Source organism: Podarcis liolepis, assembly GCF_965112155.1.
Source record: "Podarcis liolepis genome assembly, chromosome: 2".
Classification (NCBI taxonomy): domain Eukaryota; kingdom Metazoa; phylum Chordata; class Lepidosauria; order Squamata; family Lacertidae; genus Podarcis; species Podarcis liolepis.
The window spans coordinates 62430169-62552031 of record NC_139555.1 but is presented as its reverse complement, the minus strand read 5'-3'; the positions used below and the strand labels follow the sequence as shown (position 1 = coordinate 62552031).

The following is a 121863-nucleotide window of genomic DNA, read 5'->3' as shown; positions in this document are numbered from 1 at the left end:
TAGGGATAGAGGTCCACAGGGGCTGCAAGGTGATTACTGTCAGGGGTGGGTGGAAATCAGGTTAAAATGTTGAGGATTATCACAGTTAAGACGTTTATATCCCTATTTCCCCTTAGGGTATCCAGAACTTGTGAAATCTGTCAAAGCCAATCAGAAGCAGGGTTACAGGAGAACAAGCAAAGTTATAAACTGTGATCTGCCAGCACACGGCCTTGGTCTTGTAGTCTGAGAGAAAGAGGGAAGTGTGTTGCCCTCCATGATATGCTCTCTCAAGAACTGCAAGTCCTACTTAACAAGTTCCAGTGATATAATGTAGCCATGTTAGTCTGTTGCAACAAAAACCACAAAGAGTCTTGTGGCACCTTATAGGTTAATACAAAAGTGGATTTCAAGTGGATTTCTTTGGATCATATGGATGGATAATAAGAATAAGCAGAAATATTCTGAATCTAACTTTTTGATAGTTTAATAAACATATGAGATCAATATAGACAGACAATGTGTCCTAATAAATCGTATGTATGTACAGTAATATATGGAGAAGGGTTCAATTTTGGACCCGTCGTAGGAGATTTTGAAGTATGGAAAATAAGCCTAAATTAAAAATGATAAACTGTGTTATACTGTGTTAAAGTGATGATAAAATGAAGATTTAGGAATGTACTACCGTAAATGTACTAAATGTACTAAAACATTGAGGTCTGGGAATACTTCAGGAAAAGAGCAAATAAACTGCTTACTTTGTGCAAGTTATCAAGACCACTGTGTTGGGCTGATGATGTATTGGCAAACAGCAGCAGTGAAATCATGTAATCTATGAAGTATAGTTAGCAAGAAATGTTGGAAATGTCAAAAGGAAAATAGAGTTCATTTTCATATGTGATGGACTTATCTGGAAACAAGAGGATATCTGGGCAAAGGTAAGGGATAATATAATGTTAACAGCACATAGCAAGTGGGAAATAAATTTGCCATTATTAAGTAATGCAAGAGATTTGCCTGTTTTGTGCACATTGTAGTAGTAGTAGTAATAGTAATAGTAATAATAATAATAATAATAATAATAATAATAATAATAATAATATTTATATCCCACCATCCCCAGCCAAAGCCTGGCTCAGAGTGGCTAACAACAGTAAAAATAGCATAATTTACATAAAATCACAGTCAGTTAATTGAAATACATTCTAAAATCAATTCAGAATCAAATTAATGGCAACCATTGGGCTAGAGTTCTATGAGGATTACAGAAGGAGAGAGCGGGTCAGACTGTGCCTTGACCAAAGACCTGGTGGAACAGCTCTGTCTTGCAGGCCCTGTGGAAAGATGTCAAGTCCCGCAGGGCCCTAGTCTCTTGTGACAGAGCGTTCCACCAGATCGGGGCCATAATTTGTTATGCCAAAAAGGGGAGGACAACAGCAATCCTTACTACTGAAGACCATGAAGGCAAAGTACAGTAGCTATGTCAAAACTAACCATCTTGGAAGGAAGGGAAAATCATTCATTAAATAGAGCACATAATGTTCACAAATGTGAAGTATTTTTTGGCTCTATTTAAATGATTTGATCAAGGTGAAGATTAAGTTCTCCCCCCTGCCCCCAATCAACTTTAAATGTGACTAGCAAAAAAAGTCCTAGACTTATTTGTCTACAATTTGGCAGGGTTCCTTCCCAAGGGCATATCTCTTAAGTCTGCTGCTTTCAGACCAATTGTCCTCCAAGCACTAGGGAATATTAAGTGGTCCTTTTTTTTAATCCACCCAAAAACTATAACAGTGACTCTTGTGGGGAAACCACTGCAGCCATCCGTCTGAAATTTAGCAGGCTTTAAACCCTCGGAAGGGATACCTTGTCTGCAAATTTAATCCAACCCCCAAAACATTCTTTAAATGTTTATTTAAAAATAATAATTAAAAAGGACTCAGCACAATAGCTCCCGGTCCTTTTAGTTGCACATAATTTCACAGGCTTTATCCATTCTTCAGGAACTCATGTGTCTACAAATTTCATCCACTTCTGTCAAAACAAAACAGAAGTTATAACTATGTTTAAACTTCAAACTAGTGAATGGGGGAACAAAATGGACTCAGATGAGCCTTGACCCAAAATGACCAACATATGCGCGCGCGCGCACACACACACACACACACACTATAATGAATATATATTATTTTTGGTCGCTTTTCTGCCCAAGGGTCTTCAAAGTGTTAATAGGTTAAAAACACATACATGTTGAGATCAAAACAATTCAATAAGATAATTATAATGCAGACTAGAATTCTGTGATTTACTGTTTAATTTGTAGCAACTTATTCTCCATGTATCTAATAACTTAGCAGAATGGAAACTTTTCATGCGTCTGGAAACTCCTTTTCTTTTCTTTATCTCCTCCTCCTCCTCCTTTTTCAAGACTGTATAAGTGGCTTTTGTTTTCCTTGCAGCAGGGTGAAAGGTCCAGCCTGAGGTTGTGGGGAAATACAAGTGGAAGATAAAGGAATGGCTTTATCTTTTAGCATAGCAACTGGGGCTGGCAGTGCACAAAATAGGATGGGGACAGAAATATATTTTTGAATGAGAGTCCTGCATGGTCACATGATCTCCACAACTTGGTGTTGTGCAGAGTACAACACTGGCCTGACCCAAGCTTTAAAAATGGCAACCCTAGTACCAGCTCCCACTTTTAGGGTTTCACTTTCTAAACCCTCAGGTGCAAAGCGAGTGTTTTTCATATGTGCACAACAAAGCCATTCTCACTTGATGGACCCACACAGCCAGCCCTAACTATAACATTCTTACTGGGCAGATACATAATAAGCGATTACTGTGCCATGACCAGGCTGCCCAGGTATTAGGCTGAGTAAAACAATGGGAGCTGGTGGAGCACAGTGGCTGAAATCAGAACTACAAGGTACAGTGGTACCTTGGTTTATGAACTTCATCCGTTCTGGAAGTCCATTCTTAAACCAAAACTGTTCTTAAACCGAGGTGCGCTTTCCCTAATGAGGCCTCCCACCGCCGGTGCCCTTCCACCATTCGGCTTCCTTTCTTAGACTGAGGTAAAGTTCACAAACTGGGACACTACTTCTGGTTTTGTGGAGTTCATAAACTGAATTGTTTGTAAACAGGGCTGTTCTTAAACCGAGGTACCACTGTTGTCCTTTCCTCTGCCCACCATCTTCAGTTGGCCCCTTATCTCTCTCGCCCTGACCTAGCCACTGTGATCCATGCGACGGTCACCTCCAGACTGGATTATTGTAACTCGCTCTACATGGGGCTGCCCTTGAGACTGACCCAGAAACTCCAGCGGGTGCAGAATGCCGCGGCGAGACTCCTTATGGGGTCTTTGCTGCGAGATCACATTCATCCGGTACTATACCAGCTGCACTGGCTCCCGGTGGAGTACAGGATCAGGTTTAAGGTGCTGGTTTTAACCTTTAAAGCCCTATACAGCCTAGGACCCTCGTACCTACGGGACCGCCTCTCCTGGTATGCCCCACAGAGAAACCTACGGTCTGCAAATAATAACATCCTGAAGGTCCCAGGCCTCAGAGAGGTCAGGCTGGCCTCAACTAGAGCCAGGGCCTTCTCGGCTGCGGCTCCAATCTGGTGGAATGCTCTGTCACAAGAGACTAGGGCCCTGCGGGACCTGACATCTTTCCGCAGGGCCTGCAAGACAGAGTTGTTCCGCCAGGCCTTTGGTCAGGGCGCAGCCTGACTCCCTCCTCTAGCAACCTGCACAGAATTTTGCTTAAATTGGTTGCCATCAATTTGATTTTAATTAATTTTTATAATGAAATATTTTTAGATTGTGTGACTATTTGACTGTTTGATTATTTGATTGTTGTTAGCCGCCCTGAGCCCGGCTTTGGCTGGGGAGGGCGGGATATAAATAAAATTTATTATTATTATCTATCAGCTAAAGTAACTGCAAGTAGCCTCAGACTGATGAGGCGGTGAGTTAATGATTCCGCAGCTGCTTTTCATTCTGAGAGATGAAACTTTGGGAAGAAGGGCACCTTGGAAAGAAAGGCAACTAAGTTTAGCAGAGAAATGGATAGAAAAGAAGGAGTGTAACACTCCCTTTCTCTCTCCCCACCCCCAAAGCTTCGCTCATTCTGAATCCACCTGTAGCTGCATCCCCTGATAATAAATATTTAGAAGTATTAGGGGAAAGAGGCATAGAAGAGTCAGCTGTAAGAGTATGAGAATCCAAAGTTCCAGCCTCACTGCAGCTACTGTTAGGGGCAACCCATCAATTTCTATAGCTTCCTTTCTGCATCTGCAGTATATAGATAATACTGTGCAGATCAACCGTACAGGTTTATTTTAAAGATTGCTGAGAGATAATACATTATTTAGAGCAACCCAAATGTCCTAAATAAAATAAAATAATTATAATTATTACTGATATTAATACTATTATTCTCTTTCCATTTTTAAACAGCTGCTGAAAACATTTATGTTCTGTCAAGCTTATGCAGGCAATTAAAAAAATAAGATCTTCCCCTCATAGTTAGGTAATTTCTGATTTTAAGTTTTGTATGGTTTTTATTGTATGTTTTTTCTGTACGATTCCTGAAAACTGCTCTGATATTGCTTAATGAACGGCGCTATTTAAGTATTTTTATAAATAAGACAAACTACTGTATTAACTTTTTTAATGTAGTCTCCTGACAGATGTTGTTGTTGTTGCTGCTGCTACTATTAGTACTGCTACCACCAGCACTGTGTGTAAAGGGAAGAGGAATGGCAGGCTTCTGCCAGCCATACCCACCTCCATCAAAAAGAAAAGTTAGCAAGCTGGATGAACCTGATTTAGAGCAAGCTTTTGTACAGAGCTAGTTTGTTCTGTGGAAAGGTGATAGATGCAGCAAAATGTCTATTCGGTTTTTGCAGTCAGCTTGCAGTAGAAATGAGGCTCACCATCTTGTAGCATGTTCAGCATCCCTTGGTCTGCAGTTCTGCTTTTGGGTATTGAACTACCAAAGCAAGAAGAACTACATGGATCTCCATTAAAAAATGGAGTGGGCAATAGAAAGAAAAAGGGGGGGAAATCATTTGATTCCACTCTGGACACGGCCCAGTCTACATTCAGGCTAGCTGCTATCAGCCTGCAAAGCTCTTCAGCCAGAGGTAGCTAATCCAGTGCCTTCCAGATGTTAGCCAGCCTGACAAATGATCAGGGATGATGACACCTCTATTCCAAAATAAAAATTAAAAATGGAGGGCACCAGCTTGGGAAGGTTGTGTGCAGCAGAAGATGCGCTGTATGTCTTCTGTTTTGTTTACAATAGTTTTAGTGCTTGCTCTAGCAAAGAGCCAAAGATTAAAGTGGCTCATTAAAGACTAGCAATTGGATTCCATGGGCCAGAGCCCATTTCATTACAGTGTTCAGGTATCTATACACAGAAGAAAAAGGAGAAGTGAGACTTAACGACCATTCAGTGTGGAATGTGGTTGTGTCACACTACTATGCAGAGTGCAAATGATAATGAGATCTGCTCAAAGGAGTGAAAGATTCAATCACAGGTGTGGCTCATTCCCACCTGGTGATAAAACAATATAGCAAGGTGGTTAGTGCACCATGGTAAGGGACTGTTATATTATGGGAAACTAGCAGAGTCTTAGGGCTTTTGCTTGATTTGTAAAACAAACAAACAAACAAAAAACAACAACCCCAAACTTCATTAGGGCCATGAGGTGTCATAGAGGGGCTGGGGAAACTGCAAGCTGTGGGCTCAAATGGCAATGGAAAACAAAAAATACAGATAATGAAATTAAAGATTAAGTGTACACAAAATAATCATAGTGGTATAGGAAGCCATTGTCTCTATTCATGCCCAAATGCACGTAATCTTAAGTTTCTTGATGAGTTCTAATTCAGCAGTTTCATGCTGGAGTCTCTGTTTAGAATTCCTTATTTCCTCCAGTGAACAAGCCGCTCCCTTCACCCACGCCTAGCTTTGCAATGGGGATTTGCTACCCCACGTGCATTTCAGCATGTACAGTGCTCTCCTAGCTGCATAACAAATATGGAGAGCAAATTCTATTTTTAGAGCAAATTTTATTTTTAGTTACCACAGCTGGATCACAGATACCCTTACAAGGAGTAGTCAGTTTGAATGACAGGGAAAACAAATTGGCCAATAGAGTCAACAGATACTGTCACACCCTCTAGCCACACCTATAGCTGGAACATCCAAGGCGGAAAGCCGCAAGATACTATGTGCAAATGATCACAGGAATTTGCCTTTGTGTCAAAGGGGCACAGTGCGCATTCCAATCCTTATATTTATCTCAAACTAGAAAACCCTTTGTTCAACGAAATATTTCTTTTTCCCAGAGCACAGACCAGCGGGAAAAGTCAGAGAGGATGCAATATCATCAAACACAAAGATAATTTCTTCCTATCTTTGTGTAACACTGTGTTGCCTTTCTGTTTACGCGGGGAGGAGCAGAAAGACAACCTTTTGTTTTGTTTTATATTATTAGTTAGGAGAATGGACTCTACAAATCATTGGGGGGTGATCTATTTTACTCTTCTCTTCTTAGAACAAAACAAAACAAATCATCCAAAAGTTGAAACATAGCCCTGCTTATATAGAATAAATCCAAATGAAACATCAATGCATTTATTCTTTTGAAAATGAAGAAAATGGAGGGGGGGTTACATGTAAACTCCAGATTGCAAGCTGCTATCTCTGAAGTAAACCTGCTAATTTGAGTAGGACTGATCTGAGTAGGACTGATCTTGAGTAGGACTGAACCCCACCAGTTTGGGGCCAGAATATATCCCTACCATTCTTAAAGGCCAGTTGAATTATTATGGCCACCTATTCTAATTCCATAACCAGCCTGAAGGAAGCAATTCCCTGAATGATCCTTGACCTTATGTCTATGTGCTGCAGGATACAAACAATATAGCTTCAGTGTTATTCCTTTGGGATGAGTACTGTGGTAGTGGTGGTCTGTGTGTGGATTAGCTTGCTCGGGGATCTACGGAAGTCAGAACAAATAATGCAAAATTAATCACAATTGTATAAAGCATACAGAATACAGAATATAGTTTTGGGTTTCAGTTTTTGATATTGGCAGAATTTGGGGGAGAATGGCAAAAAGCATATCCAACTCTGACTGACTAAAAAAATTAGAAAAGAGTGCTAAATATGTAGCACGGATATATAAAACCCAAATTTAAGAACAAAGGAACAGCAACATCAAAAATAGTGGGACTCTTACATGGAAAAACCTTAACACACACATGCGCATTAACACACTCACACATTATCATGCACTCTGCAGGGGTACAGTTACAAGACATAGGTACGCTATCAGGACTGAAAGAAGCAAAGATCACCAGTGCTGAAGCAATGATTCTTCAACATCAACTTCTTTGGACTGGTCATGTTGTGTGGATGCCTGATTATCATCTTCCAAAGCAATTACTCTATTCCCAACTTAAGAATGGAAAGCAAAATACTAGTGATCAACAAAAGGTTTAAAGATGCTCTCAAGGCAAATCTTTAAAAAAGTAGTATAAGTACTGATAACTGGGAAGCACTGGTCTGTGAATGCTCCAGTTGGAGAACAGCCTTTACCAAAGGTGTCATGGACTTTGAAGAAGCACAAACTCAGGGTGAAAAGGAGAAACGAGCTAAGAGGAAGACACTTTTGGCAAACCCTCACTGTGATCAACTCCCACCCAGAAATCAATGTCCCCACTGTCGAAGGACGTGTGTATCCAGAATTGTCCTCCACAGTCACTTACGGACTCACTGTTAAGATTGTGTTCATGAAAGACAATCTTACTCGGCTATGAGTAATCGCCAAAGAAGAAGAAGAAGACATTGTCGGGATGGCCAGTCTAGGGTGGCCCGTCTAGAGTGATGAGGAGAGGAATGGAGGAAGAAAGGGTGACAGATGCATCATGCAATTCAAAGATGGGCACAGGCCATAGCTCAGTGGCAGAGCATCGGCCTTGCCAGCCGAAGGTCCCAAGTTCAATCCCTGGCATCTCAGATAGGAATGTCCCCTGCCTGAAATCCTGCAAAGCCACAGCCAGTCAGTGTAGACAATACTGAGCTAGATGGATCAATGGTCTGCCTCGGTACAAGGCATCTTCCTATGTTCCTATCAGGGGATCTGTTGCTCATGCCTCCTTCTTTCATTCTTTTTTCTTGACCACAGGCTGTCAGCATATGGCCCAAGACCTGCAACAGAGGCAACTGAGTGTGCAGTAATCTTGGGGTGCTGTCCTGCACTAAGGTCATACTCACAAGGGCCTGGCTGGATGCTGCTGTTTCGTGTAGTTCTGATGAGATTAGGCATCTTGATTTGGTGTCTTCAGCCAGTTTTGTTGTGCGTACCAAGCTTTGTATGGCACTACAAGGAAGGGCTGTCGCTCAGTGGTACATTTTATCTTATGTATTTATTTACTAGGGACACGGGTGGCGCTGTGGGTTAAACCACAGAGCCTAAGACTTGCCGATCAGAAGGTCGGCGGTTCGAATCCCTGCGACGGGGTGAGCTCCCGTTGCTCAGTCCTTGCTCCTGCCCACCTAGCAGTTCGAAAGCACATCAAAGTGCAAGTAGATAAATAGGTACCACTCCGGCGGGAAGGTAAACAGCGTTTCCGTGCACTGCTCTGGTTCGCCAGAAGCGGCTTAGTCATGCTGGCCACATGACCCGGAAACTGTACACTGGCTCCCTCGGCCAATAAAGTGAGATGAGTGCCGCAACCCCAGAGTCGGTCATGACTAGACCTAATGGTCAGGGGTCCCTTTACCTTTACCTATTTATTTACTATTTTGTGCCATTAACATTTATATCCTTCTTTTTCCTCCAAGGAGCTTGAGGTGGCACACATACTTCTCCCCCTCTACATTTTATCTTTACAACAACCCTGTGAGGTAGGTTAGTCTGAGAGAGAGTGACCGTACATCACCTAGCAGAGCATCTGCTTTGCATGCAGAAGGGCGTGGGTCCAGTCCCTGCTGCCGCCGCCCCCGTCATCTCCATGTAGGGCTGGGAATCCCATGTGTGGAATCCTAGAGAGCTGCTGCCAGACAGTACACAATATGAAACTAGCTGCTGTTCGGTGCATGAACAGCTGCAAAAACCATCGGGAGTATATTATAAGTGTAGGTGTCCTACGTAGAAAATGTCTGATGTCTTTCTGGTTCTCATTTGCCTGGTGAATCAGATAAGGTCTAAAATGCAGCGCTCTATTTTTAGGCGCTTGCTTACAGACCCACCCTCTGTGTCTATGTGGTGAAAGTTTACTTTGGTGGGGAGGGTTAGGTGGGACAAGGGAGATGAGCTGGAATGACAATAGAGCCATAAAGATCCACTGATAACTTTTCCTTTTGGTCCCTTTTTATTACAGAAGAGAATCATGTTTGGAAAAGTTTGTTTGCAAAAAAACCAGCAACCCTTCTATCCATTGTGGTCGTACTACAGAGCATCTCTGCCTCACAACCATCGCTTCTACAAAGTAAGGACAGAGGTTGGCCATTTTGTAACTTTCCCTTCCAGGATGGATAGTACAACTCCAGTACAATATCTGGTAAGGAGTTTTCTTTCAGAAGTACAGCCACCCCCCCTTTCTTGTTGTAAGGAAAAGAGAGCAATGGTCACATAGAAACAAAAGACCAGTGTGGTGTGGAGGTCAGAGTGCCAGACTAAGACTTGGGAGACCAGGGTTCATAATCCCCCTTGAGCCATGTTCTTGCTTGAAATGATAGCTTCTCCTAGATGTAATGCAATAAATGAAGGCTAAAAGCATGTATAGTTGTATCGCGGAAGTCGAACAGAATCCATTCCGGAAGACCGTTCGACTTTCAAAATGTTCAGAAACCAAAGCACGGCTTCCGATTGGCTGCAGGAAACTCCTGCAGCCAATCGGAAGCCGTGGAAACCCCGCCAGACATTTGGCTTCCAAAAGAATGCTAAAAAACCAGAACACTCACTTCCAGCCAGAATGTTCAATTCCCAAGGTGTTTGGGAGCCGAGATATGACTGTATTACATTTGGGAGAAGCTATCATTTTAAACAAGCACATTTCTTGCCCATTGCCTTTCTCATGCTTTTCTGGACCACTTGTGCATATGCTTAAGGTGGTATAGAAACACAAGAATTCCATAGAAAAGTGTGTTCTAGCACTTAAAAGTGTAAGGTGTCGTTGTGAACTTCATGACTGAATGGTGTGTGTGTGTGTGTGTGTGTGTGTGTGTGTGTGTGTGTGTGTGTGTGCGTGCACACCCCTTGATCCTATTCAAATCATAACCAGGGCTTTCTTATAGCATGGCCTACCTCTCAGGGTTGTTGAGAGATTCAAAAGCAGGGAGGTAGGGGACAGAAGAGCCCTATGCTGTCCTGAGCTCCTAGATGGGAGAATGGATTGAAATGTAAGCAATGACTACTATATTTCCCTCCTTGTCACGTGTACATTCTCACCAATGTAAAACAGCTAGGTTTTAAATTATAGACTCGGCACATGCAGAAAATTATTGTAGGCCATGTGTGAAAAGTCCTTTAGAGCCCAAAGGGCATCTGGATGAGCCTTCCTGCTTGGTTTCAAGGTTCCTGCGCTAGCACAAATTAGAATACCCAACACTTGTCCGTTGCCTTTACTACAGTGTTCCATGTGTCTTAAGTATCCTTCTCCAGTTTTTATTTTCATCCCATATCTGTCTCTTAACCCCTGCCCCATTTTTTATTTTATTTTTAAAATTAAAGCCAAACTATATGTCACAGCTCAGCGATAAAAAAAGGATCTTGGCTGCAATCATGGTAAGTATGCAGCAGAACACCGCCCTTGGCAAACGAGGCCTCTGATGTCATTATCAGAGATTATCAAAGGAAGTTTCAGGATGTTATCACTCTGCTCCCTCTCCCCTGGGATCTTTTAAAATTCCCAACAGCTCTGAATATGAGGGGGTTTCTCTTGTCTCTCAGAATTTGTCATGAAAGATGGTGGGTTGTAGCTCATGTTAGTTCTGATTACAGGAGACATAGTGAAATTAATGAAAGTAAGTTAGTCAGGTTCATTAACTTCAACGGATCTGTTCTGAGTAGAACCAAAATTGAATGCAATCCTGTAGTATTTCACTTTCCTCCTTGTTCCTATTAATCTTTACACCCTGGGGCCTTTTAATGCTACTGAGGCATTGCTCTTCTGCAGTTAGTAAAGGAGGGTTTATCGTAATTCTGTACAGCACTTAATACATCTTTGTATTCCCTGTATCTCTGTATTCCCCTTTACAATTCCACATTATCCATCCCCAAAACATAGGACAAAAAGAAGAAAGTGTGAACATTTGCTTGTCATTTCATTTTTTTATATGCACAAAAACGAAACAAAAAATATAGAAAAAAGCAAACATGGGCTACTGAAAATAATCATGGAAGGAAATGGGCCACGCTGCAGTTTATGCAAGGTGGTAATTCTGTTTTTTTATATATATTTTTTTCATCTCCATGTTTTAAAATATAATCACACGTCTGAATTGACAGATCCAATTAAAACATCCAATCATTGACCCTTCCCCCCTTTCTGTGGTTACTTATGTTATATCCAGTTCATATTTATCTACTAGTCATCCTTTATATTTTATTTAAGTTATTCTCACTGCACATTTTTATATCAGTCCTGCTAGTGATTTACGTTGTTTACAATAATTGTTTAGATTGTCCCCATTATATATGGGACGCGGGTGGCGCTGTGGGTAAAACCTCAGCACCTAGGGCTTGCCGATCGCATAGTCGGCGGTTCGAATCCCCGCGGCAGGGTGAGCTCCCGTCTTTCGGTCCCAGCTCCTGCTCACCTAGCAGTTCGAAAGCACCCCTAAGTGCAAGTAGATAAATAGGTACCGCTTTATAGTGGGAAGGTAAACGGTGTTTCCGTGTGCTGCGCTGGTGCAGGCTCGCCAGAGCAGCTTCGTCACTCTGGCCACGTGACCCAGAAGTGTCTCCAGACAGCGCTGGCCCCCGGCCTCTTAAGTGAGATGGGTGCACAACCCTAGAGTCGGACACGACTGGCCCGTACGGGCAGGGGTACCTTTACCTTTACCTTTATTATATATTAAAACATCTTTCTTCTATACTTCTTAATCTTCTGGTGAATTTCGCCATTTCCGCATACTCCATGAGTAAGGTGGTCATTCTAAGCATCTTGTTCTTTTTAATTTTTTACTTGAAAGTTTGAACAATTAACATTTCGAACATGAAGAAAATGGCAAACATAGGCATTGAAGGCAAAAAGTCGGACAGCATTTTCTGGGACTGCATCCTCCCATTTCTTCTTGTGAGAGGATGGCAGTCATTTTGGGCACTGTGATCTCGCCACACAATTTCCCCCCAAAAATGCTGTTTTCAGGCACAATGCCCAAAAACACAAGCTTTGGAGCACCACACAAGATTGCAGCCCAAGAAACCACGGCATGAAATCACATTAGATCGTAGCACCCAAAATGGCCGTCATCCTCTCACAAAAAACCCCAGCATGCCCCAGTTTTTCCAGAACATTTGCAGGTTATGTATCTTGTCACTCATGTCGCTCAAACCATCCTTGTTTGTAAATCAAAGCAACTCACCTGCTTTCCTTCAAGTGCAGAATTTGGTGTTTAAAGTGCTGAATTGTAAATGTCCTGATCCTGGTGGCCCAATTGGCATCAGGCCTGTGCTATTCCAGACAGTTAAGGAAATGACTTTAATCTGCTATGGTTTTTCTATGAGTGTGGAAGACAAAATACCTTTTTAAAGAAAGAGGTTTGTGTAACACATTGGCGAACCCCAGACTTGGGATGGAAAAAAGTAAAACGAGACCTGGACATCTTTCCAAAGCGCAAGTAAAGCGAAATGTAGTAGTAACAGGTCATCCCCACCAGCAGACATTAGCTATTAACAGTCATTGGAAGTAACAGATATGCATCTGATAATGTCTGGACTCAGTGTTTATCACACTTCAGTGCTGATATTTAGGGACATCTGTAACACATCATTGGCCTGCATGTTTGGCATTGGAACAAAAACTGGGAATGGGTCTCTTGGAGCAGTGTTACTATGGGGGGGGGAGGAGATTTCATTTATACTGGAGCAAATAATTAACTTGCTTCAACTCAATGCTTCACAGAACAAAATGGACTGAAATTGTCTGTTCCAAAGCTGACCATGTTACTGTGTTGATCATGTGACTCCGTTCGGTTGGCAGTGAGCTCCCCATCCTACTCACTAATTTTGGGTTCAGTTCTGCAGCTCTGCTTCCTTGTGAATGTGTTATAAAATAAAAATAATCATATTGTGAACGGTTGGTTCAAAGTGACGATACACATGGAAATGCCCGTACTTCACAAGGGCCGGCCCAATCCCCTCAGCACAGCCCAACAAATGCAGGCACTGGAAACAAAACAAAACAAAACAAAACAATGTTCTGGGTGCTGAAGCTTGGGAAGCAGCTGCTTATTTATTTATTTATTTATATACATCTCGTAAGATTTATATACTGCTTAATTGTAGAAAACCTCCAAGTGGTTTAGAAAAAAAGATTAAAAAGATTAATTAATTTTAATTAAAAGAGTAAAAAGATTAAAAAGCATATGGTGTACACAGGGGCACCCAGCAGAGCAGTCACTACAAATTTAGGGACAAGTTTCTTATTCCTAATTGCAGGAAACTAGGAAATCACATCCCTCATACAGGCAGGAAGTACTACATGTGTAAACACAGCCAGAAGTGATAACCCAGTTTTCTGTCACCTGTCTGCATTCTGTGACCACCACACATGCTCATTCCTCACTGCACTGTTTTTGGAGTCCCCACCTTTAGGTTTCTTTTATGAAAACTTCTGCAAAGCTGCTTGGTTCCCCTAAGCCGGCTGACACCTCCCCTCTTCTGCGTAGATGGTGCTCTTTTGACTACATAAGGACAGCCACCCAGAAAACTGAGATGACTATTAGTATCTATAATAATCTAGTGTTTAAATACTTTGGGTGGTTGAGCATATAGGTGCACAAATGCGTGCACTGGAAGTGTGTAGTGGTGCGTGAGTGAAATGCGGAGAAGCAGAGGTGAGGGTCTCATGGGCAACTTCCAGTGACAAACTCATTCCCTTCTCCTCAGAGCACTTGCCCTTTGAAACGTAGCGCTTGTTGTATACATGACACATGTAATTATCTGGTTACAGCTGTAACTATCACCAATTCTCGAATTATGGGGGCAGGAGCGTGGTGATGATGAGCAAAGGTGAAAACCACAAGTCCCACCCCTGACTCCACCAAAATAGGAGCCTCCACCCTCACCTTCTAAAAACTGTAACTAATGGGCCTACACAAAAGTTTATGAGGTAAACAGGCCCTACTCCACCACCACCTTGACTATTGCTGTTATTACTGCATGGTTTGGGGTTTACCAGATCTGACTTTAACCTCCTTTAGTTCAATTCAGAGTAATTTAGGCTGTGTGCAAAATCCTGTTGACTTCGCATACAGTGTGCTTGCACCACAGACTTGGGAAACAGTGTACGTGTGACGGAAGCCACCGTCCATATGTCCATACCATCCAACATCCTGGGACACACACACTCTGCACCATCTCGTTGTAGCCCTCCCCCCTCCCCCCGGTACCATCCTGCCACCAGCTGCCCGTACACCCTGTCACCTCCTCCCTATCTTGCCACCAGCCACCGCTACATGCACGCATGCACGCACACACATGCACACACTTCCAGAAGCCGTGCCAGAGAAATAGGAGAGCGTCGCACCAAAAAACCCCACGTCCTTGGGTTCCACGCTCTTTTGTTTCCTGGGCGAGTGTGGCACCAGCTTCTGGAAGTATGGCCGAGGCAGAGGCAGCCCAGAAGGGACATCCAGGATTGGCACCCCAATCTGAGGTAGCTTCTGTAAATCTGTCTGGGATGTTGAACTCAAAATGGGGCGGTTGCACTGTATGTATGTTTCCTGTTGTTTCTTGAGAAATACTGTGTTTTGATGTGTTTCCCTCCCAAACCAGCTTTGATCTGAATTGAGAAAAAGAACTGGATGTCTTCTAAGCCACTTCAGGTGTACCCAACCTTACGTGGGCAAAAATAGACTAGTTGTTGCCCCTGAGCCTAAGAAGTTTATGTTTCTAGGGCAGCCATCCCTGCTCGCTCCACTCACACACCCTCACTCCTTTGTACCTCCCAGCCCCATTCCTCTCTGACAAGGCTGTTATGGAGGTGCCCTAAGAATAGGGAATGGGTAGCCCATTCTGTATTTTTTTTGCAAACTCTGTTGAGTCTTCCTACTTGATAACTGGTAAAGACGGGACACTGAATGAGATGGACAATGGGTGTTACCCAATACAGCTACAGCTATTTACTATTGCAATCTCTCTAGGAAATCCTAGGCAAAATCTTACACTGATGCAATACCAAACAACAGTTACCCCAATTTATCTTCCAGTCTTGCTCCTCCCGATTCCTTGGGAGGAGGAGGAGGAGAAAACTTTGGCCAGTGTCTGAAAGCAGCATGTCTGGCACTGAGTTGCCGTGTTGCAAAACTGCTGCAAAGGAGCTTGGACCTAAGAGTGCTGAAGCATTCTGCTGTAAAGCACTACTGCTGTGTGGGTTGGTGGTTGATGCAGTAAGACACACCCAAAGTTCTGGAACTTGGAGAAAGCAGAACGAAAGCTGGCCTTAGTCTTCCTCCTCCTCCTCCCAGCCTTGCTTGCTGTAGTCCCTCTGCATGTTTGCACTGGGCGGGGAAGATGGCAGCTTCCTTGTTGCAGTTCCCCTAGTTGCAGTTGCTTTCTCCCTTCTGTACTTTTCCAGTGATGGGTGTTCATGGCAGCTGCAAGGCCTCAGAGTCCTTCTACAAACTCCTCTGGGCAAGAACTACTGCAAACAATGTCCGCTTTGGAATACCCTCTAGAAGTCCTTGAGCCCACCCAACCTCCTCTCACCTGATTACGAATCACAGAATCAAGAGGGAGCAGCAAACCAAGCACTTTATTGTCCCAGAGTCAGTCTTTGCCTTAATCTTTTACAGCCAGTCAAGGGCAGATTAAAGCAAAGGCTGGAGGCCCTTGGCTCTGTAATCCCCTGAAGCCTAGATGCAAGAACAGGGATCAGTGGAGGCAGAGATCAAAGGGAGCACAGAATAAAGAAAGGAAAGGTGGAAGGAATTGTTTATTTAACTCCTGTTACTTATATCCCACTTTTTAAAGAATTGCCAAAGCGCTTCACATTACAAAAAAAGGGGAGAGAGATCAAAATGTGCTAACCACAAAACATTAAAAATAGTGAGTAAAAATGCATTAAAACCACCAGAAAAGAGATGATCTAACTAGAACAGCAATAATTCAATCAAAATTATCTTCTGGGATTTTTTTTAAAAAAGTTTTCATCATTCATGGTAAAACAGGAAGTGGTGATCTTGCTGGATCTCTCCAGGGAGAGAGTTCAATAGTGGTGGTGCCATCACCGAGAAGGCCCTGTCCCTGGCAGGGCATCAGTGATTGGAGATGGGCTCTGTGGCATTGCCCTCTCTGTGCAGCAGGCCACTGCTGTCACAATCTCTTAAATTTAATATTCTTTACAAGGTTATTGTGAGGATAAAATGGGAGAGGGGGAGAAACTATATATGCTGCCTCGGGGTCACTGGAAAAAAGTGGGACAGGGGGAGGTGAATGCAATAAATGAATGCAACCACCGGCCCTTATATGAACAGGCATGGGCACTGCAGCGAGAACAGCTTAGGTAGACCCCACTTCTCCATAATATTGCACACTCCAGTTCTGCTTGCTGGTCAAAGGAGCCCAATTCTGGCCAGGCCATTTTGTCTGGATAGCAAATCAAAGGGTGAGGTAGTGAGAAGATTGCTCAGTTAACAGAGCACACGACTCTTGATCTCAGGGTCATGGGTTCAAGCCCCATGTTGGGTGAAAGATTCCTGCATTGCAGGGGGTTGGACTAGATTATCCCTGTGATCCCTTCTGACTGCTATGATCTACCAATGTCTGCTTGACTTCAAGATGGGGTTTAGGAATTCCGGCACCCTAGGAGAGACAGCCTTCCCTGCTCTCAGTTCTCGGACAAAGGCTATTCATTTATCACATTGATTACATACAGCCTGTTCTTACTCCCATGTTTGTTTCTCCTTGATACGTTAGATAAGCTGCTTGGATGCAGCAGCTGCTAACAGCAATGCTCCCTCTTCGTTGCAGAAGATCTGTAGGCAGAAGCTGGCAATGCTGCTATAATATAGGAAGAACTGACAGCCTGATGTCAAATTGATCTTGCCACTGGCTTTCTAGACAGTTGCTTAGTGGTACCTAGCAAGGAGGGGATATCTACACAGTTTTCAGGGATATTCAGGGCAGGTGAACAGATGCTATTGTCAGTTACAGTATGAAATGACACTGCCAGTCAGATTTCATTTCATTTATTTATTGCATTTACATCCCGCCTTTTCCTCCAAAAAGCTCAAGGTGGCGTCCATAGTTCTCTTCCTCATTTAATCCCCACAACAACCCTGTGAGGTAGGTTGGGGTGAGAGTCAGTGACTGGCCCAAGATCACTCAGTCAGCTTCATGGCTGAGTAGGGATTTGAACCCTGGCCTTCCAGGTCCTGATCCAGCCCTCTGACCACTGCACCACAATGGCTCACTAGATGTGGGGCCAGAGATGCTGTAGGAGATACACAGTATGATGATACTGGGCAAGATATCCTTGTTTCTCAGTTTGAGTTTTATTTATTCGACTTCCGCATCAAGTGGAAGAGCCCTTCATTTTGAACCAGTTACATTGTCTTACTGAGCTCTTCCTTGCCTACAAATGCCGATGGTGTTTCCTGCTTTGTGCTTCTGAGTCTAGCTGGTGTAATACGTTAGTGTTTGCAATTACTGTAGAGTCCGGAAGGTCAAGTCGTATGCATCTATGGATTTTAATTGTGACATAGTTCTGTTCCCCCTTTCATGTGTCAACTCTAGAAAACGTTTTTGTGGATTAAAAAAAGACAGAATCCAGAAAGTAAACTGATAAAAGAGCGCCCAAGTTTTTACACACAAAGCCCTGGGCAGAATAAAGTAGGGAAGTCTTGGGATGCTAAATAATAGGCAGAAATTAGCCCAATAAAAGCCAACACATGCTCTACTTTCTAAGTCACAGGTAGCCATGTTGGCCCATAAGAAAAATCTCAAAATCCACATTTGGGCAATACCTTTTTTAATCTAACCAATATGTTACAAAATAGTGAACTAACTTTTGAGTTCTGCAGAAATCGGGCTAGATGATAAATAAGAGCAAAGGCCTAATTTGAATGTCTGCTGAATGTCTGCTACCTCCTCCCACATTTCTTCTTAAGACTGTGAACACAGACTGTGATGGTGAATTTAAGAACCCCTGGCCAACTTTCTTTCCATCTAGCTCGATGGAACAGTTTGGGAGAACTCAAAAGCCTCCACCCTCTTTTGTGACAGATTAGTTGGCCTAATTTATTCCCCTAGAGTAGATCTTAAAAATAATGTATTCTGTATCTTTCTCTGTGGGGCACTTCTTGTTATCTTTGATATAACAGTGCCACCTTGTGGGAAATGAGAAGAAACTTAAGGCCACACAAGATGTCCAGAATGCAAGGAAGGAAGGAAAAACAAACAGAAAGGGAAGTGACTGATGCAGGATTGAAACAAGAGGCATAGAATCTGTTTCCATCTCTACAATGAGTTGTTTATTTGCAGAACAATCTGTACCAGGAAAGATCTGAGGGCTATTTCACATAAGGATATTGAATGATTTACTTTTAGATGTATGGCTTGTTTTTCAATTCAAATAAATTCCCAAAGTAATTGATAAGGATATAGAAACTAGAATTGGAGAGTTAGAAGGGACCCCAAGGATCGTCTAGTAGTCCAACCCCCTGCAATGCAGGAATCTCAACTAAAGCATCCATCACAGGTGGCAGGAAGAGAGCATCATAGAAGTATCGGCGATACATTTAATAAAAGGAACAGATAAAACAATTTTAAAACTATGAACAAAAATATTTGGCAGAAGTTCCCTGTTGGCTAAAAAATGAACAAGAATTTTAAAAGTTCCACACAGGCAACTAGCTCTGCTTGGTTTTTTGTTATACAAGTAGCCCTTTTAACATGTGAAAAGCACGGATAGCACTTTTGTGTGTGTTCATAATCAGAAATATTCATGCAAGTACTTACAATTAGAAATGTGCTACCCTTTGCGGACTATCGTCATACAGTTTCTCGGTCACATTTTCAAGGCAATGGATGACATTTTAAAAAATGTGTTGCATAATGAGGTTTATGCTTTTCCTCGGCAGAAAAGGTAATGCATGAAGGTAATGCATTTAAGACCTTACATATACTGTTGTCCAAAGAAATGGTCAAATGCATTACACTCCACAGTTCGTATGGCACACAAAAAAGCAACATTCCTTGTACGTAATGGTGCATTACCCTGTGGTCACCACTGTAATGTAAGGATTCTAAAGCTGCAATCCTACTCTCACATACCTGGGGGTAAGGAAAAACAGAAGTTAACTCTATACAATAGAGATACCATCTGGGGTAAAAAATCTCCACATAGAAGGTTTGTAGGATTGCACTGTGAGTCTTTTTTTTCTGATGGTGGGGGAAGACTTATTGTTTGTTGCTCCTCTGGCTTCTGGGGTGTGTGTGTGTGTGTGTGTGTGTGTGTGTAATGCAACATAGAAGTTTGAAAGAAATCCAGTGCATTGGTGAGTGGGGGCATTTGAAAATGAATACTAACATTCATCGGAGGTAGAAAACCTGGTTTCCTTCAGATGTTATTGGACCCATCAGCCCCAGCCAGCATGGCCAGTGGTCAAGAATGATGGGTGCTGTAGTCTAGCAACATCTATAGGGCTCAAGTTGGTGATGGCTGCTGTAGATTATGAGAGCAAAGATGCACCCCATGTGAGTTCACAGTTTGTGATGGAGTTTAATATGACGGTGGTTCTAGGCAAAGCAAGGCACAGCTTGAAGAAAAGGCTCTGGCAAGTAGCAAGAACTTGGTGGAGCCTTTTTATTATCCAGAAATGAGACTCCAAGTTTATATAGGAGGGAACGTCTAGTTATTTGAGTCTGGGGATTGTCTGCCTGATGATCTATATAGCTATGTATAACTCTCTCCGTCTCCAAAGGCAGCTTCTGCTTGGACAGGAGTACTGCTGCAGTTACCTCCTGTGATCAGCAGGTGGTGCAGTGAGTAGGGAATTGACAGCAACTTCCTCATACAGTGGTACCTCTAGTTACGTACTTAATTTGTTCCGGAGGTCCGTTCTTAACCTGAAACTGTTCTTAACCTGAAGCACCACTTTAGCTAATGGGGCCTCCTGCTGCCGCCGTGCTGCCCGAGCACGATTTCTGTTCTCATCCTGAAGCAAAGTTCTTAACCCGATGTACTATTTCTGGGTTAGTGGAATCTGTAACCTGAAGCGTATGTAACCCGAGGTACCACTGTATTAGGCATGGCTAGAAAACTATAGTGCCCCATGTACATCCAACTGCAGCCCCTCTTTTCCAGGAGCAGTCCCAGATTTACAGAAGCCGTAACAGTTTCTGGTTTGATCCCGGAATGCCCCGCTCCTTAGGACATCCCTATTTTCATCGGATAAATGTTAGAGGATATGGAGTAATGTGACCCCAAGCCAACCTTTAGAAGACACCTGAAGACAGTCTTGCATAGGGAAGCTTTTTAATGTTTTATGTTTTATTATGGTTTCTATATATGTTGGAAGCTGCCCAGAGTGTCTTGGGCAACCCAGTCAGATGGGTGGTGTACGAATAATAAAATTGTTGTTGTTGTTATTCAATAGCACGTTCCTATTTTCATTGGAGAAATGTTGGAGGGTGTGCAAGTACAGTGAGGTACTTGGATATTCAAAGATTAGAAACAAGGCTGGAGGACACACAGAGTTTGATGTAGAGTTTGCTACATTTTGCATTGAGTTTGCTACAGTTTGCATTTGCTTAATATGCAGGGGGAAATGCAGAAAGAATGGGGAAAGGCAAAAATCAGCAGATTAAGTGTGGCCTTGCCTTTTTAATTATTTTTTAACTGGCAATAATTCCTGTCCCACGCAAGTCCATTCCAAGGCACACGTACCGCTGAACTTTATGCCTGTGGCATGCTGAAGGCAACAGAGGCAGCTCAATCTCTGCCTCAATCCAAATAATTTCAAGTATTTGGAATGCATTGTTTCCATTCCTGCAATCTAGTGAGATGAACTCCCTTTGCTTGTCCACTAAGGGGACCAAAAAGCAAACAAAATAAAGAAACAAATAAAAAGCAGCAGTGGAATTTAACACCTATGTAAAAGGTTTTTTGAAAAGACCATGAAGGAATTTTTTAAAAAAAAAAATAACGAGAAGCAGCTTCAGGCTGAAATAGCAAAATAGCAGAAAAAGGAGGGTTACTAATTTCTCTACCAGCCACTTAACTGCTCCAAATTAGTCTGCATGCATTGGGAACTTCACAGAGGAGGCAGAAGGGGCATACAGGGAAAGAGTTAAATATTCTTTCTTCCCCCTCTCACAACTTCCCAACTCTAGCCTTCCCACTCCAGAAATTAATTTAAAAATGAAGGCTGATTGGATTTTTCTGCATGCGCTTGTATGGAATATATAGTTTGGCAGATACAAAATCTATATGCTTGTTGACACTCTCAAGAAATCCTCAAAAGTTTGTGAGAAAGGACTTTCCATTGCAGAAACCATGCTGACTCTGCCTCAGTATGGCTTGTTCTTCTATATGCCTGATTATTTTATCTTTAACAATACTTTCCAATACTTAGCTGACTAGCTAACAGGGGTCAGTTGCCGAGGCTCAATTTAGAAGTCACAAAATTTGATCTCCAAACAATGGGAATGTGCTGTGAACTCTCTCTGCTCCATCATTCCCTCTCGTGTGCAGATTTGCACTCTACACCATGGAATGACTATATGTTTGTCATACTGCCCAAATGCAGTAATTATGACTAGCACCAATTAGGAATTGTACCCTAACTGGTGTTTGAAGCTATGGTTTAAAGTAGGTGTGTAAACCATGGTTTGATGCAAACCCCTTGTTAGCACTAAATAGTTTGCTCAGTTCAGATGCCATTGCAAAGTCTATGGTAATTGCAAGCCATGAAACGGAAGGAGCATCTATGTGTAAGGGGGGAAGACAGAGGGGAGGGACCGTGCAAGCCCAAGAGTTAACAAGTTTCTAGATGTAGGTGGGCCCAGGCACACACAGTATTTGCAGCCCAGCACTAAATCTGCATAACTCTACATTCAGTTTCTAAGATAAGTCTCCATTTTTATTTCTCTCCTTTCTGCAGGCATGCAGTAGATCACCTTAAAAAGCAACAACTCCACAACCCATCTTCTCTGAGAGGTTGTTTGTGGAGTTAGTGGAGAATATCCAGTGTGATAAGTTAAAGGTAAAGGGACCCCTGACCATTAGGTCCAGTCGACTCTGGGGTTGCGGCGCTCATCTCACTTTATTGGCCGAGGGAGCCGGTGTACAGCTTCCGGGTCATGTGGCCAGCATGACTCAGCTGCTTCTGACGAACCAGAGCAGCGCATGGAAACGCCGTTTACCTTCCCGCCGGAGCGGTACCTACCTTGCTCTCCCGGCTTCAGCAAAAGGAACCTGAAGCCTTCGGAGCGCAGCACGAGTTCCCGCTGCACTCCAAAGGCCTCAGGCGGCTACCGACCCCTCTCGCTCTCCAGGCTTCAGCGAAAGCAACGTGTAGCCTCTGGAGCGCGGAGGGAGCTCTCCCTCTGCGCTTTGGAGGCTTCGCATTGCTATCGCTGAAGCCAAGGAGCCTGCATTCGCTCCATAGGATGCACACACATTTCCCCTTAATTTTTGGAGGGGAAAAAGTGTGTCCTATAGAGTGAAAAATACAGTATTTATCTACTTGCACTTTGACGTGCTTTCAAACTGCTAGGTTGGCAGGAGCAGGGACTGAGAAACGGGCGCTCACCCCGTCACGGGGATTCGAACTGCTGACCTTCTGATCGGCAGGCCCTAGGCTCTGTGGTTTAACCCACAGCGCTACCCGCGTCCTGTGATAAGTTAGAGGGGTAATAATAATAATAATAATAATAATAATAATAATAATAATACATTTTTATTTGTACCCTGCCCTCCCTGGCCAGAGCCAGGCTCAGAGCAGGTAACATCATATAAATAATACAATATGGGGGCAGAGGGCTTGGTACCTGCTGTGAACAGCACTCCCTCCCCTCCCCTTGGACTTGCAAGAATCTGCAACAGCTTGGTTAGTAAATGGTTAATCTTCCCAGAATGTAAGTGGCTCCAGATGTGCTTCAATGACTGGGTGACCGGAAGGTGCCTCTATTAATATTCGCACTGGAGTTGGGCCGCTGCCTGTGAGAATGCGGATTCTCCCACCAAGTTCAGTTAGGAAAGCACTTAAGGGAAGAAGACTCCAAGGAGCAGGGATGTCTACAGATGGAAAGCCAGCTGCACATGGTGTTTCACATCAATGCATCATCATCACGGGAGAAATACAACTGGTTTTTCCAGAATGGGTGTATAACACACTTATATGCCCTCCTGTACCATATTACATCTGCTTATCTTTTGAATCCTCAGCCAGAAAACTCTGTTCTGAGTGACAGGCCTCCCTTGCAATATACTTGAACAACATTAGCCCCTCCCTCTTTCCTTTCCACCACATTAGGAAATAGGAAATATCAACCACTTGAAGCCTGGACAGGCAGTGAGAAAGTGTGGCTTTCACACTAGCAGTTATTTATCGAGCTCCCAGTTCTCTCACCCACCTCATTCAAATTCATTCAGATTTGGTATGGCAAAGGGGGAATATGTAAAAGCTTTGCCAACCTTGTTATTAGAAAAAAAATTGGATGTGGGGAAAATACAAAAACTTATTAGAAAACAAAACACCAAGGTGGCTATCTCCAATAGAAGCTGAAACAAGGAAAAAAATTACCGTAATATGAGCAGAAACTGAGTACCTGAGCATAATATGAGTACCTATAACGATTTGTTAGACTTTTCAGAAGAAGAACCCAAAGGGGGGGGGGGATGAAGAGAATATGTTTCAGACTGACTAAATTATTATCAAATCAATTCAAAATTTATCTCGGGTAAAGTACTTAATTCATTCCGGAGGTCCGTTCTTAACCTGAAACTGTTCTTAACCTGAAGCACCACTTTAGCTAATAGGGCCTCCTGCTGCCGCCGCACAGCCGGAGCACAATTTCTGTTCTCATCCTGAAGTGTATGTAACCCGAGGTACCACTGTAGATAAGAAACTGGGATTTGCAGAAAAACCATCACAATTTGCAAAAGTAATATTAAGATCCAGAATTAAAAATTTATCTAAAATGTGCGAGATACTATTAGATTGGGAAACTAAGGAAGAACTTGTGAAATTGTTTATGATCAGATTGGGCACAAGATGTAGGTCATAATATTGATCTGAACTTGTAGGAACATCTGTGGAAAATAAATTCTAAATTCACTGCTAGTTATGTGTTAAAGGAGAACTGTTTAAAAATGAGCCACAGGTGGCACTTGACACCAAGGAAACTAGCTAAAATGTTTAGAACTAAAAGTGACCTATGCTGGAAATGTAAAGAAACAATAGGCACCTTCGATCACTCATGGTGGTCTTGCAGAATAATAAGAGAATTCTGGGAGGTGGTTTATAACAAACTTTAAAAAAATGTTTAAAAGAATGTTTCCTAAAAACCCAGAAGCTTTCCTTCTGGGAATAATAACAACAGAAATCCCAAAAAACCAAAGTACTATCTGGATGTATGTGACAACAGCTGCCCGAATTCTTGTAGCACAAAAGTGGAGAAGGGATGCAGTACCATCAAAAGAAGAATGGCACATTAAAATATCAGAATATATAAACTTGCAGCATGACATCTATTAAAGAAATAAAGATGATAAGAATTTAAAACAGGACTGGATATTATATATAGAAAATAAGCGTAACAGGCTGAAAAAAGAATAATCAGCAGCAGATGTGACAAAGTGGGATAATGTGTAAGGTAATGAAAATAATTTAGTAGAAAGAAAACGCAGTCAAAAAGATAACAGTAAAGAAAAAAGAGAAAGAGTGGAGGGGAGTTAAAATTAAGGCTCATAGTCAATTAAAGAGTCAATTAAAGAGTCAATTAAATTGGATGAATAAGTTACCGTATTTTTCGCTCCATAAGACGCACCAGACCATAAGACGCACCTAGTTTTTGGAGGAGGAAAACAAGAAAAAAAATATTCTGAATCTCAGAAGCCAGAACAACAAGAGGGATCACTGAGCAGTGAAAGCAGTGATCCCTCTTGCTGTTCTGGCTTCTGGGATAGCTGTGCAGCCTGCATTCACTCCATAAGACGCACATACATTTCCCCTTACTTTTTAGGAGGGAAAAAGTGAGTCTTATAGAGCAAAAAATATGGTATGTTACTATTATTACTTACAGAAATATATTTTATAATTATGTTATCCCCCCCACTTCCTTTTCTTTTCTACTTCTTACTACCATCTGTTTGACTGTAACATACTATGCATTGATGATATGATAAACAGAAAAGCAAATAAAAAAAGAGATTTTTTTGTGATCTTAGGTAAAAACACACACCTCGGTTTTTGTGGAAACAAACAGAGGTGAGTGCTGATTTAGATCTACAGTTCTGCTTGAGATCCATTGATAGAGTAAATAAACTGTGTAGTTTGTTAATCAGCTTATAATAATCAACTGATAATAAAATTTGAGCAGAGCTGCAACAGGAGAGGCATGCTTCACAAACAATTTGGCCCTGCAAAGCCCTTTTGGGTGATTTGTTTTATTTTTTGCAGCTCTGTCTGAACAAGTTCAATTTTTTTTGCTAGGAGTGACTGTCTGGGGAAACAGGGATGCGTAAGATCCCCATTGCTGAGACAGCTGGGCTAATGTACTCTCAGCCCAAACCAACCACACATATTTTACTTGGGGCAGATGTGAATAGGGATATGCAATCATTTGTGCATCTGAATGCACATGCCATTTAAAGTGGACAACATCTGTGTCTGGTTGTCACAGTGGACTACATCTGTATCTGGATAGTTATCTGAATGTAATCAATCTATCACATGCCCGTTACTTCCAAAGTGATGTGCATCCCCATTCTGCCTGCCTGCCTGAACTAGTCACATGACTTAGGGCTGTATTGATGCAGACGTTTTGGTTTCCACTGCTCTTGGGAAGTGAAGCCATCAGTGCTGTGTAGCAAAACAGAGAACATTGCCATGATTGCCCACGCAATAGCAGTGCATTTTGTCTTTTCTCCCATTCAAGGTGAGGGCAATGGGAAAGCTTTGTTTGTGCTCAGAGGCATTATTATGTAGCCAGATCTAACTGGCTCTGCGGCATGGTGAAACAATCATTACCAATGCTTGATCCCCGTGATCACACAGTGAAGGAATAGTGTGAGTAATGAGGGAGGAACTGATGCCAAGGAAGCAGCAGATTAATATAATAATTCCAAATGAAAGCAACAAAAAATGTGAAAGCGTAGAATTTAGGGGATTTTTTGTAGATAGCCCCACCCCAAAGCATCAGATTTCACATAAAAATTGAATTTTGCACACCACTAAGCAAAATACAAGAGAACTTGTAATCTGCAAATTACAGCATCTGGTGAACTTGATACTGTACAATGTCCTGGTATGAATCACATGGATGAAACCAAATAGATCCTGAATGGGCTACATAGAATAGCTACCCCACTCTAACCTCCATCCTTGTAAAAGGAAATGTGTATAGCCTTTTAAAGATGCCATTGGGACTGTATAATCTTGTAGAACACAAAGAACAATGGCTTTAAAGCAGATATCTTAAAGTATTACAACAAACCTATAATCACATTCTGGTTAATCAATGTAACCTGTAATCAAGACCATCCTATGGGGAAAACCTGTTACAATTCTCCTCTTCTCTAACAAGCTTCTCTTAAAATATTTGCATTTGAATGAGGACTGAGTCTGTTCATGGCTGACAGTTCATGAGTGCTTTGAGGTGTGTGTTGTTGTTTTTTTGTAAAAAAAACACTCACCAATCAGGTGATATATAAATTTAAATGAATAAATGTTCTTTAAGGTATAGGGTGTACACACCTCAGCTGAGAAATGGCACAGCAATTGACCCAGATGAAGCCAGATTGACTTCCTCCCTCCCATGGATGTCATGAACTGCGGGCTTGTGAATATGGGGGTGACCCCACTAATTTGCAAAGCAGCTGATTGTCAGTGGTCTTACTCCATGAAAATCAGTTGCCAAACTGAAGTCCCTGCCTCTTCACAGCCGTCTTATATTCTGTCCTCTCCTGGGCTTTTCCCAAGCAATAAGAGACTATGCCTGCTTGAAGCCAACCTGTCCTCTGCCCTTTTCATGCCTCTTCTGGTTCTGGTAGACAACAGTGAGGGGCACTTGTCACAGCGGGAGGGGGAGACATACATGACTCTTCACCAGCCTGACTCATCTCTGCCTCTTGGCCTCCCTCCTCCCGCTATCCTGCTCCAGCTTCTTCCTCTGGTTCTGGACTTCTTTTTGCCACAGACTCTCCCAGCTCACTAAACCCTGTTATCTTTCCAGCTTCTGACACCTCCTCTTCCCACTTTTCTCCCTCTACCCACTCATTTTTGTCCCACCACCACTCCCTGGGCTCTGAGCCTTCTTCCCTCGATAGTTCCCCACCTACTGTTCCCACCATTCCTCTGCTTCGAACCAGTCCATGGCATCCAGATGTGGTGTGGTAGTGGGGACTGTTGCCACTGTTACCCTACTGCTCTCTCTCTCTTGGGGCCAGTCAACACCACTGCTCAGAAGGAAAGGACAAGGCAATTAGAAACTGCTGCACCCCTTTCCCTTTGTTGCAGCTCAAATGTTGGAGGAGACAAGTGAGCAAGTGGCAGCAGCAAGGAGGGAGCGTGCAGGGGGCTCTGGGAGTCAGCAGATTCCCCAAGATGTCAGGCACGCAACTCCAGTCAACACAGCAACCACTGGGGCTAAATTCAGAGGATGTCAGAGTCAGACATTTGGTGAGGGGTCAAGACTAGCAAAGGGCCTTTGGCATTATCCCAGTGGTGCTGTCCTCCTCACACTGCAGAGAGCACCTGAGAAGCTCGCTCAGAGGCAGCTTGGGAGAATGTTCAGCATGCATGTGCTCTTTCTTCCAAGTTACCACTGAGAGTGGTGCGCCCAGTGGTCCCTCTCAAAAGTCACTGACAACAGGTTCAACATGAGCCAGCTCACACAAGGATAATGCTTTCCGGCCAATGGATGAGCCCAAGAATGTGTGAAATGAGAGGAGGACAATTCTGGCAATGCAAAAAGGGTCTTTGCCTCATCTGTAAACAGCTCCCTAGCCCCACAGAAGGAAGGGCTTTGGGTTGGGGACAACCTGGAGCCCCAGAATTTCCAACCCCTCAAAAACTATCCTTGCTATTTGGTGAGTCAGCCATTAATCTTCGGCTGCCCCTGATCTCATCTCTACAGAACATGTCAAATTTAGGACTGCCTTCCTTTTAAAAGATAATGCTGTCAGCGCCGCAAAAATATATAATGTAGAAACGCCTTCAGCTGTATGTCATTCGTACTTGGTGCAGCTTTCCAGTGTTTGCTCTTTTCTTAAAGAGAGAAGGTCCAGGAGGGAAGCAACAGGCACCAGTGCTCTACAGAACAGTTACTCCGTGCCTGGATATGTGATATCTCCTGACATCACACCAGTACTTCCTGTCTCTTTCTGGGCTCCATTTCAGCATTTGCTGCTATCGTTGCAGATAAAATAAACCATTTGCTCTTTCATCTGGGGACCACATTGCACCAATTTCCAGTCTGCTAAAATGGTTCAAGATGCCTTCGTCTCAGCTGTCCCAAGGGCAAACACTCCTTTCGAAGCCTGTGAAAAACCTGGTGCGCTGCCACCCCCACCCCAATGGAGTATTGTTGTTTTCTCTCTTGTTGCTGTTTGGGATGCCATCTAAGTTCCGTCATGAGCATTAATACACCAAGCCAATAGTGCATCTTATTTGGGAGTCTGTTGTTGTAATCCCACATTCCATTTAAAGTTATAAAGAATACCAGCACCTTTATAGCACACATGCATACATTAAAAACTTACTGGAGGAATGAAAAATGTACCAAATTTTAATGTCAAAACGGACAACTGGCAGCTGTAACTGGATAAGGCTTCAAAGTGATTTTACTCAGCCTCTAGTGACCCTATCAAAGACCTTTTAAAAAACAGATTCCCATCATTTATACATTTTTATGCAATATGTACATAGGGATATTTTTGTGTATTGAGCACATGTGCCGTTTAATGGGTAAGCTTTACTGCTGGCTAGTGCCAAACTTATTATGAAACTAACCTTTTCCAGCCTGGAGAACAGAGTGGCTGTCAGAATACAAAAATGGACCATCTTCATTTTAGAAGAAAATGGTAATATACCTGTTCACATACGCTGAGTTTTTTTAGAAACAGGCCCAGATTGGGGGTGGGGGAAAGAAGCAGGCATGTGTCCCAAGTAGCAGGTATGGGTGGCTGTGGAAAGACCCGTCCGCTTAGCTGTAAGAGGATGGGTGGGTAAGGTATAAAGGGAGGAGAGTTTAGTCAGGGGATGGAGAAGGGTAGTTGGCAAAAGTGTGGTGGGTACATGAGGTTGACGAGTGGAGAGATCAGGGGCAGCAGCCATTAGTGTATATACATCTCAAGATGCTATTCCCTGATCATGTTCTCTTTATCTACTTTCTTCGAATTATATTATAAAAGATGAAGATCTAGAAAACTAAGATGCTTTGCAAATCCTCTGGAACTTCTTTACTGATTTTTGTTTCCGTTTCTGACATTTTGTCCCTGATATCTTTGGGGGTTTTTTCATCTTGTTTGTGCTACTTAAAGCAGACTGTTCCTTAAAGAGCTCTCTAGGGATTAAAAGGATCCCCCCCCCCGAACAAGCAAATTTATAGCACTGCTTTTGCTATAAAAAGACTCAAGTTCAGTAGAACTCCACATCTTCAAATACTGATATTTTAGTGTTCACTGTTTTTGACATCTGCTAAAAACCTTTTTGTCTAGGCAAGACATATAATTGTATTACGTACCTGTTTTTAAAATTCATTGGTTGTCTCTAATTGCAATATACCTATGCAGTGCTTGGAATGAATTAGTTCAGTTTAAGAAATTTAACTGCATTGGTTCAAAAATTAGTTCAAAAATATACTACACCTGATAATTGCCTGGTGAACTGAACAAGTTTGTTTGGGGGTAAAACTTTGACAAACTTCATAAAATTATTGGCCTAAAGCCTGGATAAATGAAAAAAGGCTTTACAAATTTCCTGAGTGCAGGTAAAGAGGAGAACATCCTGATTTCCCCTGAGAGAGAGTTCCATAGCCACACTACCACCACTGAGAACGTCCTATCTTAGGTCCCCATTCTTCATCCTACAGCTGTTGAGAAGAACATGTGCAGTCCTCAAACTGCAAATTTCTGACCAATACCTTCTTTTAAGTACCTGGATTGCAAGATATTTAGGGCTTGGTAGCTCACAGGCAGCCAGTGCAAAGTTGAAAAATATATACATCAAGGAAGATATATGCTGGAGAAGTGAAGAGCTAGAGAATGCAGCCTTCAATAAGGTTAAAACAACAAAAACAACCAAGAAGATCCACAAATGGAATTGTGTTGCATACAGCATTTGATGGGATGGGGCATGTTGTTCTCCATAAATGATGTCAAGTACTTTCATGAGATGATTGTGACCCTTGCCCAAGCACATTACATATAGTACTTGAAGCTGCAGTGGTCCCTCAGCATTTCCCCAGAACAATATATTGTGAGTCAAGTGCTCAGAGAATGCAATACCCACCAGATGGCCATGCTTCTTCAAAGGAAAACATGCAACAATTGAGCAATGACACTCCTTTTAAAAAAGGACCAACTCAAGAAACTCTTTGACAGTTTTTATAAGCAAGCAGCTCAGCTGATTAGCATCTCAGATGCACAGTGCAGTGACTAGAATGTCAGGAAGGAAGTCTTGAGAAACTTTTGAAACAGCTGATAAATTTTCCCAAACCTTAAGATTTGCCTGCTTTCCTTATGAAAAACCAACAAGGGTGTGGCATGGCAAGAACTGTTTGCAAATTCTAGTTGCAAATCCAGAGTTCAACACAAGTATCTCAGGTATGGATGACATTGATGCTTTCCGTCATCCATCACCATATAAAGAGTCTTCAGAAAAGTTTGCTCGCTATATTGTGACATTTTGGTCTTAATTCCCAAGTATTGGCTGACTATGAGTTTTGGAATTTCACAGGATTATTTCATACATTATGCATATCTGAGTCAGCCATTGAGCCAGCCAAACCTGGGCTGTACCGGTAAAGAATGTACTTGTATGATATGTGTGTGTTTGTTTGTTGCATTCACAGGACCCTAGGTAGATACTAATGCCAGTGTACTGGAAGAAGCAAAGATCACCCGTGTCAAAGCAATGATTCTTCAACATCAACTTCGTTGGACTGGTCATGTTGTGTGGATGCCTGATTAACGTCTTCCAAAGCAACTACTGTACTCTATTCAGAACTTAAAAATGGAAAGCATAATGCTGGTGGTCAACAAAAGAGGTTTAAAGACTCCCTCAAGGCAAATCTTTAAAAATGTAGTATAAACGCTGACAACTGGGAAACACTGGCCTGCAAGTGCTCCAACTGGAGAACAGTCTTTACCAAAGGTGTCATGGGCTTTGAAGACGCTCGAACTCAGGACGAAAGGGAGAAATGAGCTAAGAGGAAGGCACACTTGGCAAACCCTCACCATGATCAGCTCCCACCCGGAAACCTATGTTCCCACTGTGGAAGGACATGTGGATCCAGAACTGGCCTCCACAGTCACTTAGGACTCACTGTTTAAACTGTGTTTATGGAAGACAATCTTACTCGGCTACGAGTGATTGCCAAAGAAGAAGAAAGCAAGCAAAAATCACAGTGGTGTGTGCATATTGATAAATCTTGCACATTCTTCAGGTAGGGGAAGAATGCACATCCTCAATATCCAGCAATGAATGTGCTTCGTTTCTCTTCCAGGCAAGGCTGGCCCACCCATGAGGCAACATGAGGCGACTGCCTCAGGTGGCACAGTATCTACAGGGGCAGCAGACCCTGATATTGTAGATCTTTATTCCCCTCCCTTGTTCCTGGTGTAGCTCTTCAGTCACCCCTTCTTCCCATGGTTTGGTTCACCTCAGATGCCGAATTGTCTTGCTTCCAGGCCTCCATCAGAAAAGAGAACCGCACAGTATGCTAATTTGCGGAGGGGCCTGAAGATGGATGGCTAAGCGGCCTCCTCTTGGCCGGCTATCAATCGGAAGCAGACGATGCTGAGGCACATGAGTCCCACTCGGGCCTGTGAACCATTCCACAAGCTCTATTGTTCGGCAGAAAAAGAAAAAAGAAAAGCCTTTCAAAGGAGCTTGTAAACAGCGGCTCCGCCCAGCAAACAAAGCCGCCCTGTAGCAAAAAAAACGTTATCTCGGCGATAAGGAGCTGGGCAAAGCCCACCGTGGTCGCCCCCGTCAGAAACCCCCACCCCGCACGGCCCTTCCCGGGAAAGCTAGGTGCCAGCGAGCGCGGGGTAAAGGGGGCCAAGAGAGGACTGGCGCGCGCAGGGATTTTAAGACGTGGAGGCAATTTTAAGGCACAGGCCTCTCTCTTCTTTAATAAAAACATGAGTCAGCGGCTGGCGTGGGCAGCGGATTTTCTAAACATCCCCTCATATCCTGAGAAAGGGGAGAGCAGAGAGAGGAGGGAAAAGACGGGAGGGGCGGAGAGGGGAGAGAGAGGCCAGAATCGAAAGGAGGCGCGTTCACACGCACACACAAACAGCAGCGTGTGAGGGAAGTTTCACGGTTTAATTCGTAAAAAGTCCAGTCATGAATTAAAACGCGCACGCTTTTGGTTCCTCTTGTTTCTATTTTGTTTGGCGCCTGGAGCTTTCCCAGAGGCTCCCCTCGCCCTCTCCCGCCCAAATTCGGCGACTGAAGTTCTGCTGGTGTCTGTCTCCTCGTACCCCACCTTGGGGCCGACGGAGGTGTTTGTTGTGTCTACCCCACTGAAGCTTCTTTGCGTCTTCCCTCTGTCTTTCCCAACAAGAAAGAAGAAGTAAATCGATTCAGCCTTATTCCCCTGCCCTACATCTTTCTTTGCGAGAGAGGACCAAAAAGTTTGAGCCAAGTAGAAGTTCAAACACGCGCGCACAGCATTCGTGGCATCTTTTTCTGAAGGAAAATAGAAAAAAGGCTCCGGAGCTGCGAGAAAGCCGCGGAGCCTTGGATGCTGGCGAATGCTCTGGGGGGTAATAAAATGCGCTAGAGGCACCAGCAAGGCAGCCGGCGCGCTGGACAGCGGGGACACCCCACCCCCACCCTCGCCCAGTCCCGCCTCTCCGGGCTGCAGACGACTCTCCCTCCCCTCAGGCTCTGCAAAGGGCTGCGCAGCTCAGCCGAAGGAAGCTGGGGTCGCGTACTCAAAGCAACGGGGGGAACTTCAGGAGAAGGATAAAAGAGAGGTGAAAGTCCCCGCAAGTTCCGGGCGCGATCTGGCGAAAGCCGTCCTGCCCCCTCTGCGAAGTAAGGTAAGCGCTAAGCGGTCTCTCTCCTTCGCTCCCAGCAGCTCGCCTCCTTTTCGCTTTTCCAGTCTGCGAATGGAAACTCTCCTTTAACAAATCCAGATGTGGAGAGCCCGCAGCCTTGTTCCTTTTCCCCATGACAAGTTTCCAAAAGGCCAAACCCAGCCAGTTTCCTTTGCAGACGCCTGGATCCTTCGCCTGCATCTTTCGCTTTCTTTCTCCGCTGCTTTCCCAAGGCGCCTGGCAGAGGGGATGCGGTGCAGGACCTCCCCACCGCCCCCTTTGCTGCTTCAGGGGGGCTGCCTCTTGCAAGAGGGCCGGAAAGGAGCTGAACCCCTTAGCCCAGCCGTCGCAAGGAAGACGGTTGCGGGGATTGAAATGGGGTTGTCTCCTTGCCTAGCCCCCTCCTCCCCACCCCAAACTCCTGGGATGCCCCTCTATGGACGAACTGTTCTCAGCATCCTGCAGGCTCCAGAGTAGAGCCGGGTGGGGAGGAGGAAGCCTGTTGCTTCTTGCAAGGTCTGGTAAGGAGAGGCAGCAGTGCTCCGGCATCTCCCTCGCTGTGCTGTGTGTTGCCCATCTATCTATCTGTGCAAAGGATCTAAGTTAGTTCTAAGTTATGGGATGCACAAAGTGCTATTATTGGGTCTGTCTTTTTCTTCTTCTTTAATCAGCAGAAAGAGAATGCCTGTGATCCTGATGCCTGAAAATAACTTTCTGATGCTCAAAACTTCTTGGAGCTTAGATTCCTGGGGATTGATTGGACAGAGAAGGAGAATCTTTTCCCATGACTGCCACTCTAACATCCACAAGGAACATCTGTCTTGCATCAGAACAGGCTGTTTGTCTGTTGAAAGATTAGATTCTAACCCATGTCTGGGGTTAGAACTGTTTATCATTGAAGAGTTGCAGAGGGGCCGCAGCTCACCATTGGCAGGAACTCCCCAAACCTGTAGGTGGGAGGGTCAGCAGATGTCAGTTGGACTAGTAGTGCACAATCAAAACGTGGTTAAGTGCTGATTTGGACACTTTGTTTACTAGCTGGAAAGATAACAAACAAATTTCTTACACACCCTTTCACACAAGAGCAAAAGCACCAAGCACTTTAAAAGATCTTAAGCAAAGTAGAAAGGAGGGACTCTGCTGCGCTTGATGTTACCTGGATTGGCAGAGAGTTTGCCTGGATGTTATATGCGCTTCCAATGCTGCACCAAATGTTACTATTACCTTTATGCTAAAAGCTGGCAAAGCCATTGGTCAATAACATTCCCCTTCCCAAATAACAATAAGTTGTTTCAATCAGTAGAAGAGCTCCTTTGGGAGGAAGGGTGGGAAACAAATTTAATAAATAAATGGATAGGTTTCCTTCACTATATCCTGCTTTTGGTGACTTTTCATAACCACAAGTCTACCTGAAACTGATTGGCACCTCCTTCGTAACCACAAAATGTTCTATCACGCTTTGTGTCTGTCTTGTTTTCTGTTCCAGCAACAGCTAAAATACTTCTAAAAGCCTCTCACTTATGCCAATATGATTTTCTATGCCTACAAAATCTAATAAGCTTATATGTTGGTGCAAAATGAATAAAGCCCATTCTTGTGCACTCTGGAAGTATCTCGCCATGGTCTCTAGGCAGAAAAGTATTCCATGTTACTTGCTTCTTAAGCTTTCCTTCCTTCCTTCTCTATTTTCAGAGGAACCATGACTCTATCTATGGTTCCTTCCAGACATCTGCAGTTCTTATACATGGGACTAAAATTCCACTAAATGAACTCACACACTGGTGCTTCTCAAGGTGTAAAACAGATATACTGTGCAGTAAGAGACATCACCTGTTGCTGTCATACCTTGCATCTCTGTGCCAGGAACTAAACTACTTTAAGTTTTAGGGGAGAGGCTGTAGCTCGGTGGTACAGCACACGTTTTAAATGCGAAAGGCGCCAGGATCAGTTCCTGATATCTTTAGATAGTGCTGGACTCCCGACCCCAAACCCTGCTTTCCAAAGGCCCAGTGAGCGTTGTCGAAACTGAGCTAGATGGACCAATAGCCTGACTTGCTGTATAAGGCAGCTTCCTATGCCCTTTTGCGAGTCCCCCTTCTTATTTATTTCTGCTGCAGCCACTAGAAAAATGCCATATACTTCTTATATTATTGTTACTCAAAAGAAGGTTTGGACAATTGCGCATCTCTACAACCCAACACTGATGTAGATACTGTAGACAACTTGCTTCTGCTTAGCATGATCATTTTTACTGTTTTCACAGTCAACAATCCAAAAGCTATGTTTTTACTGAGCACCGGTAAATTTGCAACTATTGTTACCACATATGCTTATCACTGTTTGATAAGCGCGTTCATTGTGATCCTTACTGGAAGCAGAGTTTCTGTTGTGACTTTCTTGAGTGCCTATACTGTCATTTCATTATAATGTTACAATCATAACAATATGGTGAGGTTCTCTACTTAAAAAATAATTTTGGAAGGGACAATAAGGACCATCTAGTCCAACTCCCTGTGATGTAAAGATATGCAGCTGCCTCATGTGGGGATCAAACCTACAACCTTGCTGTTATCAGCACCACACTCTAACCAACTGAGCTATCCACTTGGATTGGGCTATTCCCATCCAGCAGTGCTGTGCCCTTGACAAAATATCATGCAAATATGTTAATACTACTCATCATGCTAAGGACCCAGCATATGTTTTGCCAACTACCCATATTATATATTTACATGCATAGAGAGTCACGTCTCTGAATACTAGCTACTGGGGATCCTAAATGGAGAGTGCTGGAGGAGATGAAGAGCGCCAGATCTATTCATTGATGAACCTCTCGTCTATCTATTGAGAAACAACAGAGAAGCAGACCTGGAATATTAGTTTCTCAGAGGCCAAGGTTACCCAGGGCTCATTGCTGCTCAGTCGACTGAGCTACGAGAAATGGTTAACCCATTCTCTGATACTACTTGTATACATTTATTTATTCATTTGGAGTATTTAATTTGTCCCTCCTGGAAAAATTCATGTGTATGCCCATGAATGGTATGTATGTGGATGCATTTTAAATTGGACTTCTTGTGTGAAACGTATGTAGCATGGACAAAAAATGCACAACTGACACATATTTGCATACACAAAACCTTTGCTGTATCAGAACCCAATCAATCTATATACAGATGATCAGCACTATCAACTGACAGTGATTATCACAGGTTTTGAGGATGGAGAGAAAAACTGATTGTAGCATCTGTTTCCCATTTTACACTTAAGGACAACCATCACAGACAGTGCTATACATCTGTTCAAAGGGCAGATCTTCATGCATAGCAACATCTCTGGATGATGACCTGAGTGATCAAAGTACTGAAACAGCCTCTAGAATTAATGTTTCAGCATGTTTATCACTCTCTTCAGAAATGGCATCTTTCTTTCTTTTTTAAAAAAGGTTTCTTTTAAAAATAATACTTCAAAACTGCTTGCCACATTTCAAATGAAAAACTGCCCACCACTATATGCTGTTGTATGATAGTATCAGCACATTCAGTACCATTTTGTTCTTGCATCATTAATTCATTAGTTCGTAAAACATGTATCCTACTTTTTTCTGACTATATCACAACCAAGAAATACCATAATAGTGCCATCTGTGACAATGGCTGTCAATCACAATAATAATACCAGCAATGACAGCACAATGCAGTGAAAATTGGAATAGATATTCACACTTAATGGGTTTTTTAAAAAATAAAAGGGTGTTTCACCCTACTCTTCCAGCACATGAATTATTCCAGATTAATTAGCGCAAAATTTTAGGATGTGGATTTGTGTGTGGTGTGGGGCTGTTTATTAGTATTCACACAATGCTTTTCTTCTATATGTGAACCATCTTGACCCAAACGCCCAAGCTGTAATAGGAAAACACAGGATAATAGATATGGCCAGAAACATTACCTGTGGCAATACAGTTTTCTGCCATGCTGACTGCAGGATGTGCCACAGTTGCTGAGTGATAGGACAGTTTACACATTACTTTTCTCCATGCAAATATGTTTTCTTCACAACAAGAAGAAAATTATGTTTCCAAGAGTTGTTTCCCAAATGAATAGATTATACACTGTAGTCCCATTGACTTCTTCCATTTCCTTTGACTCTGGTGTAAAAGGACATGTGGTTCCCACTAACCCCCCCCCCTTCACAAAACATCCAGGGCGAGCTGTGACTCTGTGACCTGGGAATTGCGGTTTGTGTCCTTTAGTCCTGTTACAGTTTCTCAGAATGTTCTCATTGATTTTAATGGAAGAAGGCTTTGTTAAAACTTTGGAATTATTTTGGGTTAACTTATTCCAACTCAAAAAAGTGAGGCAGAGGTTGGAGTTAAAATGCTGCTGGGAGTTTAATTCCATTTAAAGAGAGAGAAATCCCAAACAGAATATTTTTGATAGGAACATCATGAGCTGTGCATTGTTTCCTGAGATGCTGAAACAGCTCTAGAGAACCTTTTTGAACTGATGGATAAACAGGGCATAATTAAGTACATAGCTTATATAGTCTCCAAATATATATATCAGTGTAGCAATTGTTGCAATTGATAGACTTATCTTAGTAGAACTCATAAATCATAGGCCTGTTCTCTTATTCTCCTCTTCCTCACATTGCTAACCTCTCTGCTGACACTAAGCAATCCAAAGAGCCATTTCTAAAAGTCTACCACCACCCAGACATCTGGTATAGTGCAAGCAGCTGGCAGCTAGAAGAGAACATTGCAAAAGCTCTTCTGCATAATTTGAAATGCTTATGGGTGGGCATGGGGACTTGAATCCCATCCATTGTTTACACATGTCTGTCCAAGATGCAATAGTGCTGAAAGGTGTTCAGGGGTCTCTGGTAGTAATGCTCCTGGGATATAAAGCTCTATTTCAACGTCAATCTTCTAATCAGGCCTTGATTTGTGTCCCTACTTCATGTGAACTACTTTCACAACTAGAAGTAAAGCCTCTGTATCAGTTGCTTGAAGGTAATGGGGAAAAACTCTGTCCAGAAGTGTATAGTGCCTTCTCACGGGCCTTTTGGGGTGGGGGTGGGGGTTGCAATACATATCATTTTCATGGACATATATTCTTGTTGTTTGTTCATTTTTTTAATTGGGCACTATTTTATGCTTGTTTTTTGGGGGGAGGGGTGAAGCCACTTTGGAAACACAGCATTAAAATGTTTGGAATGAATAGGTAAAGGTAAAGGGACCCCTGACCATTTGGTCCAGTTGTGACCGACTCTGGGGTTGCGGCGCTCATCTCGCTTTATTGGCCAAGGGAGCCGGGGTACAGCTTCCAGGTCATGTGGCCAGCATGACTAAGCCACTTCTGGCAAACCAGAGCAGCGCACGGAAACGCCGTTTACCTTCCCGCCGGAGCGGTACCTATTTATCTACTTGCACTTTGACGTGCTTTCGAACTGCTAGGTTGGAATGAATAAACAACCATCTTTCTTTCAAATATGTTTTATTTTTATTTGTTGTAAACTGCTTAGAAGTTTTTTTTATTACAATCAAGCAGTGTTTCAATTTTGTGAAATGAAATGAACATGAAACAACTAGCTATATAGATAGATTGCTCTCACTGTGGCCCCATGACATGTTTGGGGGGGGATAGAGCAAGGGAAACAATAGTTTCATTACAAACAAAGGAAGAACCTTTTCAAGAACTGATCTTTTCATTAGAGAAAAAAAAAGCAGAATAGATAGCAAACATCATCCTAACAATGCAGTTATCTTCTACTCTCCTCAAATTTCCTGGACTAGGATAAGAGATCAGGATGACTCAAAAAAGTTTTCTGTCAGCATTGTTTACATCATTTGCTCCAATAAAGAACTGTCCTACTTGCTCAGTGTTTGTAGTGAAGGTTTGCATTCATAAAAATCTAATAATAAAATGCCACAGAAGCTGCCTAGTCATAGGATCAGTGCTCTAGCAAACCATCCAAAGAAAAATGGCAAATTCATAATACATTTCAAAATAGCACAGGGCCATAATTCTAAAATACATTTTATTATCTGTATCTCACACTGTGATGTTAACAAGCAGGTTTTCAATTTAATAATAATAATAATAATAATAATAATAATAATAATTAATAATAATAATACCCCACCCATGTGGCTTGGTTGCCCCACTGTTCTAATTTATCCTCAAGAGCCACACACACACACACACTTATTTATAATATTATTTTAAAGTTATATTTATTTGCACATGAAAGCTAAAGTAAAAGCATAATATTTTTGCAAGGTCTGAGATGGTAAAGGAGAAAACCAAACTGAAACATCCATTGGACTGGGAAACAGTAGTGACAAAGAAACCCTTCCCTTTGTGTGCCCCACACACAACACAAATCTTCTCTGAGCAGTACAGCTTCCCTCCTGCACTCCACTCCATCCCCATGTATGCTGCTTACTTTGCCCCTGGCATCAGTGCCAGCTTCACCTTCCATCCTGGTGCCACCTCCCTTGTTGGATCAATGTCTTAGCTTGCTTAGCCATGTATGGCACCTGCTGCAAAAGAGAAGACCTGAGTTTGAGGCTATCACCCAGGGGAAACAAGGGCATTTCTGTTCCTAGGAGAAAAATAATTCTGGAAGATAATCCTAGAAGTTCCCAGTGGGATGGAATGGGTACTAATTGCTGATTTTTTTTCAATACCTCACCATAACTTGGCTTCCATGCTTGGATAAGCCTTTCTTGCATCTGCTTGTTTAGCAGAAAACTATGGCCAGCAATATAGACTGCAAGCTCAACAGGGCTAGTCATTGGTACAGGGCCACTTTTCTGAGCACTACCTTCTTTTTCTTGGTGTTTGCAGTATTTTAAGGAGCTGTGACTAAATTCTTAATGCTACCGAGAAACAGTAATTGGCACCAATTAAATTGCTACATTCATGTTTGAATTGCTTTAACTGGCGAGACACACTGTCTTATTTATACTGAAAGTATGTTTGCTTTGTGGTTTGCTCTGAATCAGGGCCAGGAGAAACTAAACCATCTTGAGCCTCTTTCTCTGAAGGCATATTCTCCCTTTGCAAGCTGGATGCCACCTCAGTTCCAGAGTACTGATTTATTCATTTATTTTTGCCTCCAACAAGCTGTAAAATAGAATACCTGCTTGTCTGAGGCTTGTGCATTCTCTCTCTCTCTCTCTCTCTCTCTCTCTCTCTCTGTGTGTGTGTGTGTGTGTGTGCTGTCCCTCTTTCTTAAAGTACTGCAGATTTCCCCCTTCCAAACTTGGGAATTTTCCAATACATAGTTGCAGCTAAGAGAAGAATTCTTTCAAGATGGGGAAATCAGGGCATTAACTCTTCAGTACTCATAGATCCAAAAATCAGATCTTGATTCAAATGCTCAAAGTAAAAGTACATGAGAAGAGCCCTGCCAGATCAGACCAAAGCCCAATCTAGCCCAGTATTCTGTCCCCACAATAGCACACCAAATGCCTATGGGAAACTCCCATGCTGTTTCATAGTTGGGATTGTGTACTAGGAGATTTGTGTCATCATTATGAGACCCAGTTCTGTTTCACTGTGATATCTGAATCAGGACTGGGCCAGTGTCTGCCTGCAGTGCAGGCCTGGATGTGGGCTGAAACTGAAACTGAAATCTGATATGACAGAGGTCCTGCAACCAGTGGTTCTACTTTCCAGGGCAAAGGTCAGTTACCTGTTCTGGATGGGGTTGCATTCCCTCTGAAGGAATAGGTATGTATTCTGGAAGCACTATGTTGGGCTGCCCTTCTGCTTGGTCCAGAAGCGGTAGCTAGTGCAAAATGCAGCAACATGGCTTGTGGCCAGGATTGCCTTGTTATGTATCAGCACATAACATCATTGCTGAGGGAACTGCTAAAATGCTATTGGTCCAAGCCTAAGATTGGTCTGAGCTTAAGATTTTATTGTTCGTGTACATAAAGCCCTAAAGAACTTTGGGCCAAGATAGCTGAGGTACCACGATATAGCTGCCTGTTCAATGCAGTTACATGTGCAGGTCTTTCTTGAAGTGCTGCATGAGGCCAGAGGTACATTCCATGGCAGTTCAGACTAGGGCCTTCAACACAGCAGTACCTGCCCTGTGCAACACACAGCTCACTGCAACTCCAGTAATATTGATAACATTTTGTCAGGTGCTAAAAAGTGCATTATTTTTACAGGCTTCCCCACAAGGATGTTTATTCACATGAAGTAGCTGGATGCTTTTTAAGAAGTTTCACCTGTTTCTAGTTGTTCTGTTTTTATTGTTGTATGCTGATGTACTATGATGATGATGCTAAGTGGGCTTATAATTATACCTAATAAACAAACAAGACCACAATGTATGAGTGCAACTTGAGTACAAGAGCACTCGCTCCACTTGCACTCCCCTGTAGCTGGTATTCAGAGACATACTGCTCTCTGACTGTAAGTATATACTAGAGGTAGTTGGTAAAGATGAACTTTTTTAGTGTTGAGAAAGAAAAGGAGACTTGAGATTTGATTGGCTGTAGTTATGTTCCTGGTAAGCACTGAGAGTTAGATTTGTTTGTTTGTTTGCTTGCTTGCTTGCTTGTTTGTTTGTTTGTTTGTTTGCTTGCTTGTTTACTCCAAGGATGTCAGATTAGGAGGTCAAAAATAAGATATATTGCAGGGCTATGGTGTCTGTGCTACCAGCTGAAGAAGGATGCAAATCACAGTGGTCTAGCTTTTTTCCTTATTATTATTTCCATACTGAGACAGTTAAGAAAAAGACTATAAGACACTAAAGCACAACACACCAAGCTTCTAGTTCCATGCTAGATGACAGAATGACTGTGACTATGCCTCTTAGCACAGAAAAAAAGAGTATTTCCCCAGTTTAAAGGACGTACTGTCTGATGGACCATTTGCTAATTATTTTGCTAACTTCATGTTTCACACCATTTTCTATTTCTGTCTGTTTTCATTCCTTTTTGGCTAGAATCTGCTGGAAGTTGGTGTCATGTTGCCTTCTGCTGTTTCACTGTAGGTTTTTCCCATGACACCCCTGGTGCATTTTCTCCCTGGAAGAATAGGTATTCATATCAATGCAGAGCATGCCATGAAACAGTGGCAGCCCTGTTTGAATTAGCATCCAAGCATTCACACCTGGGATTTCCTTTCTGTATCAGTTTGAACGATCCCCTCTCTTTCTTTCGTTTGCATTGATTTTAACAATGTTTGGGTGCATTTTAGTAAATCCCAAGCTGCCTTCACAATGGCATCATTACTATAAGGGAATTGTGAGTATGTGTGAAATGCACACTCTTCCCCTCTCCCCCTTTCCCCCCCCTCTCTCTCTCACACACACACAACACATGGCTCAGGTCCAAACTAGATGCGACATGAAGGCATGGGAATCTTTCCCCTGGCTCTAAAACAACTAACCAACCAACAAAACCTTAAAAGACTGAGTTTAAATGGAAAAATAGAAGGTGGTGGGGCTGATTAACCCTTCCTTGGACGGCTAGTTTTCCACTCAAAATCACTACCCAAACTTCCAGGGCCAATCCCTGTTAGGTAGAGTGAAGTGGCCACCTCAGGTGTTAGATGCTGGGTGGTGGGGGGAGGCAGTGGTGAAGCCCCTTCAGCCATCCACCTGAACCCACTGACTGTTGAAGGTCGGAGCCATGTGTGCTTATGTGGTCTGAGCCCTTCCCCATCTTGTCCATTTCCTCAGGCAGCAAAGTATATTGGGCTGACCCTGAAAACAACTTTTATATCTGAACTAGGGTGGGTGGGGAGGCACAGCTAACATCCAGTAACTATATCCCATCTGTCTGACTGAAGCGTCCTGCAAAAACTAGCAGCAAGTTTGCTGCTTGGCATTGTGCAAAAAAAGCTGGAATTTCTGTGTGTGGCTGTGGCTGATGGTATGCCAGGCCTGGAATGAGTATATCTTGGCTTGTTTCCCCCTTTTCCTTCTTGTGGCTTTCGTATCCCTGAGAGATGGAGAGGCTCATGGAACTAACAGAATGTTCTCTGTGTACCAGGCCTCCTCCTCCTGCTACAGAGGGCTGAGCTTTGCTGAGGATGGGGCGGCTAACAAGCCAGTCATTTCAGTAGCATTTGCATTTTCTGTGCCACATAAGAAAAGGGGCACTTGTTGAATTGTTTCAGTAAGCAAGGCAGATGAGATGGTCTGTGAGCTACATGCATGGTTAATAATATCCTTTTCCCCGTGGTGGCCAGTGGGGCGTGTGAAGAGGGTTGTATTGCTCTCCTGCATTCCCAGTACATCACATTGCTGTTGCTTACTGAAAGGAGAAGGGGTGAGGCATAGGGAGCTTGGTGTCCAGACTGGCTTCACCACCATGCTCCATGCTGAGCTCCCCGTGCCTTGCGTCTCCTCTCAGATAAGTTGCAACAATGCAGCTCTGTTGTGAAGGCGGAAGAGCAAGGCATTCTTACCCATCCCGCCCCACAAGGCACTACTGTACCTTTCTAGGAGATCAGTACCAAGGAGGACTGATAGAAGAAAGAGACAAGGATCAAGCAAGGTCTCCCAGTCAACTGCAAAAGCCATGGCAGAAACAGTGCCCTGCTTACTAGGTGGGTACGAGCGTAGATGGCTGCATTGGCTCTACCAGTGCACCCATGCAGCTCCAACTTCCTCCCACCATCTCCAAGTAAGCAGCAGTGATGTCAAAGCCAGAAAGCTAGTGTCACTTGCTTCCACCCTACCAGGCAAGCAGCTACACACACACACACACACACACACACACACACACACACACACACACCACTCCATCCTTCATACAGGCAAGCAAGAAGCATTATTACACTTCAAGGAGACATTCCAGTTGGGCAAAACTCAACGAGAGTGCAGAGCAGGGCAGGTGATGGGTACGGTCCGAGGAGAGAATGTGGATGGGGCAGATAGAGAGGCCTGGAGGGCCACATTTGGTCCCCAGAGCTGAGGTGCCACTCTGACCCTTGATGTAGAAGAGTGGTTTTGCTTATTTATTATAAGTATTTTTATTCCACCCTTCAATCGTATTTGCAGGGAGGCTTACAGAAATACCTTGTTCATACATAATTTGCATGCTAGTTGGGTCTGCACACCTTAAGTGAAGAGAAGGGGTACATTGTGCTAGGCCCTGTGCATATGCATATTTACTCGAAGATTTACTCTGTAGAGAAATTTAAAGTGGCATGGGGTTTTTTAAAGATTTAATGTGGAAAAGAATGAGTCACCGAAACACCTTCTTTTCAACCAAAAAGTTAGAAGCAGACCTGGAAATTAGGCCAGGCTGACACCTGACCCATTGCTTTTCCACTGAAAAAAATATCATTGAAAATAATATATCCATGAATGTGTGGATTTGGGACATTGGGATCATGCTTGGTGATTGCTTGTACAGAGCCGAATGCTTGAATAGGGCCTACGTGTATGTCAGGGGTTTAGGAGCAGAGGCACGGGCAAGGGAGGAAACAGAGAGCGAAGGGGAGGAGGCAGAAGAAAAGATGAGTGATGACGACGACCCGAGATCTCCTAGTCTTTCCAGTGAATCAGAGGATTCACAGAAAGGAGCACCAGTGGCCAGGGCAAGGGGGGAGTCTAGGGGGGCACCCCAGGAAGATAGAGCCAGAGGGGACTCAGGGGGGAGCAGCTGGAAATCGGGACCAGCGTCACCGCCAGGAAGCAGGGAAGAGGAAAGGAGCCAGGGGGGAAGCGCTGGCAGCTCACCACAGGAGGGAGGGCATGAGTCAGGAGTGGCCACACCTCCATCGGGGAGCGAAGAAACGGTTAAGAGGAAAGTGGAAGGTTGGGCGCGCGCGCCAAGTTCAAATGCAGAGGAAGGCGGCGCAGTAAGCAGCCCCGAAAGGGAACCAGGTCCTAAAGCCCGGCGCAAGGAGGCAGGAGGGTCCGGGTCAGCGTCAGAAGAATCCCGGAAGGAAGAAGCCCCGGGGGGTAGAGGGACCCAGAGGAGGACAGTCAGGCGGAAAAGGTGGAGCAAGGCTAGGATATTAAGTTGGTGCACACGGGGCGGAGACTCAGACGGAGCTTCGCCGATCTAGCTACTAGACGTAGAGTTGCGCGCAGCAGCGTGAGAATGGAAACTGTAATTCAATAAAGACTTTTACTTAATGATCGCTGGCTAGCGTGATCCTCTGTGAGCTAGGATCTTCAAGCAGCTCTGACAGTAAGCTCCGTCCCACGATTGTGGGCATCTACAGCCTCGAGGAGGGGAGAGAAACAGGTGCCTACTAGCGAGCTCACGAACGGCAGACGACATGACGGCTGAGCAGCAGATAGAGGAACTCAGAAAAGCAGTGGCACAACTGAATGCCGAGGCTCTCGCATCCAGGAAGAGAGAGGAGGAAGCAGCTGCCGCCTGCAGGGATCTCCAGGTCAGGTTAGACGTGCTGACAAAGCAGACACCCCGGCAGGAGGGAATTGGGTTGGCGAGACGGACAGGCGGGCTGGTCTCTCACTTCGATGGGAACCTGCAACAGTATCCCAACTTTAGAGCCGACGTACTGTGCGCACTGCAACTGCTGCATAAAGACTTTAGAGATGAGCAAGAGAGAGTGGGATTCATCATGTCCCATTTGCATGGGGATGCTAGAGCATGGCTACGCAATTTATGGAGAGATAAGGATCCGGCGCTCCAGAATGCAGATGCCTTTATTAAAGCGATGGATGGGTGTTTTTTATCAAGTATTGACGTGGATCTTGCACGGAAGGAGGTGCATGGGCTGAGACAAGGGAGGGCCAGCGTCAGGCAGTATCATGCCCGCTTTTTCGCCTTGGTCAGTGCCCTGGAATGGGACAGAGATTCGGCTCCTGTAAGAGACCTCTTTTGGGAGGGGCTGCACAACTCGATTAAAGATGAGATCGCGAGGGGGGAGAGACCCCGAACCACCCAGGAGGTCGTTCAGAGGGCACTGGCAGTGGGGGTGAGGCTGGAAGGACGTCCGTGGAGCAGGGACGAAGGGCGTGGAGGGCGCGAACCAGCCAGGGGCCCCTCCTTCCTTCCCAGAGAAGCAGCGCGGGCGCAATCCACGCCTCCGCCAGGAGGAGGAGCCGAACCTATGGAGGTTGGAGGTGCAAGGGCTCAGTCAGCAACCAGAGCCCTAGCACCGGCAGCAGTGAAAGCGAAGCCTCCTAGAGGGAACAGGAAGTGTTACGTCTGTGAGGAGCCAGGGCATATGGCAAAAGAGTGTCCCCAGAGGCTCCACAAGCTTACTGCAGCCTCGGCAATGGTGACTGCAGCAACGCAGCAAGGGGGACCACAGCAGGGAAACGACGCAGTCTGGCTGGAGGAAGAGGCCCTGGGGCCCAGCCAGACGTGTTAGTGACGCAGTCCCCAGAGGTTTTACAGCCCGTGAACCCCCTCCCGCCCAAACCAGTGGTGAGGCTCACCGCATCTCTCCAGCTGCCCAATGGAATCACCACTGACGTGCCCATCACAGTTGACTCGGGCAGCAACGCGGACTTTATAGGGCAGGACTTTGTCGACAAGCACGCTATACAGTTGCTGCCGGCCACACTGCCCCTGCAGGTTGTCACGGTGGATGGCAGGGAGTTGCTAGGGGGGCAAGTGGTGAAGCAGACGCCGCCCATGGCGATGCGACTTGGAAATCACAAAGAAATCATCAGCTTCAATGTCACTCAACTATCGGATACGCCCATTGTATTGGGAATGAGTTGGCTGGACAAGCACAGCCCAACGCTGGCTTGGTACCAGAGGCAGCTGATCTTCGGCTCTTCCTTTTGTGCTGAACACTGCATCGTGCCCCGGCAGGAAGGAGAGGAAGAGGAGTCACAGCTGCTGCTAGGCACGCTGCAAGCGATTCCCCACAAGTACGCAGAATTTTTGGAAGTTTTCTGCGAGAAGGAGGCAGACAGGCTACCCCCTCACAGACCATATGACTGCAAGATTGACCTGCTGCCGGGGGTGGCGCTGCCTAAGGGGAAACTGTATTCCATGTCAGAGGACGAGCTGCAGGAACTCAAACAGTTCATAGATCATAATTTGGAGCGCGGTTTCATCCGAGAGTCCAAGGCAGCGGGGGGCAGTCCAGTATTCTTTGTTAAAAAGCGAGACACGCCCCAAAAAAGACTGGTCGTGGACTATCGCATTTTAAACAATGGGACCAAGCCGTCGGACTTCCCCATGCCCCGAATCGACGACCTCCTGGCGAAGGTGCGGAAGGGGAAAGTGTTCACCAAGTTAGACCTGCGAGGGGCGTACAACCTCATTCGTATGCGGGAGGGAGATGAGTGGAAGACGGCCATGTTCACGCCACTGGGTACCTACGAATACAGAGTTATGCCCTTTGGATTGCAAAATGGCTCCCACGTTTTTCAAGCTTTCATGCATCACGTGTTGGCGGGACTTCTCTACAAGACGTGCGTCTGTTTCTTAGATGACATCCTGATCTTTTCGGAATCGCAGCAGGAGCATGACAGACACGTCAAGGAAGTGCTGACCAGACTAAAGCAACATAGGCTCTACGCCAAGCTGGAGAAGTGCCAATTTGACGTGACGGAGGTGGATTTTCTGGGCTACAAGTTGTCTGACAAGGGGCTCGCCATGGACAGCGCCAAGGTTCGCGCGGTATTGGATTGGAAGAGTCCACGCAACCGGAAGGAGGTCCAGAGGTTTGTCGGCTTTGCGAACTTCTATCGCAAGTTTATCAAGGGCTTCGCTATGCAGACAGCGGCCATCACAGACACGCTTAGCTCCAAGAAAAAGAAGTTCGTTTGGACAGAGGAGGCGGAGCAGTCCTTTCAGGCACTCAAGCGTCTCTTCGCGTCGGAAGAGCAGCTGCTTCACGTCAACCCCAGCAGGCCGATGAGGGTGGAGACAGACGCCTCGGACAGAGCCGTGGGGGCGGTCCTGCTGCAAAAGGACCAGCAGGGGGTGTGGCGACCGGCAGCGTTTTACTCCAGGAAGCTCAGCAAGTCCGAGCAGAACTACACCATCTGGGACAGGGAGTTGCTGGCCATTCATGCAGCGTTCAAAGCGTGGAGGCACTTCCTGATCGGCGCCAAGCACACGGTGCAGGTTTGCACGGACCACAAGAATCTGGAGCACTGGCGCACGGCACAGTTCCTAAACCAGAGGCAGATACGTTGGGCTGAGTTTTTTGCGAACTTCGACTTCCGCATAGAGTATGTCCCGGGGGACACTAACATCATGGCGGACGCCCTCTCCCGTAAGCCACAGTATCTGGAGGACGCAACGCCAGCGGCCGCCATGCACATCTTCGCACCAACAGTATGGGCGTGCGCCGCGGCCACCGTGGACCTGGAGGCGGTGCGACGAGCGTTGCAGGATGACTCCTTCGCGCAAGCAAAGATGGCAGAGGTGCAAAGGGGCACGGCTGCGGCCGACGGTTTCCAGCTACGAGATGGATTGCTCATCCGTAAAGGGGCCATCTACGTGCCGGGAGACGACCTTCGCGCCAAGGTGCTGCAGCAGCTGCACGACGTGCCCACGGCCGGGCACTTTGGCAAGGAGAAGACGGTGGAACTAGTAGCCAGGGATTTCTGGTGGCCTGGAATGAGAGGGGAGGTCGCAGACTACGTGGCGAGGTGTGACACCTGCCAGAGGGCCAAACCAGTGCACAAACCGCCGGCCGGACTGTTGGAACCGCTGCAAACTCCGGTCGAACCTTGGGAGAGGGTGGCCCTGGACTTTGTCACGGATCTGCCCAGCTCGAGGGGCAAGACGGCAGTGCTGGTGGTGGTAGACCTGTTTTCCAAGATGGCGCATTTCATTCCGTGTGCTAAGGTGGCCACGGCGGAGCAAACCGCCAAACTGTTCATAGACCACGTGTTCAAGGTTCACGGTCTGCCACGGTCTATTCTGTCCGACCGGGGGCGGCAGTTCATCTCGAATTTCTGGCAGAAGCTGATGGGCTTCCTGAACGTCAAGATCAACCTGGCGTCGGCGAGACACCCGCAGACCAACGGGCAAGCGGAGCGGGTCAATGCCATCATGCAGCAGTACCTGAGATGTTATGCAAATCAACAGCCTGCGACGTGGGTGGATTACCTGCCGCTTGCCGAGTTCGCCTACAACAACACGAAGCACGTGTCCACGGGGGTCACGCCGTTCTTCGCCAACAACGGGAGGCACCCCAGAACCTTCCCGGGACTGGAAAGAATGGGAGAGGGGGAGCCGCAGACAGCAGATGCGTTCGCGTCGGAGCTGCAGGAAGTCCACGATCAGCTGAGGCGCCACCTGGAGCTGGCCAAGCACGCATACAAGGTACAAGCGGACAAGCACAGAAGGGTTGGCGAAGAGCTCCACGTGGGAGACTGGGTTTGGTTAGCAGCCCACGCAGTGCCGGCCAGGTCGTTGGCCAAGAAGAAACTAGGGCATAAACAACTGGGGCCCTACCAAGTCGAAGAGCAGGTCAACCCGGTAGCGTTCAGACTGGCACTTCCGGAGGGTTCCAGAATGCATCCGGTATTCCACAGATCGGTGCTCACTCCCTACAAGGCACCGCACAGGTTCCAGGAACCCGGAACGGCGCCGAGTCCGGTCAGAGACAGAACAGGGCACGCGGGAGTGGCACAGAAGGAGCGCATCAACGAAGTCACGGAGATTTTGGACTCCAGATGGGGGGAAGAGGGGGTAGAATACTTTCTCGCCAAGGAGGGCACCCCGGCCAGTGCGAACAGCTGGGTGCCGGGCTACGCCTTGGACGAACCTCTCCTCAAAGACGAGTTTCATGCCCTCTTCCCCCATAGACCTATGCCAGCAGACTTTTTCGACGACTGGCTTTTCACGCCCACGCTTTTGGCCAGCACTTTCCGGGGGTTCGACTCGGACGAGGACCCGACACAAGACGTCCGTTCCCCGGAGGGGTCACCCTCGGGATCTGCATCAGAACCCTCGTATTGGTGGGACGATAGACCAGAGGAGCAGTTCCGCAGACGGTGGCTGGAAGGCCCAGGACGAGCAACACCGCCAGGAGGAAGTGAGGGAGAGACGGACATGGACGTTTTCGGGGACGACCCTGGTTTCGAGCACGGCGGCACAGAGATGGAAGCGGAGGTGACCGTTGTCGACGAGAGCAGGGAGGAAGACCCGGGAGACTTCAGATGGAGACCCGCCACGGGAAGCGACCGATATCCGACGTTCGTCCCTTTGCAACAGCAGCCCCCAGCTCCAGCACCGGAAGGAGGGGAGGGGGGAATGGGGGGCTTCGGGGGGGGGATGGATGTCAGGGGTTTAGGAGCAGAGGCACGGGCAAGGGAGGAAACAGAGAGCGAAGGGGAGGAGGCAGAAGAAAAGATGAGTGATGACGACGACCCGAGATCTCCTAGTCTTTCCAGTGAATCAGAGGATTCACAGAAAGGAGCACCAGTGGCCAGGGCAAGGGGGGAGTCTAGGGGGGCACCCCAGGAAGATAGAGCCAGAGGGGACTCAGGGGGGAGCAGCTGGAAATCGGGACCAGCGTCACCGCCAGGAAGCAGGGAAGAGGAAAGGAGCCAGGGGGGAAGCGCTGGCAGCTCACCACAGGAGGGAGGGCATGAGTCAGGAGTGGCCACACCTCCATCGGGGAGCGAAGAAACGGTTAAGAGGAAAGTGGAAGGTTGGGCGCGCGCGCCAAGTTCAAATGCAGAGGAAGGCGGCGCAGTAAGCAGCCCCGAAAGGGAACCAGGTCCTAAAGCCCGGCGCAAGGAGGCAGGAGGGTCCGGGTCAGCGTCAGAAGAATCCCGGAAGGAAGAAGCCCCGGGGGGTAGAGGGACCCAGAGGAGGACAGTCAGGCGGAAAAGGTGGAGCAAGGCTAGGATATTAAGTTGGTGCACACGGGGCGGAGACTCAGACGGAGCTTCGCCGATCTAGCTACTAGACGTAGAGTTGCGCGCAGCAGCGTGAGAATGGAAACTGTAATTCAATAAAGACTTTTACTTAATGATCGCTGGCTAGCGTGATCCTCTGTGAGCTAGGATCTTCAAGCAGCTCTGACAGTGTACATGATCAAGTTGCATGATCAAGAATCCTGGGAAAGGCAAACATCCTGTTCAGTTGCACAGCTCTAGGCTTTGGTCGGACCTGCGGCTGAACTCTCAGAGGTCAGGGGCAAGTCAGGGGCAGCAGGAGTGACCGTGCATCCTCCAGTAAATACATTAGTGCTTGCAGATATGTTCCATGCACAGGGTTCAGGGTTCTCCTAACTGGAAGCTGCTCATACATCAGCTCATCATATTGTTACATTATTGTTAGATATACAGTGGTGCCTCGGTTGTCGAATGTAATCCGTTCCGGAAGACCGTTCAACTTCCAAAATGTTCAAAAACTGAGGCGCAATGGGCTGTCATCAGTTCAATGGAGAAAATTGAGAGATGCGCCTTGGAAGCTGTTTGACTTCTGAGGTGTGTTCAAAAATGGAAGCGGTTACTTCCGGGTTTTCGGCATTTGGGTTCCAAATCATTCAGCTTCTGAGACACTAAAAAACTGAGGTTCCACTGTACTTCCTTTTTCATCCATGTTCCACATTCCCAGGCTTTGTTCTGCATGGAAGACAAAGGGCACCTTAGCCATGCAGGAGACTTCATGGAACTTACGATCCTGCTTTTCTATTATTCTCATTTATACAGACAGAGTCAATGTGCATCTTGTACCCATGTAGGCTCTGTTTTGCTTTTATCTAATGGCGGGAGATCCAGGTTCTACCCACTCTCTGCACAGCCCTTCTGAATGCTAATCTGGATTCCTTTTAACCACTTAAAATACACTTCTTAACCTGAATGAAATGGGAACCCTGGTTAGTGTTAGTAATTGTTAGTGCACTGTCCACATAAACGTAATGTTCAACCATGGTTAAGTTCAACAAGGAAAGTGAGCAGGGGAGTTCATATTGGTGAGTGCAAAATAGAAGGTGAGGCAGTGTATGTTCCTGCTGTTGGCTTCATGCCTTCCCCAGGGAAGCAGCATGAAGACATAGGGCTTTTTCAGATGACCTGTTCATTGAACATTCATCCTGATTTGTTTGTTGAAAAATTATGCTGAGGTTATATGACATCACTGTTTATTGAGCCTTCATTCTGATTTGTTTGCGTGGAACTTATATGTTGTTGCCATTATCCCACATTTCCACAGCACTTTCCTGCCCCTTTTCTTACCACAAAAATGCAGGGTTTCATTGGAAGCAGGTTTGTTTGCAAGAGCGCTAAATCCATTTTAACTGCGCAAACAAAATTTGCTGGGTTTTGATTGACTCATACGTGCAAAATAGTGACACTCTGGAAACAGCCACAGCACATAGCCTAACACGGGGTAGGCAACCTAAGGCCCAAGGGCCGGATGCAGCCCAATCACCTTCTCAATCCGACCCACGGACAGTCTGCGAATCAGTCTGTTTTTACATGAGTAGAATGTGGCCTTTTATTTAAAATGCATCTCTGCGTTATTTGTGGGGCATAGGAATTCTCCCCCCCCCCTTTTCTTTCCAAAATATAGTCCGGCCCACCACATGGTCTGAGAGACGGTGGACCGGCCCACAGCTGAAAAAGGTTGCTGACTCCTGGCCTAACACAAAGTATCCAGAAGGACTTTGGGCAGCAACTTGAAAGGGTTATGTTACGCAGAAGTTCTCCTATGGTACTCAGATTAGGTGAACAATTCATGCTGGGAACATACATTAATTTGAGTCTGTATATTCAGGTCAATTAGCGAGACTATAAGATCCCTTTTACTGCCTAGATTTGTTTTCTTCACAGCACCCTCATCCCTGTTATTCTTAATGATGAGGATTCAAGGGAGGGTGGATGTTTCCTGACTTTCAAATTAGCTCCCTTCCTCTTTTCCTCTTCATCTGGTCTATCATTAAAGAACGTCTGCAGCTGGTCGATACATGGGAGGATGTCTGAATCTGCTCCTAGTTTAGTTTTTACCACAGTGACAAAGTTGAAGTGATTGTAACTAAGCAGCTGAAGGATGTATCCCTCCCACACACCAGTAGCATATTGGTCTTTCTTCCTTTTTGTTCTTTCCTCATGTACTCCTTAGAAAAACATTTTTCTTTAATTAATAAAAGCTGATGATGGATCACAGCTTCCTAGCAGTTTTGAATTTGTCTGACAACACAAAAACTTCTCTGTCTGTTCATTTAAAGGGACTCTTCTCCTCACAACCAGATAATTTTTCTATCCAGTTCTCTGGTGTTTTGTTTTTTTAAAGCTTTTTCTCACCCACTTGAATTTAAACCAGTGGTGCAGTATGGTAATTTTAGATTCTGGTTTAATAGACACTCCACACCCTTAGACTGCTCTTTAGACAGCAATGTGTATTAACTTCACTTGATCCAAAGTATATTAAGCCAGCCCATCTGTGCTTGAACACACAGCCATGCCCATTCTGCTGATCTAGGCCCCACCCATAAGTCCTGATCTGATGGCATCATTGACCTAGGTTTCTTGCTCACCAAGGGTGAGCTGGTCCCAGAAACACAAGGGATGTCCTCATCACTCAGGATAGTTCCAAACTGCTTGCATTTATAGAGAAAGTGACTTTGCGAACCCAGGCAAACCTTATGTCCTAGTTCCTGATGCCAAATATGCAGCGGGTGGGGGAGAGACAGTTGCAGTCCGGACAGGGCAGACTCTGCAGATGCTGCCATGAGAAAGTGCTCCGTGCCATTAGAAGTGACAACACATTTCAAATGAAGCAGACCTGCAAAATCAGCAGAATCAAAGACACAGACCAGCACTGATCTTTAAGGGCCAGTGAATGGGAACTTAGGAACCAGTTGGAGTAGTTTCATCTATAGAGACGGCAAATCTGGAATTACGGGATAGGAGAAGAGGGTTGTGATAAACTACAGAAGTAATTAAGTGGTTGCATGTAATTGCATCTATATGTGTGCATTTCTCTAAAATGGACTAATAGCAATGGCTACAAAGTTGTGTGGAGGTATAACTAGTCCTTCCTCACTGTTTTTTTTTTTGCTCCTAGCGCTATCTTCAGGAAAGCCATTCTGCATCCTCTGTGCCTGCCCCATCAATATACATTAAGATATTTTCCCATGAACAGTTCCAAGATTTCTCGTTTTTCAGAAGCAAGCGAATGCACTGTGGGGCTGTTCTTTTAACATGAAGCTGGGGGCAGAGGAAGCATACACAGTGAGCGGGGTGAATAATATCAATGCTCCAAGACTGAGGAATTATTTATAACACTGGCAGCTTGCCAAACAGATGTTCCATTTTATTTTAAACTTAAACAACGCAGGCTCCCATTTCTACTGCCCCCATAGACCCGAATGGGGTCGGGGAGCAAACGATGACTTGATCCCGCATCCCCTGGAAAGCTTAGAATAGGGATGCTTTGTGCTCTCCTAAGAAATGTGGTGAATAGACTCAGAACAGCACTTTAGTATGGGATCACACATAACATATCAATCATGTGCCTGGCTTTACACTCAGACACACTTCCACATTGGCGAGGCTGACCCACACACGTATGCACAAAAATGCAGAAAACCCTACACACATAAACTAATACAGTGGTACCTCAGGTTACATACGCTTCAGGTTACATATGCTTCAGGTTACAGACTCTGCTAATCCATAAATAGTGCTTCAAGTTAAGAACTTTGCTTCAGGATGAGAACAGAAATCGGGCTCCGGTGGCACGGCAGCAGCAGGAGGCCCCATTAGCTAAAGTGGTGCTTCAGATTAAGAACAGTTTCAGGTTAAGTACGGACCTCCGGAACGAATTAAGTACTTAACCTGAGGTACCACTGTACTGAACACTTGTGAACCTCAGAGGCAGTCTGGTTTTGTTATGAGAAAATAACTAAGATCAGAAATGCTGAGTCACACAACTGGGTCACTCACTGCATAACACAGAAAAGCACCCATCATTGTTTCCAATAGTCATTTCCTCTATTGTAACTGTGTTTCTCATTACTAGCCCTTGCCAAGTGTTTTGAAAGGTCAAGCCCTGCACTTAGCAATAAACATTTGGAAACTTGGGCTTGTTTCACATGGCTGTCACTGCATATAATTACAGACAAATGCATGTGCCCACCTTGGTGTCACTTAAGAGCATGTGAATATAGGCAAACACCCCTTCCTTGACTTACTTTTGCCTGCTGTCGGGAATAGGCCATTGTAGCCAAAGCTCGTTGTGAACTGCTATCCTTCACGGCTCTAAATATAGCATGGCTGTCAGTCAAAGCTCCTGAATCCCAGAATGTGGCTTTTTATGCAAGGTGGAGCCTTGAGACTCCACAAGGCATGGGGACGGTGCGGTTCTTTTCCCAGAGTGGAGAGCAAGGACTGAGCCAGCCTAATGTGAAATCAGTCTTGGTCACAGATCCCTGTATCAGTAAGGGACATGGATCTTACCGTTTAAAGAAAAGAGCTATCTGTGTCCATGTGGAGTATTCCACTCGTTCTGACATGGAAGGAGGGAATGGCAGTAGAGGATAAACTGACACATCAGCGACCTGATCCACAACCCGTTGCTGTTAGCAGCAAGCCTGCTATGGGCGCTCTACCAGAGATTATCCATCAGCAAGCACATTCCAGCACCGTATGAAAGCTGCTCAGCCCTCATGATTCATTACCACATTTAGCCCATGAAACAAAGCTGTTTCTTTTCTTTGTTTCCACTGCTAGTCTTTGTGTACAGGTTGATGCTACTATTTTATATTCTAGGCATCAGTATCCTTGCCTTGGTTTTTAGTTCTCCATTACAATTACCCAAATTAAAGGAGGGTGAGTAGTGTCAGACTAGAGCCAGATTCAGCATGGTGCTGGACAGCAACAGGATCAGCTCCCCCAACACACGCATTATATATGTTTTCATTGGCATTTGAGAAAGCCTGCATTAATAAAGCAGCTCCCAGGCTGTTATTTACCTACATCAGCCTTTATGTGCATACTGTTGTGCTTCCCCATTCCACAGGATGACAAATGGAGTCTCTTTAACAGGTTCATAATACAGGGCTGGTCCTGTACAGTCAGTGAGATAGGAGGTCTTCCTGAAACTGTAACCAAACCTTTCTGCAATCCAGCTTGCTGCAATTCAGCATAATCAGCAGGGGTGGAAACAGCCCTAAATGCCTAGATCCAGGATATATTAGGGACCTCCTTATTCCATGCTATCGAACCTGCTCCCTTCAATTAGAAGGAGAGACTGTCCCTTGTGTCCCACCTAGGGTGGAACCATGTATGACTGGGACAAGAGAGAGGGCCTTCACAGTGGCTGAACCCAGATGATGGAACATCTTGCCCTGAGAAGTATGGTTGGCCCCTTCCTTCCTGTTTTTTGTATGTTCCTAAAGATTGTTTTTTTCTTGCAGGTTTTTTGTTGTATGTGGCAGTTAAGGCTTTTATGCTTGATCTTTTATACTGCTGATCCTGTCTCCCTGGCTGGCTGTTGTACATTGTTGCTTTTTGGGGGGTGGGGGAATCTATATTTAAATGTTGTAAACTTTTCTGAGTCATGCTTGTGCATCAGAAGGGTGAGACATAAATGTTTTATAGAAATAAACAGTGCTATTTTCTAAAAAAAATGTTTAGGAGTATTCTCATTTTCCTACTCATGTTAATAGTCATAATAATAATAATTTATTATTTGTACCCCACCCATCTGGCTGGGTTTCCCCAGCCACTCTGGGCGGTTTCCAACAAAGATTAAAAATACATTAAAATATCACACATTAAAAAGTTCCCTGAACAGGGCTGCCTTCAGATGTCTTCTAAATGTCAGGTAGTTATTTATCTCTTTGACATCCGATGGGAGGGCATTCCACAGGGCGGGCGCCACTATCGAGAAGGCCCGCTGCCTGGTTCCCTGTAGCTTTGCTTCTCACAGTGAGGTAACCGCCAGAAGGCCCTCAGTGCTGGACCTCAGCATCCGGGCAGAACGATGGGGGTGGAGACGCTCCTTCAGGTATACTGGGCCGAGGCCGTTTAGGGCTTTAAAGGTCAACACCAACACTTTGAATTGTGCTCGGAAATACTGCCCCTCAATGAGGCCAAACTTAGATTCACAAAATGTTTAGGGGTATGCGTATCCCTGCGTACCCCCAGAAAAAAGCACTGGACATAAATAACATTGGGTGAGGGAGGGGGGGTCTGTTTCCCTTTCCTCTGCTGTTAGCCTCACAATTTTACCAATCGCTTATACTATGGGCCAAGATTCTGACCCAAATTGCAGCATCTTCCTCTCTTTGATTGTACAGGTTAAATAAGGTCGAAGTTTTTATCATTCTAAGTGGAAGTTATCCAGAAGCTGTATGCATTTTTTTAAAATCCACACAAAACCTGAAGCTGTTTATTTTGTTTTTTAAAAAATTGTTTTATTGTAATTGGCTTTCTGTTGTGTCTGTTAGTTGCTTTGAGTCATTTCCATGAGTAAAGTGACTAATTAATAATCATAACAACAATAATAGAAATAGAAGATCCCTAAGACTTTGTACATACATGCACAGAGACCACCAGCCTCCTGAGGCCATCAGTCCCAGCTTAGTTTCAGTTTTCAGACATCTGCGTTTTATCATAAATTGTTTATGCACTTTCAAAGGCTCCCCACATGTGTCTGCTCTTCTGGATTTCAATGAGGGGATGGGAAAATGGCTTTCTCGTGATAATCTGGACTATGAGTAAACATGGTGTCATGGGACTCTGAAGACCCCAGAGGACAGATGTTGCAATAATGGATGTTTTAAAAAAACACACACAACAGCCATAAAATGCTTTGATTTATTTAGATTATAGAGTGGGAAAGAAATGGACTTGGAGAGGAGGCCAGGTTGACAGGAAGAAGGAGGGTTAGTGCTTATTGCAAAGGCAGATCCACATGTTAGATGGGGTTGTTTTTTTTACAGTTTACCTTGGCTTGTCCCAGGAAGAATAATTGGTTGCCAAAAAGTGTGAAATGCTCAGAACTTTTTAATCAAACCAGAACCTTGCTTGAGACATTGGTACGTGCCAGAATAGTATTAGGGCTCTGACAGTGCTTCCTCGTTACACATGGGCATGTATGATCTCACTTAATGACTCAGATACATTTTTAAAAGCAAAAATAAAATGTATTTTATTTTCTTCTAATTTGTAACAGCTGGGCTCTGCTTGCTTGGCAGAGTCTCAGTGTAGCAAGGCATTATGGGAAATCCTGAAAGTGCAGGCCAGTTAAGCAGCAGTTTCTAAAATAGACATTGTTTCCAGTAGATTAGAAGAAGGCAGGATCTAGGTCCAAATTCATAATTTTTAAATGGAGTTTAATGAAGTTTTAACTTGTAGCCTTTAGTGATATAGAATCATAGAATCATAGAGTTGGAATAGACCACAAGGGCCATCGAGTCCAACCCCCTGCCAAGCAGGAAACACCATCAGAGCACTCCTGACATATGGTTGTCAAGCCTCTGCTTAAAGACCTCCAAAGAAGGAGACTCCACCACACTCCCTGGCAGCAAATTCCACTGTCGAACAGCTCTTACTGTCAGGAAGTTCTTCCTAATGTTTAGGTGGAATCTTCTTTCTTGTAGTTTGGATCCATTGCTCCATGTCCGCTTCTCTGGAGCAGCAGAAAACAACCTTTCTCCCTCCTCTATATGACATCCTTTTATAGATTTGAACATGGCTATCATATCACCCCTTAACCTCCTCTTCTCCAGGCTAAACATGCCCAGCTCCCTTAGCCGTTCCTCATAAGGCATCGTTTCCAGGCCTTTGACCCTTTTGGTTGCCCTCCTCTGGACACGTTCCAGTTTGTCAGTGTCCTTCTTGAACTGTGGTGCCCAGAACTGGACACAGTACTCCAGGTGAGGTCTGACTAGAGCAGAATACAGTGGCACTATTACTTCCCTTGATCTAGATGCTATACTCGTATTGATACAGCCCAGAATTGCATTGGCTTTTTTAGCTGCCGCGTCACACTGTTGGCTCATGTCAAGTTTGTGGCCAACCAAGACTCCTAGATCCTTTTCACATGTACTGCTCTCAAGCCAGGTGTTTTCTTTTTTTCTGTTGTGCATTAATGTAGTTATGATTTTAACTTATTGCTGTTTTAATCTGATTTGTAAACCACTCTGGAATTTGATAATAAATATTCTAAATAATAAATAAATAAGATGTTGTTTTAGGTCAAGTAAAACATTCTGCTGGTCCGTGAGCTTCCCAAATGAGAGGGAAAGAGAGAGTGGCTACTCATAGACTCATTGGTTGTAGAGAGTGCATGTGGATCAAAGTTCTACATTTCCCCCCACCATCTTCCCTTTGCTCTTGGATCCACTTAGCTGGAATAAGGGGTCATCTTAACCTTTGTGTAGTGGTTGGGAGTTACTCGTGCGTAATCCTGCCCCGTTTGGGCATTAGATTGCCTGGTTAAACCCTTCGGACTGCACAGCCCATCTCAGCGTGGCTGCCCTTAGTCACTCGTAGAATCTGTCTGTGGGCGTTTCTTAAAGCGCTGCCAACATAAGAACTGTTTGACGCCCAAGCGTCTCCGCCTCTCACTGCGCGGAGTCTCCTGCGCAGGGTGGGCGTGGGTAGCGGGGTGCCTGGGCTCTCCTCACTAACTTCCAGCGAAGAGTCCTGGAGCCCCTGCACCTCCTCGTCCCGTTGCTCTCCTGGATCCCTGGTGTTACACTTATTCCCTTCCCCTTCTTCCCAGCTGAGTCTCCCCCTAGCGTTGGGACCTTCTCCTGCAGAATCAGAGACCCTCTCCTTCTCCCGTGCCTCTGATGTCAGTTCCCTGACACTTTGTAATGAGCACATACAAAGAGTTATAGAGTTGGAAACTGATACTTTGGGGGGGGGTATTTATTTTTTTTATGACCATTGCCTAAGTTGTGAGAGAACTTGTTTGGTTGTTTTTCTTTATATGTATTTTCATCTTCCCTTTCAGACAGACTCTCGAGGTGCCTAACAAAATTTTGAAAGAAAAGACATATTGGAACTGCCAAAACATTTACAACTAGTTCAGTCAGTAACCAGTAAAAAAACAACAATAAAATCAAATTATATTAAAAGTCAGAGACCATAAAAACGTAGGTGCCTGAGAAATTGTCAGGGAGTTCCAGTCCCGCATAAGATTGTGAGGCTGTATTGGTGGCTGCAGTGGGGAGGAGAGGAACCCCATTGCATGAGCAGAAATCTTCAAAATGAAAAGCTGCATAGCTTTGGAGGTACCTTTTGGTGTTTGAGTAGGGATTTCAAAGGCAGAAGCTCAACAATTTTAGGGTCTTCCTAAACAACAACTTTCGTGAGTATCCAACAGTTTCTTCTGCAGATAGCCTTGTTCGTTATGCTAGCTGGTTCTGGTTGGTAGTAATGGTTAGGGGGCCCTGCAGAGCAGATTTTGCAGGCATAGAAGGGGGCCTGCAGGGGATGGGAAGGGGAAGTACTAAATATTACCTTCCTGTTCCATTGACAGATGCCTTCTATTAACAAAGTGGCACCCATTGGATTTTACTCTTTTTGTGGTAATACTAACCCAGGAGTAGAAGAAAAGAGGCCACAGGAAAGAATTAAGCACTACATTAGGGTTTGTGTGTGCACATGTGCACATCTGGGTGAAACAGCTGCAGTCGAGAGATTTATCATTCATGTTGATCCTACTAATCCTCAGTCTGCCTTTTAGCTAGCTGGGAGAAGTACAGGATTTGGCTAGCAAAGGATAAACATGGTGGTTGGCGTAGTTTCTACGTGGCTTAGAGGTGTTGGGCATGCTGAATCAGCATACCTGCTATTAAGAGAGGAAGAAAAACAACCTTTTGCCTCAAAGTGCCCTCCAAGTGGATTAACGTATTTCCCCCTCCATTTCAAGTTAACCTATTCATTAAGCCCATATCTCATCATATTGATAGGTGCTGCAGACTAGAGGTTCAACAAATGCCACAACAATGGATGAACCCATGGTGGTTGTTGTTGTTGTTGTTGTTGTTGTTAACAATGGCCTAAAATTTGAACACACACTGGCTCTTTCAGGAAATTGAGATATGGATGATATCCACTATAAGATCATTTTTTAAAAAATGGCCTTGCAATGGGGGAAAAAGGTCAGACCTGATCAGTGGATTAATCTACCCCGTATAATTCATGGCTCAGATTTCCGCATTTGTATATATAGACTAGCAGGGTCTAATAACTTAGAGTTGGATTTGTACCTGTTAGATTCAGTCCTGACATCAGATGGCGACTTACACATTGGCCTTGGGTAAATCATGACCTTTCAAATCATGACCTTTCAGGATAAGTGAGACAGAAATAACAATGAAGAACCTCATTGAACTGTGTCTAGGAAGGAGCTGGAAAAGAGGCATATTTAAAATTTTAGCCATATGGATAAAAATTTAACATAATAAATCCTGATCTGCATGTTTGCAGCACAGCGTCATTCATTATTGTCCATTATCATGTATTGAAGTGTTTTGTTGTTTTTATTAAACAGAAAATAAGTGCCAGAGATGCAACAAAATCAAAGTTGTTGCATTAACATAGCCCATAATACTATTTGGACTGTTGTGCCTAAACCCACTCAGCCTGTTTTGTGCATCAGCATGGACCTCATACAAGATCATGGCACACAGCAAGAGTAATAAATATGTCAAGCTGTGCACGCAATTAATCAATATGATTTAGCAACAATAATATTTTATAATTCAGTGGTGGGTTCAGAAAAAATTCTCATGGAAAAAGAGGCTTTTGCTTGAACATATGGAGAGAAAGATCCTAAATTACTGCAGTACGTAAAATTATAATGTTGAACTGTAATGTGAATGGCTAAGTGAAGTGTGCCACATAAACACATAATAAAATGTAAAAAATGAGCTGTATGTGCCCAGCATCTGCCCACACTTTGCCTACATTGAGGCCAGAATAATCTGCTCTTTGTTTATATTAATACTGAAAAAGGTCCCCCCGTCCCCGCTTTTTTGCAAGCTAAACTAGTCACACATCTCCCTCCTCTCTAGATACTAGTGACCATAAGCTGCAAACTGACATCTTCCATCAAAGGAAACTACTGAGTGGTTTATCTGTTGAGATGCAAGCATTTCTAAACTATGCAAGGCAGAGTGATAACGAGATTGGAAGAAAGGCAAGACATTACAGTTTGGGCACAATGCGAAGTCATGCGTAGTAGTAGCTTGTACCCATATTCTTTTCCTAGTGCTGATAATTATTCAGTGCAGCGCCCGAGGGCAGGAATGAGCTCTGTGGCTACCCCTAACTCTTCCAATTAATTTTAGTGAATGATATGAAGGATTTTAATAATTTCCTTTAATTTAATTTCCTTTAATTTAAGGGAAAGGGGTAGGTTTTTGACATTCATTGACCCATGGATATTCTTGAAAACATATTATAAAAAAAAAATCTGAAACCAAGTTTTTAAAAAAGAGTAGTTTTCAGCTATCTTGGTTTCTTAGCCCTATCTCAAGATGGAATCCATTCTCTCTCTCCCTCCCCCCCCCCCCGCCCAGTGCCGAACAAGCTGACATCACAGAAATAACCAGTCCCTTTCAGTTGGTCTGTTCTTTTTGATACAAGCAAAGAAACTCTACTAGCTTGATGACTGCCAGGGTAAGTGTTCAGGTGCTGTACATGTGTATGGTTACGCTGTGGGAAATCCTGTCTGACACTACTGTTGAGATAGTCCAAAACTGATTTGAGCTGTTCACTACATCTGGCACTGTGCTTTTCAGGGACTGAAGTGCCTGTTTCCCATTCAGAACAGACTGTACCCCAGAGTGAAGTGACCTCTCGTCTCCTCTTCCAGCCACATTCCTTTTTTACAATAACAAATCATTCCCATGATAGGCTCCCAACTATTTCCTGTTGAGCAGTTCTGTGGTAGGGGCAAAAAGGGTGACCAGAATCATTTCTGTTGCTACAGTATAAATCCTAAAGGAATAGTGGTGGTTGAGAGAGAGAGAAAATAAACAACTGGCAATGGAGAAAGATAAGGGCTGTGTAAACGTAATGAGGTTTTTTCTTGGTTTATTTGGACCTCACCATAGCTGGCACTTGGATGGATTATGAACGTATGGATATATTCTTACATTCCGAAGATGTAGGGGGCTAAGGAGGGTACTGTGCAATCAGCTTGTCAGAGGATGCTCACTTGAGCTCCTTTCTTCAGTTCTGGAACAGTACTTTTCTAGTTCTTCTCATCCTTTAATTACCGTATTTTTTGCTCTATAACACGCACCCAACCATAACACGCACATAGTTTTTAGAGGAGGAAAATCCGTAGGCATGCCACCCGTAGGCATTTCCTCCATAACACGCACAGACATTTCCCCTTACTTTCTAGGAGGAAAAAAGTGAGTGTTATGGTGCAAAAAATACGGTACATGGGGATGAGCGGTAGCTGCATCATATTATACTTGACTGACTTGACTGCTACACTGTTAAGCTGCGTGTGAAAAAGGCATTGTGCCTCTGCCTATTTCCTTGAAGTGAGGAGTAAAGAGGTGAGGTGTACCCAGTCCATGCGACACAGAGACAGTCAATCTGCCACTGTACAGTGCCAACTGTTGATGCAACCTGCTGATGAGCTATGATAGAAATTATTCTGACAAAGGACCAGTTACACCTGCCAAGATCCCCTCGTCTACAGAGCAACAGTGTAAGATCCTCATTCTCAGTTGATTGCATATGGTCTGAAACTCTCCAGATGTTTTGTACTACAACTCCCGGCTCTGATTGGAGTTGTGGCCCACAGAAGCCAAAGGCTACACTGAGAAAGGCTGACGCAAATGTCACCCTTTAGTAATAACAGCTGCTGCAAAATGGGTTTTCTCTGTTAGAGTCTTAACAATGCAAGTTGAAAGGGCAGAAACACAAATACACAACACAGAGTCTGGATTCTTGAGGGTCACGTATGAGTCTGGATCACAGATCTTGCTGGCCACACATAAGAGATTCACAACTTCCATACGACAGATTTACAGCCAACTATTTGGCCATTAAAGAAGGTGGACATTATTTTCCTCTTTTCTTACTTGCCTCTTGATGTAAGCAGGGAAAAGTAACATGGAAAGAGGTTCAAAGAGATAAAAAGGGCACACTCACTTTTGCAGTTCTGCTACAAACACTAACATGTTTTTTATTGCAGCCCCTCTCTTCCAGCCTAACCCAACGACAGCTTATCCTTTTAACCCTTTTTATCACCTCTTACTCATCCACCCCAACTTCTTGATATGCCTTCCTATCTCCAGATGCAAATGCATGGCGTTCATTATTTGTATTCCATCTGGTAAGTCAAATGTGTGGCATTTGATGGAATCCACATGGATTTTAAATGAAATGTACGGTAGTCTTTGAGTCAGCATGAAAGCCCTTTCTAGGAGTATGAGAACAGCTTTAGTGAGCAACAGAAAGATTTGTTCTCCAGTGTAGTACATTGAACCCTTCTGGGAAAGGGCCACGTTGAATAAACAGGAGTGCCCCCTCTCTTATTTTCCTTTTATCTCTTCCAGTCACGAAGCCACAATTTGAAAGAAAAAGAGCTAGGAATGATGAACATTTTCACAGAGATAGGAAATCCCCAATATTTTCTCGAGGTATTCATGTTTAATCATTCCACCAAGGCAGATATACAAAGGACAATGTAAAGACACCATTATAAGCACTACTTCATACACTCCAACATTTCTCAAATGAAAATAGGGATGTCCCGTTCCATAATGATAATTTTACTATTTATACCCCACACATCTTACTGGGTTTCCCCAGCCACTCTGGGCAGCTTTCAACATATATAAAAACATCATTAAACATTTTTTTAAAAAATCCCTATACAGGATTGCCTTCATACAGGTCGAGTCAAATAACTCCATACCCTCCGACATTACTCCAACGAAAATAGGGACATCCAACCATACCCTCAAACATTTCTCCGATGAAACTAGGGACATCCTAAGGAAAAGTGGGACATTCCAGGATCAAATCAGAAACCAGGATGGCTTCTCTAAATCAGGGACGTCCCTAGAAAATAGGGACACTTGGAGGGTCTGCTACTTTACTGCAAATTGTTCTATTAAAATGAGCTATGAACACAGATGTGAGAAGGTTGTCCGAAATAACACTGTAGCAATTGCCTCTCACACTGCTGTTGATTCTAGGCTTCATTTTAAATGATGTTTTCACATGTGATGCTAAAATAAAAGTATATTTAAGCCTCTTTGGCTTCACAATGCAAAATGTGAATCTTGTTAATATGAACAGTTTAGGCAACATTGGCTCTGCATGCAGATTATTAGATAGATTTAGAGGAATCAATTTCAGCCTTATTTATAAAATCTCTCTAAATTGGGATCAGTGCTGATTCCTGCTAATCAACAGGTCCTGAAAATTCCCTTAAAGGTTCATTTACATCAAGCAGCACTCTGCTTTCTTCACTTTTCTCATTTCACATCATTTTCCTTTTCATGCTGTGTCCTACTTTATTCTGAAATAGATTTTATTCTCACAGACAAACCCCTTCTACCAAGATTGTATGTATAGGTTTTGTTTTCTTTCGGGGTTTTTTAAAGGGCTGGTATAATTTTAGAGAAGTTGTGTTCAACCTGTTCTGGGTGGAGTCACACTCCCCTTAAAGGATCAGATTCACAGTTTGGTGGTACTGATACAACCATACCTCACAGTGCCTACAGGGGCTGCATGAACCACAGCCCCTCCTGGACAGAGATAGCCAACATGGCCACTCCAAAACATTGTACATGGAACTGCCTTTGAAGACTTCTATGGAACTTCAGTTAGTACAAACACAGTGACTAGTTTGGTAAATGGGATGGGTTAGTTACTACCTAAATGGTTTGGGAGCTGACTGCCTGAAGAACTGCCTTCTTCCACACAAGCCTGCCTGAACCCTCTGTTTTTCACTGGATAACATTCTTGGTGTGAGATTAGACAGAGGTGACTGGACAGAGACAGGCTCTTTGGTGCAATGAATGCCCTTCCTATGAAATGCAATCTGGCATCAATTCTGCTGTCCCTTTGGTATCAGAGAAGACATTTTTATACTCCCAGGAATGTAGTATAGTATAGCTCTGGTAGATTTTACTGTTTTATGGCATCTGTTTACCGGTATATGCTTTTATTTTTGGTTTCGTGCTTTTTTATTCAGAGCCGATCAGTTGTATGCTGTGCTAGAATTTTTATGCTGAGAGTGATCGAGAAATTATATTTGCTAAATAGGTCTAATTAATTATTTTTATTTTTATTTAGAATGTAGAGGTTGGCACTAGTGAAAACCATGTCTCTTTAATCTATAAATGTCTTCATTCATAAACATAGAGTAAGAAACGTCACACTCCAGCAAAAATATTCAAATCTATTTTATTTGTTTTGTAATATGAAATAATTGCCAGATCTCCTGGCATACCAGCTCCAGTTTAAATCTATGTTCTTCACATGTAATTGGAAATTGTGACAATATATATAGAATTGGTTTAAAATTCAGATTACAATTAAAATAAATCTGAGCTTCCCTAGAAGAAAATCCTTACTTTCCATCAGGGTTGTTTTACAATGGAGATGGATATAAATGCAACTAGGCTGCTTATATGGCATATGACTGTTTAAAAAGCTAAGTAAACAGGAAGTAAATTCTTCCATGTGAACAAGACCTGGGAAAGCAGGGGGGGGGGGAATCACAAGACATTGGGAAAAGTTGATGAATAAATCAGAAACACATTAAGATTTGCTGGTAAATCAATTAATTCAAGCTGAAGTGATGGAATAAGAAAAATATCTGGTGACCACACGTAATTTAAAAACTCATTTCCCCTTCAAAGCTGAGCAGGCAACCAGGAGGCCAAGACACAACGTCCTGGTTCAACAGCAGTTCTTGCAGCCAGACCTGGCACAGTCTTTAGGAGCTCTGCTGATGCAGTGTAAAATTTTGGCATGACTTCTGGTTTAGTTTTTGCTTCTCATGCCATCATGGGAAGAAAGCTGTCTTTTTGCATTATTCTGTCCAGTAAATCCGGATTAGTGCTGACACTAGTGCTACTTCTCTTTATGTTGGATATGATGATGCTGCTGCTGCTACTACTACTACTACTACTTATAATTATTATTTCTTCATCAAGTTTAACAGCAGCTGCAGATAGCAGCTTCCCTCATGTGCCAAACAGTTTCAGCAGGGGCAAGTTTCACACTGGAAAGTGTTACACTCCTATCCTTTTGCACCATAGTCTAGATCATGGGTAGGCAAACTAAGGCCTGGGGGCTGGATCTGGCCCAATCACCTTCTAAATCTGGCCCGCGAACGGTCTGGGAATCAGCGTGTTTTACATGAGTAGAATGTGTCCTTTTATTTAAGCTGCATCTCTGGGTTATTTGTGGGGCATAGGAATTCATTCATCCCCCCCAATATAGTCCAGCCCCCCACAAGGTCTGAGGGACAGTGGACTGGCCCCCTGCTGAAAATGTTTGCTGACCCCAGGGTCTAGATCCTGATCCCCCACCACCAATGGCTACAATTTAACTTAAAAATGTGGAAACATTTATCACCAAACAGTATGCTTAACATAAAGTTTGGCCTGTAGTTGGGTTGGTATTACTATCTAGATATTATAAAATGGGATTTCTGACATGGTGGCAGTGCAGAATCTGACATTCTGCAGCCATAGTGCAGCCTACCAAATCCCATAGCCTTCCTACCTGGTGAATCTTCAGTATATGATTGCACCCTAACAGATTTATTTGTAGCATTCACTTTTATGGTCCTGCATCGGGGGGGGGGGGTGTCCTAGGCTTTTCAAAAGTATGACATGTTAAATAGTTTAGGCTTTAAGGTATTTCCTGTTTGTCAGCCTTTTATCTGTGTACTGGAGACAGCGACTCGTCACTTTTCTCACGAGGATAAAGTTTGGTGACTGAGCCATAATGGCAAGGATCAGTGTTTAATTTCCAGGGAGAAAGCTGATTAAGTCTACTTGAGAGCCACATCCTGTGGACCATAAAAATGTTTTAAAAGTAAAATAAATAAATACTTATGTTAGTATGGTAACATAGTGCTGGCTTGATTTGCACTAGTAATGCAGTTTCTTAGTCCCACTATTAACTCCTTGCTGCAGTGAGAAATAGCTCTGTACTGTGCCTGTTTGCTATTCCACCCCACTTAAAACCAAAAATGAAACCAGAGTACATGCATGCTTCAGAGGTGATTACTGAAGAGGAGGAATGCAGAGCCAAAGAGGAACAAAATAGGAAAAAACTAGAGGGCAGGGGATGAAAGTGCAGTGAGGAAAGGTGCTGGTGTTCACCAGGATTATTATGTTTTTTAAATGTAAAGGTTATATGAACCTGATAGTCTGGCAGGGCAGAGAAAGCTCAGCTTCTTAGAAAAACAATTTTAACCTGGGCAAATAGCTTTCCAAAAGGTGCCATGAGCAGCAGTGAGCAGGAATATGCCTTTGGTCACCAATGACGCCATGGGCACCATCCATCAGCTGCTCATGACATCCAAGTGAGGTCCTTCCAAGGCACAATCAATCAAAATAGGAACACTAGCAGAGCGGGTGGGTGGGGGAACTTAGGAGGGGGTTGCATTTCCCAGCACCATTAACTTGTGGTTTGAGGGCTTGCAAAATGAAATTTCCCCACAACTGATGTACTATCTGGAGGGAAAACATTTGGATTTCCTGTGCAGCTGAGTGATGTCTGCACATTCCCTTGAAACAGTTGTCTGGAAAGGGACTACTTCTTGGGAAAAGAACATTTATTTGCTTCTTTGTTTTTCTAGCCTTCTTCAACCTGAAAGCTCAAGAGGATAATAAAAATATGTATTTTTTAAGAGTGAGATGTCATTATTAAAAGCTACCCTATGTGCACCTTCTGCCACCTTCACTCTGAAAGCCAGCCCAGACTGATAGGACTCTGCTTGGATTTTATTACACCTACAGGGTGAGACTGTTCCATATCTAGGGAATGGCCACAGAGAATGCCTCATTGCTGTGTGAGAACAGTATCAGAAAGAAGATGTTCTTGGCGGATCTTACAGATTGGAATGGGATATATGGGAGGACCTAGTCTTAACGGTATATGGGGCTTAAACCATTTAAGACTGTTTATGTAGGCTAAAACCAGGAAAGAGAAGGGAGTTAATGATCACGGCTGCAATATTCTCCAGGTGAGTTGTGCATAACAGAGAGACAAATCCAATTTTGATACAGCAAGCAGGTGTGCGAGTGAAGGGTGCTGGTTCCTTCACATAGTCCCCATCCCAGGTTGCTGAGCTAAGCACTCAGGGAAGAAAACTGGGGGAATAAGCCACTAGGGAGGAGAACAATGTACTCCTCAACCATGCTCCCCCTTTGCTGATAAAATCAGATCAGCAAATGTTATTTAGATATATGATATGGGCATGCTCTCTTCAGGCAGAGAGTTACTTCTTCAGGCAGAAAGTTGGCTCTTTCTATTGGCCCATATGAGACCAGCACGGGTGGGCGGGCCTGGTGAACATTTAATATTCCTTACCCCCTACGGCTGTGATTCGTGGGTTCCCACTTAATTTTATTCTGATTTTAAATGTGATTTTGAACTGTATTTTAACCAATCATTTGATTTTGTGTTTTTAATGTATTATATATTTGGTGTTAGCCACCCTGAGCCCGGTCTTGGCTGGGGAGGGTGGGGTAGAAATAATAATAATAATAATAATAATAATAATAATAATAATAATAATAATAATATCCTCCCTTTGAATCCTATGGGAATAAAGGGAGCAGCTGTGCATAGAAAAATTGAATGAATAAGCATTTCCTTATAAATGAGATTCCCACCCCATTACATTTACAGTGGTACCTCTGGATGCGAACGGGATCTGTTCCGGAGCCCCGTTCACTTCCTGAGCAGAATGCAACCTGCGTCTGCGTGTGCGTGGGTCACAATTTGCCGCTTCTGCACATGCATGTGACGTCATTTTGAGCATCTGCGCATGCGCGCGCGGCGAAACCCGGAAGTAACCCGTTCCATTACTTCCGAGTCGTCGCAGAACGCAACCCAAAAATGCTCAACCTGAAGCTACTTTAACCCGAGGTATGACTGTATACAGTTATCAAGCTACCATTGTGATATGAAGCTTAGTCCTTGTGGGGTATGGAGAAGTTCTCACTTCTGTTCAGAAATAGTAATACTCTAATCCTATGCATGCACATTGGGTTTAGTGTAACTTATACCCAAGTATGTGTGCATAGAATGGCAGCCTAACTTTTCTGGAATTATCCATTTATTGTTTTACAACACTTGCCTATAATGCATATCCGTCATAATGGTTCACAAAGCACTTCACAATAATAAAATGAGTCTTGTATCATGTGTTGTATCAAGGAAGGTCGACCAGGGGGGTAGGGGTAAGGAGATGTTTTTAAGAGTCATGTTTTTGAGAGCCCTTTCTCCAGTTAAACTGGTGTTTCTGCTGCCACTACTGCTGCCATCTCTGGGCATGTGGTATCAACCGATCAGAGTTCATAGAGCTATTACGAGCAAAGGTCACTGGAGTCACTATGGACATGTGATGTACAAAGACCCCAGCCCAGCCCTCTTGCTGCTGATGGTGGTGGCAAAGAAAGCTCATGAGGGAGGGAGGAATCTTCTTTGCAGGCCAACATGTGTCCCTATAGTTCCATAATTCTAGTCACTAGAACTGTGGAATGATAGAATTATGGCCGAATTGGTCTTCTTCAAACAAAGTCTTTAAAAAAAAAACCTTGCAAAAATATTCAGTACATACTTAACACAAGAAATATGATAAACAGATTGTATAAGCTGAAATCTGTAGTGTACTGATCTCTGCATGCTGGCAAGGCACATATTTCATTTTGCTAAGGAAAACATATCACAGGAAGGGGCATACAAATTACACCGTCTATTGGAATTTATTTATTCTTTCAGTGGTCTCAGCCAGATAGGATTCCATCCCAAGTATTGGTGCTGGGTAGGGAACTGGGTGAGTGATTCAGATTCCAGCAAGGCAAAGCCAGTTTCCAGTTCTGGTAAGGCAATGCCAAATATGGTAAGGGTCAAGTTCCAGCAAGGCAAAGTTCAAGCAAAGCAAGTAGCACCCTGGATAGCTCCATGCAAAGCTCAGGCTGAAAGGTCATGCAAGCAAATTCGAAATGCTTCAATGGCAGGCAAACACAACAAAGCGAGCCCTAAATAGAGCTGCAGCTCTTTCCGGGGCGGTGATCTCCCATTCCAGTGCTCAAAGCCTCTTCATTTAAAGGGGTCTGGCCCAATTCAGCAACCAGGGGAAATGATGGTTTCACTGAGGCAATGTGAACTCAACAGACTAGGGAGGTGCTGGCAACTCAGACTCTGCTTTTGCTAAACCTTCTGGTGCAGTGGGAACATATGGCAATGATATTTCCTCTGAATCCCTGGCCTTGTTCCTTGAAGAGTCATGACAACTTTCAAAGAGTCATAAGAAGACAATGAATTTCTAATTGGCCACTGCGCTTAGGAAAGTTGGGGTTTTTTTTTAATAGAATCAGTCACACACCATATCATATATAGGCAACAGCAAATCCATATGCACCCCCATATATTTTAGAATTTTTAAAAGAAAGGATTTTAAATAAACTGTGAGTGTTAGAGATCAATCACATAACCAGGCACAGCACACCCATGAGGCAAAAGTGCTGATCTCGCCAAAACCTGACAAGATATTGTGGAGTGCACAACATCTCACAAGATTTCAGTGAGATTTTGCTGGAAAACAGCACCACTTCTTTGGTGAAGGTGGCCTAGTGGGTGGTGCGGCAGGGCAGGGCAGGTTGGCACTTCCTGTTTTGTATTGAGCGGCAATACAGGATGCATTGTCCTGCTCATAGTCATTCGCTATTTTACTAAAAGTACCCTGAGTGGCATACTGAATATACATAAGAACATAGTAGAAAGTACTACAGCCAGTTTCTAAATAAAGGGTGTGGCCTCCATCTTCAGGCTCACTGTCTCATCTGTAAAGTGGGAATAAAAGGAATTTACTCCACAGTTCTATAATTTGCTAACTTTGCAAAAAAAAAAAAATCACTGTATAAACCGCAAGTGTTATGATTAGTAGTAATCCTCACATGTACTGGATAAGTGTTGTTGCTCAGAAGACATATATAAAAACCAGATGAGTTGTAGTGGTTTCAAACATACACACTCTGTACACCTACTATATCCAGCTAGTAAAATAAACTGGCCCTTAGATGACGCAGGAAGTACCATGAGTCGTCACAAAGATGCTTCATAGCTCATTAATCTGGAATGCTGTGGTTATGATCCTATGCTAACGCTGTTCCAAAATTAAAGCTGAGGAATTATGAGCAATCCCTGCAGACTCTGTTTGGATCTTCAGCAATCAGCATGCACTCAATACACAACCAACCTATAGTGTGGAGGAAGATAGCATAGGCTGGCTGTTCACCAACATTGATCCAGTGTATGACCAGTCCAAGGATTTGCACTTTGTGGACTTGCCTTCTGTATGAGGCTCACTTCAGTGTTCATTGTCAAAAGGTTGCCAGCCCAAAACCATATTGAACTTTTGATTACCTTGGATTTCCCTTGCTGATTTCCTCTCTCCACCTACACTGGTGGTCCCTGTCTGGGGCTGAGAAAGAGGATGTTAGTAATTAAGTCTACAGGGAGAAGATGTCTCCTGTGGAATTGCTAGTCACATTTGTAATCTCATGTTTTCTCCAAAGGAACTTGGGTATTCTCCAGCTTTCTACTCACAAGAATTTGCTTTTTTAACAGGGCATTGCTTGCTACGAAAGAAACTCCCATGATGCGACTTCTGTTTTTGAAGATGCTCCTCTTCTTGCTGTTCTTTCTCACAGGTAAGCAAACACATGACTAAGTGTGTCTGTGTGAACTGCTCAAGGAATCCCCATGGTGCACAGGATAGATGAAGGAGGTGCAGATATGGCAATTCTCCTGTTGAGACATGTCCCCCTGTCTTAGCCATGTGCATGCAGTGTTAGTGTGCAGGCACAGTAGCATTTAAAAGAAAGACTTTTTCCCCTTCATAGGCTGCGACATGCTCATTTTCCTGTTCTTGTAGGGCAGGCCTGTACAACTCACAAAACAGGAATAAATACGCAGCCCACAATTCCATTTAAAGCAGCTATGAGGAACTAGATTTAGGTTGAAGACAGAGGCTTGGATGAACCCAAGTATGTGCAATGTGCTTCTGTATAGGCAAGGGAGAGGCTAATTTTGCTTATCAGTGGTAGCCTCTAAAACAAGAATGGTGAGCCTGTGGCCCTCTAGAAGTTGCTGGACTTCAACCCCTTTAATCTCTGGCAATTGGCCATGCAGGCTGGGAATTGGAATCCAACAACATCTGGAGGACTTCAGCTTCTCAAGCTCTCTCTTGAAGGTTGGAGGCTTTCTTGAGCATGTGCTAGTTTAATGTTTAAATGTTCTCTTTTCTCACTATAGGGTGTTATTAATAGATCATCAATAAATGCAAAAAGTAAATAAATATCATTTATTTTATTGTTTATTATTTATTTAAAACATTTATATGCCACCCCTCTTTAAAGTAATTTCACTGCCTTGTAAGTGAAACAGTTAAAAATGATTCAATATACAATTGCAAACAATCAGATAAGAACCGCATATATCACAATACATAAACAAAATGGGGTGGAATAAGCTGCTGCCACAGAGGGTCCAAAACCTTTAGGGAGATTTTAAGGGGCATATAAGGGTTGCTATCTGAAAAGGGAAGTTGAAACTACCCTGTGTTTAAGCAGAAGTACCCACATGCTTCTCTGAAGCTAAACCAAATTAAAGGATTGTGGGGGGGGGGGTTCAGAAAGTTTAAGTCGCTTTTAAAAAGGGATGCTTCTGGTGGTTTGCTGTACACTCTTCCTGCTTTTTTCAGATGTTGTGTGGTATTGCTTCAAAAAATTGCAAAATTTCATCAGAAGTGACAGTGGGATGAAAGAAATGTTTGTGTGTGCATAGTAGGGTTGTCAGCTTTTCATCATGTTGCTGTGTCCTGAAACACAGCCAGATGGGCAGGGTATAAATAAATTATTATTATTATTATTATTATTATTATTATTATTATTATTATTATTACTATAATGCAGCTTTATGTGCAAACATTAGCAGACTGGCACATCCACTCAGTGAAATGCTTCGCTTGAAGTTGCCATTGCTGTTGGATGGACTGAGTTCACCTTGGTTGCTTATAAACAGCAATGTTTAAGGAATTAATTATTTGTGAATTTCAGTATGAACTGATCTGATCCACATCTCCTGGATTATTATGCAGATTGAAGTACAGTTATCCCTCAGTCTTTGCACCTTTCTTGGCTTAAAAAAAACATCCTAATGCATATAAAGATGGAGAAATAGATTTAGAAATGTGTGTTTTGAGGGGGGGTTCAAAATGTATATTTATTAGAAAATACATTCAAAAATATGAATTTTGAATTATTTTAAAATTGGAGATTAAATGGAGAAATGGAGCACATGCAAACCAATACAGACTAGAAATAAAGTGATCTGTTCATCCCTATTTGCAAATTGTGCAGGTCTCTTAAAGTGTTTTTCTCCTTCTTTCTACACAAATGGAAGATTTCTGGCAGAGGTTTTCTGGCAGCTGAAGAAGCTGTCTATCTGACATCCTTCAGGCAAGGGACCTTCAAAATAAAGATTTTGTGCCTTGGCACCAAATGAAACAACATGAGTACCTTCACTTTCTTTACGCTCCAAGAGCAAGGCCAGAACTGCTTCCTAGATGCCCACGCTCAAAACTTACTGCTTCACAGTCTCCACTGCTGTCCCTCAACATCCTGTTTTCCCCCTGCTACAATTACACCTTTTATTCATGTTATTTTCTAAATGTCCTGAGCATAGTAAGTCACTGTTGCTGTATTTGTGGGGAACATTTTTTTTTTATTTAGATGTGGGCAAAATATGTTTAAAAAGCAGATCAGGGTGGCTGTTCATTTGTTTTAAGACAACAACAAAAACAAAAGTCTTTCAAATATTTTGGGTCCCTTTACTATATTTTTCCATTTTTGTTGTGTATTATTTCATTGTTTTTAACATTTGCAAGCCACCTCTTAATGGAAAGGTAGGGTGCTGAAAAGCACCATAAATAAATAAAGTAATCCATATTTTGGAAGCTCAGATTGATGAGTTTTGAAATCCTGGAATTGGCAGTACTACATGGAGAGATAGTCTGGTGATAAATCTGCAAGACTCTTTCTGTCTTTCTAAGGACAAGCTGCAGTGTGCATTTCTAAACGGAAGCGTTTTGCACTCTCCTTTCATTGTCCTATGCAATGGGAAATGATTTGTGACTGTTGTACTTCCATGACCAATATAATAACTGTGGGAGCACAATTACACAATGAGAAGGAGGGCAGTTAAGTGGAGTATAGCATATCCTTCTTATATGGCTGTTTCCACTCTCTGGTAACATTGGGAAACCTCTCTGCAAAAGCTAGGAAGCTGGCAGCTGAGATGAGCTCATAGGAAGCAATTCAGGAAGACATTGTCTACCTTGACATTTCCGAAAGATTTCCTGGCAATTTTACTTTTAGTTTTGTTCCGATTTTCCTCTCACATTTGGAACATGACTAGATCTATGCAACACAACCTGCAAATGAAATCACATAATGGAAATAAGTGTCATGGAAGACACTTCACCTTTTAAATACATGATAGAGAAAAGCAATGAAATGCAGTTTGTTCCTATGAGTCTCCCCTTCTTCAACTTAGTATTAAAAAGCCAGAATATTAAACGTTCTAGGAGAAGAAAATATATGCATTATCCTGTGGCTTTCCTATGGCCAGGCATAGGCAAACTTGGCCCTCCAGCTGTTTTTGGACTACAACTCCCATCATCCCTAGCTAACAGGACCAGTGGTCAGGGATGATGGGAGTTGTAGTCCCAAAACATCTGGAGGGCTGAGTTTGCCTATGCCTGCCTATGGCCCAGTGCTGATGTCTGACAGTGCAATCCTATTCACGTCTACTCAGAAGTAAATCTTATTTAATGTAATGGTACCTGTCTCTTGGTAAGTGCGTAGAGGATTGCAACCTTAATTATCTATTCACACCATATAATCATCACTGAGCAAATCTGTGTTTTCTTTATAATTGGTTTTGCCATAACAAAGCAATTAAGGACCAACACCAGGCTCTCACTTTTGGTTGAGAAATAGTAGGTGGAGAAAGAGGCCAATTATCTCATATATGCCTATGAATTTTTATGAAACATCTGTGATTGACCAGTGTGTTAGAACCACTAAAGCAATCAGGATTGCGGTTGAGCTTTGCATGCAATTCAACAGTTAAAACAATGAATGCATTATTAATGATTAATATGCTGCTTCCATTTCTGATCTCGCTTTCTGAATTCACCACTGCACATTCTACTGCCATGTACTGTAAGTTGCTTGGAGACCTTTGGGTAACAATGGGTGAATAGAGAACTGGGCCAAAACAAACAAGATGAACTTTAACAGGGAGAAATGTAAAGTATTGCACTTGGGCAAAAAAAATGAGAGGCACAAATACAAGATGGGTGACACCTGGCTTGAGAGCAGTACATGTGAAAAGGATCTAGGAGTCTTGGTTGACCACAAACTTGACATGAGCCAACAGTGTGACGCGGCAGCTAAAAAAAGCCAATGCAATTCTGGGCCTCATCAATAGGAGTATAGCATCTAGATCAAGGGAAGTAATAGTGCCACTGTATTCTGCTCTGGTCAGACCTCACCTGGAGTACTGTGTCCAGTTCTGGGCACCACAGTTCAAGAAGGACACTGACAAACTGGAACGTGTCCAGAGGAGGGCAACCAAAATGGTCAAAGGCCTGGAAACGATGCCTTATGAGGAACGGCTAAGGGGGCTGGGCATGTTTAGCCTGGAGAAGAGGAGGTTAAGGGGTGATATGATAGCCATGTTCAAATATATAAAAGGATGTCATATAGAGAAGGGAGAAAAGTTGTTTTCTGCTGCTCCAGAGAAGCAGACACGGAGCAATGGATCCAAACTACAAGAAGATTCCACCTAAACATTAGGAAGAACTTCCTGACAGTAAGAGCTGTTCGACAGTGGAATTTGCTGCCAGGGAGTGTGGTGGAATCTCCTTCTTTGGCTTGACAACCATATGTCAGGAGTGCTCTGATGGTGTTTCCTGCTTGGCAGGGGGTTGGACTCGATGGCCCTTGTGGTCTATTCCAACTCTATGATTCTATGATTCTATAAGTGACTAACACCACCACCTCAGCTTCTGAACTGTGGGACTTTAGTGTTTCTCTTATGATTTGTTTTTCTTCAAGGATTGCCACAAACCAGCTCCCTGGAGATTTCTCCTAGTGACCAAGAAGTCATCCTCAGTCTCTACAGTGATTTTTCTGTGATATGCTCAGGGCAGAACGAGATTTATTGGAAAAAGGACAGCAAATCCGTATTAGACACTGGGCTGGAGAGAAGGGACAACACTTTTATTAGCATCCTTACACTCAGGAATGTGACCGGCTATGATACGGGTGAATATTCCTGTCTCTACAAACAATCCGCAGAGGAAAAAGCCATCTACATTTTTGTACCAGGTATTGGTGATTGCAGTGCTTTGCTCCTTTTAAGTCTCTGGGTTGGTGTGCATGCATGGAGATCTGGAAGAGTAGAATATATAGAAGGATGTTGAAGAAAGGTAATCTGTGGTGTGGTTTGGGCCTGTGAATGCCCAAAGGTTTTAACTTTGTGGCTTATGCAAGAAACAAACAACCCAAACTCTTGTGGGCAGTGTGCTTCTAGCCCCATTCCTCTTTTCTTTACCATGTTTCCACAAAACCCTACCATCTCCAGAGATGGCCCACCTTAAAGAAATAATTTAACTTAGATATATATATAATCTTATTTTGCAACAACTCCAGTCTGACAAGAGGGAAACACTGCTTTGTCCAAGCTAGAGAGAAAATAGGACTGTAGTATTCCAATAACAGGGACGCAGGTGGTGCTGTGGGTTAAACCACAGAGCCTAGGGCTTGCCGATCAGAAGGTCGGCGGTTTGATTCCCCGCAACGGGGCGAGCTCCTGTTGCTCGGTCCCTGCTCCTGCCAACCTAGCAGTTCGAAAGCATGTCAAAGTACAAGTAGATAAATAGGTACCGCTCCAGCGGGAAGGTAAACAGTGTTTCCGTGTGCTGCTCTGGTTCGCCAGAAGCGGCTTAGTCATGCTGGCCACATGACCCGGAAGCTATAAGCTTCCGGCCAATAAAGCAAGATGAGCGGCGCAACCCCAGAGTCGGTCATGACTGGACCTAATGGTCAGGGGTCCCTTTACCTTTACTATTCCAATAACACTAAACCTGATGCTGAGTCTCTTCCAATTCATCGTTATTCTGTATTGTTTTTAATATTAATAATATTTTAATATTCGGTTGGAAGCCGCCCAGAGTGGCTGGGGAAACCCAGCCAGATGGGTGGGGTATAAATAATAAATTATTATTCTTACTCATCGTTCAGTTTACAAATGTTTTATGCCAGGAATTCATCTTTTTTATTATTGCTACTGAATATTATCTGTGCCGTTGCATAATTAATTGGTTTCTCTCCACCTTCTTCTACCTATAGACCCCTCTTTGCCATTTGTACCTAGCAGCCAAGAGGACACATTTGTTTTCACCACAGGCCATGGTGAAGACATTATCCCATGCCGTGTGACAGACCCTAACACAAGAGTGACCCTTTATGAAAAGAAGATCGATGACCCAATCCCCAGCACTTATTTTGCACAACAAGGCTTCAAGGGGTACTTTGAAGACACGTCCTACATCTGCAGGGCAACATTGGACGAGCAGGAGTTTGACTCTGAAACATTTTATGTGTACAGCATCCAAGGTGAACCTTTTCATAATACTTTCCTCATCTAATGTGGGCAAAGGAGTTGCTCTTCAGTTAAAAGTTACGGTCTTTCTATACTGAAATACAGCAACCTAATTTTGGGTTTTGGTGTTGAGTCTCACCCATTGAACAACATGTAGCAGATGAAGCCAGTCCACCCTCCTGCCCAAAGTGCAAGACAACCTTTTGGAAGTGGACCTGCTCAATTAAAATTGGCCATGTCCGCAGAGTGTTCAGTGTGCTTTGCACCTGGAACAGTTGCCTGATGTATTACTCCATTGTGTTGCCATATTTATTCTTTAGCCTATGCTGAGATTTATTTTTTGAGGTGGCAGCAGGATTACTCACATCTTCATAGAGAGAAAATTAAACTCAATGTGCAAAGGAATAATCATACAACAACCATGAAGCCAGCAATATGAACTTGGTGCACATCCCATGTGCATTTTCAGTCACGTGAATCTGTCCTGTAATTTTGGCTTCTTTTCATACTAATTTGAAATTTCCCCTTTTATAGTTTCCTCTTCTCCTACCTCCGTCATCAATGTCACTGTCAGTGCTGTGCAAACTATTTTGAAACAAGGGGAAAATATCAGTGTGACTTGTGCAGTGAGAGGCATTGATCTGGTCAATTATACTTGGAGTTATCCTGGCCAGAAGGTAAGTAAATGGCCGGGGGGGTGGGGGTGGGGAGTGGCTGGGAGGGAGAGGAGGTTTGTTTTGTCTTCTCATCCAGACTGGACATAACACAAGTGATGGACTAACTGTCATGTTGTCTTCTCTGTAGAAGGGTGGGCAGTCATTATAGCAGAGAGGCAACTGTTTGAGTGTAATAACTGGGCTACAAAGCCAAATGTGGACACTCCCTCCCACAACCAGTAATTATTTTGGGACTGCATACTTTATGAGATGGTAGTATGTAAATACTCCTATTAAAAATAAAATATAAATAAAAGAGTGAACGCAATCTGTTGCTTGAGTAGAAGAATGGGGAAAAGCATACCAAGCTGTCTTATTACTTATGTATTAGCACACTGCCATGGTGCTTTCTTCTAAGGGCCTTTCAACATCAGATGTATTGATTTGTTAGATGGAAAATAGATGCCAAATGCAAGTGCCATATGAACAGCAGAGAAGTAATTTGCACATCCCTGCATGACTCCTATAGAGGCTCCTCTACCTATATATCAGTAGCTAGTAGTCATGATTGTTATGCTCTACCTCCACTGCAAGGGGCATTATCCATCGTTCAGACTTTGCATAGGCACCTGGTCATCCACTGTAAGAACAGAATGCTGGACTAAATGGGCAATTGGCCTGATCCAACAGGCTTATCTCGCATACTTATGCTCTTACCTTCAATCATTTGAGCATGGCTACTTGGGTTCAACAAACCCTTCGACACACTTGAAAAAACTCCTGTAATGCTAAGCGCTATTTACATCATGTAACCTTTTTACCATTCTTCTGCAGGTAGGCAAGGAGGTAAAACCATGGACCGATGTTGGAACAAGGGGCAGTCGCGATACTAGTACCACCTTAACCATCCACAATGCAGAGCTGGAGGATGAAGGAGATTATATCTGTGAGGCCACTGACACCTATCATGGGCAAAAAGAAACACAAAGCATCTTTATCAGAGTGATTGGTATGTTTGTATATAAAATTCCATCAGCCTGGTGAAATTTAATTAGATGGTGTTGAACTGAGTCTATGGAACCCCCCCCCCTTTTTGAGCTTTGATTATTTTACAGAACTATTATCTTGCAAAAGAGTTGCCAACCTTTGTGGGGCCTGTGGGCACCTCTCCCTCTGGTCACTTATTTCCCTCTTCAGCCAGGTCATACATCAACAGACAGAAAAGCATAAAACATGAACACTTTTCCATGGGGTCTGGATATCCAGTAGAATTAAAGTAGATCCTCTTGACTGTATAATTTTCAGTGGGTTCCGCCAAAAGCTTGCACTGGTGAACTGTTAAAACCACATATCTAGTGTTTCTGAGGAGCGCAAAAGCATTGTTCCAAAACACAGAGCCTCACATGTATTCATGGTTTTTATACTAAACGACAACAAAACCACCAAGAAGTCACAAACACACCTATGTACACAAAGATGACTTATGTTTTGATGGTGGTTTTGGGAGGAATTGTAAAAATTACAAGGGTCCCTAAGGATCCATGCCTCAGATTCATGTTTTTGCACCATGGCAGCATTTGTTGTTGTTTCCATTAAGAAACAGATGTGAGCCGTGACTTGATGGTGGGATGTTGGTAACCCATGAAAGAAGTGCAATATTAAAACCATCCGTTTTACTGGATCCAACATGTATGCACATGCACTGCCTTGGAGACTCTGTTCTTTCTCTTTTCCCCTTGTGACACTCTACATTCTCCCCTTGCTCCCCGCTAGTCACTCTGTTTTCCTCCAATCTCTCAACTTGATCCCATTTCCTTCCTACCCACTCAGTCACTTTGATTTCTGTTCAGCTGTTCAAACTGCAGAACACATAGATCTGAAAGAGGAAGCTGGAAAGATGGCAAAGTCAAAGCCACACTGCCTACCTGTGAATTCTCTCTCCCACTTTTTCTTATCTAGAGCATGGCTTTGTGACCTTCCACACTATTCTGAATGACACAATGTCTGCTGAACTGCACAAAAGCCACACCTTCCATGTGCTGATTGAGGCGTATCCAAGCCCAACCATCGTTTGGCTTCAGAATAATCAGCCCCTGACTTCAGAGAGCAACAGTGAATTTGCCATCAGCACCAGGAATTCCTCAGAAACCAAGTAAGTGTCTGCTGTCGGATGAGCTAGCAAAATCAGCCAGGGAGTGTGACCCTGGTTGCTCCTTCTGGATCTTTCAGTGGCTGTTAATGCTGTCCACCACTGCATCCTCCAAGAACATCTCTGTGAGTTGAAGGCACTGATCTGTTGTGGTTCTGCTCCTACCTGCAAGACTAGTCTCAAAGAATGGTATTGGGAGTCTATGCCACACCCTAGCAACATAGCTGCAGGGTGCCACAAGGCACTATTTTATCCCTGATGCTACTTAGCATCTATATGAAGCTGTTGGGAGTAGTCATCTGGGGCGCACAATCCTGATCACACCCAGCTGTGAGTCTCCATTAAGGCTGTGTGCAAGCTGAACCAGTGCCTGCCTGGATGCAGTGAATGAGGGCTCACAAAATGAATCCTGTTAAAAGCAGAGACACTGTGTCTGAGTGGTTCCTAGGTCCAGGAACTGGGCATTTCGTCTTTTCTAGAAGGGGTTGCACTGCTTCTGAAGGAATAGGTATGCTGTTGAGGCTTTGGGAGCACCTTTGCACATGGAGGCCCAAGTCTTCTCTGTGGCAAAGAGTGCCTATCACCAGCTTCAGGTGGTACATGAACTGTGCCATTTCCTGGGCAGGTGCCACCATCACTCATACACTGGCAATCTTGTTCAGAGAAAATGGCATCCATCAGAGCAACCAAGGTGAATTTCTGGCCCGAAACCTGGCCTGAACCCAGATTGGAATGGGTCCAAATAATCAATTTCCTCCAAAAGTTCCTGCAGCTGAACCACCACTCCCCTCATGAGCACCTTGCCCCAAAAGGGGATCTTAGTGACCAATCAGTAGTTATCAGCTACCTCAGACTCCAGGGATCATGTTTTTCTGGGGTGGATACACTACCACCTCCTTCAATGTGGCAGGGACCATCCCCTCATACAAAGATGCATTAACCATTGCCTGGATCCACATGGTCACACACACCCGGTCAGCCTGCATGAACAAACCAGGATGGGAAAAAGATGACAGAGCAAGTACTATGACTACAGTGTGCTTCGAAAGCACTGTGGCTTTCCTTTTCTGTATATAGTAGGGGGGAAATTCCTGCCTTGAAAGAAAGAAAAAAGTCTCTTTTAGCCCATGATGGGCAATTCTCTGGATTGCTCCAATAATTTTACAAGAGTCTTCAAATTTAGTTTGATTGAAGGGACTTGGCAGAAATGCCACTTTAACTGTAGCAGGTTTCGTGCTTCTACATGAGCTGATCATCTGCTCCAGCATCTTAATTTACATAAGGTTCTAATTCCTCCAGGTACCATACTACTCTAACCCTTGTGAGGGTGAAACAGAGTGAGGGAGGTTTATATACTGTCCGAGCATTCCACGAAGATGACTTGAAAGAGCTCTCCTTCACCTTACAGATTAATGGTGAGCAGATTTCTTTGCAAAAATTTATCTTGCACTAGGAAATTATTTATCAACCCAGCTCATTTAAACAAAAGCAACACAAATGTCAAGGGCAGGGAACTAGCATTGTCCCACTGCCAAAGGGATTGACACTGCACTCACTTCTGTACCACTGATCAAATGAGTCTCTTTTCTTTTCTTTTTTGCAAATATGCTTTATTGTTTTGAAGTACAAATACAAAGCCATAGCACAGTAAACAAACAAAAACCAATTGTAGGGAACAGCATTGATGACAGAGGCGCACCAATAAAATCAGAGTGGTGCATATTTCACATCCCTGGCTCCCTCCCACTGCACTGCAGACCTTGCCAAAGACTCACATGCAAAACTGGAGGATTAACTGAATGCAGGTTTCTATTTGCAGAGCTTAGGAAAGGAAAACATACTTTGTCAGACTGTCATGTTTCATCAAGTCTCTGGCCTCTTTGCTGTACTGTATTAAGCACTCAGAAAGAGTGGGTACATTTTTCATGCAAAAGTTACATCTGTGATCATGTTTACTCTGGCATTTACTCCGCCACCACATGTGGCATCCATACATGTGGAGTTTTAGCATGCTTGCAATCAGCAGTGCGGTTGTGTATGGCAGTACTGTGTGAATGTTGCACGTGAATGGGCCTGCCCATGTGGCAGGTGCTTTTTAACATGGCAGGCCAAGTATTCTAGAATGTTTTCATAGGTAAGTCCAGGTCACTCTCTCTTGGCCCTCTCATTCTGCTCTCTCTTTCACGGTGTGCTTGCTAAGTCCATAAGAATTGCTTTGCTGGATCAATAGAGAGCAAAAACCCTTGCAGATAACTCCGCCTCGAGACTTCAGAGACAAACACCCCATGGGAAACTCTGCTTCACTCCTGTGACAGAAGATGCAAGGACAAAGTTCTCCACACAGGTAAGCAAGGAAGGGGAAGTCCATGCCTCAAAGTACGAATCCTGTACATGACATGACATGACATACCTTCCATGTTCCCAATTCCTCACAATGTTGGAAACTTCATATTGGTAAACGACCCTTCCCAGCAGCAGTATAGAGACATATATAGTGGGATCGAGCTGCGGAGACATACTTGCAATGCCAGCATTACTGCAGCATATCTGGGCAGGCCTATGACAAGTCAAGATGACAGTGAGGTTAGGGCCATATGGATGTCCCGGTGGAAGTAATGGAATGCTGGTAGCAGTCCCACCAGTGCCAGCATGGCCCTAATCTCTCCACTATCTCAGATAAGCAGTGTTGGGAGGGTGGCTCCACCCCACCTCACCCATTGCCACTGCTCAGCAGATAGCACAAATTTATTCCACACAGGGCACACATCATAAATAGGGAGGAAGAACTACACCAGACACCGTGAAGGCAGCAGAAAGCACAGCTATTTCTGCTGGAGAAAACCAAGCACTCATTTCAACCACCGCGGCAGCTGCTTCTGGCCAAAAACACATGACCTCTTTTTCTTTGCAGGATCAGGACTTGGCACGTGAAGAGGAGTAAACAGTAGCAGCAGCCAGAATTCCACTACAGCTCCCCTACATGGGATAGGTGAGTTTTGTTTCTGTGACCATTGACAGATGAGTCTCTGAATGCAGTTGTTGTTGAGATTTAAGCCATTATCAGGAGGAACTGATAACAGTTGTCAGGCGTCTCCAGGCCGGGGGGGGCAGGGGGGCGGGTCTGAGGCACGGGACGTGGAAGAGCACTAAGGTTAAAGCATTTTGTTTTCATCACTTGCTCACAACCACCTGCTGGGCATCTGGGCACCGGAACAACATAATATTGACCATTACTCATCACTGCCCCTGTGTCTCTCTTTCCAGGTAACCCTCCAACAGGTGCAGATGCAAGTCTGGTTCCAAGTCCAACAGAATGTGGACTGTGATCGAGGCCTGCAGCAAGACCTGCCACAACAACAGCTGCCAGAGTGAATGCAATTGCTTCCACATGGGATCACCACCATTTGCTTTCACAGTGTTCCTGTACCTGTGCAAGCTGCTTCACAGACAGCCATGTAGCAGGTGCAGTCACACACTAGGATGCGGATGCAGTAACAGCAAAATATGTTCCTGGTACCCTGTTGTGTGTCATGCAGCTTTCAAAGGCCTAGGAGCCCTGCTGGAACAAGAAAGTTGGGAACCCCATGTGCCCATCTTAATTTCTGAACCTATTCTCCCACTGTGACTGTTCAATAAAATCGCTTGTTTGACAACTGTTTCTGTGTGATAATAACGCAAAGCGGAAAGGGATTTCCCTCCCCCCCCACCTGTACCCACCTTCACAATGGAGCTCCTAATGGAAGAGGGTCTGTGGCAGGAATGAAGCACTTTTGGCCCTTCAGATGTTGCTGGGAGGACTGCAACTTCTATCATTCCTGGCCACTGCTGATGGGAGCAGGAGTTCAGCAACAACATATTGAATGCCACAAGTTCCTCATCCCTAGCCTAAAGCATCAAACACTTCCACATCCCACCAGAGCTCAGGTTATGCATTGTATTCAGCTTCTGAATGGAGAGATGTAGAAAGTTGAGTCCCCTAAAGATCAGTATTAGGACCTGTGCTTTTTAACTTGTTATATAAATGATCTGGGGATAGGGGTGAGCAATGAGGTGGCCAGGTTTGCTGATGATACTAAATGGTTTGTGGTCATTAAAACAAAAAGATTGTGAAGAGCTCCGAAAGGACCTCTCCAAACTGAGTGAAAAGGTGTAAAAATGGCAAATGGAATTCAGCGTGATTCATGTTGGAGCGAAAAATCTTAATTTCACAAATATGCTCATGGAATCTAAATGGGCAGTGACTGACCAAGGGCAAGAAGTCATAGCAGATAGCTCAATGAAGATGTCAAGCCAGTGTGTGGCAGCTGTGAAAAAGGCAAATTCCTTGCTCGGGATCTTTAGGAAAGGAATTGAAAATAAAGCTGCAGATATCATACATGCCATTATACAAATCTATGGTGTGATTGCATTTGGAATACCGTGTACAGTTCTGGCTGTCTCACCTCAAAAAACAAAATATGTTGTAGATAGGATTCGAAAACGGTTCAGCAAAGGGCAGCCAAAATGATGAAAGGGATAGAGCAGCACTCCTATGAGAAAAGATTGTAGTATTTGGGACTTTTTGGTTTAGGGAACAGGTGAGTCAGAGGCGACACGATAGAAGTTTATTAAGTGATGCATTGCATGGAGAAAGTGCCCCCTCCCTTTCTAATAATAGAACTCATGGACATGCAATGAAGCCGAATGTTGGCAGTTTCAGGATAAACAGAAGAAAGTACTTCTTCACACAGCACATAGTTCAACTATGGAACTCTCCCAGGAGGCAGTGATGGCCACCAACCATAGCCACAATGCCTATGTTCTGCCTTCATTGTCAGAGGCATTATGCCTCTGAATACCAGTTGCTGGAAATTGCATGAGGGCAGACTGCTTGCAGGTTTCCATGGGCATCTAGTTGGCCACTGTGAGAACAGGATGCTGGACTATATGAGCCATTGGCCTCATCAGCAGGCTGGTCTTATGTTCTCTAGCAAAAGGACAGCATCCTGGTATCTCACCATCTCCCTGGTGAACCATACAATCAGACTGTGTGAAGACTCTGCTACGTTAGTCAAAATACAGCATTATAAATACTTTATAACACTGTGGCACCGGATGGCGCTGTAGAGCTGAAATCGCAACTCAATGATATTTTCAATTGTGAGCTTTACAATGGTTTTTCCTTTGGCCTTTTTTTTTTGCAGATTGTTTTCAGAGCATTTTGTGTGTAGGTGTGTAGAATTCAGCGGTCAGCAAGGTTTATCTTGCCTGGGCCAGATCGGTCCTGTGGAGATCCCTCTGTGGGCCAGATTGCACGTGCGCCTGCGATTTTTGGCATCGGCATCGGCATCTGCATCTGCACAGATGCGATTTTCGGCGCTGCGGAAGCGAGTCCCCACGCCGTGCTGCGCCAGTTTAGCGCAGCGCGCGAGTGGGCAACTCAGTTTGGGGGCAGCTTGTGGGCCAGTCAAACGACCTCCACAAGCCGCTTCCGGCCCATAGGCCTTAGCTTCCTGACCCCTGGTGTAGATCTAGCCTGAAATGAAGGCTGAAGGGGCAGATACATAACAAGATCTGCTGGAGCAATAAGCAGCAGACAATGGAAAACCACATGTGGGTGAATAGGATCAAGGAGGTGGGAAGGATGACAAGCATCCACAAGTCAGTCCATGGAATACCGTACTTTTTGCTCTATAAGAGTCACTTTTCCCCTCCTAAAAAGTAAGGGAAAATGTGTGTGCGTCTTATGGAGTGAATGCAGGCTGCGCAGCTATCCCAGAAGCCAGAACAGCAAGAGGGATCGCTGCTTTCGCTGCGCAGCGATCCCTCTTGTTGTTCTAGCTTCTGAGATTCAGAATATTTTTTTTTCTTATTTTCCTCCTCCAAAAACTAGGTGCGTCTTATGGTCTGGTGCGTCTTATAGAGCGAAAGATACGGTAACTTCCTCTGACTGGCTATGGTGCTTTGCTGTTCTAGCCTGTGACCTCCCAGCCAGTTCTACCATGTGACCACATGTAGGCTTTGAACCTGGGATCTAATGTGTGTTAAACCTACAAGGCAACAGTTCCATCTGGTGGCTCCTAAGGCTTGGTGTATATGACTAGATTCAAGGGTTGGGCAGCTGGAAGGTCACAAATGTCCTGTGATGGGTGCTGCTCTGTTTGTTCTCTCTGGAAGTGCACAGGATCACAACTATATATTGACACACACACCAGCATTAGCAACCTACAGTGCAGCAAAAGCACAGGATTTCTCTGTAACCAATTGACTCACAAGAGCATCACAATTGTTAGGGCGATTTTCAATGAGTTTGAGCCCTGAAATTCAGCACACATGTAAATGCCCTGATTATTAGGTTGGGAAATCAGGAAATGGAATGTTTATATATACACCATCAAAATTAGGGACTCAAATTGGACTACTATGTTTCTGATTCTGGGTATTTATCAATAATAGTATCATTTGTAATACAAATGTTTCTTTCGGGTGGCAGAGGTGGGGGTCTGTTTTCTGAGAATTGTTTATTCCAACCACCTCCTTCCTACCTTTTAAGCAGCTCCTTGTTTTCTTGTGTTCTTTCCTCCAATATAACCAGTACCAGCAAAGGTGACCCATTTGAGAGAGGACAGCAACACGACCAGTGGGGAGCAAACGGTGACCTGCATCACAGAAGGAATGCCCCAGCCAGAGGTTGTCTGGTATACCTGCAATAATGCCAAATGGTAAGGAGATCACTTCTGAAGGGCCTGTTTGGTACATTTGTGCTTGGGACTTCCAGTAGCATAGGATGGAATTAAAATATGATGGAATAGGAGTCTCAATAAATGACCAGATGCAGCTTCAGCAAGGGGGCTGCATCATGTACTTTCAGGGTCATACTTGATGTTGCACTGAATGTCTCCAACTAGACCTCGCATACAATCATGTGCACACTTACTTTTAAGTAAGCAGGCATAGGACTGGGTTGCAGCAGTTTAGATGGAGCATGAATGAATCAAACATCTGAAGAAGCTGAGCTGTCTTCCATTGGCTGATTATCTTCAACAACAGGTGTGATGCAGAAGCCACCAAAACCCTGGTGAATGCCTCTGAAGAGATGGTTCTGGAAACAAACACCACTTACCGAGATGATATGAGGATTTACATCGTGACAAGCAAGCTGCACCTCCACAGAGTAGATGAGCCAGTCTTCCTCAGTTGTGCTACTCAAAACCTCTTGGGCACGGATACTCAGAACATCACCTTAGTCCCAGACAGTGAGTTTCACAGCATGTCTCGTATAATACGTGTGTGTGCATGCGCACACAGCAATGTTTATTTCAGCGTTGGATTGTAGGAACATCGTCATGTCCTCGGCTTATGCCATATGTCCCATCTGATATCCCTAGAACAATATGGCAGTGTTTAAATTAACTCACAGGAGCACAAGTTATAGAGGCACAGTAAGAGAAAATGAAGAGGCATAGTTCCAAAAGCAGATGGTGTTAAGTGAGTGAGAAAATACTGAACAGGGAAGCATGAATGTGATAAATGCATAGCCTAGCTTCTCCTACAGGTTCAGTGCCTGCAAAGCTTGCCACCACCATTCCTTTTGACTGCAGTTATCCTCTGTGTGCCCCAAACCATAAAAGGTTTGAGAAAGGCAAAGGGGGTGGAAGTGTACAATCTTTTCAAATGTTTGTTTTCTCTGCCTCCCCAATCCCTCACAGGGATACACCGAGTCAGGCTAATGGTGCATTTAGTTCTACATTTTTTAATCACAGTCTTACCCCGGCGTTTCAGGCAGGAGCCTTTCCAAACCCTGCCTGGAAATGCCAGGAATTGAATCTGGGATCTTTCATGTGCAAAGCATGAGTTCTGCCATGGAGCTACAGTCCTTCCCATACCAGATATAGCAGCAAAGCAATCAGCAACATACTGCAACATTGCATTGTGTTTCTCAATCCTTTGCTGTTCTCTGTGGCTCTATATAGCTATGGCTTCTTTGGCTTCTTTGTTGTGTGATCACCACAACCCTATATGAGCTGCTTTACAAAACTCTGAAGGAGACCAACGATGCAAGCTGAGCAATGAAGTTGAGTATGTGACAAAACAGTCAATGTGATTGTTTTGGCACATGCCCACATCCTAGTTATTCTTAATGTTCAATGATAATATACCACACTACTGCAGAGACTGATGAGAAGTAGCAGAGATGTCAGCCTGTGTTGAGAAATGGGGATTTGGGCATACGGTGGTGAGTCAGTCACACAAGACATTCCTCTTGCTCTTGAAGACACGCCTGTTTAGAAAAGCACCAACGCATGCAGAGGAAAAAGCAAAATAACCACTTAGGGCTTGAAGATGTATATGCTCAGATGTACATGCAGGGCAGAGGTTCATTTCAGACCTTTTTATGAATGCATAGAGGTCAGGCATCTGCAGTCCCATTCCACCTCTCTTTCATGTTGGTTTTTTTTAAAAATAATGTCCATAATGGTGTCTTGTTGTGATCATAGTAGGACTCCACAGATTATGACAGATATCTGAGGTGGCTTCCCGTTATATATAAATAGTATCTGGCAGGAGTTGCAGGACCTTGGATAGCTCCAAGCAGGTAATTTACACTGATAAAAGTCCTGTTTGGGCATTTGCTTGGATATATGGGGTTGTAGTCAACTAATGTTTACTCAGAGTAGACCCACTGAAATGAATGGCCATGACTAACTTAAGCCTGTTGAGTAAAAAGATAGTTGACTCCAACCTTCTTCAGAATCAGACACACACAAGACCCACCTTCAAATGTCCCTGAGTGTCCCAGCACTGCCCACTCAGTTATCGACGTTTCCCTGTTGAGTGGGGAAGGTTTACAGGTTTGCTGATGGTTTCTGGTTTTAATATGAGGTGAGCCTCTGGCAGTGTTTGTGCATCTTTGTTTTTTAAACAATGGCATGTTCTTTTTATTTCTCTTAGTGTAAGCATCTCTAGCTGAAAAGTGGCTTTAAAATATACATCTAAGCAAATAAAATGTGTTTTGGTATTCTCTTGATTAGAATGGGACCTTATGTTTCTGTATACATTTAATATTTCAGATTTGCCCTTTAAAGTGATAATCATCTCAGTTATCCTGGCCTTGCTGGTGCTCATGTTTATTTTCCTAGTGATCCTCGTTGCTGTGTGGCGAAAGGTAAGAGCATGCTTGACTCTTTTCTGTGTTTCAGTAAAAGTCCTGTAGCGAGCCTGGTAGTGATATTATTTCCCTACTGTTAAGCGTTTTTTGAGAGAATGAGTTCAACAATTTGGAAAAGGGCCTGTATGACTAGGGGACAGATTCCTGACCCAAACCCCAGAGATCTGCTGGTAGTCAGTGTAGAAAATATTGAACCAGATGGACTAATAGTCTGACTTGGTGCAAGGCAGCTTTCTATGTTCCTATGCTCCTGATTGATTGGCTGAGCAACCATGAAGCTTTAGCTGTTCAGGTACAGGGAGCCTCAGGAATCCAGTGGTAATAGTTGCTAGGCTGAAGCAGTTCAGTTACCACTATGAACTGTCAGTAGACAAGGATTTAGGCATGCACATCTAGAATAAGCCTGGAATATAAATAAGGAATTATTCCCAGAAAATCCACTAATGTCTGTGGGAGAATCTTACTCACCAGAGTTAGTAGGAGACACACAATATATTTTCCAGATTGTAAAACAATTTCCCCTCATTATGAATTGCCAACTTATTTTAAAAAAATAAAAAACCACCAGTTAGTAAAAATGGAAAGTTTCAGGAACCAAATGGCCATTTGGAAATTTGGGGGAGCACTTCTTTTTGATAAGATGATAAATAGCAATGGAAGTGTGGCTGCTTTCATGTGGCTGTTCCATGGTGGGCAGGTGGATAAAGCTATAGAGCAATTCAGGATGGCTGTGCCCACTTAAGCCTCATTGATTTCAATAAGAATTAGGTGTGCATAATTCTGTGGTCATTGTGTTCATAATGTCATCACTTCATTTGATTAGCCTTCCTGGAGAGGCAGAAACCATCCCTCGGATAGAGGTCTTGATATGTGGAGATTGGGGAAATGTGTGGATGTGCTTACTGAAAACTACATGGACACCTAATCTTGCCAGGCTTCCTGGATACCAACACAGCACAGTCCTTTCTAACACCTTCCTTTCCCTTTCCTTAGAAGCCTCGCTATGAAATCCGCTGGAAGGTGATTGAATCAGTCAGCTCTGATGGACATGAATATATCTATGTGGACCCCATGCAGCTTCCATATGACTCCAGCTGGGAGGTTCCCAGAGACAAGCTTGTGCTAGGTGAGGGGAATAGCAGGCCATGGGAAAGGATTCGTGCTTAAATGGTTAGTGCCACTAAGCAGAAGGGCAGATCTGTTCCAGGACTACTACCTCCATGTCTTGCTTGGACTACAACTTCCAATACTACAGGAGATGAGGAATGATTTTTGTAGTCCACCGTAGAGCCACCTTCTTCAGTCCTCTGCATTTGGATACTGGAGGGTAGTACACAGAAAAAGCACTTCAAGTTTCCATAGCAGAATTCAATAGCTGCAGCACTAACTCAACTTCCAGGTAGACAATGCACCACTAGGGGGAACCAGAAAGCTGTGGCATGCTATTGCAACACTTGTTCAGCAATATCATTAATTTGCAAGTTGCTCCTGTCTTAGAAGGAGCGGTACAGAAAGACTCCTGCCATGCAGGGAAGAGGAAGCAGCGCCATACAATAGCGGCTGGGGAGTGATCAGCAAATGCACTAATGGGGATGGGTTCCCAATTATACTGAGGCCACTAGGCACATATTCTCATAATCAGAGAATATGTAAAGAGATAAGCAGCTATAAATGAGATGCTGTGGAATTTGCAAGAAATTCCCCACCTAGCGGTCCCAAGTAGAATGCATCCAATGTTGTTTAGAAGAAAGCGTGACTAGCGCAGGAGTCTTATCGGTCATGTGGAAACCATCTCTTGCCCAGACATCATAACTCCCAACTTTAGTCACTCCCCAGTGGAATAACTCATGCTGTCCAATCGTTCAAGTAAAGAGCTGAACATTTTCCACACAGCTGTTCTGCGGACTCCTCCCATTACTGTTAATAGCTGGAAAGTCCTAAAGTTATGGTTTTCTTATGTTGCTCCTGATGGAGAATATGCCTTCATCTTCCTGCTGCAGGACGCACACTGGGCTCCGGGGCCTTTGGGCGTGTGGTGGAAGCAATAGCCCACAGCCTGAGCCACTCACAGTCTACCATGAGAGTTGCTGTGAAAATGCTTAAGTGTGAGTTTGGAATCTTCTCTCCCCCTCGCTGCCAAGTGTTCGCACCCCCTTTCCATGCACCTTGTCTTTCTAATATATTTTCACCATCTTCTGCCTGTGTCTTCAGTGTTCACTGGCCTTGCTCATGTGACACGCATGAAAGCATGCCATTAAGCAAACTGTTTCCCTAAAGAAAAAATACATAGTAACCTTTAGCCATTTCCTGAATCCAAGGTGATGTGAAATCACTTGTGGTTTGTGGCTTGCTTATGTGGTAGCCACGATATAACACTCCACAGTATGAAATACAGCCACATGGAAATCTACTTTTTGGTAGTGGCCAGGTGAGGTGAGTGATGCTCATACTGCAATCTATGCTCACCTGGATGTAATCTTCTTTGAACCCAATACTTCTGAGTAGTCACATAAAGGATTGTGCTGTCAGCCCTCAAGTGGTACAATCCAGAGGAGGTTTCCCCTTACCTGTTGTCACCTGTTGTCTCTTTCTTCCCACTTCTGATCATCTCTCTGTGTCTATCCGATTTTAACATTTTTCTGAAGATGGATGTGCCTAGAGCACTCCCCACCCCCCCCCGTACTTCTAAGCTGCTGTTCTGCATTTCATAATTTGATCCACCCATCTTACAGCTACTGCCAGAAGCAGTGAGAAGCAGGCGCTAATGTCGGAACTGAAGATCATGAGTCACCTTGGGCCTCATCTGAACATTGTCAACCTGCTTGGAGCCTGCACCAAAGGAGGTACCAGCTTCATGGCTGTGTTCCTGTGCCCTTGCCTTTCTCTTCCCCTCCATGCACATTGAAACATTTATCATTAATAGGTCTTATTTTAATCTGAGAAAATAACAAACCTGCATTGGGGCAATGAGAGTCAGGAGGGTCTCATGCTTTGCTGTTCCATCAGCTAAAGTGCTGTTCCATGTGGTTGTTTTCCGGCAGCCGAAGAAAACCTGCCAATTTCCCTGTCACTATCCAAACCTCCATGTTATGGAACTGAAAGAAAAAGGTTCACCCACCCTCTCCACCTTTTTATTTTAGACTGCCCACCAGAATGATAGCCCCCCCCCCCGCCCTGCCCCCTGTTGTGCACTTTTAATGGGTCCATTGTTATTTTGCCCTGATACTTTTAATCATTCCATTATTTTTAAAACCACATTTTCCCTCCCCCCCCAGGCCTTTAGTACTATAGAGACTGATCTCATAACAAGACAAGTTAGACACAGTAGGGGAGGGGCAGCAAATAGCTGGAAGCAAAACAGTTATTTTGATACAATGCGTAGTCCTTCCACACTTCCTGTTGCAGCTTTGTGACAGCATTGTCACATTTTCCCCATTTTCAAAGCACTAAGTAGCACACCCATAAACTGCTACAGCTGCCAATAGATGCTTGCATGCCTTTCTTTTTGGCATTCTCTCCCCTAGAGAATGCTCTGTCCCATTTGTGCCCACAGATATTTAATATGTGACACTTATAGAAATGATTAGTTGTTTGGCCAGTCAGCCTGCATACTTACAAACATGGACCAGTGCTAGTGGAGCTCCGCACAACAACTTGCGCACACATCTATGCAACTCCTCAGAAAATGCCTCTACTTAATCTAAATAAATGAAAGCAGAAGGTGTGACATGTAAATGCAAACAGGCAGCCTTGAGCAACAAAAGGCCTGGTTCGCACACTAACCTAGCACGGGATCCATGCTGTGTTGTCAAATAGCAGGCAGGAGGCAACATGCAACGCAAGTGCTTCCGAAGGAGCACTTGCTTTAAAACATGTGGAGACAAAGCAAGCAATGTCGCTTTCAACTCTGACAAAGAAATAATGCACGCACACCTATTTTTCACACTTGGGTGGTAAAATCTATGTCTAGCTGCACCACTGCCAGCAGGGATTCACTTAACAGAATATCCCTCCTGGCATGCAAGTTTTCAATGCAGAGGGTTGGCTGTTGTTGTTGTTGCTTGTAGAAGTATTCAGCAACATGAGCCCCACACTTGCAGTCTGAAGTGGGTTACCATTTCTGTAAGGCCACAATTGCCCTATTCTCGAGTCATAGTCAAGGAAAGCAATCCTCCTACCTGGATGGCTAGAGCTGTTCTTCTTCTCTGCAGGCCCTATCTACATCATAACAGAGTACTGTCGCTATGGAGACCTGGTGGACTACTTGCACAGGAACAAGCACACCTTCCTGCAGTGCTGCAGTGAGAAAGCCAAGCAGGAAGCAGAGGTGTATGGGAATGCCCCCACTGAGGACAGGGTGCAGAGGTACCTGCTGTTTGACACTCTCCCCTCTCTTTAGCGCATGCTACTGTTATTCCATCGCCATCTACATACAGGAGTGTGGCCTTTCTGAAACGGAAACCTGTGAATTATAGCATCTCTGTAAACAAGTTTAAAGGATAGCAAATTCAGCACAGAGCTGGCTTTCCCTTGCATTTGCGTGTGTGCTTATTTTAGTTCTACATTTCTAAGGCGGACTGTTTTGCAATCGGTATCAAGGGAGTTGACATCTAGATTCCAGTACAGTTTTGCCCGAGTTGTTTGTTTTGCTCAAAGAGGATTTACATAAGCATTTCCCTCAGTCATGGGGCTGACATTTGGAATCGCCCCAAAGTGAGAGCCCCCTGGAACTCAGTTGCATGTAACAAAGATGCATATGCATTTGCCCCACATGTGACTCTTTACTACTTAATTCACTCCGTTGAGATTATCGTGAATTGCAGCACGTAGAAAATCAAAGGCCAACTGTTGATCCCATTCCAGATGTGCAAGGAATATTTTAGCAGAACAATGCAGATGGTTGAAGCAATTCCCTCAAGCCAAACTAAAAATAAAATAAAACAATGCCCACTAAGGAAGGGACATTCTTCAGGAAGATTCTTGTTGTTGTTTAGTTGTGTCCGACTCTTCGTGGCCCCATGGACCAGAGCACGCCAGGCACTCCTGTCTTCCACTGCCTCCCGCAATTTGGTCAAACTCATGCTGGTAGCTTCGAGAACACTGTCTAACCATCTCGTCCTCTGTTGTCCCCTTCCCAACATCAGGGGCTTTTCCAGGGAGTCTTCTCTTCTCATGAGATGGCCAAAGTATTGGAGCCTCAGCTTTAGGATCTGTCTTTCCAGTGAGCACTCAGGGCTGATTTCCTTCAGAATGGATACGTTTGATCTTCTTGCAGTCCATGGGACTCTCAAGAGTCTCCTCCAGCACCATAATTCAAAAGCATCAATTCTTCGGCGATCAGCCTTCTTTATGGTCCAGCTCTCACTTCCATGCATCACTACTGGGAAAACCATAGCTTTAACTATACGGACCTTTGTTGGCAAGGTGATGTCTCTGCTTTTTAAGATTCTTACATGGTCTAAATAAACTTCTCCCCTCTTTGCAGCCATGTTTCCTTATCTGTGGAAAGTGATGGGGGCTACATGGATATGAGCAAGGATGAGTCATTGGATTATGTGCCCATGTCAGTGCCCATGTCAGATATGAAGGGTGAAATCAAGTACGTGGACATTGATGCCTCCAATTATGGTACTACCTATGAGCTGGACAGCTATTCACCATCAGGTAAGAGAAGTGACAGAGACAGGCTGCATGCATGGGTGTCCAGTCATACCAATGTGAAACAGTTTAATTGCTTCAAAATCCAATATTCAGAACTGAAGGTGTTGTCTGTGTCATCCTTAAATTGTATTTTCAGTGTCAGGAGAAGTAAGCATCTAATATTACTCCTGATATCTCTTGGTCCCATGTTTTAGCAAGGCTTTTATTGTGTGGGTGTAGGCGTAGTTAGACCTGTGTGATGTCTGATTGTATCTCTGCTCCTTGTTTTCAGCTTCTGAAAAGGTGGCGTTGATAAATGAGTCTCCTCTCCTCAGCTATGTGGATCTTGTTGGAATTAGTTTTCAGGTTGCCAATGGAATGGAGTTCCTAGCTTCCAAAAATGCAAGTACTTTTTATATTCAGAATGATGTAATAATACCTAGGGATGACTGGCTTCAAAGTCTTTTTGGGCATGTCTGTGGAAAATGAAATTAATGGAAGCAGGTAGAAGGGTTTAGGATCAGCTAGCTTTAGTACATTTCATTATAAAAAGAGACAGGATGTTTGAGTCATGTGGTATTAGCCATCCTTTAGACATTGCTGCTTCTTCCTTCTTCTTGGGAACTGGCAATATTATCTCATTACACGAGGGTGCAGACCAGAGACATGACACAGTGAAGGTAGGCTGCATATCATGAAGTTAATTCATTTATTCATCCAGGTAATTTCTATCCCACTTACATTTTTAGCAAAACATCTTCAGCGGTTTATAATACAATGTAATATGAACAAATAAACTTATTATAATGCAATGATATGCAGTCTAGCTTCACTGTAAAATCAAAAGTATTTTGCGTGCACACACACACACACACACACTATAAAAATCCATCTCTTCTGGAGATATCTCATGTGCTCTGTGACATCTTGCCAGAAGCCATTGCTGCTGCTCCACTAGCAGCGGAGGCAGCAGAATGGGCAGGGCATCTATGGGGGCATTGCTTCTTAGGCTTCTGCTGCCTGAGGCAGCTGCCTCACCTCACCTCACCTCATAGAGGTGCTGGCCATGTTGATATGACTTGTAGTAGGGAAGGTGATCTGTTAGGTACCCTGGCACTAAGCTGTTTAGGGCTTTATAAGTCAGTAGTATCTCTTCTTGGCTCAAGGCAGACCAGAGTTTAGTCTTGCAATACTCAGTCCCTATTTCAGGTCTTTTCGGTGCTAATATGGACTATGGAGATACCATTAAAAATGCATCTGCCAGTACTATTCCTGAAAGCAATTCTTCTCCACCCTGAGGAAGTTACCTTCCCCGTTTCAATGTAGAAATCATTGTTCATATAAGACTGCTTTTTAAAAAAATTGTTCTATGTTAAGGCGCAGATAGGTAGCCGTGTTGGTCTGCCATAGTCAAAAATAAAAATAAAAAAATTCCTACCAGTAGCACCTTAAAGACTAACTAAGTTAACTATGTTAAGGTGGTTCAAGTTCTGTGCCAAGAAAACCTACATTTTGTGACTGGTATAAATTTTACAAGTTAATAAATTCATGTATATTTTCCATGGTTTATTTTGGTTCTCGTAGTCATGGGGGAAGGGGGGGAAGCAAAAAGCTATGCAGCCACTGCATTCCCACCTCCTGGCCAATGCAAATACTGCTTTGTTCCCTTACTGGTGTCTGCAATTTCTATATACTTCCTCTGACTCTTAGAGAGCTAAACTTACTTTAAAATAGAAAGAAAGAAAGAAAGAAAGAAAGAAAGAAAGAAAGAAAGAAAGAAAGAAAGAAAGAAAGACCAAGTCTCTAAAGGTGATTAATTGCACTACCGGTCTGAATGTATGCCCTTGTGATGTATAGTCATGCACTAAACACAGCCCCCCCCCCCCACCTACGTGGCATAGCATGCATTGGGCCGCCCTTAGACAATGTAAGTATTCTTAAAGCTGCATTGCAAAGTAATGTTTGCTGCCACAGACAAACACAATTGCCATTTCACTGGGATAACTTCAGACTGTACATCACCCAATGGCATTTCAGTGATGCTGTATTATTTTTGATCCTTGCTGAGTCATCCTTTTCACAGAAGGTATTTAAAAAAACAACAACTGGGAAAAGGAAGCATGGGGAAAGTGGTCAAACTCGTGCAGACCAAGTTACTGCTAAGAGTTACCACACCTAAGCCCTGTGGTTATTTCCCAGAGAGCATTCCCGCAAGCCACAGTTGTTCTGAAACATTACACATACAACACAAATGCCACAGGCTATTAATGGTACCGCAGGTAAGCATACTGAAGCAGTGCTAATCTAAAGGCTTTTAAAAAGTTCCTTCCAGTAGCACCTTAAAGACCAACTAAGTTAAGGTGCTAAGTTAACTTAGTTGGTCTTTAAGGTGCTACTGGAAGGAACATTTTTATTTTGACTATGGCAGACCAACACGGCTACCTATCTGTAACTAAAGGCTTTTGTTAGGCAACAGACTTATGCAAGAGAATGGAGAAGTGAAAATGCAAGACAATTGCATGCAAGAAAGGTGTCATCCCTCAGGAGAGGTTCCATTCAGCAATGAACTCTGAGGCTAAAAGCACAAAGGTTCAAGAAAACACAGTTGATTAATTCCACAATGTTAGATTCTCAGGCTGTGTACTATTATTATTCCTTTGCAACCATCATCATATATAACGTGAAGAGCATATTTTCACTGCTTTCCTGCTCTGATTCCTAAACTGCAATTTCTTGCCTATGTCCCGAGTAGGAAAGGTAAATTTGGTTCAGTTTGCATTTCAGGGCAAACCTACCCAATCTGCACTTCCTACAACAATGTGTGAGCCACAACACAGCCACCCTTCAAAATTCACAAATTCTGCATTGCAATTCTCCTGCCAAGTAATGTATGCAAAAATACTAAGGGAAGATGTGCATAAAAATGCATATATACTAAATGTATATATGCAAACTAAAATGTATTATTTTAAGGAAAATTGCATAAATAAAATACATACAGATTTACAGTGGTGCCTCGCAAGACGAAATTAATTCGTTCCGCGAGTTTTTTCGTCTTGCGTTTTTTTTTCGTCTTGCGAAGCACGGTGTCGGAAAAGTTTTGGAAAAGCTTCAAAAATCACCAAAGTCTTCAAAAACCTCAAAAAAGGCTACCACACCGCGTGCTATGAGTTGCTCCTCGAAGTCAAGTCGCAACTGTATTAACGGTTTTAAGAAAAAGGAAACAAACTTGCAAGACATTACCGTCTTGCGAAGCAAGCCCATAGGGAAAATCGTCTTGCGAAGCAACTCAAAAAACCAAAAACCCTTTCGTTTTGCGAGTTTTCCATCTTGCAAGGCATTCGTCTTGCGAGGTACCACTGTATACATTAGAATAAATCTACAGTAAAAAGCTGATGAATTTTCATGAACACTTAAAAAAAAATACCACAAGTTGATGTGGAAATGTGGAGAACTAAATTTAAGATTGGAAAAATGAGAAATGGAAAAAAACCACCCCAGGCAAATCAAAGGTTAGAGCAGGGGTAGTCAACCTTTTTCTACCTACTGCCCACTAATGCATCTTTCTTGATGGTAAAATTTCTTCACCGCCTACCAGTGCTCAATGGAAGGAGGATTCATCTTGTGCTGTAGAACCCTCTACCGCCCACCTAGAATCCTGAAACACCCACTAGTGGGCAGTAGGGACCAGGTTGACAATCCCTGGGTTAGAGTGTGATGCTGATAACGGCAAGGTTGCAGGTTCGATCCCCATATGGGACAGCTGCATATTCCTGCACTGTAATTCTATGATTCTATGATTCTGTGACAGTCGTCAGTGTCAAGAATAAAAGGGACACTACAAAAAGAAAATGTTCTGAACATCAGGCCCTACACCCCCTCTTCCCGCTTTGTAAAGCGGTTGGCTATGCATTTGGATTTCCACATCATTTCGAATCTTCCGTTCCTGGGTAAGGTGATTGAGAGAGCGGTTGCTGAACAGCTTGGTGGGTTCCTGGATGAAACATCGGCTCTGGATCCATTCCAGTCCGGCTTCCGCGCTGGTCATGGGACCGAGACGGCTCTGGTTGCCCTAACAGATGATCTTCGTAGACAGCTGGATCGAGGCGGGTCGGGGCTGCTGGTTCTTCTAGATCTATCAGCAGCTTTCGACATGGTCAATCACGAACTTCTGGACCACCGCCCTGCCGACGAGGGGATCCAGGGCACAGTCCTTCAATGGCTGCACTCGTTTCTCTCTGGTCGGAGACAGAGGGTGGCACTGGGGGGGGGGGGAATTGTCATCGCGCCACTCCTTGGTGTGTGGAGTACTTCAGGGTGCGATACTCTCCCCGATGCCCAGCTTGTCCGGAGTTTTGGGCTGGGTTGCCATCAGTATGCTGATGACACCCAACTCTATCTGTTGATGGATGGCCATCCTGACTCGGCCCCAGACACACTGACCAGATGTTTGGAAGCTGTGGCTGGATGGTTACGTGGGAGCTGGTTGAAGCTAAATCCTTCGAAGACAGAGGTCCTGTGGCTGGGACGGGACGATATGGGATTGGGGGGGCAACTCCACTCTCTTGCGGGGGCGCAATTAGTGCCAGCTCCGTCCGTTAAGAGTTTGGGTGTAATCTTCGACACCTCCCTTTCCATGGAGGCGCAGATTGCAGCTATAACAAAGGCGGCATTTTTCCATCTCCGCCAAGCTAAGCAGTTGGCTCCTTACCTCTCTCGCCCTGACCTAGCCACTGTGATCCACGCAACGGTCACCTCCAGACTGGATTATTGTAACTCGCTCTACGTGGGGCTGCCCTTGAGACTGACCCAGAAACTCCAGCGGGTGCAGAATGCTGCGGCAAGACTCCTTACGGGGTCCTTGCTGCGAGATCACATTCCCCCGGTGCTATACCAGCTGCACTGGCTCCCGGTGGAGTACAGGATCAGGTTTAAGGTGCTGGTTTTAACCTTTAAAGCCATATATGGCCTAGGACCCTCGTACCTACGGGACCACCTCTCCTGGTATGTCCCACAGAGAAACTTATGGTCTTCAAAGAAAAACATCTTGAAGGTCCCAGGCCACAGAGAGGTTAGGCTGGCCTCAACTAGAGCCAGGGTTTCTCGGCCACGGCTCCAATCTAGTGGAACGCTCTGTCACAAGAGACTAGGGCCCTGCGGGACCTGACATCTTTCCGCAGGGCCTGCAAGACAGAGCTGTTCCACCAGGCCTTTGGCCAGGGCACAGCCTGACTCCCTCCTTCGGCAATCTTTGCGGAGCTCCGGCCCAATGGCTGCCATTGGTTTGATTTTAATTAATTTTATAATGAATGATTTTAGAGTGTTGTGCTGTGTTGTACTGTTGTACTGTTTTATTGTTGTTAGCCACCCTGAGCCCGGCTTCGGCTGGGGAGGGCAGGATAAAAATAAAAAATTATTATTATTATTATTATTATTATTATTATTAATAATAATAATAAAGCTGCTTAAAACCTGTATCAGTCATTTTAAAATATGTGTGTCTTCTGCATTAGAGCTGATTGCATTCAGGTTTTTCAGGGTCTTCCTTGAAGCACTACAAAACCCTGCAAAACTAGAAACTGCAGCCTGACAGGAGAAGAAAAGCCATACAAATGTATGAACCTCAGGCAATAGCAGGGATGAAATAACACCAGACTGGCAGAGACTTCAACACTGGCGATGGGATTGTGTCCTCTACTGCATCTGAGGACAGCATGCTAGCTTAAGGGGTGTAGGGCAGGCTACATGGAACACACAAAGTTCTGTTGTCTGTCACCTCACTGCTCCTTAGTATCTGCCGCCTGAGATCTGCCTAATGGAAGGGATGGTCCTCAAAGTCTGTAAAGCTATTGGGCAGGATTCACCTAACAAGTCCTATTAGTGGAAGCCCTGTGCAAAGATTTCCATTAAGGTTTTCCCTCCTCTATTCCCCCGCATGCCCCCAAAATTGGTTTGTGAGGTCAGGATAATTCCCAGACTAGTGTATAGCGGGGGGAGAGGGGAATGATTCTGTCAGGCAAGCTGAAACACTTGCACTGATGGAACAATTTCCTTAGCATGACATTGAATTCCTCCCATCGTTTGATCACAGTGCACTCACTGTTATTTCACAAAAATTTCTTGTTGATGCTGCTTTGGTCCGAAGGCGCTTCCTGCAGAAAGCAGCAGATTTCTTGAAAAATCATAACTGTTTAACAGTTTATACACTGTGTCTTTTCCCTATTCCACAGTGTGTGCACCGAGACCTGGCTGCAAGGAATGTGTTGATCTGCGAGGGGAAACTGGTGAAGATCTGTGACTTTGGTCTAGCTAGAGACATAATGCGGGATTCAAATTACATCTCCAAAGGCAATGTGAGTGACTTGATTACATGGACTCTGAGTGTCCCTTTGAACTTCCACGAGTCTTGTCTTGTGTAAGGGCCATAATACAGATGTCTCCAACTTCTGACGGAGACTTACAAAACTGGTTCCTGACCTCTTTACAGAGCATCTGCAGGCTATTTTCTGAGAAATGGATCGCCAAGCTCCAAGTTATATATGGCCCATGAATTATTTTCATGCTCCAAACAAGAATTTCACCTTCTTTTGTGATTCACTGTCTCCATCTCTCCATCTCATTCAGCTCCTCCAACTTTTGTTTTAAAACCTCCTTCAGTCCCCCTGAGAACTTGCTTCTGCTTCCCTAGATGATCATGATTCAGTTTCCTGAATACTGACTTAGTCATCGGCTATGAGTAAGTCCTCTAGTCCAGAGCTCCCATGGTTACTATGTCTCTTAGAACTTAACCTCCAATTTTAACGCAATCTCTAGAACTTCATTGGACCTACTGAGCAGCCCCATCTCCCTCATTTGCCAGTGCATGATGAACAGACAACAGTGCTGCCAACCACTCGTCTCTTATAGCTGCTGAGCCTCCTAAGTGTATGAAGCAAAAGCAACCAGAGCTTCCCACCTTTCTGCAATTTCCAGTCATTCAAATATTTCAGGAAGCCCTGAACTCTTCTAGGATACTTCTTTCACACCAAAAATTCTGATATTGACTTCAAGGGAAAAGAATAGCTGATGCTGAGACCACAGAAGTCACCAGTTGTAAGGAACTGGGTCTTCATTATCTTATCTACATTCACAAGGAACCCCAGCTAAACATGGTTCCTTCTGACCCCAGTAGTCTGCATAAAGTAAAGGTAAAGGTACCCCTGCCCGCTCATCTCACTCTATAGGCCGGGAGCCAGCGCTGTCCGCAGACACTTCCGGGTCACGTGGCCAGCATGACAAGCTGCATCTGGCGAGCCAGCGCAGTACACGGAACGCCATTTACCTTCCCACTAGTAAGTGGTCCCTATTTATCTACTTGCATCCGGAGATGCTTTCGAACTGCTAGGTTGGCAGGCGCTGGGACCAAACGACAGGAGCGCACCCCGCCGCGGGGATTCGAACCGCCGACCATGCGATCGGCAAGTCCTAGGCACTGAGGTTTTACCCACAGTGCCACCCGCGTCCCTAGTAGTCTGCATACCCCTTATTTAACCCCATTTGGTTTTAAGGACATAAGAAGAGGCTGCTGGATCAGGCCAATGGGCCATCCAGGCCAGCATCTCATTCTCACAGTGGCCAACCAGTGGGAAACCTGAGCACAAGAGCACTCTCCCCAACTTCTGCTGTTTCCAATAAATGGTATTCAGAAACATTACTGTCTCCGACTGTGGCAGCAGAGCATTTATTTGGTTCTGGAATGCAGTATATTCCACCCCTCAAATCTGCACACCGGACATTGCCTTCCTGGTTCTAAATGCTAGGTTGTGGATGCACCCTCTCTAGCTTTGGGTTCTTCTGTTCCATCTCCTCCTCTATACTACATTGACTGGCATGTCTCAGCTCTGGGCCTCTAACCTTCTCACAGCACAAGGCCCACATCCATTTCTTGATTCTGTACCAAAGCCCTTCATGACCTGTGTTCAACAATGGATTGCTTCACAATGGTGTATGCATTTACTCTGTCCCCTTTTAATTCCATGAGTCATCTTACTAGATACTAAGCACCAAAACTCCTTGCACCTAACTGATCCATGCTAGCATTACCAATTTTGGTTTCCTAAATTTCTGGGAATCTGAGCAAGGAGGCTTCTCAGCACAGACGGCTATGGTGGATGGGGCATGGAAAGAGTATTCTTCAAGAACTTTCTAGAAGCTCCAGTCTGCAGTCTGTGCTGGCACATTCCTATATGTGGGACTATCCCAAACATCCACTGAAACAACCATTGCATATGCTTTTTTCTCCTTTACATGGCAGCCACTGAGACATTTGGCTCCTGCTGTCATTGGATAGCATCTTGTTCTAATAAAAAAATACCCATATACACAGTGGCGTATCGTGGGTTGTCAGCACCCAGGGCAAGGCAAGTAATTTGCGCCCCCTAACCAATGGATTTGCGCCCCCTAACCCGTGGATTTGCGCCCCCTAACCCGAACCCCCAGATGTTGCGCCCGGTGCGGCCGGCCCCCCCTGCACCCCCCACGCTACGCCACTGCATATACACAAGGCTCAAAGCACTCTGCAGTTATCCTCAAGAGCCACATATCTGATTCTTTTTGTCTTGAGCTGATTGTGCGAATGCACAGGCTGAGGTTTTCAGAGGCTTAAATAATCTAACCACTGTGAGTCACCTTGCACATCTCAGAATCTCCCTTACGCGACCCTTCTCTTAGATGAACAGGGAAATGAAACCGTGGTCCTTCGCAATCCTTCCTGGAGATTATTTTTGATGCTGGTTGCACAAATAAGCCCACTAAGAGTTCAGGGAATTGTAATAGGAAAGCAGCACGCAAGCTGCTAGAGAGAAAACCAGAAGCAGGCTAGTTTCATATGTCACAAATAAGTATGGTCTGGAAACTGCGGAGACAAGTACAGGAAATGAGGGTAGCAAGAATTGTATGTCTGTCCCTTTTGCCAGAGCCTCTTATGTTCATCACGTTCATTGTTTTCTATCAAGCACACTGCCTAACCTGACTGTTCCTGCCCACACTGGGCGTGTTTCTAAGCATTTTGCTCCGACTATTGGAAACTCACTAACTCCCTTCACACATTATAGACATGAAGAGGACTTGCCATGTTGAAGGGGATTCTATGTGCTAGCTACAGGCCCTGTCCTTGGTGTTTCACTGCTCTCTGGTGTCATCTCCTCCCTCCCCCCACCGCCACCCCAATGCTCATGCATTGAACATGGATGTCTGAGCAGGGGAAGCCTACACACACAAATTTCTATGCAGGGAATTCTATGTGCATAAAATTCTCCATGCATATATTTCCCCTGGAATATACCATAGAATACCTGGTGGCTTTTCCCATGCTACAGACTAGGTTTCATTAAAAGTCACATGGAAGGCCCTCACTGTTAGCAAACAGATGAAAATTCATTGAAGATCACTGCATTTCTGCTGTGTCTTTTGGTTATAGACCTTCTTGCCATTGAAATGGATGGCACCTGAGAGCATCTTCAACAACCTCTACACCACCTTGAGTGATGTGTGGTCCTTTGGAATCCTCCTCTGGGAAATATTCACTCTGGGTAAGCAACTGGTCAGTGTCACCCAGACTCTGTTTGACCCATCCCACTTACTGGATTGCCTGTGTACGGAATGAAAACAATGTTTCTCACTCTCTTTAATCTACATATGCTTCATATGCCACACTATAAGTACCTTCACACAAGCCCAGAATCTTTCAAGCTAAGGACTAAACTATGCATGATGTCCGCTTACCCTCTTTCAGGGATGTAGCAGCTTTGCAGGAAGGCCAGCGCCTCCCCTCCTGCCTACAATGCTGGACTGGGCGTCAGGGTCTGATCCCTGCCGGAGCGCGAGATTCAGATCGCCTGACTTGAAATCCTGCCCTGCATCAGCCTGCCGAATTGGCCAATGGCAGGCTGGCACGGAGGGCTGGTCTCTCTGGGGGTGGGCTTGAGGGGACAATCAGGCTTCCCTCAGGTCTGCTCCCAGGGGACTTAAAACAGCCCACGCCAGCCCCCGATGCCCAGCTCAGTGGCGGTTTAGGCATTGGGTAACCTTTGCCTAGTTGTACCCTCGCCTTCCCCTCCAGAAATAGGGTATCCCGTTAAAGGGATCTGTGATGGAGTTGCTTCTGTCCATTTGCCCAGATGGGGGGCTTGGGCCTCAGCGCTCCTAGAGGCGGGGATCCCTGTGAGGATCCCCCTATTTGATGTAAGTCATAGGAATCCCTGCTGCCAGGTGGACCCTGGTGTCATTTCCGGTAGGCAGCCTGGAAATAAATGCTTACCCAATGCTTACGCCAAACCACTTCATCTGTAGTCAATAAAGTTGTAGCCTGATTCAGTCTCATTCAACTGTGTTCTCCTTTATTGGTAGCTCACCTGAAAGGTGTGTGTGTTTGGGAGTGCGCAGCCTGGGTTTGCAAGTTAATCACATCATTTGTTAGTTCGTTCACTGACCACGTTCCTGTGTGAGGGCTAGACTGGGATCATGGCATGGGCTTAGTAGGGCTATAACCCTTTATCCATCCAACTTGCATTGAGGAAAAACTCAGAGTGGAGTGAATTTGAGCTCTTTTCCCCAATACAAATTGCAGGCACAGACCCCTTGATCTGAAATGAGACCACAGTAGGGGCAAAGGGATAAGTGGGGGTGGGGCAGGGGCAGCATTCTGATACATGCTGGGATCCCTGTACTGGCAATTTGTGCATGAAGAAGTTTGACCTGAAAGTCCATGTGATAAATTTCATGTGTACTGTCAGTGCGGTCCTCAGAGGGGCCACCAAACAATAGCCTGTTGCCATTACCATTGCTGTACTGGTAGTGAGAAAGAGACTAGAATGAGGTGGTGCTGGCATTGGCATGCATTATACAGAAGTTTCCCCACTAACTGGTTTTGCTTGACCTCCTTTTTTATCCCTAGGTGGGACTCCATATCCTGAACTGCCCATGAATGAGCAATTCTACAATGCTATCAAACGTGGCTATCGTATGTCCAAGCCTACACATGCTTCTGATGAGATGTAAGTGTTAACAGCATATGTTTGCCTATCTTGTACAGAAAAAGTCCCTTCCTTTCTCTCAGTATAAAAAAGGTAAAGGGACCCCTGACCGTTAGGTCCAGTCGTGGACAACTCTGGGGTTGCGGTGCTCATCTCGCTTTACTGGCCAGTCATGACTAAGCCACTTCTGGTGAACCAGAGCAGTGCACGGAAATGCTGTTTACCTTCCCACTATTTATCTACTTGCACTGCGTGCTTTCAAACTGCTAGGTTGGCAGGAGCTGGGACCGAGCAACCGGAGCTCACCCTGTTGTGGGGATTCGTACCGCCAACCTTCTGACCGGCAAGCCAGTATTGCACTTCCCAAATTATTATTATTTGCTTTTTGTGTCTCTCCAGCTATGAAATCATGCAGAAATGCTGGGATGAGAAATTTGAGATCCGACCTTCTTTCTCTCAACTGGTGGTACTCGTGGGGAACCTGCTGGCAGACAGCTATAAGAAGGTAGAGTTGGGTTGGGCTGAGAGGATAAAAATGATAGGAGGAGAGCACAGAAAACAGCCTCATTTCTAAACTCTTCCATGACTGTTGACATCAGTGTGCAACAGATTGTGCAAAAGATTGGGAGTAAATCTGATTACAGAGGGAAAGTGGTGGGAAAGTGGGCTGTCTAACATTATAGTATTTTCTAGTATGATTCTGGTTTCTTCATTGCCATTTTCAGTTCCAGATCTGGAGCTAGCCTTTTTCACAGACTTGTGCTCTTAAGAAACTGTAGATTCATCAGGGCTGTCCTTATATTTAGAATCAATAAAAATTCAGCATTGCCTTTATCTTATGTAATAACCTTGTCCTTGTATGAAAATGCCATGTGCAGAAACATTACATGTGGTATTCATGCACTCACAAGCACTTTCTGTCCTATCTGCCTTATATGAGAGCAGAAGTACCAACAAGTCAATGAAGAATTCTTGAAAAGCGACCACCCTGCTATTGTCCGCACAAGGCCCTGGAACTCAGGTCTCAACAATTCCAGGTCCACTGCCATCAATTCCAGCGCCACCTCAGGCACTGTCCTTTATACAGCTGTTGAACAGAATGAATTAGACAATGATTACATCATTCCTTTGCCGGACCTTAAACCAGAGGGAGCCAATGAAAACCTGCAGGAGGCCTCCAGCAGTCGGGCAAGGTTAGAATCTTAATCTTTCTTCCACTGTGACATTATTCACTCCCAGACCTCCATTATCTATGTTCTACCAATTGGTTACCTGGCAGGTGAAGTATATTAAACTGTTTTTATACTCAGTAGCCAGTATGGAAGCTGAGTGGATTAGTCTTGGCTCTGTGTGCCTTGAAGTGGTGGTTCCCAAAGGTTTTTCTCACCTATTGTTCTTCCTTTTGAAGTATCCTGAAATATCAGGGCGCTGGAACACCCTGAAGTGGTGGTTGCCGAAGAGCCAAATGATTATGAAGTACAAATGGATAAAATAATCTTAGGTAGAATGACTGCAGATTTTGAAACCCATATTTTGAAGTACCTTTCAGTATAGTCACTGAATGGCCCCCATATATTTACTCCATTTTGGAGATGGGGAACATGGTTGTCTAAAGCTTCTTATGGAATTTTCTTTAAGAAGAACAACAACTGGTTTCAGAAATCAGAATGGCAGCCCACATGGCACCCAGCTAAGGCTTTCGTAATGTATTGACTCCTGATTAAAGCTGAAACTTGATTCTTTCTCTTTCTCTTCTTTGCTCTTTCCACCATTAGCTCTTCACTGAATGAAGCACACACATCGTCTACTATATCCTGCGACAGCCCTCTAGCCCCACAGGAAGAAGAAGAAGAAGAAAAAGAAAAAGAAGGAGAAGACAAAGCACCAGAACTAAAGCCAGACTGCTAGGATTGTTAGAGAGGTGTGAGAGAGAGAGAGCATGTTTGTGTGCATGCATGGTGGTGCCGGGGAGTTCTGGTCACAAATTGGTGCTTCCCTCTCCTTCAGCCCTACTGCAATATGCCATTATCTTCCATTCCCTTCAGCCCACAGCAGAACCCAGAAACTGTAACACTGAAGAGACTTTCTGCAGCCAGGATTGAGTAGAAGTTTATATGGCTCCTCACGCTTCATAACTGAGACTATTTTCGTTCCATTGCCTAATGCAGAATTCATTCTCCATTCATACTTGTCTCTGCTAACCAAGACCATCATGATGAGAAATGTCACTCTTTGCTTGACAGCCTCACTACCTTATTGCTGGAGCGGAATGAACCTTCGTATAAGACTAATCTCTCCACAATAAGGCATGTTCCCCTTGTATCAAGCCAGAGAAAAACCCCCAGTGGTTCTCTTGAGGAGTGCCTTTACTCTAATTGTTTCACTTTCTATTTTTGCAACCTGATTTTGGAGGCCAGCAACTGTTCAATGAATTCTCTAATCAATGGGTTATTAAATTACACCTTTTAAAACTTATCATGAAAGTGTGGATGGGGTATGAATGTACGTATGTATGGACAGTTTTTTTGTTTTTGCTTTGCTAGCGAAGGAGACACCGAGAAGTGATCTGCCCACAGTTTTATCCAATTTACAGACATTGCATGGATTCTCTGTTCAGGGCAGCATTATGATGATGACCAACAGAAGAGCAATATCAGGCATTTCACTCGGGTTGTGCTCTTCATTGCCTGGGTTCTCCACTGCTTTTGCTGAGTAGTTCCAGGATCACGAGAATGATGGTACTGATACAGGTACCGTGGATTACAGGTACTAATAGATCTCAAGGATCAGAGATTGTCTAGACTAGACCTAAAGCCACAATTTTATCGCCCAAGGACATACTGAGCAAATGGAGACCATCAACTAATGACTCAGCTGTGGCAACAGCAGGACAGTCCACGGCTACATTTCTCTGCATTCTGTCTTTTTATCATACTTCTCATTTTAAAAGGAACAAGTGGGTCTTTCTGAGGCCAGTAGGAGGGTGCTAGTGTACCTTGTGAGGAAAGGCAAACCGCACTATATTTGTTTTACCTTGGAGGTCAATTGATAGCCGTTGTCGTTGGTCTGTCCCATTCTGCCTCTAAGGGGAAAGGATTGCTGGCAGGTTCTTTCAGGAAAAATGCAGGTTGTGCATATGGCAGCCTTTGCCAACCTGATGCCCTCCAAATGTTTTGGACTACAACTCTGTTGCACCCGAAGGGGCAATGGTTCTTTTTGGATTCAGAACACAATGGGGTGAAGGCTGAAGATTTTATTAAACAGCTCAAAGAAAACCACAAAGCGTTGCCCTTTTCATACATCCATGATGCTGTTAGAGAGCCCCTCAACAGACAATGGGCATGACCTGGAGCTTGACCAGTATACAGCACTTTCCAGGTAGCCTAGTATAGAGGTTCTGACTAACAAACATGCTCTTGGGGGTATATATACACAGCTAGAATTTGGGTGATACATCTGTTTTCCACCAGAGCAAAAGACTAACTAATACTTGGCAGGAAGTCACTTCCAGAGCTAGCTAATGCTCCCTATAGCAGGTGTCAGGATGATATCCCTGTGAAAGCTTATCTAGAAGGTCATGTTTCCCACACAGTGCTGTCTCAGCATGATGAACTGTGAGAAACTACTATTTTGTGGAATAAACATAATTAACCACCTAAAGGCCCAGATCCACAGGATTTTTAAACATTATCTGGGCATGAGAGGGGCAATTGCTTGAGATAATAATTGTCTTCTGCAGTTTGGCAGTAGAAACTCCCATCAGCCGCAGTTCACATATGCTGGCTAGAGCTGATGGAAGTTAGTCCCAAACAAGTGGAGGGCACTAGGTCGCCAAAGCCTACCATATGGCATAGCCTGCATCTCATATCAGACTTATATAGAGAACCTTTACTTTTCTTGTTTTAAGCACAAAGCATTGGGAGATGATGAGGATGGGCAGAGGAGATTCTACTCCAAAGATGAGCAGTAGATGGTAGGTGAGGTTCTCAATATATTCTATTTAAGAGAATCTTGAAAAATTCCTGCCAGTGTGCCTCAGAGCTAATCTACATTTTAGACAGAATGAGCTAGCAGAGTTCTTTCCCATGCTACTTCAAATTACAGGTGGGGGGCAGCACACTTTGAATATTCTCCCTTGTAAAAAAGAAAATCACTATGTGTAGCACAGCAGAGCTGTGTAGCCTTCTCTTTGGAGTGCTGGCCTATTACATGTAAAGAGCTTCAAAAATATGGTTTCTCACTGTGGTCGTGAACTGTCAAATTTGGTTCTCATTCATCATAAACTGTAGATCGACTCCAAACTTGCCTCAGCCAGAAATGCCCCAGTAGGAAAACTGCTTTTTCTCGAAGCCTTCCTTAACAGAAGCAATTCCTGGCAGAGTTGACTCTAATGTCTCCTCCAATTCACTAAATATGCATTCTGGTTGGTGTTAACAAAATGTTGTCTATTTTGTTTTGTACCATATCTTTCACTGCCTTCCATAGATATAGATGGGGGAGGGGGTGGTGAGTCAAGTTAGGGATTTTTTAGAAAGAAAGAAAGAAAGAAAGAAAGAAAGAAAGAAAGAAAGAAAGAAAGAAAGAAAGGCTTTTCAGTACATTTACTATAATGGTGACTTTTTTAAAAAGGCATTAGTACCTACCACTACCCCACTCCCAATGTTGTATTTGCTAATTTTCTGTCCGTTTTCTTGTTATACATTTAGATTTAAGTACTAGTAATTGAAGCAGGGGGTGTTTTCAAAATAATGTGCCACTTAAAAGGATTAGTGTTATGGCAGCGAGAAAGTATATTCCATAAATCATGGGCAGTGCCAGGTTTATCTCTTTCCAACTGAAAGACACATCCTTTTCAGTCAGTCTTTGAATTACACTCGTAATTCAAAGTAGTTACCTACTAGATGATATTGCTGCCTGTAGAAATGACCTATTGGCATTCTACTTTAGGACATTAATATGATGGAAATATCTCTGGGTGGGGATGGGTAAGACCACTATGGCATAGCTTCTTTTTAAGTGCTATGTAGTATAGTAACTACACCATGTTCATATATTACCATAGCATGGACAATGTTTTATCCCAGCTGGCTTAAACAGTATTAGCCCAATGGGCTTAGTACTTTTCCATGGTCATGTTCCCAGTGGCAACAGCACACGATGCTTTCTATGCAGACGGTCTCCCTGGCATTGGCCAAGACATTTACTGAGATCCCGGAGAGCTATTGCCAGTCAATTTAGTCTGCCGTGGTGTCAGGCACCTTCCTATGCTCTGTGATGGGATTTTGGTGTGACCTGAAATACAAGCCAGCATTTTAAAGAGCACAGTAACCATATATAATTATATAGCTCAATGGGCTATAGTTGTAACTGGGCAGATATGCTCTGCTACACCTAAGGTTCCTTGACAAGGATGAACAAACTGATTTGCCTTCTGTTCCACTAAGCTGAATCATTTTTCCGTTTCACATCTTGGTGAGGCGGTGGTTTAACAGTGTTGCTGCAAGCGAAAATGACTCCAGCTGAGGCCAGTGGAGCAGCCAAATGACACTGCCAAATGCCAAGGTACCCACCCACCCCATCCTGGGTTGAAGCAGCACCAGTGGATGTTCTCATAGCTTGTATAGCAAGGACACAAAACAATTGAAATTGAGGATTAGGTGTCACTTTTTGCACAGAGCCAAACTCCTCACCAACAAAAAACAGATAGGAAATTTGAAGTCCCTAGGCATTTCCATTCCACTGTTTCAGACTGCTGGGTACCATGTCCCCCCACAAAAAAAACACTGCAATTCATTCGTACCTGCTGGGCCCCAGTCACCACGTGGCACCAGCTGCAGTGGGTTCTAGGTAATAAAACTTTCACACTAATATAAGACAGCTGACCTTTGCGGATTAGACCCCTGACATTGGCAAGAGTGAGAGGCAGGAGGAGGTACTTAACCAAAGAACTCTTCTGTTTCCACAACTTTTATGGCCATGGTTTGGCCTATGAGTCTCCCTCCTCCAGGGGTCCATTGCTGTTTTGTATTTTTGCATTACTGTCATTTGGGTTTGCTTGGCTTTATTTTATATTTTTAGAATATTGGCTAACCAAATCCCTGACTGAAACATGCTAAGTTTTAGAAATGCCTCAAATCCATTTTTGCAATCTTGGTCTCATTTCTAGTCTAGCATATTAGTATAGTCTCTGTAATATTTTAATCTACAGCTGTTTCACTGTTACCAGTTCAAATATAAGCACCTTTCTCCAGCCAGCCACTACTGCTATGTAGCCAGAATGTACCAGAGGAATATTGTCACATTACAAAATTATGTTTTTTATATATATTTTCTGCGCTTTGAAATGCTTATGAGATTGATATGTATACAGTTTGTTTTGTCTCTGCTTTCCTTTTCTGTTTGACTGTGTTGTTTGTATTAAGTGAGGGATGTAGAGAATGGCAGAGTTTTACTTTCTGTTGCTGTGGTGTGATCCATATTATGGTGGACTTTATTTGCCTTTAGTATGGTGGACAATGAGTTGCCTTGTCTACTTTTCCAAGGGCCAACATGTCCTTCGTAGATCGAAAGACAGGTGATAGAAGTGCAATTAAACAATGTTATTGAAGTTGGCCAATATTGGCATTTAAGCTCCCTTCTTCATAGTCTCACCAGCTTTCTGAAATAAGCAGACCATTCAAAAACAGTTTGGAAACCAGTAAATACTAAATTGAGGACTGGAGAATCAAACCAGTTCTGTTTGATTTGTAAAGCATTGCTCATGTTCCAAGCAAAAGGGAATCCTTTCTCAGATTACTTGCTTTACAGACACTCATAATGCAAATCTTATTGACAATTATTATAGGCAGTTATTATATGGTCAGTGTTAAGAGAATCTGAACACTTCTAAAAGGGTCAGTTCCATGTTATGTTTCTTCTATTAAAGAATCTGAGACAAAATGGCCAACATTGCCACTGATTCTGATGAATCAGATAGAAGAACTTTGCCATTTGTGTGTATCAAACTTGGATTTAATAATCTTTTGACATCTACAAAAATGTCCACTTTATTCTTATTTTGTTACATGTATCTTAAAATAATGAATAGGGGGAAAATAACATTAGAAATGAATCACAATGTGTCTCTTCTTCTTCATCCATCAAATTTCCTCTTTGTGGAGGAAGTTGTTCCACTTTCCAGGCACCTTTTTGGCATTCCCAATCCTTGTCTCTGGGCAGAGCCATAGAGACTCTTTCTTATAGCAACTGACAGCAGTCTCTGAATGGGAAGCAAAATCCATTTCTTGTCTTTCTAATACTTTGCACACCATCATGGGAGTGAAAGACAGAAAGGTGTCTTGAACTAAGGTACCAAAGATTTAATGTTATCCTAGGTTTACAAATGTATGTTAAGACTCTTATTAAGCCACATTTATACCCGTGAGATATTATTTTTTATGCTGTAAACTTGTCATATGTGTTTTCTAAAAAGATTTTTAAAATTAAAAGAGCTTCTTTTTAAAAACCCTGGGGCGTCTCTGTGATCTTACTGCAGCCTACATTTCTTAGAAAACATGGGGGGTTGAGGAGGTTTCTCCTGAATTTCTTAGCAAATGAATTAACAGCATTGAGAGGAAGAATGTTAATATGCTTAGGTGCCACAATACTCTTTGTTGAACATGGTTAATATAACTCCAGGGCTTAGAGAGAGCTTATCTGCAGTACCAAGGAGAGAGTGTATGTGACAGAGAGAGAAAGAAAGAAAGAAGACTTATATAGCAAAAATTATGTCAATGGAGACGGAGTCTGTGAGCAGATGAAGACTCAGTGGCCTGTATGAAAAAAGGTAAGTGGAAAGAAGAGCTTACAGGTGCTGTCTAGGTGTGTAAGAAGGCATACAAGCAGGTCTGCCAACAGCATAGACCTGGTCTGTTGTTTGTATGCACCTCTGAGAGGTGTGAGTCAAGACTTTGAGGGCTCCTCCAATATCTGGAATCCTACCAATTAATTCAGGATGCGGGTGGTGCTGTGGGTTAAACCACAGAGCCTAGGGCTTGCCGATCAGAAGGTCGGCAGTTCGAATCCCCATGACGGGGTGAGCTCCCGTTGCTCAGTCCCTGCTCCTGCCAACCTAGCAGTTCAAAAGCATGTCAAAGTGCAAGTAGATAAATAGGTACCACTCCAGCGGGAAGGTAAACAGTGTTTCCATGCGCTGCTCTGGTTCGCCAGAAGAGGCTTAGTCATGCTGGCCACATGACCCGGAAGCTGTACTTTGCCAATAAAGCGAGATGAGCGCTGCAACCCCAGAGTCTGCCACGACTGGACCTAATGGTCAGGGGTCCCTTTACCTTTACCTTTACCTTTACCTTACCAATTAATTTACCAGGACCTATCTTGCCTGTAGCAGTGCATTCAGTGAAAATGTTTCACCTGCGAGAACATACAAGCCTTGCCCTAGCATAAATCAACACTGGAGGCTAGCCTAAAAATGTTTCTTCCATCCAATGTCTCTGAACTTTGAGAGCTCTTTTCCACTTCCATGGGGGAAACTAAATGCAAAATGTGTGTTCATCATCAGGGATGATTATCATATACATTCATTTGTTTGCAGCTTCCCAGAGCATGTGAACAGCATACAGATTCTGCAAAATACACTTATGTAAGCTATTTCCTATATGGAAGTGTCATCTGTGCAGAGAATGTTCATGTTTAAATTGCCCTTAAGCTGCACATTCTTCTCCAGCTGAGGAAATGTGAGAGGTGTAATACCAAGCTTATATTTTACATCAAAGGTTAAGGCTCATGGTGCTGCCCTAGGGTGGTCAGGCAAGGTGAGGACCTTGCTAGGTCTGGATCCAGCCAGTCCTTGAATGGAGCATGAGAATTCCATGTATGCCACTTTTAGTTCCATGAAGAAAGAAAAGGGGTTGTGTTATAAATTGCATTAAATAAATAATCGCCCCACCTGTCCTGGGGAAAGGAGGAGCTGTTGCTTTTTGCACGTATTCGTTTAAATTCTACGCAGTCAACTAAGTGTGTGGCTCACCTAAAAATGCAACCCAGCCACAAGGCAATAACCAAGAGTAACCCAGAACCAAGAGACTGATCTTCATCAGGGGACACCAGGGACTCAGCTACATTGGCAAAGAAAAAGTGCCTTATATGCATTATAACACTGACACCAGATGGCGCTGTGGAGTTCCGTTTTTGCCAACCCGATTTCTCATACAAAGTTTACATTGTGTTTAACTGAAACGCTTCTTTGAACTGTCTAGATCCAGCCAAGGACAGCTGCAGAAAGCATCGCTTGGTCTGCGGGCATCTCATGCCTGGTCTAAATGATTATTTGTTGCCCAAGATTCCCCCCCTCCCATTTGCAAGACCATCTGTATGCCTGTCCTGGTTGGAGTGCTCTCACATTTCCTGTGCCGTGTTTCAGCTACTGCAGATTATCCGATGCAACAGCTGGTTCAGCATTTCGTCAAACACTTAAATTCCCTCTTCCTCTCTCTTGTATTACTAATTTAGTAAAATTATTCCCTCTTGTAAAACAGCTGTTTTAATGCATCTTCATGGATGTCTGCTAGCAACCTGGGTGCAGGTGACTAATGAGATGGTTTTCTGAAAAGAGGAGGTAAAATGAGCATCCTTGGCACATCCAGTTAACTGAAACTCTCAAAACCCATTGCCTTTAAAATCAATTTGATGCTGTGGCTACAGCATGCTGTGTTTTTGTCCTCCTTCCTGCTTGTGTCAGCTAGTAAACTGCATTAGCCAATAGAAGATTATTCATGTGCATGTGTAAAATGGGCCCACTTTAAGACCCTGAAATGTACCATAAAGGTGCAGCTTCAGTCCCAAAGCTAGAAGACATCCCAGTCAAAGCTTCCTGTGGCTGATTTCCCTGGATACAGATGAACTGCTACTAAGCTGAGGAGAACAGCTTGATGGCTTTTTCATTGGAGAAGGCATGATTCATAGGGGGAGGCTGAGATGTTGTCAAGACTGGCTGCTCTGTCCACTGACAGTCATTAATAGTTGAGTCAACAAAGAAGGAAAAATAATCACCCTTACCCTGTCAAAAAATATTGCATATATACAAGGCCTTTTTATGTTAAGCCTTTGGGGAAAGAAAAGAACTCAACAAACTTCAGTGGCTGTGGGGAAAATCATAGACATCCATCAAATGTAAGCAGACATGAAGTTACCTGAGCATTAGGGCTGTCCAAACAAAAATTACCTCAGAACCAGTCTCAGATTTATGCACAAGCTAAGTAAGCTACAGCTTAGGGGCTCCATTTATGAAGGGCCTCCAATTATTTTTACTAAATTTCTATGAGTTTGCTCTCAAAAATGTCACCAAACAGTTTTAAATTTATCTCCGCTTCCATTTAGTAAGTGCAAACTGCATGTGTGTGTAACTGCTCCTGTGTTGCTGAACATTAAAAGTCAAGCAAGAAATTGTAAGCCATTTTCCGTTAAAGATATTTCAAAGGCAAATAGGCCTACTGCAAGATATATATGTTTTTAATTGCAACCTTGCCTATATATGCAAATATAAAAGTTTATAATTTCTGCTGGAATAACACACACTTTCTGGTTCATGTTATGGGGCCTCTTACACCTGACACAGCTTGTCATAATTGGATCTTGATCAGAACCCACCGGGTTGGCTTGAATAATAAACCAGAACCTGCTTGGAGGCTGACATTGCAGGCCAGTTCTTTTTTCTCAGCCCAAACAAGAAGCATCCCCTTCCGATGGAAGTGAGGATCATTTTCAGTTGGCAGATTCCCCCCCTGGAGCAAACTGTTCATATTAAACTGGGATTTGCACCTTGGATTACACCTACAGTGCCACAAAGATTCACATCAGATTCAGACCTCATCCAAGGCTTTGACGGAGCCTTACTGGGTATGTTGGCATCTTTATTCAATAATTTTATTCAATAATTTTCATTACTTTTGTTAAGGATTTAGATTTACCGGTACATCTTGTTTATCTTACCTTTGCTTTTCATACTCAGGACCTACAGACATCTTGGCTGGCCACTAGTCAGAAGAGGAGGCTAGATTAGCTGAGCCTTTGGCCTCATCCAGCAGGATTCTTCATATGTTCTGAACAGAGCTGTCAACTTTCCCCTTTTCTTGCGAGGAATCCTATTCGGAATAAGGGAATTTCCCTTTAAAAAAGGGAAAAATTGACAGCTATGGTTCTGAATGGAAGTTAGTTCTGAAATGTTACCATCACCTATTATGAGGTGCCTCTTCAGTTTCATCATTATAAATAATTATTTGGCTTGCAGTTGCCTTTTGCTTCTATTTCCATGCAAGTAAAAGGAAAGTTTTGAGTGGAATTCCTTCAGGTTACCTGGTACTCATCAGGCTCCCCATGGGAAAGATTTGTTTGCCCGACCTTAAAGCATATATTTAGTTTCAGAACACCATGAGTGCACCAGAATTCAAGTGCAGCTTAACCCCCAAGGCACACTCTTACATCATACCCTCCAATATTTCTCCAATGAAAATAGGGCCATCCCATTCCATAATGATAATTTTACTATTTATAGCTCACACATCTTACTGGGTTGACCCAGTCACTCGGGGGAGCTTGCAACATATATAAAAACATAATAAAACATTAAACATTAAAAAAACCTTCCCTATACAGGATTGCCTTCAAACGGCTTGGGGGTCAGATAACGCCATACCCTCCAACATTTCTAATGAAAATAGGGACATCCTAAGGAAAAGGAGGACATTCCAGGATCAAATCAGAAACCAGGATGGCTTCTCTAAATCAGGGACATCCTTGGAAAATAGGGACGCTTGGAGGGTCTGCTACATTGTCTCCCAGGACAGACAGATGGCAACAGTTAAATGTATGGTGGTTCTGTGACCACATTCTAGGTAATTATTTCCAGTTATTGAAGTGCTCGATGCTGACACAGTCCTCATAACCTAAATGTAACCCCAGACCCTTTAATGAAAGTAACTTATGAACTGATAATGTCAGTTTTTAGACCTAACAATTGTCTGGCATTCATCTGTGGATAGAAACGATTGACATACCACTGAGAGATAGTTTCCCCTCTGGGCAAGCAATTTAATATTTGTTCCTTCAAAGCGAGTCAGTTCCTTTTGAGTTGGCATTTGTTCCTGGAAAAAATGGATAAATAAGGAAATAAACGTCTTAAAAAAAACGAAACCCTTCCGTTAAAAATATGCGTTGGTCGAGATTTTTCAGCAGTGGAATTACCAGCCAGGATGGTATCCTTAACTCTATGCTCAAAGAATCTAGTAGTAAAACAAAGATTGTGTTACTGTTCTCACAAATCACTCCTTGTTTCCTGCAGTTCTGGTGCACAAATCATAGAGTTGGAAGGTACCCCAGGGATCATCTAGTCTGACCCCCTGCAATGCAGGAATCTCAGCTTAAAGCATCCATGACAGATGGCCATCCAACCTCTGCTTAAAAACCACCAAGGAAGGAGAGTCCACCACCTCCCGAGGGAGTCTGTTCCACTGCTGAACAGCTCTTACTGTCAGAAAGTTTTTCCGAATGTTTAGTTGGAATCTCCTTTTTGGAACTTGAATCCATTGCCTTGAGTCCTACCCTCCAGAGCTCCCTCCTCCATGTGACAGCCCTTAAGATATTTGAAGATGGCTATCATATCTCCTCTTTTCCAGACTAAACATACCCAGCTCCTTCAAGCACTCCTTGTAAGGCTTAGTTTCCAGACCCTTGATCATCTTGGTCGCCCTCCTCTGCACACGTTCCAAATTGTCAACATCCTTCTTAAATTGTGGTGCCCGGAATTGGACACAGAGAGCAAATGGGTAAATGTGGACAGGATTACAGCATAAATAGGACTGGCTGTAATTTTAAGGGGCTCTCGTACAAATATCCTCTGGTGAACTCTGATGAGCATACCTGACTGTGGTGGCAATGCTCACATACTGAACTGGGCAACCTTTTAATTTCTCACTATGCCCCACAGTGAGACTAGGTCAGCAGCATTTTGGGAAATTAAAAGGCTGGTGAGATCCAGCTTCTTGCAAGACCCCATATTTTAAAGACCATCTGGGCTGTAAGTCCTGGAAGACCTGCTCTCTGCCTTACAGGCCTTTTCCCACCTGGCCTGGGAGAGAGGGGCCTTAATTGACTCCAGCTGCAAAAGCTGAGGCTGCTGAAGAAGCCAGAGGCCATCTTGGCTGTCTCTTAGTGAAGAACCAGGTCATGGAGCCGGAGCTTCCACAGCCACTGCCCACCATTGGCAGCAACAGCAGCAGATAGGTTCAATGCTGAAGTTAATATTTTATTCTCTTACTGATTATGCTGTTTTAAATGTGCATTTATATATGACTTCCTTTAGTGATGTTTTCTTCTGAAATGTTTAAGATAATCTTTTTTGTTAACTTTGCTGCATTCGATGTGCATTCAGTAGTTGAAATCTTTAAGATAATAGGAAACTAAAATATGTAGCTTTGAATGTATACTTTGCATTTGACTTTTTTCAGTAATGTTTTATTCTGGATTGTTTTATTTGATGTTTTGATATAGGTTGTAAACTGTTTTGAGTCCCCTCCCCCTAAAAAAATATAAAGCTGTATAGAAAGGAAATGAATAATAATAATAATAATAATAAATAATAATAATAATAATAATAGAGTGTGGGGGTTAGGGTAGGTATCAGCAGGGCATAGTGGCCCTAGCAGATGCCCAGTGAGGTGGCTGACTCCAACAGCTGACAATGGATTCCTCATTGCTTGTTTTGGAATCAGGACAGAGTTGTG

General features: G+C 43.9%; 1 protein-coding gene across 2 annotated transcripts; it reads left to right on the top strand.

The window, feature by feature from the left end:
- The first annotated feature begins 32827 nt into the window (after window positions 1-32827).
- On the top strand, window positions 32828-115592 carry PDGFRB (platelet derived growth factor receptor beta). 2 transcript variants are annotated; one of them, XM_083487971.1, is made up of 23 exons: window positions 32828-33673; window positions 73379-73461; window positions 77935-78207; window positions 79231-79497; window positions 80018-80160; window positions 80974-81148; window positions 82099-82291; window positions 83588-83703; window positions 88863-88989; window positions 89318-89523; window positions 91339-91433; window positions 92430-92562; window positions 93437-93541; window positions 94169-94279; window positions 95648-95801; window positions 96922-97100; window positions 97369-97478; window positions 103307-103429; window positions 106534-106645; window positions 108010-108109; window positions 108488-108593; window positions 109034-109281; window positions 109864-115592. In XM_083487971.1, exons 2-23 carry the CDS (start codon window positions 73407-73409, stop codon window positions 109994-109996), a joined length of 3264 nt encoding a protein of 1087 aa, XP_083344097.1. In that variant the 5' UTR covers window positions 32828-33673; window positions 73379-73406; the 3' UTR covers window positions 109997-115592. The 2 variants fall into 2 exon arrangements, with proteins under 2 accessions (XP_083344097.1, XP_083344096.1); XM_083487970.1 differs by lacking the exon at window positions 32828-33673 and adding an exon at window positions 72964-73138.
- The last annotated feature ends 6271 nt before the right edge of the window (window positions 115593-121863 follow it).

What these genes read in the sequence shown, in the direction of transcription:
- PDGFRB (XM_083487970.1), top strand. Translation starts at nt 73,107, where the DNA reads ATGAGGCTCACTTCAGTGTTCATTGTCAAAAG. An exon ending in CATCTACATTTTTGTACCAG is followed by an intron (nt 78,208 to 79,230) that starts GTATTGGTGATT and finishes TTCTACCTATAG; the next exon opens with ACCCCTCTTTGCCATTTGTA. An exon ending in GCCTCCAGCAGTCGGGCAAG is followed by an intron (nt 109,282 to 109,863) that starts GTTAGAATCTTA and finishes TTCCACCATTAG; the next exon opens with CTCTTCACTGAATGAAGCAC.